Source organism: Mercenaria mercenaria, chromosome 13, assembly GCF_021730395.1.
Source record: "Mercenaria mercenaria strain notata chromosome 13, MADL_Memer_1, whole genome shotgun sequence".
Classification (NCBI taxonomy): Eukaryota; Metazoa; Mollusca; class Bivalvia; order Venerida; family Veneridae; genus Mercenaria; species Mercenaria mercenaria.
Genome location: NC_069373.1, coordinates 6,606,612 through 6,723,814, shown reverse-complemented (window position 1 = coordinate 6,723,814; position 117,203 = coordinate 6,606,612). Strand labels below are relative to the sequence as shown.

At 34.7% G+C, this 117,203-nt stretch overlaps 2 protein-coding genes and 1 non-coding gene across 4 annotated transcripts; 2 read left to right on the top strand and 1 right to left on the bottom strand.

Annotated features, from left to right (window-relative positions):
- Window positions 1-16,811: 16,811 nt before the first annotated feature.
- On the bottom strand, window positions 16,812-41,913 carry LOC123530007 (B-cell receptor-associated protein 31-like). 2 transcript variants are annotated; one of them, XM_045310689.2, is made up of 8 exons: window positions 41,781-41,913; window positions 27,948-28,051; window positions 27,504-27,604; window positions 26,725-26,872; window positions 25,593-25,731; window positions 24,920-25,019; window positions 20,188-20,276; window positions 16,812-19,515 (listed from the first exon to the last, which is right to left on the bottom strand). In XM_045310689.2, exons 2-8 carry the CDS (start codon window positions 28,037-28,039, stop codon window positions 19,453-19,455), a joined length of 732 nt encoding a protein of 243 aa, XP_045166624.2. In that variant the 5' UTR covers window positions 28,040-28,051; window positions 41,781-41,913; the 3' UTR covers window positions 16,812-19,452. The 2 variants fall into 2 exon arrangements, with proteins under 2 accessions (XP_045166624.2, XP_053377027.1); XM_053521052.1 differs by lacking the exon at window positions 41,781-41,913 and adding an exon at window positions 40,630-40,659.
- A 27-nt stretch (window positions 41,914-41,940) lies between these two features.
- Window positions 41,941-71,305, top strand: LOC123530006 (dynein regulatory complex protein 11-like). The gene is made up of 18 exons (XM_045310688.2): window positions 41,941-42,085; window positions 47,037-47,127; window positions 47,495-47,731; window positions 48,107-48,226; window positions 49,154-49,342; window positions 49,902-49,973; window positions 50,493-50,701; window positions 51,012-51,120; window positions 55,835-55,954; window positions 57,245-57,320; window positions 58,973-59,121; window positions 60,791-60,912; window positions 61,522-61,712; window positions 62,451-62,650; window positions 63,804-63,887; window positions 64,650-64,827; window positions 66,453-66,691; window positions 70,746-71,305. Exons 1-18 carry the CDS (start codon window positions 42,075-42,077, stop codon window positions 70,890-70,892), a joined length of 2,544 nt encoding a protein of 847 aa, XP_045166623.2. The 5' UTR covers window positions 41,941-42,074; the 3' UTR covers window positions 70,893-71,305.
- Trnaa-ugc (transfer RNA alanine (anticodon UGC)) lies at window positions 45,566-45,638 on the top strand. The gene has a single exon. It is a non-coding gene; the product is annotated as a tRNA-Ala (tRNA).
- Window positions 71,306-117,203: the final 45,898 nt, after the last annotated feature.

Sequence of the window (117,203 nt, the reverse complement as noted above, 5' to 3'; positions counted from 1 at the left end):
CAACACAATTGTGTAGCAAGTAACAGTTGTCACAGAAGTCACACAGAAATGTTGAACAAGTAACTAAATTGTGCAGCAAGTAGACAAAAAAACTGTCTCAGCTTGAACAAAGATAGGAAATAAATGTCCATCAAACATCAAGGTCAAATCACCTCTGAGATTGGATGGGATTGAAAGTTTAAAATCCAGATTTTAAGTTATTCAGACTGCCTCTCAATGGTTGTATTTTAAATTTCAAAAAAAGTTGTATTTAAAACTTTTCAGCTAGTATTTCAGTTACATCCATATATCAGAGGAGATATGATTATGTGTGGTTCTTATTTCAATAGTCATTTTTCCCCTGCCTTTGTTTTAAGTGGGAAAACTTTCAACCACCTTGTAAGAAACTTAGGAACATAGATAGGTAACCACAATGGGAGTAGTCAGGAATCAGTGTTTGGCCTTCACCTCTGTAGGAAAGCATCTTGGCTCTCTGGGTCAGTGAATTTCCTTTTGTCTTGCATATTGGGAGGTTTTTGTGATTGTAATAGAATGTGAAAATATCAGATAATCTTGGATATATTCCTCTGAATGCAAACAATGACTTGGTCTCTTAGTTTAGTTTTTTTGCAGCTGTTTTTAAATTCTGACACAGATAGCTAATAGACATGTTACAACGCCATGAAATGTACTTTTATTTCGTCTGTATTTCTGCAGAATTTTGAACAGTATCCCAGATACGTAACCACAATGGGAGTAGTCAGGAATCAGTGTTTGGCCTTCACCTCTGTAGGAAAGCATCTTGGCTCTCTGGGTCGGTGAATTTCCTTTTGTATTGCATATTGGGAGGTTTTTGTGATTGTAACAGAATGTAAAAATATCAGATAATTACTGTTGGATATATTCGTCCTGGAGATTTGATTATAAGTGTGTTTCTTATTTCAATGGTCATTTTTCTCCTACCTCTGTTTTAAGTGGGAAAACTTTCTACCACCTGGTAAGAAACTTAGGAACATAGATAGGTAACCGTCTTAAAAATTGTTGAACATGCATATTTTTAAGTATTGTTTAAAGGTATAGATAAAGGTAAATTTCATTCAGCTATTAGACATGTTACAACTGCATGGAATATACTTTATTTTGTCAGTATTTCTGCAGAATTTTGAACAGTATCCCAGTATATTGAACTGGTATCAGTAATAGAAGAATGGCATAGGTCAACTGCTTGTCTATATATTTGATGGTTAGGTTAGCTTAGATAGATTTAAATTCACTTGGTTTTAGTGGCAGATAGTTGCCTGTTTATGCTCCTGGGTTTCTTACTTGTACAAAGTGCTGTATGAAATTAACATACAATTGTGTAGCAAGTAACACAATTAGCATAGAAGTCACAGATGTCGTCTCACAACCAACACAATTGTGTAGCAAGTAACACAGTTGTCACCGAAGTCACACAGAAATGTTGAACAAGTAACTAAATTGTGCAGCAAGTAGCACAAAAAACTATCTCAACTTGAACAAAGATAGGAAATAAATGTCCATCAGACATCAAGGTCAAATCACCTCTGAGACTGGATGGGATTGAAAGTTTAAAAGTCAGATTTTAAGTTATTCAGACTGCCTCTCAATGGTTGTATTTTAAATTTCAAGAAAGTTGTATTTAAAACTTTTCAGCTAGTATTTCAGTTACATCCATATATCAGAGGAGATATGATTATGTGTGGTTCTTATTTCAATGGTCATCTTTCTCCTGCATTTGTTTTAAGTGGGAAAACTTTGTACCACCGGGTAAGAAACTTAGGAACATAGATAGGTAACCACAATGGGAGTAGCCAGGAATCAACGCTTGGCCTTCACCTCTGTAGGAAAGCGTCTTGGCTCTCTGGGTCGGTGAATTTCCTTTTGTCTTGCATATTGGGAGGTTTTTGTGATTGTAATAGAATGTGAAAATATCAGATAATCTTGGATATATTCCTCTGAAGGCAAACAATGACTTGGTCTCTTAGTTTAGTTTTTTTGCAGCTGTGTTTAAATTCTGACACAGATAGCTAATAGACATGTTACAACGCCATGAAATGTACTTTTATTTTGTCTGTATTTCTGCAGAATTTTGAACAGTATCCCAGTATATTGAACTGGTATCAGTAATAGAAGAATGGCATAGGTCAACTGCTTGTCTATATATTTGATGGTTAGGTTAGCTTAGATAGATTTAAATTCACTGGGTTTTAGTGGCAGATAGTTGCCTGTTTATGCTCCTGGGTTTCTTACTTGTACAAAGTGCTGTATGAAATTAACATGCAATTGTGTAGCAAGTAACACAATTAGCATAGAAGTCACAGATGTCGTCTCACAACCAAAACAATTGTGTAGCAAGTAACACAGTTGTCACCGAAGTCACACAGAAATGTTGAACAAGTAACTAAATTGTGCAGCAAGTAGCACAAAAAACTGTCTCAACTTGAACAAAGATAGGAAATAAATGTCCATCAGACATCAAGGTCAAATCACCTCTGAGACTGGATGGGACTGAAAGTTTAAAAGTCAGATTTTAAGTTCACACTGGCCATAGCTTTATCAGATCAAGTGGTTCCAACGTTGTTTGAGCGGTGAATTTTACGCCGATCAGATGGAGAAATATGGTTGATACTATAAATTTCCGGTATTGTAAGTATGATTTAAAGGAATTTCTACCCGTTAAATAACGAATCAAATGAAAACGATGGGTGCACCTGGAGCGCAAATGTGTCTATGTTTTAGCACATGTGTCCATTTAGCTGAGATTTGTGCAGTTTATTCAAACACTTCTGTACAGTCCGGCGGGGGAAGGAGATTTTTGACAGTTTTTGACAATATCGCTTCAAATATAGTGTTAATCGGGAATAAGTAACTGTTAAAACACTTTTTGTGTAAAGGACTATCTCTTTAAACAAAGCATGTGTATTTTCATAGAATTATTCAGGGTTATTTCTGAAAAATCGGCCGAAAACCTAATGCAACGCCGTTTCGAGTGGGTCGCTATGCAACACAATCAAGTGGATACCGTTCTGTGTCTTACTTGCGAAGTCTTATCCGTCTTAAAAACAGTCATTAAAGCCTAACAATGATAAATTTAGAGAGTTTTATAGCATTATAATGATCCCGCCATTTCTAGTATACTGTACTTATACATTTCATGTTAGCTTAACATTTAACATATTTTTGTGGACATTGTCAAAAACATCAACACAAAATATAAAGCAATGATGAACATCGAACAATATCATTAAGTAAATAATAGTAATAGTTCGTAAAAACAAGAACCATTTCACAGATATTTTTCTCCTCCACGAATGGTACTGAACTGCATACCAAAGCGGGTTGACTCTTTAAATCAGTATAGTTACAGTTGGTTACTTTTTAGTCCCTTAAAACCAGTACATTGCGATTTCATTACTGATTTGTTGTGCATTTAAGCTGTTCATACAAAATAAATAAAATTTGGTCCATGATAAAAGTATTGATCAGTTGTTTGTATATATTTTCATTCATATTGTCGGTGTAGCGATAATTTATTTTCAGAGAGATAAATCACAGAGAATGTTAAAATTGGCCAGGGAAAAGACAAGATTTTATTTGTCCTCCATAAAACAGAAACGACGTGATGAACCTCTATGGTCCCGTTCAAAAATGAAAATACAAATAAAAATACAGACACCAATGAAAGAAAATAAACGGACCAGCAATACTAATAGAGACGTGTCATCAAGCAAACGATTAAGAGCGTTTTCTGCATGTCCTTAAAGTGAATAAAAAAAAAAAAACCCGAAAAGACTGCTAACTCCAACTTCAAGCACCAAAATATCAAGAAAAAAAGCTGTTCACAATAAGGTATTAAAAGAAAGAGTTTTATGTGATGAAATGTTTGAAGAATTAACAGAGGAAGAAACAGATTTTTTAGACATTGCAAGCGACAAGGTTGTCCTGAGACAACTTTCTGAAGCAAAAGATACATTATTTTACAATATTTCTAACTCTTATCAAATCGAATAAGTACGCGTTGGCAAAAGCTGTGGCACATCTCTATTAGTATTGCTGGTCCGTTTATTTTCTTTCATTGGTGTCTGTATTTCATTTGTATTTTCATTTTTGAACGGGACCATAGAGGTTTATTACGTTGTTTCTGTTTTATGGAGGATAATAAAATCTTGTCTTTTCCTGGCCAATTTTAACGTTCTTTGTGATTTATTTCTCTGAAAATAAATGAACGCTACCACAGGAATGTGAATGAAATATGTACAAACAACTGATCAATACTTTTATCATGGACCAAATTTTATTTATTTTGTATGAACAGCTTAATTGCACAACAAATTAGTAATGAAATCGCAATGTATTGGTTTTAAGGGACTAAAAAGTAACCAACTGTAACTGTACTGATTTAAAGAGTCAACCCGATTTTGGTATGCTGTTCAGTACCATTCGTGGAGGAGGTAGATATCCGTGAACTGGTTCTTGTTTTTACCAACTATTACTATTATTTACTTAATGATATTGTTCGATGTACAATATATTAGAAATGGCGAGATCATTATAATGCTATAAAGCTCACTAAATTTATTCATTGTTAGGCTTTAATGACTGTTTTTAAAACGGATAAGACTTCGCAAGTAAGACACAGAACGGTATCCACTTGATTGCGTTGCATAGCGACCCACTCGAAACGGCGTTGCATTAGGTTTTCGGCCGATTTTTCAGAAATAACCCTGAATAATTCTATGAAAATACATATGCTTTGTTTAAAGAGGTAGTCCGTTACATAAAAAGTGTTTTAACAGTTACTTATTCCCGATTAACACTATATTTTATGCGATATTGTCAAAAACTATCAAAATCTCCTTCCCCCGCCGGACTGTACAGAAGTGTTTGAATAAACGGCACAAATCTCAGTTAAATGGACACATGTGCTAAAACATAGACACATTTGCGCTCCAGGTGCACCCATCGTTTTCATTTGATTCGTTATTTAACGGGTAGAAATTCCTTTAAATCATACTTACAATACCGGAAATTTGTAGTATCGGCCATAATTCTCCATCTGATCGGCGTAAAATTCACCGCTCAAACAACGTTGGAACCACTTGATCTGATAAAGCTATGGCCAGTGTGAAGTTATCCAGACTGCCTCTCAATGGTTGTATTTTAAATTTCAAGAAAATTGTATTTAAAACTTTTCAGCTAGTATTTCAGTTACATCCATATATCAGAGGAGATTTGATTATAAGTGTGTTTCTTACTTCAATGGTCATTGTTCTCCTACCTCTGTTTTAAGTGGGAAAACTTTCTACCACCTGGTAAGAAACTTAGGAACATAGATAGGTAACCACAATGGGAGTAGCCAGGAATCAACGCTTGGCCTTCACCTCTGTAGGAAAGCGTCTTGGCTCTCTGGGTCGGTGAATTTCCTTTTGTAGTTCATATTGGGAGGTATTTGTGATTGTAACAGAATGTGAAAATATCAGATAATCTTGGATATATTCCTCTGAGGGCAAACAATGACTCAGTTTCTTAGCTTAGTGTTTTAGCAGTCGTGTTTAACTTCTGACACAGATAGCTTATAGTCATGTTACAACTGCATGGAATGTACTTTTATTTTGTCAGTATTTCTGCAGAATTTTGAACAGTATCCCAGTATATTGAACTGGTTATCAGTAATAGAAGAATGGCATAGGTCAACTGCTTGTCTATATATTTGATGATTAGGTTATCTTAGACAGATTTAAATTCACTGGGTTTTAGTGGCAGATAGTTGCCTGTTTATGCTCCTGGGTTTCTTACTTGTACAAAGTGCTGTATGAAATTAACATACAATTGTGTAGCAAGTAACACAATTAGCATAGAAGTCACAGATGTCGTCTCACAACCAACACAATTGTGTAGCAAGTAACACAGTTGTCACCGAAGTCACACAGAAATGTTGAACAAGTGACTAAATTGTGCAGCAAGTAGCACAAAAAACTGTCTCAACTTGAACAAAGATAGGAATTAAATGTCCATCAGACATCAAGGTCAAATCACCTCTTAAACTGGATGAGATTGAAAGTTTAAAAGTCAGATTTTAAGTTATTCAGACTGCCTCTCAATGGTTGTTATTTGAATTTCAAGAAAGTTGTATTTAAAACTTTTCAGCTAGTATTTCATTTACATCCTTATATCAGAGGAGATTTGATTATAAGTGCATTTCTTACTTCAATGGTCATTTTTCTCCTACCTTTGTTTTAAGTGGGAAAACTTTCTACCACCTGGTAAGAAACTTAGGAACATAGATAGGTAACCACAATGGGAGTAGCCAGGAATCAGTGCTTGGCCTTCACCTCTGTAGGAAAGCGTCTTGGCTCTCTGGGTCAGTGAATTTCCTTTTGTCTTGCATATTGGGAGGTTTTTGTGATTGTAACAGAATGTGAAAATATCAGATAATCTTGAATATATTCCTCTGAAGGCAAACAATGACTTGGTCTCTTAGCTTAGTGTTTTAGCAGCCGTGTTTAATTCTGACACAGATAGCTATTAGACATGTTACAACTGCATGGAATATACTTTTATTTTGTCAGTATTTCTGCAGAATTTTAAACAGTGTCACAGTATATTGAACTGGTATCAGTAATAGAAGAATGGCATAGGTCAACTGCTTGTCTATATATTTGACGGTTAGGTTAGCTTAGATAGATTTAAATTCACTGGATTAGTGGCAGATAGTTGCCTGTTTGTGCTCCTGGGTTTCTTACTTGTACAAACTGCTGTATGCAAGTAACACACAATTGTGTAGCAAGTAACACAATTAGCACAGAAGTCACAGATATCGTCTCACAACCAACACAATTGTGTAGCAAGTAACACAATCGTCACAGAAGTCACGCATAAATGTCGAACAAGTAACTAAATTGTGCAGCAAGTAACACAGTTGTCACCGATGTCACACAGAAATGTTGAACAAGTAACTAAACTGTGCAGCACTAAATACTGTCTCAACTTAAACAAAGATAGGAAGTAAATGTCCATCAAACATCAAGGTCAAATCACCTCTGAGACTGGATGGGATTGAAAGTTTAAAGTCATATTTTAAGCACTTTTCATTCAGACTGCCTCTCAATGGTTTATTTTAAATTTCAAGAAAGTTGTATTTAAAACTATTCAGATAGAATTTCAGTTACATCCATATATCAGAGGAGATTTGATTATAAGTGTGTTTCTTACTTCAATGGTCATTTTTCTCCTACCTCTGTTTTAAGTGGGAAAACTTTCTACCACCGGGTAAGAAACTTAGGAACATAGATAGGTAACCGTCTTAAAAATTGTTGAACATGCATATTTTTAAGTATTGTTTAAAGGTATGGATAAAGGTAAATTTTACTTACTGTTACTTGGTGAAACAACATAAGCTCTAAAGAGCATGTGAGCAACCCTATTGTATGAACCATTTGAACCAATCCCATATACCTTATCTCCAGCAAGTTGCTAGTACCAATTAACAGCTGGGTTGACTGAGGCAATCATGATAAAGTGGCTTGCCCAAGGACTCACCACAATGGGAGTAGCCAGGAATCAGTGCTTGGCCTTCACCTCTGTAGGAAAGCGTCTTGGCCCTCTGGGTCGGTGAATTTCCTTTTGTCTTGCATATTGGGAGGTTTTTGTGATTGTAACAGAATGTGAAAATATCAGATAATCTTGGATATATTCCTCTGAAGGCAAACAACGACTTGGTCTCTTAGCTTAGTGTTTTAGCAGCCTTGTTTAACTTCTGACACAGATAGCTAATAGTCATGTTACAACTGCATGGAATGTACTTTTATTTTGTCTGTATTTCTGTAGAATTTTAAAAAAATATCCCAGTATATGGAACTGGTATCCGTAATAGAAGAATGGCATAGGTCAACTGCTTGTCTATATATTTGATGGTTAGGTTAGCTTAGATAGATTTAAATTCACTGGGTTTTAGTGGCAGATAGTTGCCTGTTTATGCTTCTGGGTTTCTTACTTGTACAAACTGCTGCTGTATGCAGGTAACACACAATTGTGTAGCAAGTAACACAATTAGCACAGAAGTCACAGATGTCGTCTCACTATCCACACAATTGTGTAGCAAGTAACAGTTGTCACAGAAATCACACAGAAATGTTGAACAAGTATCTAAATTGTGCAGCAAGTAGCACAAAAGACTGTCTCAACTTGAACAAAGATAGGAAGTAAATGTCCATCAGACATCAAGGTCAAATCACCTCTGAGACTGGATGGGACTGAAAGTTTAAAAGTCATATTTCAAGTTATTCAAACTGCCTCTCAATGGTTGTATTTTAGATTTCAAGAAAGTTGTATTTAAAACTCTTCAGATAGAATTTCAGTTACATCCATATATCAGTGGAGATTTGATTTTAAGTATGTTTGTTATTGCAATGGTTGTATGTCTCCTACCTCTGTTTGAAGTGGGAAAACTTTCTACCACCTGGTAAGAAATTTAGGAACATGGATAGGTAACTTTCTGAAAATTTGTTGAGCGGTATTTTAAGTGTTGTTTGAATTTACTTTTGACTGGTTTAATGGGAGCTTGTTGTGATTGTAACAGACTGTTGAAATATCAGATGATTAATCTTGGATATATCCCTCCGAAATTGAACATTGAAAATTGACTGAATTGTCTCAGTGTTTTATCTTAGTGTTTTAGCAGCAATGTTAAATATTGATAGAGACAGCTAATTGACAACATCTTACAACTCTATGAAATATGCTTTCATTTTGTCTGTATTTCTGTAGAGTTTTAGGGAAGGGAAAGATGGATTTTGTCATTTGCATAGGTCAGCTGTTTATGAGTAGATGAATAGTGAGGTTAGCTCAGTTAAACGTATGGTTAATTGCAAGACAGCTGTCTGTTTATGTTCCTTAGTTTCTTACTTGTACAATTGGCTTTTAGCAGGTAACACACAATGGAGGAGCATGCAACACAATCCACTATGAAGTAACACAGGATTGTCTCACAGTCAACATAATTATGTAGCAAATAACATAGTAACTTGTCACAGAAATAACACAGAGTTGTACAAAAAGTAACAAAACTGTGCAGCAAGTAGCACAAAAGCCTGTTAGTTTGACAAAATACTGTCTCAACTTGAACAAAGATAGGAATCAAATGGCCTTCAGACATACAAGGTCAAATCACCACTAAAGCTTAAAGTCAGCTTCATCCAGCTGGCTTACGGAAGGTCGGTGGTTCTACCCAGGTGCCCGCTCGTGATGAAATAGTGCACGGAGGGGCACCTGGGGTCTTCCTCCACCATTAAAGCTGGAAAGTCGCCATATGACCTAAAATTGTGTCGGTGCGACGTTAAACCCAACAAAATAAATAAATAAATAAAGTCAGCTTCAAGCACTTATGTATACTATCTTTATCTTTTAAGAAAATTGTATTTAAAACTCTTCCAGATATTATTCCAACTGCAGCACAATCTAGATGGAGATTTGACTTTAAGTATGTTTCTTACTTCATTGGTTAGTTGTGTCCTACCTCTGTTTTAAGTTGGAAAACTTTCTACCACCTGGTAAGAAATGTATGAACATAGATACGTAACTGTCTAAAAGGTCTTTCTTTAACTTGTTTGAGTTTACTTTTGTCTGGTTTAATTGGAGTTTGTTGTGTAATAGAATATGGAAATATGAGTAAACTTGGATGTATTTTGTCTGTATTTCTGCAGAGTTTTCAGTAATCTTCCAGTCTTTATAATATTAAACTAGTACCAGTAATAAAAATATTGATTGAGGCTAAGGCTATTAGTCATTAGGTTTGTTGGTGAGGTTTGCTTAGATAGTTTTAACTTTACTGGGCATTTGTGCAAGACAGTTTCCTGTTTGTCACTGAAGTATCACAATTATCCTATAAACTGTGCAGAAAAAGCACAAAAGCCTAAAAGTATGACAAAAGACTGTCTCAACTTGAACAAAGATAGGAATCAAATGGCTTTCAGACATAAAGTTGTATATAAAACTCTTCCAGGTATTATTCCAACCACATCCCAAACAGTAGAGATTCGACTTAAAGTATATTTCTAATTGCAATGGACATTATTATTTTGTCTCCTACGTCTGTTTTAAGTGGGAAAACTTTCTACCACCTTGTAAGAAATTCAGGAACATAGATAAGTAACTGTCTAATCAGTTGTTGAACAGACAGCTTTTGCTAAGTATTGTTTGAACTTACTTTTGTCTGGTCAAACAGAAGGTTCTTAATTGTGCAGCATTATAGGGAATATCTAATGACCAACAAACTTAGTACAAATCGCCATGGAGGCGGGAAGCAAGATTAAAGTAAAACTCTCAATGCTCAATTTTGTTTAAATGACAAAATGGCGTTTATGTAACATTTTCCATCCAGATTATTTGAAATATGTTTATTGTATATTATAATATAACATGTTGTGGCTGGTTAAGAAATCGATTGAGACAAACATTTCATGTATTTATAGATAGGAATACAGGTTGTACAGTGTAAATAGAAATATTATTTATTTCATGTTATTATCTGTTGACATATTAAATATGTGATATATCAGCATTTAATATTACTACAATGTCAAATGATGGATTATTTTGTGTTACAAGATTTTTCATGATTTCACTTAAAATTTTAGCCTAGGTTCGATTATACTAAAACGTTCAGACTTGATTTGTAATTACTAAAATACAGACACTTCTCAAATTACATTTTGCTTCAGTGATTATGGCTTTATGCCTCGGAAAGTTTGTACCTTCTCGGGTTTAGCAGGTGCTGTAGAAACAATATGTTAACAATTTGGGTAGACTAAAATGATTAACATTGGTATGTTTAATTGATATTTGATTGAAGTCAAATTAATTCTAGATTCAGTGTGAATAAAGCAGATATCATTCTGACACAAAACTTGAATGAGGAAAAACTTTGTACTGTCACCTTTGTGTATTTGACTTTTATGCACTATATCTATTTATTTGTTGGGTTTAACATCACTCTGACACAATTATAGGTCATATGGCAACTTTTTGTACTTTATTTCATTACGGGCAGGCACCTGGGTAGAACCACTGACCTTCCGTAAGCCAGCTGGATGGCGTCTTCATGAAGAATTCAATGCCCTGAGTGAGGCTTGGACCCACATCGATGAGGGGCAAATGATTTGAAGTCAGCGACCGTATTCACTCGGCCACGGAGGCCCCTGTATGCACTATAAAAAGTCAGGATAGTATCTTTATAAATTGTAACATTTCATGCTTATATTTACAGACAGCCCTTGAAAGAAATAATTTTGTTAGGTGTATCAAGTCTGCAAGAAAATTTCACCATTTTTGTTTGTTGCAAACCATGTCATATGAGGAGTTTTTTAAGTTGTGTAAAAGTTTATGTAATTGAGCTGGTATGGAAAAATGTAATGTGTCGTTTACAGACTACTGTTCATTTAAATGTGATATATTAGTTTCTGTGTATAGCTGTTTGAAAGTTTTGCTAGCTTATAAGTTAGAATATACAGCAACGATTGTTATATCAAAGTGACTTATATTATTAAAGATACTTTGAATTGTTGATTGTTGCTTTTTTGAACATTTCTCCTTTCCATGAACTTACTGTGCTGCCATGTTTTGGTGAATCCCGAAATAGAGTCACTGCTAACTCCATAGCATGCTGAACAAATTCAACATTATCACCTTAATGGATTCAAGTTTAACAATAACAAGCCTGGATGTTCAGTTTATGCTTACAACTCAAATGTAACCAGTGCAGTAGTGCAGTTTATGCTTATAACTAGTTGTGTGACACCGTCATCTCGGTGCAAAAAGTGGTTAACTGCAATGGCACAAAGAACCGAGGCAAAGGCTTGCTTACAGCTGACATCTGGCTCTAAATACATCATTATGTCTCATTTATAATAACCTGTATAACCTCATTTTGTTCTTTTTATTTGCACCAGTCTTATAACGCCAGCATCTGATTCTTTGATTCTGATCCCAAACTTAAAACTGACAAAAATCCTGATTTTTAGCTTGACTATTCACAGAATAGTCGAAGCTGTTTTACTTATCCTGGCGTCAGCATCACACCTTGGTTAAAGTTTTGCATGCAAGTACATATAGCTATTATGTAAAAACCTGTATAACTTTTAAACTTAATTTTTTCGTTTTCTAGGTCAATAACCAACCTCACAGGATCAAGTCCCATAACTCATAACATGTATTTTTGCCAAATTATGCCCCCTTTTGGACCTCGGAAATCCTGGTTAAAGTTTTGCATGCAAGTACATATAGTATTATTTCAAGGCATTTAGCTTTTGAATTTATTCTTTCTTTTTCTAGGTCAATAATCAACCTAACAGGAAGTATTTTGGGTAAATTATGTCCCTTTTGGACTTAGAAAATCCTGGTTAAATTACTATCTCTAAAGCTAATGCAGGTACTGATTTGAAACCTTAGGTGATAGCATCCAGGCAAATAACTCTTGACATTTATTTTGGCCAAATGCCCCCTTTTGGACTTTGAAAATTCTGGTTAAAGTTTTGCATGCAATTTACTATCTCAAAAGCTAATGCAAATAATGGATTGAAACATCACGTTTCTTCGGGTTTATAAAACTAGGTAATTTAGCATTAAGGTGATGTCACGTTTTGACTTTCCGGTAAATAACAAAAAACCAAAGAATATTCAGTTCTTTCCAAAAACTGTTATGATTCAACCAAATAGTTTCCTTTGTCTACCAGAAAGGAACAATGCTTATACCTTAATACTGAGATTTGGTACCTTTATAACTGACAATGAACTAAAACAATAGAAATTCATATGTGACTTTGGTGAGCTCAGCAAAGCAACTTCAAGCACAAATATTAATGTGGAATGTAAAGTAAGTTACACACTACAATATCCGACCAAGATACTTAGAGAACAATGCATTTGCAGAATAGAGAGATAAAAATAATTTTGACAGCTCGTGAAAACTAATGACAAATTTTGACAGGTATATGATGACTCATGACCTAATTAAATTTTGTCTGTTTTTGTCCAGTTTGATTTTCATAAAAATGGGTATTCTATATTGTAGCTTCCAACTCATAAATTAAAACAATAAAAGAATATATTGTTACCTCACTGTCGTTTTATCTATCCAAGTCACGTACAAATTCCTATTGTTTAAGTCATATGTCACTAATTAGAGCAACCCACAGTGTTGCAGTCATACAAAACACGTCCCTTATTTTCACATAGATATTGAGGATTTATCTAATGAGCACATGTATTGGAAACACAATTTTATACCGATTGTGTATTGCAATAATGCTAAACTATCTCGGCCGTGTCCTTAAGTCCTATAACTTTGACTTAGTATTTTGCAAAATATTGTCACCTTTAAAAAGTCTTTTGAACTTAAAAAAGTTCTGGTTTAAGTTTTGAATGCAAGTTACTATATCAAAAACTAATGCAAATACTGGATTAAAACTTTTTAGATATTTTAACATTTATGGTAATATTCCTGCTTCTGGGACAATTTGAATACTCGAGCATTGGCTGTCTTATAAATCAAGGGGAAAACCTTTGCCTTTACTGAGTCAAGGGGGATAATACTACATGGTGACAACCTGTGTAAGTATTCACATTACATATGCATTTTTAGCTCGACTACTTCCAACTCTACTCACCCTGGCATTGGCATCACACCTTGGTTCAAGTTTTGCAAGCCCTACATATGGCTATCATTTGAAGGCATATAGCTTTGAAACTTTTTTCTTTTTCTTGGTCAATTACCAACCTCATTAGGTCAGGCCCCATAACTGACATGTATTCTGGCCAAATTGTGCCCCCTTTTGGAATTAGAAAATCCTGGTTAAAAGTTTTACATGCAAGTTACTATCTCCAAAACTAATGCAGATATTGAATTGAAACTTTGTTGTGTCTTCGGGGTTATAAACTAGCTGATACAAATGTACATCAAGTCCCATAACTCTGACATGTATTTTCTCCAAATTATGCCCCCTTTTGAACTTAGAAAATCTTGGTTGAAGTTTTGCATGCAAGTACATAATATAGCTTTTACTTTAAGGCATATAGCTTTCAAACTTATTATACCCCCATAAAATGAAGTTTGTGGGGGTATATAGGAGTGAGCTTGGCGGTTGGTTGGTCGGTCCGTTGGTTTTGCATGGTTTCCGGATGATAACTCAAGAAAGGCTTGACGAATTTAAATAATTTTTGTTAAACAGGTGTAACATCAGAAAATGCAGGTCAAGTTCAAATTTGGGGTCAGTAGGTCAAAGGTCAAGGTCACAGGGACCCTGAACAGTTAAACGGTTTCCGGATGATAACTTGAGAACGCTTGGGCCTAGGATCATAAATTTTGGTACACAGATGTAATGTCTTGAAATGCAGGTCAAGTTCGACTTTGAGGTCTGTAGGTCAAAGGTCAAGGTCACAGGGACTCGGAACAGTTAAATGGTTTCCGAATGATAACTTGAGAACGCTTGGGCCTAGGATCATAAATTTTGGTACACAGGTGTAACATCATGAACTGCAGGTCAAGTTCGACTTTGAGGTCTGTAGGTCAAAGGTCAAGGTCACAGTGACTCGGAACAATTAAATGGTTTCCGGATGGTAACTTGAGAACGCTTGGATCTAGGATCATAAATTTTGGTACACAGGTGTAACATCATGAAATACAGGTCAAGTTCTACTTTGAGGTCAGTAGATCAAGGTCACAGTAACTTGGAACAGTTAAATGGTTTCAGGATGGTAGCTTGAGAATGCTTGGGCCTAGGATCATGAAAATTGATAGGGAGGTTGGTTATGACTAGCAGATGACCCCTAATGATTTTGAGGTCAGTAGGTCACAGCTCAAGGTCACAGTGACCCGGAACATTTAAACAGTTTTCGGACAATAACTTGAGAATGCTTGGGACTAGGATCAGGAAACTTAATCTAGAGGCTGGTCATGTCAAGCAGATGACCCATATTGATTTTGAGTTCCAAAAGTCAAAGGTCATTTAAAGCTTTTACGGACAATAACTTGAGAACGTTTTGGCGGAGGATCATGAAACTTCATAGGGTGGTTGATCATGACTAGCATATGACCTCTATTGATTTTGTGGTCAGTAAGTCAAAGGTCAAGCAAGTTCGGCTTTGACATTGGCTTAGTTCTGTGACAAGGTCAAAGGTCAAGTCACAGTGACTTGGAACAGTTAAATGGTTTCCGGATGGTAACTTGAGAATGCTTGGGCCTAGGATCATGAAAATTGATTGGTTGGTTATGACTAGCAGATGACCCCTAATGATTTTGAGGTCAAGCAAGTTCGTCTTTGACATTGGCTTAGTTCTGTGTCAAGGCCATATTGTGCGGGTATAATTCGTCACTCCTGTGACAATTCTAGTTGTATCTTTTTCTAGGTTATGCCCACTTCTGGACTTAGAAAATCCTGGTTAAAGTTTTACATGCAAGTAGGCCTACATATAGCTATTACTTGAAGGCATATAGCTTTAAAACATATTCTATCTTTTTCTAGGTCAATTACCAACCTCACTAGGTCAGGTCCCACAACTCTTGACATGTATTTTGGGCAAATTATGCTTCGTTTTGGACAGAAAATCCTGGTTAAAGTTTTTCATTCAAGTTACTATCTCTAAAACTAATGCAGTTGGGGTTATAAAACTAGGTGATAGCATGAAGTCCCATAACTCTGACATGCATTTTTGCCAAGTTATGCCCCCTTTTGGACTTAGAACAAAGTTTTACATGCAAAATGCAGATACTGGAATGAAACTCTTTAGATATTTTAACATTTAGTGTAATATTCCTGCTTCTTGGACAACAATTTGAATAGTCAAGCATCGGCTGTCTTATGGACAGCTCTTGTTAAAATAAAGGTCACAGTGACCTTATTTTTACCTAATGACCTCCAAATGGGTGTCGTTGGTGACCTAAAACTGAACTAAGGTTGAATCATTCACCTTTAATATGCATTTTGATAAAAGAAATCACAGTAACCTTAACTACCTTGACCTAAAATGAGTGTAAAGGCCTCATAGGTGACCTGCATATAAAATTTGGTAACAAGAAGTAAAAGCATTCATTAACCCACTAATAGGCCATACAAGAAAATTTCTTTCTTTTATTTGGTCTTTGACCTCTAAGTGTGATCTTGACCTTAGACATGGGGACCTGGTTCTTGCACAGGACACTGTCTCATGGTGGTGAACATTTGTGCCAAGTTACATCAAAATCCCTCCATGCATGAAGAAGAAATGCTCTGGACAAAGTTGTCATTCTTGTATCTGACCTTTGGCCTTCAAGTGTGACCTTGACCTTAGACCTAGGGACACTCTGTCTCATGATGGTGAACAATTGTGCCAAAATACATCAAAATCCCTCCATGCATGAGGAAATGCTCCCTACAGTCATTCTTGAATTTGACCTTTGACATCTAAATTTGACCTTGACCTTAAACCTAGGGACCTGGTTCTTGCGCATGACACTTCATCTCATGATGGTAAACATTTGTGCAAATTTACATAAAAATCCCTCCATTCATGAAAAAGAAATGCTCCGAACAAAGTTTGTAGACGCCACCCAGGGTGTTCCCATAATACGTCATGTCTCATATGGGCGTATAAAACCACTGTATTTGATCAACTTAGATAACTGAATAACAATAAACTAGTTTCCAGTTTCTGCATGAACACACGAAAAACAACGATTTTCCAGAATTTTAAACTATTTATTTGTAATAACTATTATCATGTCAGGTCTTCTCATGGCCATTACACGGGTTATGGACAGGAAATACACTCACAACTGATAGTGAATTAAATATATTTATTATAAATACTCTTCAGGAACGAAGACCCAATGCTTCTAAAAGGTGCACCTAAATCAAGAAACTTTATTACATATCCATCATCCACTTTCAAGTATAATCTATTTTTCATTTCTTCCAACTTCCACATATGTCATTTTTTGTTCGTTTTAGGATAGGTGAATAAAAAGTCAATATCTGCAAATGATTTCCATGCAAAAGTAAAAACGTGAACTAAAAATTACTTTTTCTGTATGTTTCCTCGTTGAAGCAAAAGTTTTTTTTTTCAAGTATTTTCCTTGAATATGTAGAAAGTGTGAACCAAAACTTATCTGTGATCCAAATGTTTCCTCAGTTATGTTCCAAGTTTGTGACTAATGGATGAGGCACCCATCATTTTTACTGGAAATATGTCTTAATGGGATATCTTTAAATGGGAATAATTAGTCTGAAACATCATTCTTTTTTTTTCCCCAAAGTTTGAGCAAGAGGATTTCAATCCTAAATATACCAAACTACCCTTTACAATGACTGGGTCTTTCATTTGTTTTGTATGAAATAAAAACCATAATGCACAAAGAGCAACACATAAGCAACAAATTAAAATCATCAATGATTAACTCCCATTAATAGTTTTTTTTTTGTTTTTTTTTTTAAATGGTTGACAACGTATTTAAAATGAAGCTTAAATATATATAAATACTCAACAGTTCAGAATTTTTTACAGTTACCTAAAATGAAAGACAGAAACAAAGATAAAAAACAAAAAACTGACAGGAAGGCAGCATTAACATCACAAATCTACAATAGTCAGCAGGACATTCAAGACCCTATGTTTTCAAAGAATTCTTTGAAAAGTTAAGAGTCTTGTTTTTGTAATATAAAAATAGTGCATTATTTATGACAAACTCTTTTTCAAACAGTTTTGCTTCAAACATACACCATTCTACAATCTGTAATCAAACATGCAGCAAGGGTTGTGGATTGTTACAGGTAAAATACTTGAACAACAAAGATGACAGCATTTTTACATCTTATAACATTTCAGACACTTCTTTACTTTCAGCTCTTCTAACAAGCCAGTGAAAAAACTACCTTCCTCACCACTGCTCGACCACCTGATTGGTATAAAGAATTTTTCCATGGCTAGTGTGAAATAAGATTTTTTGCATACAGTTCAGCATCAAAATATACAAAAAACTTCTGTATTATCTTTCTCGTAATTCAATTCTGACATCTAAATTTATCAAGATATTGTTCTTAAAATCATGAAATCTTCATTACTGTACATCCAAATTTACATGAGAATATTTTTATCGGGTTTACATTATAACACTGGGTCAGTCAGATATTTATAACATCTGATTGGTTGACCAATCCCTCACTGATCTTCAAAAGCACTGTAGCTTGATGCGTACCTTTCCAATAAGAAAAAATGTATACAATATGAAACGCTATTTAATTAGAATATATGGACATACATCTTTCAAACTAAAACATAATTCAATTTAAAATGCAGAGATACAAAAAGCCATTTGTCACAGAAAATTGAAGGCTGAAAATATGGATTTCAATGATTATTTTGTCTTGCAATTTAGTTAACCAATCACATTTCATACCAGACATGAACAAAATGACAACCCAATTTTTGTTCTATATATTTATGTGTATTCTTTAGAAAAAGATACCATTATGGTTTTAATGCATGAAAAAAAATATCAGCTACACAACAGAAAGATACATACATATTGCAAGGCAAGTCTAAAAGTAATCTACTACATTCTCACAATATTTACAACAGGAAATAAGCTGGAATTGATTTTAAGTTCTCCCACAACTAAAATATCAGAAAAAAAACTTTTACTTATGAGCAGGATTTTATCAAGATAACTTGGCAAACATTTACCCTCCAGACATGTGACTGTGACCTTTATACTGGGCAGAAATATAAAGTATGAGGTCAAGACAATTCTACATGCACTATATAAATTTGTAATACATCTACAAGCCTAAACCAGACAAATCACTTCTACAAAAATATCTTCTAAAGGACTATGGAATATATACTGGTAACCTATAATTATACTGTCTACCCATTATACATCATTAACATAATTATATTCTTATAAGCATTCCATAAAAATATGAATTTTACTCTTGTTACTGTATATTTTCCCTCAATATATCTTGCACCCTCTGGAAATTCTACATTCCAAGTTCCACCTTCCAGTTTTTAATCAGTCACAAAATCATTGTAAGTTTGAATTAACCAGACACTTACAGAACCAGTTACAGCAAACATATAAATCTCAAAACATTTAAAATACAGTTGATTAAAACACTGAGTTCTTCTACAGAACTTTTTATTTTTGCTTAAGCTACAGCAATTATAAATCTTGGCACTTTCTTTATTCAATGATAGCCAACACTTATTCTTGACCTCTCATCAAATACAAATAGTTGTATCACATCCTTACTGATCCTGTGCACCACACATATTGCATCCAACAAATACAACACTTTGCAAATAATGCTTGAAATAATGGTAAAATTAATTTAAATGTCAAACGATGGATTGCTAATGCACTCAAATTACAATAATACAGTAACATCATATTATTGAATCAGATTTTTTAAAAGACATTTTCTAGTTTGATTTCTTGCTTTCGGTATCAACTGAGCCTCCGTCAACTGCCATCTGTAACTTCTCCTGTAAACAGTGACAATACCATGAAACTGCATGAAAAAGATATCTTGAGGAAACAAAACAAAAAAAAATATATGGGGATATCTGGCTTTGTCATCCTTACTGCATACATAATGGCGATGATGCCTTACAGACTGGTTAAGTTTTTAAGACCATTAAAAAAGTTTAGGTCATGAGTGAACCTTCTACATTAATGCACAAATGCTGATATCAGCATTGTTTCAGGCTTGAGCAGGCATCCAAGTACTAGAACAATTGACCTTCATTAAGTCAGCTGTTTAGCTTTCTCATTATGATAGAATTCTACACCCCAAAGCAGGCTCAAACCGACAGAGGTGAGGGCTAGTGATATGGTGTCGACAGCCGAGAGGTCTGTTAATCATACATAATGATTCATATTACCTATCTGTACATAACAGCATATTCTCACACAAAGAAACATTAGCAAAACAACAAATGTCTTTAGCAAGGATATTATTGCTAGGGTTGGTAAAACTTCTGTCTTACCCATTAGAAATATAAGTCCCAACTCTTTACCTACCAAGGAAACAGTATTTCAAATGTACTTTTAAAGTTATTAGGAATTGAAAAACTTTACGATTTGCCTGAAAAAATCAAAATAAAAAATTCCATTTTCAAATGTGAAGAACATACATTTTGTATAAGGATACATACCATTTCTTTCATAAGTCTGTCATACTCTTTATTGGTTCCCTCAGACTGCTTTTTTAAAGTGTCAAAGTCTACCTGCTTTTTCTCCAGCTCTGAAATATAATTGACAGGCAAAAATAGACAAATTCCAGTCCTTATCAGTAAAAAAAATAACAAATTACAATCACGTGAAAAAGACCTAACTATTAATGACTTGTTCTCATTGATGATGAAACTTGACACCAATTATGACAATCAGCATTACAGGAGACTGAATAGTTAGCTTTTTTGCTGTAGTTTTACTTGTTCTTCATTAAAAAGGATGGCCATGATGGCCCTAGTTTCAGTTTTCGTAAGAGGGTCATATAAAAAAAATGTCTCTGAAATTATTTTGAAACAGGGCAAGTGTTTTCTGACTAGAAGATTTTCAAGGCTGTGGCAGGGAGGGTAGAGGGTTGGGTGGAGGTGGGGGTGGATATTCATGATACAGGATACTAAGGGACAATCGTAAGAAAACATTGTTTTAGGAGGGGTGGAGGCAACATAATACATGTATCAAGAAACAAAACAAAAACTGTAAGTGAATGTTTTTTTGATTGTTTTGTTATGAGGGGTCGGGGAGAATAATGAAAGACAAAAAAACTAATATCTAAAAAACACTGTGGGGGTAAGGCGGTCGGGTAATCATTGGTGGCAGGCAGCTTGAAGGAATTATGTAGATGGTTACCCAAGGAACATGACTGTGTAAAATTACATGCATTTTCAATTTGGCTAGCAGTTTCACCCTGAAATTTATTTCAGTTTTCCATAAAGACATTTTGAGAAATCTAGCCCCATCCCATTGCTGTCATCTTTAACACAGATCAATACAGCTTGAAAAATTGGTTAAGGGTCGCCCAAGGAACAATGCTATCAAATTATTTTTAAATCGTGGATATTCACTGGTTTCGTTTAAATAGGAAAAGATTGTCAACCTTTTCCACAAAGAAGTATGAGGTAAAATAACCGCCTCCCCACCTCCAACCTCTTGTGGAGTCATTGCTATTGAATGAAAAAATTATTTGAAACAATTTTATCTGAATCAATTTTGAAGACAAACATCCAAGGAATATTGCTATGAAATTACTTTTAAATCAAGCTAGAGGTTTCATAGGAAAAGATTTCTGTAATAGGGCCATAGAATGAAAACTAGTGCTGCCTCCTGGCAGCCACGTTTTTAACAAAACAGAATGATCTTACTGAATTTGGTAGACGGTCACTGAAAGTAGCATTGTCGTGAAAGTATTTTTAAATCAGTGATTTCAATGAAAAAGATTTTCAAAGCTTTCCATCATTATAGCAAAAATATGTAAGGAAACTAGGAATTTATCTTGGCACCATGTTTTTCACTGAAACAGTATGATTTGAAGGAGTTTCACAGTGGGTCACCAAAGGAACATTTCTGTGAAATTATTTCAAATATTAGCCAATGGTTTCTGAAGAGATTTTTTTAAGTTTTTCATTCTGGTTGCCATTTCAACCTGGAATTCGGAATGGATAACCTGTATCTGAAAGAATCTGAATGGAGACCACCCAAGAAACATTCCTGTGAAGTTTGGATAAAACTGACTTGACAGTTTATGAGTAGTTCTTTAAAGAAATTGTGGATGACAGATGGATAGACATCAGACATCCAACTATCCTATAAGAGCATTAAGTACACAATGAGCTGGGAAAAAATGATTTGTGTATTACATGGTCTATCCACTGTGCCCTGCACTATGTAGCTTCAATACTTCCTTTCACATACATGGAAGAAACAGACAAGAGGGCCATGATGGCCCTATATCGCTCACCTGTTATCATTGCACTTGAGGAGAAGAAGGTCCTCAGAAAAAATATCTAAGTCCAAAGGACAGGAACAACAAAGGGAAGAAATTTAACCAAAAAGAAAAAAAAATCTTACAAGGTATAGATATGTCAAAATACACCTAAAATTGGGAGGTACCATCTATGTTGTACCACAGAAAAGTGGTCTCGGTTTTTCCGTACGGCCAATAATAAAAAAGTTACTAAGAATAAGCTATTTATAGTAATGTAAAAGGGAAGTAATTAAAAAAAAATACATATTGTAAGTGAACAAAAGAAGGATCTGCCAAATAAATCTGTTGACATAAATGAAATTTCAGATCAGTATCTTCATTAGTTACGGAGATATAGCAATTTTAAATTGAAATAAAGGGAGATAATTTGACATAAAATCAGTCCATAGTTATCTAACCTGATTGTCTCAGTCCAACTAATAACAAAAATGAAATTTCAAGTAAGGCCTATAAGTACTTACTGATATAAATCCATTTTGATTACAATCAGGGGAGGTAATCAGATATAAAATAACTCTGGAACCTATGATAGGATCTGATTTGTCATGGAATCCAAGATTGATTGTTGTTGAAGATATTTTGGAAGTTTGAAAAAAACAAGAGCTGTCCGTAAGACAGCCAAGCTCGACTATTCGAAATTTTGTCCCAGAAGCAGGAAAATATTACCCAAAAAGGTTAAATATCAAAAGAGTTTTAAGTTCAAATGGGGGAATAATTTGACCAAAATGCATATCAATTATGGGACTTGCTGCTATCAACTAGTTTTATAACCCCGAAGGCACATGTGAAGTTTCAATTCAATATCTGCATTAGTTTTGGAGATAGAAACTTGCATGTAAAACTTTAACCAGAATTTTCAAAGTCCAAAAGGGGGCATAATTTGCCCAAAATACATGCCAGAGTTATGGGACTTGATCCAGTGAGGTTAGTAATTGATCTAGAAAAAGAAAAAATAAGTTTCAAATCTATATGCCTTTTAGTAATAGCTGTATGTACTTGCACGCAAAACTTTAACCAGAATTTGCCAAGTCCAAAAGGGGACATAATTTGGCCAAAATGAAGGTCAGAGTTATGGGACTTGCTGCTATCAACTAGTTTTATAACCCCGAAGACACATGTGAAGTTTCAAATCAATATCTGCATTAGTTTTGGAGATAGTAACTTGCATGTAAAACTTTAACGAAAATTTTCTAAGTCCAAAAGGGGGCATAATTTGCTCAAAAAACATGTCAGAGTTATGGGGCTTGACCCAGTGAGGTTGGTAATTGATCTAGAAAAAGAAAAAATATGTTTCAAATCTATATGCTCTTTAGAAATAGCTGTATGTACTTGCACGCAAAACTTTAACCAGAATTTTCTAAGTCCAAAAGGGGACATAATTTGGCCAAAATGAAAGTCAGAGTTATGGGACTTGCTGCTATCAACTAGTTTTATAACCCCGAAGACACATGTGAAGTTTCAAATCAATATCTGCATTAGTTTTGGAGATAGTAACTTGCATGTAAAACTTTAACCAAAATTTTCTAAGTCCAAAAGGGGGCATAATTTGCTCAAAATACATGTCAGAGTTATGGGACTTGACCCAGAGAGGTTGGTTATTGACCTAGAAAAAGAAAAAATAAGTTTCAAAGCTATATGCCTTTTATTGATGGCTGTATGTACTTGCATGCAAAAACTTAACCAAGGTGTGACGCCGATGCCGACCCCGACGCTGACGCCAGGGTGAGTAGAATAGCTAGACTATTCTTCGAATAGTCGAGCTAAAAATGTATAAATGAAGTCTCTATATGGCTGCAAAAGCCAAAATAGCAAATTTTGGACATTTAAGGGGCCATAACTCTGGAACCCATGATGGAATCTGGCCGGTTGAAGAAAGGAAGCAAGATCTTGTGGTGATACAAATTGTGTGCAAGTTTAGTTAAAATCAAATCATAAATGAAGCTGCTATTGTGCAGACAAGGTCAAAATAGCTAATTCTGGCCCTTTCAGGGACCATAACTCTGGAACCCATTATGGGATCTGGCCGGTTCAAGAAAGGAACCAAGATCTTATTATGACACAAGTATTGTGCAAGTTTGATTGAATTCAATTCATAAATGAAGCTGCTATTGTGCAGACAAGGTCAAAATAGCTAATTCCGGCCCTTTCAGGGGCCATTACTCTGGGACCCATAACGGAATCTTGCCAGTTCAAGAAAGGAACTGAGATCTTATGGTGATACAAGTTGTGTGCCAGTTTGATTAAAATAAAATCATAAATGAAGCCGCTATTGTGCAGACAAGGTCAAAATAGCTAATTTTGGCCCTTTCAGGGGCCGTAACTCTGGAACCCATAATGGGATCTGGCCAGTTCAAGAAAGGAACCGTGATCTTATGGTGATACAAGTTGTGTGCAAGTTTGGTTAAAATAAAATCATAAATGAAACCTCTATCGTGCAGATAAGAAATTGTTGACGCACAAAAATAGCAAATTCTGGCCCTTTAAGGGGCAATAACTCTAGAACCCATGATGGGATCTGGCCAGTTTTTGAAAGGAACTGAGATATCATGCCAATTCATGTTCTGTACAAGTTTGATCAAAATTGCTTACAAAATGTGGTCTCTATCTTGTTCACAAGAAATTATGGACGGACGACGGACGGACGAAGGGTGATCACAAAAGCTCACCCTGTCACTATGTGACAGATGAGCTAATAAAACATTTGCAGTAAGAGTAATAATGGGCATAAACATGAGCACAATAAACTTTGACTTTTCCACTAGGAAAAGAAAATCATATGATACATTTACAAATTTCACTATGCACTTATATACAAAGACAACTGTTATATCTTAACTCAGGTCCAGTGCTTATATAACCCCTTTTAGAGAAACGACAGAGAGATGTAGAACTACCTTTCTTAGTTTTCGCCAGTTCTTGTCTGGCTTCATCTAGTTCCTGTGCAAGATCTTTTTCTCTCTTTACAGCATCAACATCAGTGTCATCAGCTCTAGCCTAAAGATTAAGTAAATCTGTCTTTATAGTGTTACACAATACAGTCAGCACTGTGTAAAGCAAACTCCTTCCATCTAGCAAAATCTTTTTGTAATATTCAGTTTTTTTGAAACATATAGAAACAAATGCCTTATTATGCACAGCATTTGTATACAGTACAGATTTACGTAATAGATAAACTTATTGAACTTGCTCGAATTTCGTCTAGTTATTAAATGTGTACTAACTGAATGTAATTTATATGACTTACTGAATTCTGTCAATCTCTTAATAATGAAAAGCTGATTATAGTTAAATGTAACTCACTTTAATTTGCAATTGATTAAGACATTTTTTCTTTCCTTCAAAACATACCGGTATAGATAATTTACATTACTTACCAGTATAATGAAAAGGCATAAAATGCATATTGTAAAGCAAAGCATATATTATTAGCAATTATTTTACAATGACACCGAACTTTCAATGATATGCTATTTAAGCTGATGAATTTTAGTATAAGACTAAGCTTCTGAAATGTCGTCCTTCAACAGGTTACATAAGTTTTAGCACATAAGAAGAGAACTTCTTTACCATATTTGAGAGATTTTCTTTCTCTTCCATTAACTTTTTCGCAGCATCTGTAGCAGACTGTGCCTGTTTTTGACTTGCATCAGACTGGGCCTGTAACTGTGCTTGCTGGGAAATCAGGGTACACAGTCTACGGATTATGCTGGAAAAAATGATAGATATGTATCTCTCAGCATCAATAAAACACTTCTTTCATACCATACTACCAAAATATTACTGTCACTTACGGATTCCAATATGTGGGATTTTTACTAATGAATATATGATCAATCAGCAAAAGTTGTAAAGAAACAATTTAACAAATTTTGATTGAAGAATTGTTCTGTGTATTAATATTAAAATATCTTTTGCAACTCTAGAACCACTCCATTAATCATTACTTACCTAACACAAGGTAATTTTAATTCTAATGCACTCTATAGATACAATTACATTTAATTTGTAACAGCATATTTTTGATACAATGTTTAATTAAAATTCCTGTCTGAATAGTATAACCCATAGTCTTGTTTCCACTACAGTTAGATGTGAATCATGTTTCTACAATTATCAAAATACTTCATAATGGTTATCTTTTTTACTTATTGGATGAATTATCATTTTCACCAGTCTCATGATACTCCCTTCACTTTCAGGAAATAGGGCCAATATTTACAAGGAAAAGGGAAACTATATAACAGTTTTGTAAACATGGTAATATTTTAGTTGAAATACAGACCAAAACTTCATCTTTGCAGACAACCCTGAGTTAGGTTTCCATAAACCTTACACAATATTGAAAATGAAACCCACCTCCCCCTCAAAACAAGAAACGGACAAATAACTTCCCATACCATATTCAACTCCCTTAACCTAGACAAAAGTTCATTAGTTCAAGCGTACAATTTGTTTTGAAAAAGTAAGAGTAGAGCAAATTTGTATACCATGTATACAAAATAAAGCTTGTGGGATTACAAACAGTAGTAAAAACTTTTCTTTTGCCGCTGTTTTACAAGGGAACAATCTGTGTAACCTGCTTAAAATAATAAGCTGAAAAGTGCAAGGACAAGGAATGCCCCAGCATTTCCCTAGTCCTAAGTTAAATGACAACTAGCTATTGTCCGTCATATCCTGTAGAGAATATTACTATACTTACAACCATAAGAAGAGAGCAAATCCAGCTATATATAGATTTCTCTGTGCACGGAACAATTTCATGTGGGCAAGGTTCTGTTGTTCTGGATTATGCTTCATGTCAACCTCAGATGTAGGACCCGCATATTTACTTACTTCACGATAAGCATCTGTTACAGAAAAAAAAAAACATATTTGAAATTCAATAAAATATCTTGAAAATATACCAAATATATATAAATTGCAACAAAACATTAAAATATTTTATGCAAAAGTAAATATAAAATGCCAAATTTAACAAAACAAATCTTTGCAATGTGACAACTTAACTTTCTAAAGAAAATATGAGACTGATCTTAACAGCTGGATCTAAATGCTGTAAATCTATCATGTCAATAATTCAAAGGCTGTATCTCCAGACACAGGAAAAATCTAAGACTGTAAATATATTAAGTGGATAAGTTTCTATTACTTACCAAACAAAGTATTTTAAGGTTAAAATAGAGATTCTCTTTATTACATATTTATTTGTAATTTCACTTCCAACACAAAATAAATGTTTGCAAACTATTTGTAATAAAATAGACACACTGCTTTTAAACAAATACTTAAATATTATGTCCCTATATCAAGGCAAAAATGCTTCGCGCAGGTATCTGCCAAGCTGAGAACTCCAAAGAACATAAGAGTTATCATTATCAGATAACAACAACCTTAGATTGGCAGACCCAGTCCGGCTCAGAGAATATTTACTTGAATGCAGGAAATTGGCAATGAATGCCAGGGCAACAAAACACTTACCAAAGAAGAGCAGCAACAGAATGGCAATGAAAACATTGAAGTAGATATGTGAATAAGCTGCCACCTTGTTTATGAGCCCAGAACGAAAGATTTTCTGCCATCTAAAACAGTAAGTTACAAATAAATATAAAAAGTTCATAAGTTGTAATATCAATCAATATTCAGGTTTTACTTTCATTAATAATAGCAAGCAGTTTCAATAGAATTGGTAATATTCACTTTAATTTCTAAGAATATTTTATTAAGGTAGTGTTTTGAATCAGTCAAAATTTTCACATCAATCAATCGTCATTAAAATTGCCTGATCACCAATTAAATCATGATAAAAATCCTTTCTTAAACAATGGTACTGGTACTTCTTACTGAAGAAAATTATTAATCTTAATTGGCCTTAACCTTAAATATTAAATACCAAAGAAATGTATTTGAGAAAAAGTTTCATACCTTGATGGAGAAATGAAAGGTAAGAGAAGCAGAGACACCAGACCAATCTCTCCATACAAAAACACAGCTATAAATGTCCACTGTAATGTCATACTGTAATTATCCTGCAAATACAAACATGTTTAACCTTTAGCATGCTAGATAAATTGTCGTCTGCTGGAAATGTCGTCTGCTAAAATTGTAAAGTTCATTCAATTTGCTCCAAAATTGGAAGAAATATTGTTAGAGTAGCAAACAGCTTGGAACCTGATCAGACGCCGATCGGCGTCTGATCTGGTTCCAAGCTGTTTGCAAAGGCTGTTAAATTCGCCTGCAGCAGGCTAAGGGTTAATTCACTGATTACATACTTCAAATACATTTTCATTCAAATTAAGGTATTTGTCTTTTAGATGTGTTAAATAGTTATGGCTGTTTCCAACCATTGCTTATCAACAGTACACCTACCAAAGACAAGTATACAAATTCATGACAGGCCAGTGCTTGGATATCAAATGTTTAGAAAGCTAAAACGTCACGCCTATTTTAAACTTTCCAGAGTTTGCATCTATGGAAATTCATAACTTGTGTCTAAAGTACAAAACGTATGATACTGGGGGTTTTACAAGGGATTCAATACAAAATCCTCTTTGTTTAGCAGCTATCACCTTATCTACTTCATCCATTCAGTTTGGTTAAACATACTACTGATTGTACACAGCAAACCAATTTTTTTTTTAATTGCATAAAACTGATTTTTGAGTCGGCTAAAGGCTGAAAGCCTTTTGACGAGTCCTTGCTGTTCAGCGATTCTCTAAATGGACCGAATAACACGTGAAGGGATGTAGTTCCATTATATTTCTCAAATTTCAAACAGTTCACTGCATGAATGGAGTTAAGTTGTGTCAATTCCCTTTGCTATGACCAATATACGATGTAATCTGTCATATTTATGACTTGTAATTTTGCAATACTCGAATGTAACTCATTAAGCATAAATGTGCATTTTAAGAATTGCGCAGGCTTACAAAGCTTGAGTAACATCCAGCGAAAGACAAAAAATAGTTCCACAGGGCTCCAGATAAGATGCGTATTAGCGTAAATTACGTATAGAAATAATGCAAATACGCATGTCTAATAATTTCTAAGCGTATAAAAACGTATATAAAACTACAGAAACGCACACAATGCTTTTTTAAAAACAAAATCTGAATCGTCTGGATGCGTTAGGTAACATAGCCGATCAGCCTTAATTCTCCCACATTGAACGTATACACGCATCCTATGATTTCTATAAACTTTGCGTGGTTTGAATTTTGCAGTCAGTAAACGGATAAATTATCGGAAGAAGAAGCTCTTACTGGTTTGTTTAGTTACTACTGATATTAACGAGAGCACCGCCTTGCGGGTGCTGACGCTCATCTGATTTTTTTTTTGTATAATAGAAATATTGTCCTACCCATGATTTTCTAAGTCTAAAAAGGGCCATCATTCTTGCAAAAAGCAGGATAGAGTTATGTTTCTTGATGTACAGTGTCCACTTATGATTGTGAAAAACTGCTGCAAGTTTTAAAGCAATAGCTTTGATAGTTTATGAGAAATTTGCCTTAAACATAATACTCAACCAAGAAAATGATTTTCTAAGTCCAAAAGGGGCAATAATTATTGCAAAAAGCAGGATGGAGTTATGTTGCTTGCTGTACAGGGTCAGCTTATGATGGTGAACAAGTGTTGCAAGTTTCAAAGCAATAGCTTTGATAGTTTAAGAGAAAAAGTTGACCTAAACATAAAACTTAACCAAGAAATCTGATATTTTCTAAGTCCAAAAGGGGCCATAAATCTTGCAAAAAGCAGGATGGAGTTATGTTTCTTGCTGTACAGGGTCAGCTTATGATGGTGAACAAGTGTTGCAAGTTTCAAAGCAATAGCTTTGATAGTTTAGGATAAAAGCTGACCTAAACACAAAACTTAACCAAGAAAACTGATTTTCTAAGTCCAAAAGGGGCAATAATTCTTGCAAAAAGCAAGATGGAGTTATGTTTCTTGATGTACAGGGTCTGCTTATGATGGTGAACAAGTATTCCAAGTTTCAAAGCAATAGCTTTGATAGTTTAGGAGAAAAGTTGACCTAAACATAAAACTTAACCAAGAAATCTGATATTTTCTAAGTACAAAAGGGGCCATAAATCTTGCAAAAAGCAAGATGGAGTTATGTTTCTTGCTATACAGGGTCAGCTTATGATGGTGAATAAGTCTTCCAAGTTTCAAAGCAATAGCTTTGATAGTTTAGGAGAAAAGCTGACCTAAACATAAAACTTAACCAGGCAACGCCGACGCAGACGCAGACGCCGACGCCGACAACCGCTCAAGTGATGACAATAACTCATCATTTTTTTTCAAAAAATCAGATGAGCTAAAAATGATTTTAATTCTTATTTTTCGAGAAATAAACAAATCAGCGAAACATTAATTTGTATTTTCTTGTAGTTTTTGAAATCAGAAGTAGATCGTCTATGCTTGGCTGCTTTCACGAAACGAAACGACTTTTTTATGAAAAGATTTAAATAAGAGGTAATTTAACCGTGAACTTCAATGTCAGATACTGCCAATTGCTGCTAAATGTCTCCGTATCATCACAATTTGTAAAATATATTGTTGAAACTGGAGAAAAGTGTAATCGTATCCGGATATAATATTTTGGGTAAATATCAAGCTGTGTTATGAAATTTTAAGAAAAAAAACAACTAAAAACAAACTGAAACTGGTAGACTATATTGTCAGTACATCAATCATTAGCCGACTCAGGCCCTTCAGGCCTTCGATTTTTATTGCAATCTTAGAGATGTTCATTTTCTATCGATAAGGAAACATCTGCACAAATTTTGGAGAACAATCTCTATATTGGTAAGACCAACCTTAACATAACAAAATATTCTTAACTAAATCAAAACCTGAAATGTTTGTCATTCCTTACTGTAATAAGTAAATACTCCATCATACTAGAGTAAAATTAATTTCCTAAAACACAAGTATCAGCCATTCATATATCTTCAATCATTTTTCTAAATGAGGAAATGGGAAAGTTTTATATCAATATTATATAGCATTACCGGCATTTAAGTGGACAATGTAAATACACAAGTGTTAGCCATATTTGCTATCATAATAAATTGGCTCAAGTTTTAGCTTTAGATCCATTTGTGATTGTGATTGTTTTTCGCCCTCCCACAAAAATGGTTTAAACAAACCGACAATGCAAGATTTTGCACAAACAACATTGGACACATGCACATTCACAAAGATAATGGTAACACTATGGTGGGGGGAATAACAAAAGCTGTCACAGGAGACAGCGCGCTAAACTATTTCAATGCTGGCTGGTGAAACTAGGCATATTTGATGAAGCTGGAGGTGTCACTGGAGTGTTTAATTACTCCAATGTGGATGAAGATATTGGACAACAGCTTAAGTCTGTGTCAAAAGTATTTACACATGTAGCAACAACAGAGGTAGAGAAGTGTATCAAAACATTAAGTACCGGTAAGTATAAAAGGGGCATAGAGTATTCATGGAAATTTCTGCAAAAGTAATGCACAATGACACTGCGACACATCATGTGACTAATAATGTGGAGCAACTATTTGAAGTTTGAATAAAATTAGTAAGATAGAACAGAAGTGCATCACTACTTGAACCTGAAATTCTAGCAAAAAGGGGACATAACTCATAGCATTTTGGTGCTACCATCATGAACATTGTGTCATATGATGTGGGTGACCATGTGGAACAACCTTTTTAATTTTGAATAAAATCCATTTAGTTATGACAACACAGATATAGTGCAAAAGCAGGGCTTACATTTTAGGGAGAAGTCACTTCTCCCTCAGCTAAGATTAGGGAGAAGTGGGGAGATTTTAGGGAGAAGTGGAGAGATTTTGGTACAACGACATGCCAGACAAAAAAAGGAACTAAATAGACTGTAACTGTTTTTAGCTCACCTGTCACATAGTGACAAGGTGAGCTTTTGTGATCAACCTTCATCCGTCGCCAGTCCGTCTGTGCGTCCGTCCCGTGCGTCAACAATTTCTTGTCTGCATGATAGTGGTTTCATTTATGATTTTATTTTAACCAAACTAGCACACAGCTTGTATCACCATAAGATCTCGGTTCCTTTCTTGAACAGGCCAGATCCCATTTAGGGTTCCAGAGTTATGGCCCCTGAAAGGGCCAAAATTAGCTATTTTGACCTTGTCTGCACAATAGCAGCTTTATTTATGATTTGATTTTTACCAAACTAGCACACAACTTGTATCACCATAAGATCTCGGTTCCTTTCTTGAACTGGTCAGATTTCATCATGGGTTCCAGAGTTAGGGCCCCTGAAAGGGCCAGAATTAGCTATTTTGACCTTGTCTACACAACAGCAGCTTCATTTATGATTTTATTTTAACCAAACTTGCACACAACTTGTATCACCATACATCTAGGTTCCTTTCTTGAGACCTGGCCAGATTGCATCATGGGTTCCAGAGTTATGGCCCCTGAAAGTGCCAGAATTAGCTATTTTGACCTTGTCTGCACAATAGCAGCTTCATTTATGATTTGAATTTAATCAAACTTGCACAAAACTTATGTCACCATAAGATCTGAGTTCCTTTCTTGAACTGGCCAGATCCCATAATGGATTCCAGAGTTATAGCCCCTGAAAGGGCCAAAATTAGCTATTTTGACCTTGTCTGCACAATAGCAGCTTCATTTATGATTTGATTTTAACCAAACTTGCACAAAACTTGTATCACCACAAGATCTTGGTTCCTTTCTTGAACTGGCCAGATTCCGTCATGGGTTCCAGAGTTATGGCTCCTTAAAGGTCCAGAATTTGCTATTTTGGCTTTTGCAGCCATATAGAGACTTCATTTATGGTTTTATTTGACACAAACTTCCAAAATATCTTCAACAACAATAAATCTTGGATTCCATGACAAATCAGATCCATTCGTAGGTTCCAGAGTTATTTTATATCTGATTACCTCCCCTGATTGTAATACAAGAGGGCCAAGATGGCCCTAGGTCGCTCACCTAAGAAACACTCCATAACAGTGTAAAACATGTTTGACCTAGTGATTTCATGGAAACAAATATTCTGACCAATTTTCATTAAGATTGGACCAAAAAATTGGTCTCTTGCGATAAAACAAGCATTTTCTTAGATATGACCTAGTTTTTGACCCTAGATGACCCATGTTCAAACTCGACCTAGATTTTATCAAGGCAATCATTCTGACCAAAATTCATGAAGATCAACTGAAAAATACAGCCTCTATCACATACAGAAGTTTTTTCTTTGATTTGACCAAGTGACCTAGTTTTTGACCTCAGATGATCCATATTCAAATTCGACCTAGATTTCATTAAGGCAATCAACCTGACCAAATTTCATAAATATCAACTGAAAAAAAACAGTCTCTATCGTATACACAAGATTTTTCTTTAATTTGACCTAGTGACCTAGTTTTTGACCTCAGATAACCCATATTCAAAACTGACCTAGTTTTCATCAAGGCAATCACTCTGACCAAATTTCATGAAGATCAATTGAAAAATACATCCTCTATTGCATACACAATGTTTTTCTTCGATTTGACCTAGTGACCTAGTTTTTGAGCCCAGATGACCCATTTTCGAAATCAGCCTAGATTTTATCAAGGTAATCATTCTGGCTAAATTTCATGAAGATCAGTTGAAAAATACAGCCTCTATTGCATACACAAGGTTTTTCTTTGATTTGACCTAGTGACCTAGTTTTTGACCCCAGATGACCCATTTTCGAACTTGGTCTAAATTTCATCAAGGCAATCATTCTGACCAAAATTCATGAAGATCAATTGAAAAATACAGCCTCTATCGCATACACAAGGTTTTTACGTGATATGACCTAGTGACCTAGTTTTTGACCCCAGATGACCCATTTTCGAACTCGGCCTAGATTTCATCAAGGTTATCATTCTGACCAAAATTCATGAAGATCAATTGAAAAATACTGCCTCTATCGCATACACAAGGTTTTTCTTTGATTTGACCTAGTGACCTAGTTTTTGACCCGAGATGACCCATTTTCAAACTCGGCCTAGATTTCATCAAGGCAATCATTCTGACCAAAATTCATGAAGATCAATTGAAAAATACAGCCTCTATCGCATACACAAGGTTTTTCTTTGATTTGACCTAGTGACCTAGTTTTTGACCCGAGATGACCCATTTTCGAACTCGGCTTAGATTTTATCAAGGTTATCATTCTGACCAATATTCATGAAGATTAATTGAAAAATACCACCTCTATCGCATACACAAGGTTTTTCTTTGATTTGACCTAGTGACCTAGTTTTTGACCCGAGATGACCCATTTTCGAACTCGGCCTAGATTTCATCAAAGTTATCATTCTGACCAATATTCATGAAGAAGAAATGAAAAATACAGTCTCTATCGCATTCACAAGGTTTTTCTTTGATTTGACCTAGTGACCTAGTTTTTGACCCGAGATGACCCATTTTCAAACTCGGCCTAGATTTCATCAAGGTTATCATTCTGACCAATATTCATGAAGATTAATTGAAAAATACAGCCTCTATCGCATACACAAGCTAAATGTTGACAGACGACGGACGACAGACGCCAGACGACGGACGACGGACATCGAGCGATCAGAAAAACTCACCTGAGCATTGCTCAGGTGAGCTAAAAAATGGATTTATATCAGTAAGTCCTATAGGACTTATTTGAAATTTTATTATTGTCATTACTTGGACTGAGCCAATGAGGGTAGATAACTATGGACTGATTTTATGTCAAATTACCTCCCTTTATTTCAAATTAAAATGGGTAATGAAGATACTGATCTGAAATTTCATTTATGTCAACAGATTTATTTGGCAGATCCTTCTTTTGTTCACTTACAATCATTTTTTTTTTTTAATTACTTCCCTTTTACATTACCATAAATAGCTTATTTTTCGTAACTTTTTTATAATTGGCCGTAGGGAAAAACTGAGACCACTTTTCTGTGGTACAACATGGATGGTACCTCCAATTTTTAGGTGTATTTTGACATATCTGTACCTTGTAAGAATTTTTTTTTTCTTTTTGGTTAAATTTATTCCCTTTGTTGTTCCTGTCCTTTGGACTTAGATATTTTTTCTGAGGACCTTCTTGTCCTCAAGTGCAATGATAACAGGTGAGCGATATAGGGCCATCATGGCCCTCTTGTTATATATGCCATCTGAAAGGCGGGCGGGCTGCATCCACAAACTTTGTCCAGAGCATTTCTTCTTCATGTTTTGAGGGATTTTGATGTAACTTGGCACAAATGTTCACCACCATGAGGCAGAGTGCCGTGCACAAGAACCAGATCCCTAAGTCTAAGGTCAAGGTCACACTTAGAGGCCAAAGGTCGAACGCACGGACTGATGACGGACGAAGGGTGATCACAAAAGCTCACCTTGTCACTATGTGACAGGTGAGCTAAAAAGAAATAAAGCTTCCAGTCGGTACAAGGTATAACAAGAGCTGTCCGTAAGACAGCTCGCTCACTTTTCTCAGTGCTTGACTCTGAATCAGAGCTTTACCAGTAAAAACAAGAAGCTGCGTTCAATAAACGCTTGATGCCCCTGTTGGCATCCTTGTCGATACAAAGCCAAAATGAGGTCAAGGTGAAGGTCAAACTGAGGTCAGGTGATGTCTGAAGATGAGGATTGGTCACAGGTTACATCTACATAAGTATCAAGTCATTCTAGTAAGGGGTATTGATGCTAGACAAAACGGTCCCATTTGGTTAACCAAGAGATGGCCCATATAAAGCAACCTAAGTCCAAAATGAGGTCAAGGTCAAACTGAGGTCAGGTGATGTCTGAAGATGATGGATTGTCACAGGTTACATCTGCATTAGTATCAAGTCATTCTAGTAAGGGGTATTGATGCTAGACGAAACGGTCCCATTTGGTTAACCATGAGATGACCCATAAAAAGCAATTTTAGTCCAAAATGAGGTCATGGTCAAACTGAGGTCAGGTGATGTCTGAAGATGAGGAATGGTCACAGGTTACATCTGCATTAGTATCAAGTCATTCTAGTAAGGGGTATTGATGCTAGACGAAACGGTCCCATTTGGTTAACCAAGAGATGGCCCATATAAAGCAACCTAAGTCCAAGATGAGGTCAAGGTCAAACAGAGGTCAGGTGATTTCTGAAGATAAGGAATGGTCACAGAATACATCTGCATTAGTATCAAGTCATTCTAGTAAAGGATATTGATGCTAGACGAAACGGTCCCATTTGGTTAACCTCGTACGAACGGACGGACAGGACAATCACTATATGCCTTCCGCATCAGTAGATGCCGGGGGCATAAAAATTCCAAGTTAAAAAGGGACATAACTCTGTCAAAATTAAAATCAGAGTTATGGGAATTGTGTCTCCTGGTGTAGACTTTGATACAATGTAGTTGATAACTATTTTGAGTTTCAAGTCAAAAGCTTTAATTGTAACAGAGATATTTGACAAAACAAGCAAGAGCTGTCAGTGGACAGGGTGCTCGACTATTCTCAGTACTTGATAGTATATTATAAGCTATGAGTAAAACTTTAACATTACAATAAGCATATTCCAAGTCGAAAAGGGGCCATAATTCAGTCAAAATGCTTGATAGAGTTGCCTCCTCCTTTTTACAGACTGGGGTCATGATGGTAAACAAGTATGCAAAATATGAAAGCAATATCCCAATGGACTTTGAAAATATTTGGGATGGTACGCAAACTTTAACATTTGTGTGACGCTAACGCTCACGCCGGGGAGAGTAGGATAGCTCCCCTATTCTTCGAATAGTCGAGCTTAAAATATAGATCAACTGGAACAGTCCTTTAACAGCAAAAAGATGCTGTAGCAAAGGGGTGGGTGGGGGAGGGGTGCCCCCTCCTGCATGGGGGGTATGGGGGGTCACCCCAGAAAATTTTGTGTTACTACAACTCATTTTGGTGCATTCTGGTGCATTTCAGAGTGAAAAACATAGTCGTATTTTCAGTGATTAATAAGCATCATTTACATGTACAACAAGAAAAGATATTAGGTCATAAAAATCCTATGGAGTTGTTTGCTGAATGACAATTAAAAGTTCATCAATTTTAAGTTGCTAAAAATGTTCATTTACTATTTATTGTACATAAAACAACACAATTTTAGCACTGCACACAGATCTATTTGTATTTTAAAGTTTATGTCTTCTATTTCTGCGGAGTTTATTTGCTGAAAACTTATCCATTTTAAGTTCTTGAAAATGTCAACTGTTTGTTGTACATACATGTAAAACAACACAATCTGAGACTGTCATCCAGGGAAACGCTGGTTTCCATTTTGGATCAATGGCCATTTGGCATGGCTGGGAGGGATTCTGAAATTGTGACCGGGGCCTCCATGGCCGAGTGGTTAAGGTCGCTGGCTTCAAATCACTTGCCCCTCATCGATGTGGGTTCGAGCCTCACTCGGGGCGTTGAATTCTTCATGTGAGGTTCTTCATGTGAGGAAGCCATCCAGCTGGCTTACAGAAGGTCGATGGTTCTACCAAAGTGTCCGTTCGTGTTGAAATAATGCATGGAGGGTATTTCAAACTTTTCTCTACAAGTTCTATTTTGAATGTGACGACAGAAAACATTAATTCTTGCATTGTCTTTTCGATATTCCGCCCGAGAAAACACATTTCATACATGTGAAAAACATTAATATTACGGCGATAATTGTTCAAAAGCATTTTACCGTGTTGCACAAGGACTTCGGACACTTTCTATATGAATTTGCCTACTCCAAGAGTGAAAAAATAAACCACTAAGAAGTAAGTATTTAACTATATATGCCATCAAAATACATATTTCAGATTATTTCTTTAAGTCAAATTTTCAATATTTGTTTCATAAAACGGTGATTTTTGTTCTAAATAGAATTACGTACCCTGTTATATAGATATAAAGAGTGCTTTGCTTTATACAGCATTGTTCCCACCCGTGCATCAAAACCATATCTGGCCAGCATATGTAGCTATTAATTACACACATTTTCTGTGACTATTGTGTTGATGCAAGGGGTGGAACAGTACTTTTAAACAAAAAATATAACTACAGGGTATTCCCAAATGTAAAGTAACCAATACTCTTTATATTCATTTCTAATAAATTGATAGTCACATATTTTTACATCTGTTTGTAACTCAAATACTATACAAATGTTTGAAAGGGTACACATAGGCATGTTATACATGTATAGTAGTGAGAGAAGCAAATACTGTGAATTCATAATTATTCGTTGGGTTCAATTTTCATTGGCTTATCCTGGTTGTTTGTTGCAGTAGATTGGCAAATATGTGCTTTAACATACTTGCAACACACCAGTTAATCTTCTGCACGCCCCCATCGCGACCTGCACACCACTAGCGACGAGGATGTAATTTATTTTCCGTTTTGTTTTTATTATTTTTTGTATTTCTTACATATTTTTCATTTCTTTATTTTTTCATCTTCTTCTGTGCGTTTATATTTATTTTTTTAGACACATACTAAATGTCACACGCATTCATCACTTCTTGTTCTTCCTTCTGTGAAAACTGAATTAACTAGGCCTAAACACCAAAAAAAGAGGCAATATGTGCACAGCAGTTAATCAGATCCTGACTATAGCCTATCCAACAGAAATAACGCTTAGCATTGATATGCCTGTGATGCATAGGTCAAGAACAGTTGCTTCATGGCAGGCCATATCATTGACGGATTCACATTCATTGTGATGTCACGGAAGTGATGTGTCAAGTCGCTTTCCATGCAGATGGCATATATAAATACGGCTAGACTCGAAAACGAACTAAAAGGTCCAGCCGAGTTTCAGGTGGATTTTTTATGCAGCGACCTGCTTCTACTTTAGCCCTACAAATGCCAACAACTTCAGCCCTGATTAGACAACATTAGATTGCTTGTTGTCAGACTTATCCCGATTTAACTTTTTCTGATACAGCTTCCTTAGGCAAGCCCACAAAGACCTGTCATTTCGGATATATTTTTATTACATGTTTAAGCCAAATGAGCCGTGCCATGAGAAAACCAACATAGTGGCTTTGCGACCAGCATGGATCCAGACCAGCCTGGGCATCTGCGCACTCTGGTCAGGATCTATGCTGTTCATTTTCAAAGCCTATTGGAATTAGATCAACTGTTTGCGAACAGCATAGATCCTGACTAGTCTGCATAGATGCACAGGCTGGTCTGGATCCATGCTGGTCGCAATTGCACTATGTTGGTTTTCTCATGGTGCGGCTCAAATGTTATCTGTGCCACTGGTACTTATCCCAAGCAAGAACCAACCCTACAGTCTTGATAAGATGACTGCCTTTTCTTAGTATTAATGTTATACAGCACACAAATATCTGCCATCATTTACAACAGAACTACACAGACATGTACAAGTACTTAAATAACTACCTGAACCTGTAATAAAACTGACCGGTCACTTATACATGTATACCTATTCACATATGTAATGCATCAATATCTTTACATTACGAACAGTGTATAGATAAATCATGTACAGGCTGTTTGCAAAAATATTGTTCTATTTTTTATTTATTTATATGATTTTAATCTTAAAATGTTATTTTTTCCTTAAATAAACAGACTTTGTCGCTTTATTCAACTGGAATTCATATATATATACCCTGGCCTAGATAAAATAAGAAAAACATCTTGATAGGAACAGATACAAACCAGTTTCTGCTGTAATAAGTTAACTTACACATTGGTTTATCATTGACTCGAAACGATTTGGGTATTGTTTAAATACTTAATGAGAATTTTGCCTTCAAAATGTAGGCTAGAAGCATATGATAGTGTCCGAAGTCCTTTTTGACTTAATTCCTTACATTGTCTTTCCTTGATTGCGAAAAACATTTGTACGATAATTGTTGAATCATCTGTCATTATATCTAATGACATGTATAATGTTAAAACTTGCGAAAACAGTCACTTTCATGTACACATCACAAGATGCCGCCTGTCAAAGGATTTAAAGGTGGAGCTGCGATAAAATTTACGTCACACGTTCCACATATAGGAAGCTGCCATTGGTTTATCGGTTATCTTAACTGGCATCGCTTTACCTAAACTATCAGGTAGCACGTGGAAGCTTCTCGAATACACTATCGAATTAATCGGGGTGTTTATTGGGATGATTTTATGACATGTCGCTTCGGCAATTAAGGGATGACGGGGGAAATAAGGGATGTTGAATATACAACTCAAAGTCCGAAGGCATGTCGCATGCGACAAGCGATAATAGCCTGGCGAGAACCCTGACACATAATCGGCCTACTCCGGATTATCGGCGTATTCGCTTTGTTACCAAATGTCAATTTTCGTGTCAAGAAAAAATATAATCTAATGCTGCAAACCTTTTAATTGGTCAAAACTTCCCAAATTTCTCTGACGTGTTTCTTTAGATTATGAACTTACCAACTGGTAGTACCAGTGAAATATAACTTACACTGAATCTTATATATTTGCCTTTTTAGCAGCTGGCGACTGGCAAAGACAGTTGGCTTTGTCCAAATATAAGCAAAATTACTTTAACAGTTTCGAGAGGATATCAGTTGATAGGAAATTACAGTTACAAACAAAATACCTTTCTGCAACACATGGAGTCATCAGCATTCACTGTCAATCAGTATTACGACTAAGATCGCCTATCATTCATTCATTCAAATAATTTATAGACAGAGTCCGTTGTTTACATTTTTAATCGTAACTGGTACTCTTGTAAAAAAACTTTTTTTTAAAAATCTAAGAATGCGAAGAGCTATGGTCTACAGTCTCTAAGTCTGGGCCCCTAAATTAAAATAGCTAGATTTATCTACGGCACGTATATAGTTATTCATCTGTGTTCTCTGCATATACTGAGGCAATTTTTTCGATGTTTTCCGGTTCCGGTTTATGTACACACCGCAGACTGGTTGTCTCCATGAACATCCGTGCACCCCGAATCAGTCACAGAAATTCGTAAACCAGGCCAACATCGATTCTTTTACTTCTTTTTCGTAATGAAAACTGTACATGCAAATGAAAAACACTTTTAAAACAGTAAGGAAGTGTAAAGGCCATCAAGTTCCTGCGTGGAGTGCAAACAAATAAAAAAAATTCCTAAAGCCAGTGCGAGAACGCTGAATGACGTCACCGTCACAGCTTCCCATAAATTTTGCAAAGTATGATATTAGCTATAAGAGGTATGATGACACTAAATGTAAACTTCACTGTTAGAGCGAAGTTTCACTTTCTTTTGAGTGCTGAATATTTCTTTGTAAGTAGTTATATAAAAGATAAATCCCCATACTAGGCGGTGCCTTAATTCATATTATCCCTGATTACAGCAAACTATATCACTTTGAGCTAAGAAACGGCATGCACTCTGCAATTTACATTAACAAAAAAAGTTAATTCCAATATTAAAAAGTGTTTAAGGTAATGATTTATCATTAGCTGTTTATGCAGAAAACTATTTTACCAAAGAAAACATTTTTTAACTGTTTATTATGTTATATTAATTTTTTTTCTAGCAAAGTTTGGCAAAAATAAGTACAAAAAAGATGGACCGAAAAATGGGGGTTTGGAATCATCAAGGGGAAAAATGACCAAAATAGGGACGAGTTGACTGGGGGACGAGTTGACTGTAAATCGTGCCAATGTCTATATACACATAGATATTTCACTTTAACATAATTTTTTGTCATTGCATCAGTTTGTAAACATGTATAATTTAAACCTGAAAAGCTGACATACCGAAAAAAACAACAAAAATTCTCTTTTCCTGTGTCTGGCGTGATTATGACCGATTCTGACAGGTAACTTACTTCCGCTAGACTGGGGACCAAATTATTTTCAAAAAACAATATTTTGTACGAATACCTTCGATACAGTCAAATTATCTAGTTCCGCTGAATCGACTTCGCGTGCATTCTCGCGGGAAATAAGTATCCCCATGACAACATAGATTGATTACAATATGGCGTCCGTCTAGGGACAGCCAGACATTTCTCCGACACAAATTTTATTTTCATTTCAATAAAGATAACAATGTCGCACAGGTGAGAATTTTTGTTTTATTGTAATGTAATGCCACAAACAATTGTCAATTCATTAAAATATTTATCAAAATATTCCAGTATGTTTTGTCCAGCGTTTCAGACTTCAGTATCCTCGCGTGTTGTTGATCAATTATCATGATTAAAGATATGTAGCATGTGTATAAATTAGCCTATGATGGAGGTCATTGCTCAGTTGGTAGAGCAAAACTAAGTCGCAGGTTCAAGTCCTGTATTGGCTGCACATTTTTCCACTCCTATTACATTGGTGCCGTGAGTGTGGTGACTAGCCTTGGAATCCTAGAACTAGGGTGAAGCAATGGCTGGGTTAGTCAAAAGAATCTGAGTTTGTCTTTGAAAAAAGGAGGGAGGAATGTAGCAGTGCCCTTACAGAAGCAAGCCTCTGTGGCGTACATGCTGCGTATTTGCTGTGTATATGCCGCGAACTCAGTAGTACGCCAGAGAAGTACATTTTACATACACCGCATGCCGCGTACATGCCGCGTACTATTTCGACGAGTACACAGCATGTACGCAGGAGGTCACTAGTACACTTCAATTACGCAGCACAGACTCTGAAAATTTAAGGAGTACACTGCATGTATGCAGGAGGGACTTGTACAAGAAAATAGTACACTGCATGTACACCGCAGATACTTTGAAATTTGTGCAGTACACTTCATATACGCGGGAAAGACTTGTACAATTTCTTTTGGCATTTATACTTAGTTTTTTTTTATAAGTTAAAGTCTGAAGTAAACTTCATATACACGGGAGGGACTTGTTCATTTTCTTTTGGTGTTTATACTTTGAATTTTTTTAGGTAAAAGTCTGAAGCACACTTCATGCAGGAAGGATTTGTACATTTTTTTTTTTTTGGAAGCAAGAACTTGATTTCCGAGTAACTTTTATCTTAATAGCATAGAACAGTTCAGATTACCGGTATTCTGAACAATGAAAATTTGCCAAACTATTTGCAATGTTCATTTGTGAAGCTTACATCTTAGTGATTTCTGAGCTGCACCTTGCATGCAGTGTAAAAATGTATTCTTTTTCATTTTGAATTAATCCTGGAGCTTTCTAACTTGGATAATTGAAAAGCCTTATTTGAACTTCGTTGCATTACATTTTGTTATACATGAAATAATTACCAATATAATGCCTCAACAGCGCCCGAATGAGAAGAATTAATAGCTCTCACTGTTATTTGAATACTCTTAAGCAAAACACCATTCTATCATGTTTTATAAAGGCTTTAATGCTCATTATGTTAACTCATTAAGGCCTCACCAAATTAAAAAGTTGTTCATCGGATTTGCCGCTCGTATATTTTCAGAACGTTTTTGGCTAATTGAGCTCGCCCCATTGGAAAAAATCAATCCAAAATTTTTTGGTGCGCTACTTTTTATTGTAAAAGTGTATAAATGCTTATATAATTCCAGTCCTAGATTGTTCTCAGATGGATTTTAATCAAAATACATGTAAATACATACTACGCACACGTCCTCTATAATAAATCATAACACTTTATTTAGTTGCATTAAAGTTGTTTCCCCTTGATGCAGTTACGCCATTTTCTTCAAATGTTTACCAAATTACATGCTACAAAAATTGATTTATTTCATTGAAAAGTGGATGAAGAAAAGCATACTAATTTATTTGATAACATCAATCTACATTTTTTTGGTAAGGGTAAATACTTATTGATGCATGTCACTTATCTTTTTCATGTTTTTTTCTGTCCAAATGATCAGCATTTGCAATGAAAGTTGGTGGGGTAAGGAATTTACATTATAAGTGTTATTCTGAGCAAAAAGGCAGGTGCTGTCAAATGAGGGCAGGGCTGCCAAAAAGGCATGTGCTGTTATAAAAACGGAAAGTTACCGCAGCAGTAGTACATTCTAGATGTTATATAAAGTTATTAGTAATTTATTTACACCACTAATGATTTTTGTCCACAATACTGTTAATCACCCTTGAATAAAAGTGTAAAAAGATATGTTCCCAAACCTGTAACAGATTTACAAAGTGTTGAACATACTTATCATTTTTTGTCAACATTCATTGAAGCTTTTTTTTCTCAAAAAATATTACCAGGATGTCCTTATCATATGGTATACATTGAATATAAGGAGGGTTTTTAGATTATCTGTATTCTAATACGCATTGAAGCCAGATATGTATACAACAAATAAAAGACTTTCAGTCACATTGTAAACTAATTACAAATTATGTCAAATTTTTAGGTTTTCATCAATATTTCATACCAGAAAGGATTGCTCTACAAGATTTATAAAAATTATACCAAAATGTACTTCACGATACTGGACACTTCGGATTGACATGTGAAGAGTGTTTTGTCAGTTTTACATTGACTCACTAAGGTAAACCAGAGATAATTCCTCAATTATATGATCTATACCTAAATATAACAGTGATATTCAGCTTTTTTGAAGGAATAATTGAAAAAATCATGTTTTAGATTGTTTGTTGCATACGACAATACGGGTTGTAAATAAACGTGAACGATATCTTTAACTTATTTTTGCTTTCGAAATTCATTAAAATTTGTGGATTTTCTAGTAAAAATGAAGGTAGGATTAGACTGCAAAGATATATTCTTATTATACTAAACAATGGTTTAATTTAAAGCTTGCATGAAGAAATTTTACAGGGCGGTTTTCACGTGCTCGGTAATCAGCTGGCCGCTTACGGATAATTTATTAATTGGCGCTTTTTTGACAGTACACATAATCAATACTTTATCAATTAATCATAACACCTCATTGATTCTCGTTACCTGTGTGCACTCGCCGTGACGTAATTTGCTGATCAAAAAATCAGCGAGGCATGTCTACAGGATAAAGGGCGGGATTTAGCAGAAGATCAAAGGCAGGAGGGCACATTATAAGGGCAGCGTGGCGGCAATTAAAAAGGGCAGGGCGGGGCGCCCCGCTGCGTCGCTCTTGAAATAACACTACATTATCACAGCAGTTTCGCCACAAGAGTACACAGCATGTATGCAGCAGGAGTACACAGCATGTACGCCGCAGGACTCGAGCCAGGAGTACACAGCATGTACGCCACAGGAGTACACAGCATGTACGCCGCAGGAGTACACAGCATGTATGCCGCAGGGGTAGTACACTGCAGGCTCATTTGCATGTGAAAAGTGTATGTTCCGCGTACATGCTGCGTACTATTTCCCGCATACTAAATTCCTCCAGCGTACTTCCTGTGTACTATGTAGTCCACAGCATGTACGCAGCAAGTAGTACGCGGCAGAGCTCATTTGCATGTCAAAAGTGTACTACAAACGTACTATCGGTGTATGTGCGGTGTATATCCAGCGTACTATTTAAAGCCCCTGATTTCAGTACAGATCATGTATGCATCATACACGCTGTATGTACACAGCAAGAGTACGCAGCAGGCCTTTTTCTTCTATAAGGGTGTGTATATTATTAGCCTATGATATTGATTGTCCGATTAGCTCAGTTGGTAGAGCATCTGACTTGCAAGCAGAAGGTCGCAGGTTCGAGTCCTGTATCGGGCTGCACATTTTTCCGCTCCTATTACAGATAGATAAACCATTAGAGACTTTACATTGTACAATAAAGATGATTCAGTTGCTAAATTTGTTTTGATTTTTCTTAAATTTCACCTGGAGCAATGGTATTCTCTTTCTTCTTCTTCCCAGATTTCACTAAAAATTCATGACTTAAAATCACTTGCCCCTCACTGATGTAGGTTCGAGCCTCACTCAGGCATTGAATTCTTCATGTGGGGAAGCCATCAGGCTAGCTTGTGGAAGGTCGGTGGTTCTACCAATGTGCCTGCCTTTGGTGAAATAATGCACGGATTGGCACCAGGAGTCTTCCTCCCTCATCATATGTCGCCATATGACCTGAATTGTTTGGTACAGTATTTGCTTATTAAAACCTCTGGACTAGTACATTACCTTGTTATATAGAAAACAGTAACCATACATTTTCTAGAACTTGTTTGTGCATCAGCACAATTTTATACCTGACCTGAGTTTTAAAAAACAACATTTTCAGAAAAAGTTCTAGTTTTTGCTTACTGGTACAAATGATCGCTAGTCTCGTTCAATGAGAAAAGCTGGCTGATTCAGAGGGTGAGGGTCGTCATTTAAATGCTTGGATTGACAACAGTTCTAAAAAAAATTCCCTTCTTGGATTTTTTAAGTTTAATTGATTTGGTGTTATGATGTAGCAAACAATCCTTTGCAACATACATCTGTTCTTGGCAAGAGCTCAAATATTGCTTGGAGCATTGCACAGCCTGTCGAATTGCCATGCCATTTGACCATCCTAAAATACATTACAGTATAGGCTCTGATGGTGACCTATGATTTATTGGGCACAAACAGGTAAAATAGCCCAAAAGAGTTAGCAGTTGAAACATGATATTTAGTGTCAAGTTATGATGAAAACCCTTTATGGTAACTTATTTTTAATGGGGGTTGCTGCCTCCACACCCCAAAATAAGAACCTAATAATTATGCACAGTACGCAACAGCAATTGTGCCAAGTATACCAGCATTTAAAAGTAAAGTGTTTCCAGTGCTTTGGTAATTTTAATAATTAGAATAATATATTTCGTTGATTCTAATTAAAAACATCTTATTCTGAAATAGAGAAAGTATTTTAGGGTGAAATGGTTAAAGGAAATTCAGTACAATACTATATAAGGAACTAAAGTAAGGCATTTTTTTAAGTATATCATTAATTTTGTTTTTGTTGGCTAGGTTGATTTTGGATATAGGTTGATAAATGCTTATTTTCACTATCCAACACTTCTTGAAACTGATTATGAATATCACCAGGCTCTTCAAAAATGTCTCAGGTTGCTTGAAGTGTGTAAATGTCTCTTCAACAGGGCAGTAAACAATGAGCAATTTATCAATATAAATTCTGCATTTTGATTTCAGTACATACAACAAGCAATGGTCCGAGGCACAGTCTGCGCTCATGGATCTCCTGGTACAGGAGATGCCAGCAGAACCACCCAAGCCGGAAAGGGTAAGTCAAATGATCATTTTTTCTCTTAAGTATTTGTATATATTTATTCATGTTCTACGCTAAAACTATTAACCATATTGATATACATAAAAAATTGTTTAGACAGAAAATTACTAGTACTTGACAACACTTACTGGTGCTAAAAAACTTTCTTGAAATTGTATGTTGCAAATTTTTACCAGCTAGTTCTTTTTAAAGGTTTTCCAAAAAACTGGGAAGTTACATTATAAACATTTCGGATATTCGAGAACATTTCTTGTTGATTTAAAAGTTTTTCTTATAAAAAAATATATGAGATTCACCTTCCGAAAATTTGATTGTTAAATGGTGTTGTGTGTTATATAGATTTATATTCTATCTATTCCAGGATCGTCTCGCGGCCTTCCAGCTTCTAGCCACAATGTACATCAAGTACATCCAGATTTTTCGCCGACTTGAGATGTGCTATGACCAAATTGTTCACCCTCAGAAAAGGCGTGTGTTGAGACATGTGCTTGATGGGACAATGGGTAGAATTCTCGAGTTGAAGCATGAGATGGTCAATCTTGAGTTCTCAGAGTACCATTACTTTGATGATGTGCTCTCAGATTTGAAACTTACTCCAGTAAGAAACGCTTTAGTATGAAGAATAAATAATGACAGATAAGAATACATAGCAATATTAATTTTGTTTGCTTCATTGTAAGGTCTTAATATCTTTCAGCAAGTGGACAACATGTAGTTGCAGTATTTTCACAAGTGGTATAGCCATAAGTGCAAAAGTGAAAGATATTTTCAAATTTTACATTGAAAACTACTACCAAATTTTTATATAAAATTTAAGTTCTAATAAAGTTTACCCTTTTTTTTGAAAACATACTGGCAGATTACTAGTATTCCCTAGAAATTGAAAGTATTAAGAAAGACTAGATTATCGTTATTATTCATCAAGATTTTTAATTTTTATTACAGAGGTTGTAGTGTTCATTCTTTTTTTCAGAATGATGTTGAAATTCCAATTCCAAAATACTTCATCAATGAGCGACTAGAAGCTCTGAAGGAAAGGGAGAAGTTGCTGGGACAGATTCTCACCAAAGTTGGACCTCAGGATAAGGATATGGTACGTCAGTTCAGTGATGGGAAGTAAACTGCATTCATGCATCTATAAAAAGGACACTTCATATTACATCACTGTGTGTTACATGTAAAATATCATAACATTTTTAACCATGATTTTTATATAAACCTTAAAATTTACCTTTGAACACAAAAGTATATCCATATAAACAAGTTTTCTTTGAAAAAAAGGGTTCTTGTGTTTACATATGAGATAATTCCATGTAGAACCTAACAGCATTCAACCTATCACATTACCAAGGAGTTGCTTGTTTTTCCTCTGCAGATAGATTTTTTTAATCCATGCCACGAGTGGTGGGGGGTGGGTATAGGAATGGTCTTCGTCCATCCGTCCTTCCATCCATAACATTTCGTGTCTGCTGTTTATCTCCTAGACCCCTTGCAGGATTTTCATGAAACTTGGGTCAAATGATCACCTCATCAAGACGATGTGCAGAACCCATGAGTCAGCCATGTCGGCTCAAGGTCAAAGGTTTGGTCCTTCCATTTTGTGTCCACCCGGTATCTCCTAAACCCCTAGAAGGATTTTCATGAAACTTGGGTCAATTGATCACCTCATCAAGACGATGCGCAGAACTCATGAGTCAGCCATGTTGGCTCAAGGTCAAACTCAAGGTCACAACTCAGTGTCAAAGGTTTAAGCCTTCCATTTTATGTCTGCTCTGTATCTCCTCAAAACCTTGAATGATTTTAATATGACTTAGCTGTAATATTCCCCTTATCAAGACAATGTACAGGATTCAAAATTCACCCCTGCCAGCTTAAGGTCAAGGTCACAACTCGAATGTTTAATGATTCCACTCAATACCATCAACCTTTTCACTATCTATAACAGTGGCAGGGGATATAGCTGTCTTTCAGACTGCCTTGTTCACTGTGTGATATTGTTCCATTGTTTTATATATTTTAGAAAGAAGAGGTGAAAATGTCATTTGAGGAGGCTATCCGCTTGGTACAGATTCATGAGAGAGCTCGTCAAGGTCGCCTCAGAGCTAAGTTTATGAGGGAAATCCGCAGACAGGAGGAAATCGAAAGACAGGCTCAAACCCGCGGAGCTCCAACACTAGACCCTGATGTAGCTGCTACAAGAATTCAGAAGGTACAGTATTAGTTTAAAGATAATCACTTATTCTAGATGAACTCTATACTCAACGCATTTAACTAAAATAAGTGAAAAAAAATTAGTTTTTCTCAATTTAAAATGTAGAGTGGTAAGATTATTGAAACTGTATTTATAGAAACCAGTCTATGTTTGATACTCTTTAGTATTCAAGTGTAGTTTCATACTATTGAAATTTTAATCTTAGCAGGGGAAACACACATGCGTAAATGAAAATAACATCAGACCTATTTTCACATTACAAAGATGTACACAACATAAAATTCCATTCCGTTTTATTTTTTGCAGCATAACATCATGAAATTCTTATTAAGTTATATTACAAGGTGTATTCTAAACAAGAAATATACCAAAGCTTTGTCGGTTATAGTATGACTGTTCTGGATTATATCCCACTGATAATTTCCAGTAATATTTGTTCCAGTCACATCTCAATAAGCCATTGAAAAATACAATAATGTGACAGTATTTTTGAGTTAAGGAGTATTATTGATGGTGTAAAGTGTCCTTTAAACTGTACTGAGTATTTGTTTTTCAGGTTTGGAAAGGATTTTTCCAGAGAAGAAAAACGAGAAAAGAGAGAGAAGAAGAGATGATCTTTATTGGAATGGTAAGATTCTGTGCAATGTATTTTTTACTGAAAACTTTTTATACAGATCATATTGAAAAGGTGAATCAAGGAATAGAACATTTACTCTAAGCAAATGTGCTGGAAACCATTTTGTCTGAATTAGACAGTATACTTATAAAGATGACATTTTAGCAAAGTCTGAGGCAAAAGTAACAACTTTGCAGTGTCTATCAGTTTTTCAAATAATTTTATCAGAATGTTGGCCTGTTGTAATCTTATGGACTCTAGTAACATATATTTTCAACTTAAAGATACTAGTATCCTATGACAGGAAAATTGTTTGCCATTTCTATTTGTGTGTAAATGGTGTTACATTTGTAACTTCAAATGTCTAGCTCATCAATTTAAAGAAGTCAGAAATATTTTACTTGCATGTCTTGTATTTTTGTAACATCATGAATTGTTTTTGATAAGAATCACAGCACAACTCCATTTATTTTCTGAAGGATGTTTTTCACAATGCACATACTAAAAAATGTATTTTGTACTTCCAAACAGGCTCCGCCACCTCAGCCACCAAGTATGAAGAACACACCTCAAGCTCTGTCGTTGAAAACAGAGCAACAGCGCCGCCTCACACAGAAGATGCATGAGAATGAATACCAGCAGGCTCTTGTGACAATCAAGGACAAGATCAGAGAGACTGAGGGACCAGACATGAAAGAAACAATGATGGACCAGATCAGACAGTGGTTCATTGAGTGCAGGTATTATCTCTTGTCTTAATTTGATAAAAAAAATTAAAGCTAATAAAAAAAAAAGTACTTGCCAAGTTTACTTTCTAGTAATTTAAATGTCTGATTTTTCTGGTCCATGTATTATGTTAATATTTGATGAGATTTTTAAATTGAACTACAAAGAAAGAAGCACATGTACAAATGAAAATGAAAATGAAAAAAAAAAGGTAAGTTCAATTTCTGAGTTTCAAGTTTTTATAAAAGTTGAGACTAATTGACATATGCGTATGTCTGTCTTAAGAATTTCAATTAATCAAACTTAATTTTATTACGACAATAGGGACGCAACGGGGAAATTTCCGGAGTACCCAGATGAGGATGATGGTGGATCAGCTGCTATATTTAAACAGAAAGATCCTGCTGAGGTTGAAGCTGAACTGGCCGGAAAGGTAACATGCTTTAAATATTTTAAACAAACTAAAGATAAAATCTGTGTCAGATAATAGAGTGGAAGGATTTATTATTTTAATTGAGAGTTTGAAGATTTGGGATCTAATCAATATTATCTATCTGTGAAATCAGATAAGTTTGCATAAGATTTGGTAGTTTTGATCAAAACAGCTGTTCCTCACTGACATGAATTTTTTTTTTTTCAAAACTTAAAAGATGAAATAAAAGTAAGTTTAACATATCATTGCCTTATTTCCACAATGCCGTAACTAGCTTTTTGCTAGTGTTTGGGAAATGACGTTGAAAGATTTGAGTGTAAATGACTTTATACTACCCTTACAGAAGAAAAAGGCCTGCTGCGTACTCTTGCTGTGTACATACAGCGTATATGATGCGTACATGATGTGTACTGAAATCAATAGTACGCAGGATATACACCGCACATACACCGATAGTACGTTTGTAGTACACTTTTGACATGCAAATGAGCTCTGCCGCGTACTACTTGCTGCGTACATGCTGTGGACTACATAGTACACAGGATGTACGCCGGAGGAATTTAGTATGCGAGAAATAGTACGCAGCATGTACGCGGCACATACACTTTTCACATGCAAATGAGCCTGCGGTGTACTACCCCTGCGGTGTACATGCTGTGTACACCTGCGGTGTACATGCTGTGTACTCCTGCGGCGTACATGCTGTGTACTCCTGCGGCGTACATGCTGTGTACTCCTGGCCCGAGTCCTGCGGCGTACATGCTGTGTACTCCTGCTGCATACATGCTGTGTACTCTTGTGGCGAAACTGCTGTGATAATGTAAATTCCTTACCCCACCAACTTTCATATGCAAATGCTGATCATTTGGACAGAAAAAAACAGAAAAAAGATAAGTGACATGCATCAATAAGTATTTACCCTTACCAAAATAATGTAGATTGATGTTATCAAATAAATTAGTATGCTTTTCTCCATCCACTTTTCAATGAAATAAATCCATTTTTGTAGCATGTAATTTGGTAAACATTTGAAGAAAATGGCGTAACTGCATCAAGGGGAAACAACTTTAATGCAACTAAATATAAGTGTTATGATTTATTATAGACGATGTGTGCGTAGTATGTATTTATTTTGATTAAAATCCATCTGAGAACAATCTAGGACTGGAATTATATAAACATTTATACACTTTTACGTCCGTAAAAAGTAGCGCACCAAAAAATTTTGGATTGATTTTTTCCAATGGGGCAAGCGCAATTAGCCAAAAACGTTCTGAAAATATACGAGCGGCAAATCCGATGAACAACTTTTTAATTTGGTGAGGCCTTAATGAGTTAACATAATGAGCATTAAAGTCTTTATAAAACATGATAGAGTGGTGTTTTGCTTAAGAGTACTCAAATAACAGTGAGAGCTATTAATTCTTCTCATTCGGGCGCTGTTGAGGCATTATCTTGGTAATTATTTCATGTATTACAAAATGTAATGCAACGAAGTTCAAATAAGGCTTTTCAATTATCCAAGTTAGAAAGCTCCAGGATTAATTCAAAATGAAAAAGAATATATTTTTACACTGCATGCAAGGTGCAGCTCAGAAATCACTAAGATGTAAGCTTCACAAATGAACATTGCAAATAGTTTGGCAAATTTTTATTGTTCAGAATACCGGTAATCTGAACTATTCTATGCTATTAAGATAAAAGTTACTCGGAAATCAAGTTCTTGCTTCCAAAAAAAAAAAAAATGTACAAATCCTTCCTGCATGAAGTCCCTCCCACGTATATGAAGTTTACTTCAGACTTTAACTTATAAAAAAAAAACTAAGTATAAATGCCAAAAGAAATTGTACAAGTCTTTCCCGCGTATATGAAGTGTACTGCACAAATTTCAAAGTATCTGCGGTGTACATGCAGTGTACTATTTTCTTGTACAAGTCCCTCCTGCGTACATGCAGTGTACTCCTTAAATTTTCAGAGTCTGTGCTGCGTACTTGAAGTGTACTAGTGACCTCCTGCGTACATGCTGTGTACTCGTCGAAATAGTACACGGCATGTACGCGGCATGCGGTGTATGTAAAATGTACTCCTCTAGCGTACTACTGTGTTCGCGGCATATACACAGCAAATACGCAGCATGTACGCCACAGAGGCTTGCTTCTGTAAGGGTAGTTACAACCTTGTTGAACCAAAATTTAGCCTGTTTATGTTAGTTCTGCAAGGACAGAAATTCACCATCATACAGAGATCATACAGGTCTACCTGATGATACTAAAATCTCAGTTTTGTCAAAAATGGACACGTCACTGGAATTAAGGCGACACTATAGGTACATGTATAAAAAATTATTATTCTGTTGCAGTATTTAAGGTTATTGTTATCAATGCTTATCACATTTTCTCAATTTCTGTGCAAGCAGCAATATTTCAATAGGCAACGGTCTGCTGTGTCCTCCTCGTACACGGACACTACTGCCAGTACATGGTCAGACTGGGATGATAGTGAGGTAGTATTGTGATCATGTGACAGGTCATGTGACTTATCATGTGACTTGGATATTTCTGCACAATATGCACTGTTGATCAGACTTCTGAAAAATATTTGATTCACTTTTCATAAATAAGAGTAATGTGCTCACCTCTTTTCTGTCAATGAATGTACTGGTAGATGTTGTATTTTCACCTGGGCCATTCATTATGTGGCATTTTGTTATACAGATGGAACACTGCATAAAGATATTTATGTTTATTAAACTTAATTTGTTCAAAATTTTTAAACATTTGAGTTGTAAGTGATGTATCCTTCTGGAAGTTGGTACAAAATTGTAGATCAGTTTCCACAAAATCTTAGCAATACCTTTATCAAATGAAAACTTTAAGAGAGTAAAATTTATGTAAAAGTCTAATTTATGTTAAGATTAAACAAGATTTCAGTGATATTTAAAATGAAAGTTTTTTTGTTTGTTTTATTATAAGAAAATCAAACTAAGGAAACATATTTGTTGTAACTTGTGATCACTGTTGTTGACATTGTAAGAGCTTGTTAACACATTATGGAGTTTTATATAAATTCAATGATGATAATGAATCAGTATTACATACATATAGCGTACTACAATTTTTTCGGGCGTTTGTGACCAAGTGTTAAGGTTGCTGCATGACTTAGAATCTTTAAACCTAAACATGTGGGTTCAAGCCATGCTCAGGTCATGCTCAGGTCATCATGTGAAGAATCCATTCAGCTGTATTGACTTATTATTCGAAGGGGTGTTTAGGCCTAAAAAAAAATTCTTTGTTTCTGATAACTTGCTAAAAAAAATTAGGGTAGCTGGTAGGTCAGAAATTTTTTTTCTTTTTTGGATTTTTTTTTTATTAAGAGACTTTTCGGAAATTATTTTTTGTGTCAAAAAATGAATACAAATAAGTGGGTTATGCCTTTAAAGCATCAGTAAGTTGATTTCTAACATCACTGACCATGTTTAAAGCATAAAAAGTGCAGTTTAGCAACTTTTTGTTAAAAAGTTGAAAAAAATATTCTCCAAGGCACATTTAGGGTCGGGCCAAAAATTCAGGTCGGGAAACCGGAAACAAACAATTCTTTTTACGCCTTAGAGAAAATTTACTGACTGAATAGCACTGTTCAGACTGATCTTGGTCTGCTCTGGTCACAATGGCAGAATCACTTGCCGCCAGCAGGCTAAAGATAAAAACACACACAAACAACTTCTTTAGTATTTAAGTAACAGTATAAAGTTTATGATCAGTACCAAAGGTAGAAAAATGGAGGTTAATGCTTGAAAAAAAAAGATTTTATGAATTAATGTGTAGTCTAAACCTATATCCTATTGAAAGTTTAAGTGAAATCACATTTACTTGTATGATTTATAAAATTTTGTATTATATTAGAATTAATAAAGACATAAATTCATCAGACAAGGGTCCGTATTCATAAAGCTCCTAAGGAGAAAACTTAGGAAAATCCTTAACTTTGTAAAATTTCCTAAACAACATAGCACAAAAGAAGAGTGTAAACTTTATAAGATTTATTAATAATCTTCATTACTATGCCAGACTCTATGAGACATTCTAATATGCTAGTCTCTGTTAAAACACTCTTACACTAGAATGACGTCACGTTAACGTGCGGTGACGTCAGTGTTTTTGTTGCGACCAAGAAAGAGCGCTACTGTATTTTGTCTACTGTTGTAGATTAAGGGCATATTAGAATCGAAATAATTCATAGCAAATCGTGTTTTAACACTATTTATACACTCGGGCGGTAAAACGTCATACAAATAATTTCATTTGGCTGTGCCCTCGTGAAATTATTGAGCCCGACGTATAACTGCCCATCATGCATAAATAGTGTTAAAACACTCTTTTGCTATAAATTATTTCTTAAATATTGTTAGACATTCCAACTATCTTGACAATTGTCCACAAAATGCTTTGGAACTTTTCCCTTAGTTAGTCCCTTAGGGAAAATTTTCCCTTAGGAGCTTCATGAATATTGGCCAAGGTGAACTTTTAATATTAGGATTAAATGCTGTTGATTATATATACTGAAAGAGTGACTGATATTTTAAAATGACATATTGTAGGTTGAAAGAGGTAACAAATGGCAGAGTTATGTCTTGCATGTTTCTCTTATCTTTTTGTAATGTTCTCATATAAACTTTGATGTCTAAATGTACACATATTGATTTCGCTGTTTTCAGGAGGATGGAAAGAAAGGGAAAAAGGATAAGAAAGGAAAGAAGAAGAAGGATAAAAAAGACAAAAAGGATAAAAAAGGGAAGAAGGGAAAGAAAGGCAAGGGCAAGGGTGGAGATGATGAGGTAAGAATAAAATCTTCTGTTATCAGTTTTTAAGAGACTAAATGACACTAGCAGTCTGTATTTCAATTTCATACAAAACTTAGCAGGGTTTCATTTCTGCATACATTTCTATACAGACAAGTGAAACTGTCTTGAACGTTTCTGAATAATAATGAATATTAGGTCTTTAATTACAGCAAAATGGAGAACAAATTAAAACACACAGAAAAAAATAGAAGTGTTAGGAGCAGGACTTTTTATAAAGGATAATAAAACATCTTGTTTTCTCTTTGCTTCTTCAATCAATATTTAAAGGACTCTTCGGTGAGACAGTAAAAATGTTGTATTCTTTGTTTTGATACCAAATTTGTGGTGAGTGAAAATATTGTTACAGTGTAAACAGATTGTCAACCCTTAAACTTTTATTGCAAAATGAAACTGAATGAGCCGCCACAAGAGATAACCAACAACTTGGCCTTTGTGACCACCATAGATCCGGGTCAGTCTACCATTACCGGTATATTGTTCATCATTCACATTATGTACCATTCATCCAGACTTAATTGGACAGTGTAAACAGCTGTGGATCTAGGCAGCCGGAAGAAGCCAAGTTGTTGATATTTATGAGGTGGCTTAGATATAATCATTATTCCGAAAATGTTTCACATAAATATAATTGTATAGTACTGTTCAAAGTTTTCATTGTGCTGAAAGTTTAATGGTAGAAAAACAGTCAGAAAAAAGGGCTTGAAATGTAAAGCAAAATTAGCGTACATCATTTAAGCTGTCATTTATCATCACTACCATTTTCTTGACATTGGATTAAAATATGAAACAAGTAAATTCAAAGAAGATGAATTGCTTTGCATTTCTTTTACTTTTAAGATGATAAATATTCATCAATTTTGCCCACTGTGTATAAATACATGAAGTTATGTCCTGCAATATTCAAAATAGTGATTGAAAGTTGATTTAAATGATGACATAGCAATCTTCTAACATTTTTCTGTGAATTCACCTCTAAAATGGATATACGGTATCTTTTCTATGTAAAAATGTCATGACATCTGCTGACACACAATGGGAATGAAGGCTTACAAAGCTGAAAGCTATAAAATTTTATTGCACGGCAAAATATTGACAAACAGACTTGACCGCTAAGTCCTGCACAGAATGGGTAAACAGCAGTGTTTACTTGTAGCTGTCTTTCATAGCCTGTGCTGTATGAGTCATTTAAACAAACTGAAACTCTGAGGATTTTCAGTATTGACTCATTTTAAGTCAGAAATAATACTTTACTGCTGTTTGTAGGAGGAAGAAGAGGGCTGGAAGATGGCACCATCATCTTTTGTACCCGCAGTTAATGATGGTACTGGAACATACAAAGGTATTTACCATACTGATATTTACACTATATATTCATGATACTCTTTGTCTATTTTAACCATACGCTTTCCTTAGGAGGAGGAAGAAGGATGGAGAATGGGACATTCGAAGTTTGTATCGTCTATAAATGACGCTACTGAGACATATAAAGGTATAGAATGAACTGGTATGACATGTACCTGTTGTGGAGTATATGTTGTAAACAAAAAACAAAGCTGTTTGCTTGACATATACTAAATCTATGTAATACATAAACTATGTGATTTACAAGCAAGGTTTGAATTTCTTCAAAAGGCAAGTTGGAATATCACCTGATGTTATAGTTGAAAGATTTTCAATGGTTAAAATTTTATTACAGTTAGGGTCTAATATCATTGTTTGTTGTACTGCTATATCATCTGAGTTTGCTAGCCTGAAATTTTTGCGCAAACAGTGAAAAGGACAGTTTTGCATGGACTTAAATTCGGACATTTTAAATTTCAGAAAGGAAAAAATCTTTTTAGAAGTCCCCGGCACCGCACACGTAATTTTCAGATACCGTTACATTGGTTACCTCTCAGAGTGGTCCTTTTTTTTAACCTGTTGAATAAACAATATGGCAGTCCAACTGAAAATTGATGTTATATAACTTTAGTTATACAAACTATGATAAAATAAAGTAGGATCAATTAATTCGAAACAGATGGTTGAAGTGTCTTTTTATGAATGACATTTATCCAATTACTCTTAAACAACAATAGAATGTCCGAGTAATCTCTTATTGTATAAAATTCTTCGTAACACTTGTTGATGACAGCGACATTGTATACACTAACATAAGTATCTGAAGCTTTGTAAATAAAAAATCGTAAGCAAATATAGCAAATTAATGTAAGTAATTAATCAAATTTACGTATTGAATTTTTGTAAAAAAAAACAACACTGTTGTATCATAACAACCTTTAATTAACTGTGAATAAACTGTGATGTTTTTACAAAAATTGAAACACACAAGCATAAAACACATATATTTCGGACAGGAAACTATTTATGTACTTAAAGGATAAATGGTAGCGCATGTTAAATTCGCGCTGTATTCCTAGCACAAAATATGCAAACATTTGTTGTACATGAACAAAAATGATTTCACAGTATTCAATATTCTGTTGTGACATCACTGTTTTGCTTTTTTACTTCACTGTAACATGTATACAGTTTCTTAAAAGAACAGCTATTTTGCTTTAATTAGTTTACCTAAAAATGATCCCAAAACATTTTGATGTGTTTTGTAAGGTTGCAAACATTCTGGTAACATACTCTTTCATGGGGTAGTCTACAACTGTTAACTTACATGCAGTTCTTTATAGAATGTAACGTAGTTCCTGAGCACATTGTGCCAAGGCTGAGTTGTTTTGACCACTTGTGATTACCATCAGTCGTCCATCCCCTCAAATTCTAAAGACATCTCTGAGAACAAGAAATTTTCATATCTTGTAACATTGACGTAAAAATAAAAACTTGAAATTTAGTAAATATGTTACGAAATTAATCAAAAGAGACAAGTTTATAGTGAAATTGTTTTAGATAATACCATCCTCACAAACTGATGTCATTATTTTATATATTAATTTCTTGAAAATCATATTTCTGCATAGCATTGGCATTCTAATTCAGGTGTTTGGCAGACCCGTAATGAATCTGAGAACTTTCCTCAGAAGCACGATGCGGAGTTGATCAAGGAAGAGAAACGTAAGGAGGTGGATGCTGAGGTCCGTGTCCAGGTCGACGAACTGATGAGAGCTGAACTGAAGAATCTAAAAGCTGTAGGTTCTGTCGTAAAACTAAATTTCAATATGAATCTTTTATGTTAACCTACCCACTGTTGTTAAAATTCTGTGACAAAAAAAAAAAAAAGAAATAAAAAAAAAAAAAATAAAAAATAAAAAAAAAGTGGAAAAAAAATAAGTCCATTTTTTTATCATTACACAGTTGAAAGCAATCTGGGGTAATATTTTCATCTAATGACTGATAAAAAGTTTCAATGGTTTGACTTTGCAGTTATAAGCACCTTCTGTATTTATAGTAATTCCTTACATCCATATGTAAAGTATATGATGCTTATTGTAAATGAAGTAAAACTGAAAAAAAATTAGTAGTTTGTATGTTTCTTCAGATTAACTAAACTTTCTGAGGGAAAGATTTATAAAACTAAATAGCTGAAAAATAGATTTTGCTTTTCCTTCTGTTTTCACAGGAGGTAAGTTTAACTTTTATAATATTTTGTGTAGTTCACATACATGTTATCTACATGTAGTTATTGTAATTGCGACACTGGTAGCTAAATATTTGTATCACTTTTGAAGCCCCCATCAAAGAAAAATAGGTATATTGTTCTGCTTATTGCTTGTCTCTCTGTCTGAAGGGTGAATATTTGGTTTCCAGTCAATAAGCAGAGAATGCTTGGTCTCAAAGAAGTCAAATCAAATGGTTGTCCCCATTTCCTATGGTCAGTAGATGGCCTCTATTGTTTTGGGGTCATTATATGTTGAAGGTCAAGGACACATTGAGCATGAGACTGAAAACTATTTCCATTCAGTAAGTATAGACCAGTTTGGACTACAACTGTCACACTTCATAGGATGATTTTTGCCTGTGGTTAGTAGTTAACCCCTGTTGTTTTTGGGGTCAGTAGGTCAAGGTCACTTTGGTCAAAGTTACAGTGACCTTGAGAATGAAAACTGTTTCCGCACATTAAGTTAAGAAAGTTTCAACCTACAGTTGTCAAATTTCATAGAGTGATTGGGGGTGGTCAGTAGATAACGCCTATTGTTTTGGGGGTCAGTAGGTTAATGGTCAAGGCCACAGTGACCTCTAGACTGAAATCCTTTGGCATACTGCCTTCATACTTTATAGGATGACTGCCTCTCTCAATTAATTTGGGGCACAGTAGGTCAAAGATGAAGGAATAGTGGCCATTGGACTAGTCTCCACCTACTTTATATAATGATTGCCTACGGTCAGTAGAGAAACCCTCTTATTTTGATATAAGTAGGTCAAACATCAAGACCATTGTGATTTTCGGACAACCATGGGACAGTTCGTCATTGGGGTGCATATACCTGTTACAAACAGGTCATTTTACTTTGAATATGGGTGAAAATATATTGTGAAAAAAGTCAAAGATGAAGAACAGGTCACATACACGGGATAAATGAATAAACAATGTATACTTAACAGTACTTAAAAAAATCATGATGTTATATATGCTTGAAAAAGATCTTTGAAGACATAATGACACAAAGTTCCCTGTTGTCTTTTAAAACGAAACAACAAAGCGTTCTTCTGTATAAAGTAGTTGGACAGGCTAATTCAAAATGATTTATATTTAATAGTATAATGTTCATGCAAGAATGTATGCATACTGTTAATACTGTGAAGTTTAAGAACTCATTTATTCAAAAGTAAGTGATGGTATTCTCGCTACTGTTTTAGGCTGTAGATAGAGAGAAGGGTGGTAAGAAAAAGAAGAAGTCAGGAAAAAAGAAGAAGAAAAAGAAGAAGAGTGGAAAGAAAGGAAAGAAAAAGAAGAAGGAAAAGGATTTGACACCAGATAGGTAAACTGTTTGTAATTGTATTCTAGGTAACAACCTAATTGCAAGGTATAGATAAATTTTCCAAGGGTTAAAGCTTCAGTTTTAAACCATACATCACATTTCCAAATAAGATTTAAACTGATTAAAATTTTAGAAAAATTATATGCAGTATTGTAGCTTTACATAGTAGATACCATACAGATATTGTATACGGTATCAATGCAGTCACAACTACTGTAAAATCGTTTTATTTATATGGGCCTGAAATTTCATGGTTTTGGTCAAAATGGCAATTTCATGGGGATGTGAATTCATGGATTTCAAATTTTGAACATAAAATGAATAGGAATTTAAATTGTTCATTGGGATTAAATTTCATGGATTGGCTCAACCACAAAATCCACGAAAATAAGTCCCCCATGAATATCAATGAATTCACAGTATATAGATATGTTACCGTATACTAACCAGTAGTAGGTATTAATTTTTCAGTTTTAGTTTGAAACTTTATATACATGTACTTTGTAAATGTACATTTGTAGAGGGTAGGTTTCTTTTACAATGCTTGATAAAATCTTGCCACTTTTTCTGACCAGCTTTTAAATTGTTTTTACTGTCTTATCATTTCAGAACTATAGAGTCATTGTACGAGGAGCTGGTTATGCAGGGAATTATTGTACGTAGTCCACAGATCAGACTGGCGGACTTTGAGGGAGAGTACAGCTATCTCGGTACAACCTTGAGACAGGCCAATATTGAACCTATGCCATCGCTAAGTGATGTACGAAGACTTGTCACAGAATTTGGTATATTGCCTCTAGGTAAGGGTTTGTTTGTAAGAATTGATATTAATCATTTTGGCTTTGGTTTATATACTAGTAATTGTTGTTAGCATCAAAGAAGGTACAGAGTATAGGTTCCTGATAAGTGATTGCTAATTTGAGATGATTAATTTACGAAATACCTGTCTACCAAACTGATATTGTCATTGGCCTAATTTGGATAAGGTTTTGTTTTGTCACAGTGACATTATTAATAAGTTAGCTAGATATATTTATAAAGCATTTGCTTTCAGAAGTTGATTTGCAATTGTGTTCTTGTATGGTTATACCTACCTGTTACCTGTATGTCATATTCTTTATAGTTGTTAAGTACCACCATACAGGTTTCGTATTGGGGATAAACATTGTATATTTTGTCAAATAAACTATTGAGTTGAATTTATTTAATACCATGTATGCTTATACAATCTCAAGCTGTAACATGTAAAAATTATGTATTTGTAACTTATACATGAGTGTTAAATACTTAGATGTTGAAGATATTTAGAAGGAATATGTAAAATAATGTTAGTTAGTCTATCAAAATTTACTTTGTAGCAATTTTTTATCAGCTAGGCATTTGTGAGTTTAGTGGTAATTACAGTGAAAAATCAGTCAGATTAATAGATAGTTTGCCACAAATACAAAACCTATAAGCTTAGTAAGTTGTAGAGCATGAAACATGTAAACATTTAGTCACTTTACATATTAAAAAAATGTACTGCCCATTATTTATAGGTTCACCTGCAGTACACGAGCAAGCTCCACTCACCAAGTCTATTTTGCTGTGTGGACCTCGTGGTACAGGCAAAAAGATGCTTGTACATGCTATATGTAATGAGACAGGAGCCAACCTCTTTGACCTCTCACCAGCAAACTTAGCGGGAAAATACCCTGGCAAGGATGGTCTGAAAATGTTGATGCATCTAATTTTCAAGGTATGGTATGAAAGTCAGAGCTGCTTATATTTCCAGTTACATGTCTTACCTACGTTAGAGAGTCTGGTCAAATGGCTGGTTATTAGAGACATAGACTTTGCTAGCCAGGGTGGATTCTGCAAATCAGGGGACTTGTGTTTTAATTCATTCCATGTTTCAGGCAGATAAGATGATATTTTCTTTTTAAAAAACATGTATGGATGATAATTGAAACATTTCCGATATGCCTGAGATCTGTTTGTTTTTCACATGTTAACATGTTCCAAGTTTATGGTATGAAGAGATTTAATATGAGCCATGCCACAAGAAAACCAACATAGTGGGTTTGCGACCAGCATGGATCCAGACCAGCCTGCGCATCTGCATCAGGATCCAATCTGTTCGCTAACAGTTTCTCTAATTCCAATAGGCTTTGAAAGCGACAGCCAGGATCTGCAACAGACTGCGAGATGCATCATGTCTGGTCTGGATCCATGTGGTCGCAAACCCACTATGTTTGTTTTTCCAGGCATGCCATCAATATTAAATTAATATCTTCACTCATTTAACAGAAATCAGAATTCAAATTTTCTACTTTCTCTACTTCTCTACCTATTTGTTTATCATAGTCTCATTCATATACACTCTGCAGTAAATATATATACATGTATATAAAAGTAGCAACACAAGCACATTCATGACCATTTTCTATAAGAATTATAAGAGACTTAACCCTTACCATGCTGGACACAACTGATTCTGCCTCTGCGACTAGTGTAGACCAAGATCAGCCTGCACATTTGTGCAGTCTGATCATGGTCTGCACTGTTCGCTATTCAGTCAGTAAATTTTCAGTAAACAGCGCTTCAGATGATAAATGGTACAGCCCAAAATGGAAGATGGACCAGTCCATTATTGAAATTTAGCATGGTAAGGGTTAATGAAGAAACAGAATATTTGTGAGAATATGTCTCTTATATCTACAGCTATAGGAAATTTTTTATGTAATGGCAGACAAAAATTCTAATAGAATATGCTGCTATGTTGAGATGGAAAGACTTAAGAGTAACATTATTTCCTTATATTTTTTAAACCAGCATTTTTATTTGTTTTTATAGATTTATATCAATTCAAAGGCTTACTTTGTAGAAAAAAAAACACATTTAAATTACAGGTTGGCCGAGCACTTCAGCCGTCTGTGTTTTACATTGGTGACTGTGAGAAGATGTTTAAGAAAAAAATCCCAAAAACGGATCCTGTAAGTTAGTCTTATCAAAAATGAATTTATTTTGGCAGCATTTATTTCATTATTACTAGAATTTTCAGTATTGAAAAGAAAAGAATCTTTCCATGCAGTGTTGCCATGTGTATAGATGTAATTTGAGCCGTGCCATGAGAAAACCAACATAGTGGGTGTGCGACCAGCATGGATCCAGACCAGCCTGCGCATCCGCGCAGTCTGGTCAGGCTCCATGCTGTTCGCTTTTAAAGCCTATTGGAAATGGAGAAACTGTTAGCGAACAGCATGGATCCTGACCAGACTGCGCGGATGCGCAGGCTGGTCTGGATCCATGCTGGTCGCAAACCCACTATGTTGGTTTTCCCATGGCACGGCTCATTTATTGATCATTTTCAAGTAGCATTTTATAGCCAAGACATTTAGCATATTTCATACTTTAAATACAATGTCTTCATTTGTTACGGAGTTATCAAATTATTTTGTTTTTATTTTTGTTAGTTAAAAAACATTTAAAACCGGAATATTATAAGAATTTTATACATGTATTTTTTCTTTTCTTACCATTTTTCAAACTATAGGAGGTAGGGACAGCTGTAGTTTTGTATTGTAAATGATCTGTTGTGTTTTATGTCACTTTTGACTGTACTTTACAAGTTTGGATATTGTAATTAATGTTATATTGTGAAATTAATTAAGTTGACCTTGATGGAAATACTGCTTAAAAAATACAGATATTCAGATAAGAAGCATTTGAACAATTATCATTTTGATTTTATACAGACTGATCCAAAACGACTGAAAAAGGAGTTGCCAAAATCTTTGAAAACAATAAAATCAGACGACAGACTGTTACTAGTTGGAACCTCACGATGTCCGTTTGATGCAGAGATGAAGCCGCTGACAGGGTGCTACCAAAGATTGATCCTCATTCCCAGACCAGACTATGCTTCAAGACATTGTATGTAAAAATGTGCATTGTATTAGTGTATATTTAATTGTGAGTTGTTGAATTATATAATTGGACCTTCAAGCTAAATTGTCAAAGAAAACAAATATCTTTATCAGTCCCCTAGCAGTATTTTACAAGAGAGGAATTAAAGTTAGCCCCCACCTGTCTGTCTGTCAGTTCACAAGTCACACAAAATGGGAAAAAAAATGGGATCCTGCTATGACTTTTAAAGCACAAGATACTTTTTCCTCAATAGATGGCTGTATGGAGAATATGTGTCTATGTTTTTTTTTGTTTTGTGTCAAAGTGAGATTCTGCAGTACCAAATAACTTTTTGTTAAATTTGACATATGTAGATGGCCATCTGCAGAATATACACACCCTGCTATTTAGCTGCAATGGTAAAAATAGTCCCAAATTAAAAAGTAAGAGATTATTTCATGGAACTTCGTCCATAGATTAAAGACAATATGGAGAACATGTACATTATTATTTTATTTTTCTCTCTTTGCCAGTCAGTCATAAATGGTAGATTCTGCCATAAGTTTTAAAGTAAAGATATTTTTTGCATGAAGCCTTGGAAATAGATAGAAGGCAAGATTTAGAATATGCACTTGGTTGCATATAGGGGCTGCCAGAGCTAAAAATAGAAAAAAAAATCAAATGAAATCTTCCTCACCACTGACCTGATTTTGAAATAATTTCACACAAATGCTCTTTATGTAACCTTCTGCCAAGATTGTTCAAATTATTTCATTCATCAAAACATGGTGCTAGGGGGCATGGTCACTTTTCCCTATTTGTATATTAAGTGGAAACATTAAGAATCTTCTTGTGTGAAACTACTGGCCCAATTTTTAATGATTTTACACAAATGGTCCTTGCGTGACCCTCTACTTGGGTATTTGGCATGTGATATCAGGGTTTGACTGTCTAATACCATCATTGTTCAAATTATTGCCCTAGGTTTAAAAAAATTTATGCCCATGTGTGTGACATGTATATAATATAGGCTAATATGAAAAATAGCTTCTACTCTGAATCCGTAATAGCTAGAGCCTTTATATTTACATAAATATACTATTACATTATTATACAAATACACTTGAAGCTTTTTACACAGGTGAGCGCTTTAGAGTCAATGAACCCCTTGTTAATTGTTTAAGTTTCTGTAGCATCATATTCCAAGATGTCTTGTACATTTGGTAGAATTGTTAAGAACCTTGAAAATGCTTGGCTATTAATGCAAGCAGAAAATATTATGTTCAAGGACAACACACACGTACTGTTGGCATTAAATTTAATGATTTTAATTGTAAAAAAGTTCATAATATCATTTGAAATTTGTTCACTTTGAATTATATCCAAGAAAAATAACATATGAGCCGTGCCATGGGAAAACCAACATAGTGGGTTTGCGACCAGCATGGATCCAGACCAGCCTGCGCATCCGCGCAGTCTGGTCAGGCACCATGCTGTTCGCTTTTAAAGCCTATTGGAATTGGGAAACTGTTAGCGAACAGCATGGATCCTGACCAGACTGCGCGGATGCGCAGGCTGGTCTGGATCCATGCTGGTCGCAAAGCCACTATGTTGGTTTTCCCATGGCACGGCTCATATATTTTGGATTACAGTGTTATGGAGAAGACTTGTATTAAAGAATGGTGGAGCTATAACCAATTCTCTGGATGTAAGTTCCCTGGCTAAGGTGACAGACGGTTACACTCCAGGACACATGCACACAGCAATAACACAGGTGCTTACAGATAGACGTATACAGCAACTGTCAAAGCGTGCTCTCACTGCTGTAGAGTTTATAGCACCGCTAGCACGTATAGATCCAATATACAAAGAGGAGGAAGAGTCATTTAAGGTAAATCAGTTGTTCATTTTTAGCTCGACAATTCAAAGAATAGGGGAGCTATCCTAATCGCCTCAGCGTCGGCGTTAGCGTGAGCGTCACACAAATGTTAAAGTTTGCGTATCACCCCAAATATTTTCAAAGTCCATTAAGATATTGCTTTCATATTTTGCACACTTGTTAACCATCATGACCCCAGTCTGTAAAAAGTAGAAGGCAACTCTATCTACTGCTGTTATAGGAAAAGTGGTAGAGTGTCTGCCTTAGGTGTGAGAGGTCCTGGGTTCGAGTCCCAGTTAGAGCTTAACAATTTTTATTCTGCTACAGCATCTTTTTGCTGTTAAAGGACTGTTCCAGTTGTTCTATATTTTAAGCTCGACTATTCGAAGAATAGGGGAGCTATCCTACTCGCCCGGGCGTGAGCGTTAGCGTCACACAAATGTTAAAGTTTGCGTACCACCCCAAATATTTTCAAGGTCCATTGAGATATTGCTTTCATATTTTGCATACTTGTTTACCATCTTGACCCCAGTCTGTAAAAAGGAGGAGGCAACTCTATCAAGCATTTTGACTGAATTATGGCCCCTTTTCGACTTAGAATAAATGTTAAAGTTTGCATACCACCCCAAATATTTTCAAAGTCCATTGAGATATTGCTTTCATATTTTGCATACTTGTTTACCATCATGACCCCAGTCTGTATAAAGGAGGAGGCAACTCTATCAAGCATTTTGACTGAATTATGGCCCCTTTTCGACTTAGAATAAATGTTAAAGTTTGCATACCACCCCAAATATTTGCAAAGTCCATTGAGATATTGCTTTCATATTTTGCATACTTGTTTACCATCATGACCCCAGTCTGTAAAAAGGAGGAGGCAACTCTATCAAGCATTTTGACTGAATTATGGCCCCTTTTCGACTTAGAATATGCTTATTGTAATGTTATTGTTTTACTCATTGCTTATTAGCTCACCTGTCACAAAGTGACAAGGTGAGCTTTTGTGATCGCGCGGTGTCCGTCGTCCTTGGGTCCGTAAACTTTTCCTTGTGACATCTCTAGAGGTCACATTTTTCATGGGATCTTTATGAAAATGGGTCAGAATGTTCATCTTGGTAAATTCTAGGTCAAGTTCGAAACTGGGTCACGTGCCTTCAAAAACTAGGTCAGTAGGTCTAAAAATAGAAAAACCTTGTGACCTCTCTAGAGGCCATAATTTTTAATGAATCTTCATGAAAATTGGTCAGAGTGTTTACCTTGATGATATCTAGGTCAAGTTCGAAACTGGGTCACGTGCGGTCAAAAACTAGGTCAGTAGGTCTAAAATAGAAAAACCTTGTGACCTCTCTAGAGGCCATATATTTCACAAAATCTTCATGAAAATTGGTCAGAATGTTCACCTTGATGATATCTAGGTCAAGTTCAAAACTGGGTCATGTGCAAAACTAGGTCAGGAGGTCTAAAAATAGAAAAACCTTGTGACCTCTCTAGAGGCCATATATTTCACAAGATCTTCATGAAAATTGGTCAGAATGTTCACCTTGATGATATCTAGGTCAAGTTCGAAACTGGGTCATGTGCGGTCAAAAACTAGGTCAGTAGGTCTAAAAATAGAAAAACCTTGTGACCTTTCTAGAGGCCATATATTTCATGAAACCTTCACCGTCATGTGTGGTGAAAAACTAGGTCAGTAGGTCTAAAAATAGAAAAACCTTGTGACCTCTCTAGAGGCCATACTTGTGAATGGATCTCCATAAAAATTGGTCAGAATGTTTATCTTGATGATATCTAGATTAAATTAGAAAGTGGGTCACGTGCCATCAAAAAGTAGGTCAGTAGGTCAAATAATGAAAAAACGTTGTGACCTCTCTAGAGGCCATATTTTTCATGGGATCTGTATGAAAGTTGGTCTGAATGTTTATCTTGATGATATCTAGGTCAAGTTTGAAACTGGGTCAACTGCGATCAAAAACTAGGTCGGTAGGTCTTGAAATAGAAAAACCTTGTGACCTCTCTAGAGGCCATACCCTTGAATGGATCTTCATGAAAATTGGTCAGAATGTTCACCTTGATGATATCTAGGTCAAGTTTGAAACTGGGTCACGTGCCTTAAAAAACTAGGTCAATAGGTCAAATAATAGAAAAACCTTGTGACCTCTCTAGAGACCATATTTTTCAATGGATCTTCATGAAAATTGGTCAGAAATTTTATCTTGATAATATCTAGGTCAAGTTCAAAACTGGGTCACATGAGCTCAGACACTAGGTCACTATGTCAAATAATAGAAAAAACGACGTCATACTCAAAACTGGATCATGTGGAAAGAGGTGAGCGATTCAGGACCATCATGGTCCTCTTGTATTATACTATCAAGCACTGAGAATAGTCGAGAGTGCTGTCCACTGACAGCTCTTGTATAGAATGTTATTACTGTAGGCTTACATTTATTAGCGTGGCAAAAATTTAGCACAAACGCAATTTTTGGTGAAATATCTAATAATTGCATGGATGTGAATTAGCGCTCTTGCGAGACCGCTAATTTCTAATTTTATCGCTGTCCGAGATGAGGCTCTTGTAGATTTACGGAGATTCATGAGGATGTTCGGAAATAAACTTAACCATCGGCAATTTTTATGTAATGTGTTCCTGCTGTAATTATACATCATACTGATTATGAAATCAAATTTTTTCACTGTTAGCAGGCTAAAGAAAGTATGATTTATTTGAAATTATTTACTTTAGTGTTATACTTTTGTGAATACTAGTTACTACTAGTAAATGTGATGCAGCTTTATGTTTACGTACAGTATATATAAAGTATAATATTGCCTACGTAACTGTATTGTCTTCTTGTATTTAATTATAATAATCTGCATGTTTTATATTCTCTATACTAGTTATAACTGCTGAAATAAAACGAGATTGTCACACATTTTAATCATTGAATCCCCTTTGTCCTACATGCATTATGTCTTAATACAAACGTTCACACCTTTCCGTAAACGAGCAACTGCAACAACGGACATGCCCAAAGGTGATACGGAAATCGATAACAGCTTGATCAAATGAGAAAAAACACAAACTACAAGCTTAAATATTTTATTTTGCATGATCATATATTTATAATAATAATATGAACAATAAACAGGAATATCAAACAAACCTTAAAATATTAGCAAGCAGTGTAACTAGTGCAAACTCTCAAGTGTATTTATTTACAAAAGTTCAAAGAAAACATCATCAAATGAAAATGTACATGAAAATGTTTGGACAAATTAATGCGCAGACATGAATTAGCGCACGTGCGATAGCGCTAAAAGCGCTGTTATTAGTACACCGCTAAAATAAGTAAGCCTACAGTAGTTGAAGAGGTACATTTTACAGTAAGTTGCAATAGGTCATGAAAGGTGATGGTAGACTTGATAAAATCTGCCTTTATACGCTAATCATGCTGGACATGATAGTTTCTGTCTTTACAACCAGTATAGATCATAATCAGCCTGCACATTTGTGCAGTCTGATCAAGATCTGCACTGTTTGCTATTTAGTCAGTATCTTTTTGGTCAGCACCCCTTTGAACAGGTAATGGCATTGTCCATACTGAAAGATGGACAAGTTCATTATAGAAATTTAGCAGGGTAAAGGTTAAGGTGATTGATCTTTAGCAAGACCCAGCAAAGCTGGTGTGATTATGTATTGTCGTATATTTGATATACTTTGGATATGATGTAGCACAATCTGTAAAAAACTGCCAAAATTGCACTCCTATATTTTGGATAGTTTTATGCAATATGATTGATCAAATTCTAATATTCCTGTCTTTCTGAAGAAACATGGTTGCCTGCATTCAATAAATGTCATTGCAGATGGGGCCATAATATATCAAGCGTTTGTTTTGTCATAAAACATTTATTACATTAATATTTTGGTAGATGTACCAGTATGAAGAACACACACTTATTATTTCATAGATAAAAAGTAAAAGTCAAAATGATTTTGATTTTTTTTCAGCAGTACACTTTTGTGTTTAATGTGTTAATGGTGACCGTATTTATGTTATTTCAGGCATGGTATGCTAAAACACCACTTGGTAAGAAGCGTGCGAAAGCAGCCCAGGGTGACGACGAGGATGGGGGAGGAGGTAAAGGTGGAAAAGGAAAGAAAGGCAAGAAAGGGAAAAAGGGAAAGAAAGGAAAAAAGAAAAAGAAATAAACTTTATCGCATTTTTCTTTGTATTTCTTTCATGTTACATGGACTTTGTATTCAAAAGAATATGTTTGAAATAGTTATAATGGTAATTTTACTTTTGTTGTTCTGTAAGAAATGATTATATAGGTCAGTTTCCTTCTTGAGAAGTTAATTACACTGAATTGTTCAACTGCTGATAAAAACAAGAGATATGCATGAAATTTTAAACTGCTGATTATGATATATAGATCAAGTATTCTTTTATAAAAATCTTGTAAGTATGCATTCCATGAGAACTGTTATTTTTGAAATTGTGATATTCCATTCTTTTGTGATATCCAGTCCACGTTTTATGATATTCCGTCCATTTAGTTGTGATAACTATGTACAATTATGTTTAAAAGCTTTGTCAATAAAATGTCATTTTTAAAATTTAATTTTTTATGTCTTGCTTTAAAGTATCATCTGGTAACCTTTTTCTAGATGTATGCAAGTTTTATCCAATTCCTTTGTTCTTGTAAGCTTCTTGTAACAACCTTCATGTTAGAAAAAAAATAGTCCAGTCAATGATTCTAATTAGCAAACAGAACGTCCAGTTAGCGTCAGTATTTTGTTTGCAGAAACATAAATTCCTAGGCAACACGTCCTTACAAAAAAATTTATATTTTAACTGGAAACTGCACTTTCAAGTCAGAAACATAAGCCTTCACTAATGGTGACAAATGCCCCCGAAGCATGTCCAAGAATGCTACAGTTGTCTGCACAAAATGTGCTAGAATATTTTGGTATGAATCATTTTGAGTTCTCTAAAGGTTACCATGACCTTGGAGCTAAGGGTCTGGGTCTTGCGCACACATCAACTCATTATATGGAACATTAGTGCCAAGTAATCATAAAATCCCTTGAAGAAAGGCCGAGTAATTGACTGCACAAGAAACAGACCCTGTTTACCTTTAACTTCTATGTGTGACCTTGACCTTGGAGGTAAGGGTTGGGTCTTGCACATGACACGTCATTTCAAAATAAAGGGAACATTTATGCCAAGTAATTCTAAAATCCCTTCATCGAGCAGTTATGGACCAGACAAGAAACCATGTAACCTTTAACCTCTAAGTGTGACCTTGACCTTAGAGCTAGTGGTCTGGATCTTGTGCCTGACACACTGTTTCATTATGGGGAACATTTTTGTCAAGTAATTACGAAATCCCTTCATGAATGGAATAGTTATGAACTGGACAAAAATTTACATGGACGCACACACGCAAGCACAGACGGGCAGTGTGATTTTATTATGCCCACCTTCGGGGCATAAAAATAAGCTAGGTGTATTTTACTAATAAATGGTGTATAGACAAAAGGCCAATGAAGAAACAAAAAATACACACGGTTAAGCTGTTTTTCAGTGGAATCATTTAATAATGTTTCTGAATATTCAAATGTATAGACTCAGTCACTCTACACCGTATAGCGTTAACAGACGTCCAATATTAAACAAAATTTTCAATCCGTTAAGTTGAGTGCTTGGAGCTCAAAATTGGCCGAATCGTTCAGATAAGTCTACAAGCAAATCGCTTTGCATGATTATAGTTTGACACATTGCCTTTAATATTTGATGGAGACCCCAACCTCAAAATTAATATGGTGGCCAAAATTCAAGATGGCTGACGCATGGCTAACAAGCTTTATGACAATTGCACAAATTTTATAAAAAGTGTGTTAGAATATGGAAAGTAAGTTTATTTCTTGTTTTTGTATTGACTGATCTTGCAAACATGTTTGGCTACATACCCAAATAAGGTTTTTCCGGAAATGTCAATTTTTATATAAAATATGCACATTTATAATGTTAAAATGGGTGGAAAATTGTCATTGTTTTTTATCAACACATTGGACTTTTTCCAGACGATTTAGAAACCAAGTATTACTAAAAATGTTTTATAGTCTTATTTGATTTGTGTTTTTTTTTTATTGTTTTAGCTGCAATACAGATAAAATTTTGGCATTATTATGAAATAAATTCAAGGCTAGGTGGGTGGGGTAAATTGACAATCTGCAAATTCACTCAACATGTACATTACTTCTACATCATTTTTAACATAATTTGAATGAATCTGTGAGTAAATGAACTGCATACGACAGTATTTTGTAAAACACATCATTGAAGAAAAAATCAGAATGTAGCATACTTGACTCAAGTTGCGTTACCTTTTCATTAAATGTTATTATTATTTCAAATTACTTAGAAGGATTTTAAATTTAGGCAGATTAAAAAAAAAAAAAATCATTATGTATTTTGCTGCAAAACATGAACAAAACTTTTTAATAGTATAATTATTGTTTGTTATTGGTTTCGTTCCTGTATTTTTCAATTGATCTTCATGAATTTTTGCCAGAATGATTACCTTGATGAAATCTAGGCAAAGTTTAAAAAATAGGTCATCTGGGGTCAAAAACAAGGTCAAATCAATGAAAAACCTTGTGTATGCAATAGAGGCTGTATTTTTCAACTGATCTTCATGAATTTTGGTAAAAATGATTACCTTCATGAAATTTAGGCCGACTTTGAAAATGGTTTATCTGGGGTCAAAAACTAGGTCACTAGGTCAAATCAAAGAAAAACCTTGTGTATGTGATAGAGGCTGTATTTTTCAATTGATCTTCATGAAATTTGGTCAGAATTATTACCTTGATAAAATCTAGGACAAGTTCGAAAATGGGTCATCTGGGATAAAAAAACTAGGTCAGTAGGACAAATCAAAGAAAAACCGTGTGTATGCAATAGAGGCTGTATTTTTTCAATTGATCTTCCTGAATTTTTGTCAGAATTATAACCTTGATGAAATGTAGTCCAAGTTTGAGAATGGTTCATCTGGGATCAAAAACTAGGTCAGTAGGTCAAATGAAAAAAAAAACTTGTGTGTGCGATAGAGGCTGTATTTTTCAACTGATCTTCATGAAATTTTGTCAGAATGATAATCTTGATGAAATCTAGGCAGAGTTCGAAAATGGTTCATCTTGGGTAAAAAACTAGGTCACTATGTCAAATCAAAGAAAAACCTTGTGTATGTGATAGAGGCTGTATTTTTCAACTGATCTTTATGAAATTTGGCCAGAATTATTGTCTCGATGAAATCTAGGTCAGGTTTGAATATGGGTCGTCTGGGTTCAAAAACTAGGTCACTAGGTCAAATCAAATAAAAACCATGTGTATGCTATAGAAGCTGTATTTTTCAATTGATCTTCATGAAATTTAGTCAGAATGATTGCCTTGATGAAATTTAGTTTCAACTGAGGTTCATAAAATTTAGTCAAGAATGATTACTTGTATGAAATCTGGGTCACTTTCGAATAAACGTCATCTGGGGTCAAAAACTAGGTCACTAGGTTAAATCAAAGAAAAGCATTGTGTATGCAATAGCGACTGCATTTTGCACCAGATCTTCATGAAATTAAGTCAGAATGGTTGCCTTGATGACATCGAGGTCATGTTTGAATATGGGTAATCTTGGGTCAAAAACTAGGTTACTAGGTCAGATCAAAGAAAAACATTGTGTATGCAATAGCGACTGCATTTAGCACCAGATCTTCATGAAATTAAGTCAGAATGGTTGCCTTGATGACACCGAGGTCATGTTTGAATATGGGTAATCTTGGGTCAAAAACTAGGTTACTACATCAGATCAATTAAAAACTTTATGTATGCAACAGGGACTACATTTTACACCTGATCTTCATTAAATTTGATCAGAATGTTTGTCCAGATTAAATCTAGGTCAGGTACGAATATGGGTCGTCTGGGGTCAAAAACTAGGTCGCCTGGTCAAATCAAAGAAAAACATTTTGCATGCAATAGGGGCTGCATTTTACACTTCAAAAAATTTAGTCAGAATGGCTGCCTTGATGAAATCTATGTCACATGTTGCCAAAAAAACTAGGTCATTATGTCAAATCAAAGAAAATTCTTGTTTGAGACCACATTTTTTGGTCCAATTTTAATGAAAATTGGTCAGAATATTTGTTTTCATGAAGTCACTAGGTCAAACATGTTTACACTGTTATGGTGTGTTTCTCAGGTGAGCGACCTAGGACCATCTTGGCCCTCTTGATATTATTTTAGTATCTTTTTTCGTTTTGGAGTTATGATGTGAGTCTACGTAATTCTGGATCAACCCTCAGTGTCTCAAAATATCAAACACCCACTACTATCATTGGTCAAGTCATATATCGGAAGTGTATGTAATCATTCATGCAGTTAATAAAACGTATTATGTAAAGAATCATGTATGTCATGATCCGAATTGGAGCAACAGAGAAATAGCAAAGCCCGATTGTATGCTAGCTATTTATTCTATTCGTTCAGAACACACGGTTATAACTGGGATTCCAAGAAATCTTACAAAATGCTTTATCATAATGATATAATGCTGTGCTTCAAGGTTAATGTCATAGATGAGGACACTAACCCTAATACATTGGCAATAGCACTCTTGGAAGCTTACTACTGAGTATCTTGTTAGATTAAAATGTCATCAAATTCCATCAAGCTTTTAGAAGTAACAGAAAACATGATGTCAGAAATATATATTTGCCTGATAAAATATAATACAGAAGATATATAAATTATTTTGAAACGTCTAATAAAGTCTATAAGAGTAACCCAGGCCCCACTCCATCCCAGTTCCTGACAAATTTAGACCCCCCTCCCCCCTCTAAAAAAAGGCTCCAGAGACCACCATTTCATATCAATATTTCAAATTTTTCCAGGAGGAGAGCCCCCTTACCCTTTAAAGTGATTGGAACACACCTACAGTACGTCACATTCTAGACCGAACAGTGCATCAGAGACCACCATTTCATACCTGTATTTCAAAAATTACCGAGAGGAGGGGGCCCTGACCCCGCTTAAATGAGGTTACTCTCCCCAGTGCCTCAAAATTTACACCAGAAAATGCAGAAGAGGCCACCATTTCATACCTGTATATCAAAATATTCCTTGGGGAGAAACATCTGTGTCCCCCAACAGGGGATGAGTATCCCAGTTTCGTACCTCCCCCATCTTGGCGCTATGCACCTTGCCGGTGATGACTTCGCACTAAACTGGTGCCTCCCAATCAAATATTTCTGGACCCGGGCCTGTAACCTATGCAAGTATAGACCGCAACCAAGCAAATAAAGTCAGACTTTTGTGAATCCAGTCTGTTCACATGAGAGGTAATGAAATGCGCAGGACTCTTACGACCCTAGCAATGGCTTAAGCGGAAAACTATTATAATATAACTTTAAGAGACGTCTTGATCCAGAAGGACAAGAAGGTATAACAACACCGATTGCATATGTTTTCTTGTTTGTTGTAAGCGTTTTCCCTCCTCACTCCCCCTATTGCCACATCCTTTCCCTTACATTTACGCTACTTTTTGCATCCCCTCCCCCTTTACTTTAAGTAAGTTTTCGTGGCTCCCCTTTGTTTTGGCAGCCGGAACCCTAAGACGGTACACGATTGTTTTTTCCTACTTGTGTGGGTGCGTTTGTATGCTTGTGAGTCTATAACGGTTCCCTACTGTTTTCTTATGTGTTGCTTGTTCGTTTTTCTATGTTATATCGTGGTTGTGTGTTTATCTTTAGTACATGAGTGTGACTGCTATTAAAGAACATGGTATTCCCTTGTATATTCGTTCTTGTTCAACTTTCCCTTTCGGGTTCCTTCTTTTTCTTTCTGTCTCCTTTTCTTTACCATTTTCTTATTGAGCCAATTGCTTCGCTGTGTTTCGTCGCCATCTTTAAATTTGATAGTGAAAGGAGAAGCTGGATGCCAAGCATTTCTTATATCGGAATTGTTCAGAGTTTGAGATAGTTTTCAAAGTAAAATGTAATCATTTTACCGTCTCGTCAAGGCATGCTGGCATAATATATCAACGAAACAAATGGATGTTCAGTGAGTATAAAATCTGACGGGGAATCTTGGCAGCCATTTTGAATTTTGAAAACTGTCAGTCGAGCTACATCTAGTGTTAAAATGATATCAGGGCACTATATTTCACGTCTATGAACTTTATTCAATAAGATTTTCAACAAAAGATGAAACATGGGCAAAATATCTTACATATTTTAAAAATCTCGATTTTTGGCCAAATTATGTCGGCCATCTTGAATTGTGTTGGCCATTTTGAATATAGGCTTTCAATATCTTAATTTTTCGAAAAGTAGATATAAATATTTCATTATCAAAACCCATTTTGCCTACTTCCAACATAAAATATTACTTAAATAATCATTGTAATGAAGTCTTTGAAAATTGGCGGCCATATTGAATTTCAGACGCCTTGTTGATTTTGACGCTTGGGTCTCGATCAAAAATTTAGCGTATGGTTACATTCAATAAACATGCACAGTGATTTGCTTGTAGAATTATCTGAACGATTTTCTCTATTATCACTCTCACTAGTTCGTGTCCGTTCGCATGCGTTTCTTTTCCGGTTCTCACTCATGCGGTACCTATGCTTTTTGTCCGGCGATGTTCATTCCATTGAGCATGTTCAAAATTTAGAGCGTAGGACATCGGACAAATTTGTCCGTTAGATGTAAGGTAGCAATCCGTTAATATGTGTTTTGGTCGTTACTGGTGCGTTCTTTGCTGTACTTTTCCGACTCGCATCCGTTCTTGTCCGTTGGTCCTGATTCACGGCCGGACATGCAACGGATTACTTGAAATTAACTTATTGTCAGGCTTTCTTTGTCCTTTAAGCTCCGGCGGACGTTTTAACTAGAAGTATTGCAAAAACATTTATTGTTGAAACATACGGCCATTATTACAACTTTTTATGCAAATTGGAACTCTACCAGTGGATAAGATAAGCTGAATAATTCGTTTTTCCACTAAAGGCCATGGGTAGATTTTAATCTGAAGTTGGTTATACACACTGCAAATTGACTCCATAGGCTACCTATATACCAGATTTGACTATTGCGTGTAAAAGCGTTTGACAATGTGCATCACGTTACCCATTTTAGGACGACGAGAGACCCCGTTTGAGATGTCATTCATACCAATCTATAAACATTTCTGACCGTTAAGATATAGTTTTATGCAAGGACAATCCTAGCAGCTGTTGCACTAGGATCTTACTTGTAGCAAAATACATGACCGTAGCTATACAACTGAAAGATTCTGACCACATTGCGTGATAAGGGGTGAACAAATTAGCAATATATCTTTTCGTGATAAAAGTCGCATCGATTAAGATATGGGAACCAAGATCAAGGTTTTTTCCTTCTGACCATGGATGCATAAAAAAATCGGAACACTTCTGGTCTAATTGCAACTGAAACTGTCGTGATTAAAATAATAATTAAATCATCTGACGAAATGAAACAGGTAAAATGTGGACAGGATTTGACCTGTAGAATAAGTGTACTAAACTTACGGACTTAAAAAATATCTTAAATATTTATTTCATGTTCTAATTATGAAATGTTGCGTTCCATTTCTACAGTGAAAAATTGAACCAAGATATTTCAATAACCTTCTATGCATATAAAAGGTATAAACAAGACAAGAAAAATGAGATAACATCTTTTATCTGTAGGTGGCCCGGTGGTCTAGTGGTGACGCACTTGACTGTCAAACCAGAGGTCCGGGGTCCGAATCCCGGTCCAGGCACTGGAAATCTCTGAAATGTTCTTGAGTGTCTCCTACCTAACTAAGAGGCCAGGACTAGTTCTTCCCAGGAAAGACGAGGCATCGGGTACGTTAAAGAACCATACTGTCTACTAGTATTCGCAAAGAGCTAGGTTAAGTTAGCCGGACAGACCTCTGTCAGATCGCTCTGTGTCTCTACTATATCCAATTTTCAGCACAATCTCAACACAGATAACAAAGTTATTATGAACAGAACAGAACAGAACATCACTTTATTAACTCTAGTTACATATTACAGTAACAAGAGGGTAAGATTCAAGAGCAAAGAAAACACGTCTGCCTCATACGACGACAGTGTAAATGTTAATGAATCTTACTACTATAGTAGAGGATGATTTTGGCGCCCTAGGCGGCTGTCTTTGTGCTATGTAAAGCTCCATTGAACGTGTTTATCATGAAAAGGGCGCTATATAAATCTTGTGTAATATAACAATAAATAATCGTTGGTGTAATGTTGACCTTTGAATTAGGGATCTGCATTTGACAAAATATCTTATTATAGTACAACAGGGTATATTATACATAAAATGACAGACATCATTTAAGGTTATGTAACGTATCATAAAGACATTTATGTCATTATGTTATTACATCACTGTTGTATGATAACTGAGTTTTTTTCTGTCAAAACTACATGTACTAATATTTTACGAAAAACAGTTTTTATGAACAAAACATGTATCCTGGAAGTTTGTTGTTTCATGTGAATATTAAAAACGGCAAGAAACGACGCAATTCAAATATCAAAACATAGACATGACCATTTTATAACTTCAATAACTTCGAGAATTCGAAATCTACAATGCTGAAACGCAAAACCGAGTGTGAGGTAGACCAAAGAAGTATAAAATACACAGAATGGCAACTGGCTGTAATCTCGCGTGAGCTCGTGTCAGAGCGTGATTCGGCGTTATCTTACTAAAAACAAACATCGGCGAGCATGCAGTTACAATTTGTACCTTTAAAACTACATTTAAAATACATGTTAGCTTCTAAAACAAAATTAGTTTAATGAGAAATGGTCTTAAGACACGAAGTACAGGGGTTTTTTGCCATCGAAAGAAGCGTGGTCATACGGTGATAATTATTTTACCGATGAATAATTGCTTTCGCATACAAATGGCGCGTGGAGAAAGCGCCACTTCCGTAACGAGATCTCGTTTTTTTGCAGGAGGTGGCGAGATTGCTCTATACATGCCATTTCAACGTTACCAATCTAAATTACATTGAAAGCATCTTTGGGTAGACATAGAACTGATGCATGCACATATCTATAGAGTTCAAAATACCATGGAAACCCACTTACCTGATAAAAAAAACAAAACAAAAACAAGCGAACACGCGATGATTTCAGAAAATATCCGCCATTTTGTAAGTTTGCAACCATTTCGCTCGCTTGAACCAAGTGTGCAACCACTTTACGTCCTGACCCTGTAAGATTATTTCAGTTTCAGAGGATTCTCACACACCAGAGGTACCTTTGATTGATAAGAATGTTTCAGAGGAGCAAAAAAGTCTCGTGTGGGGTCTCGAACATACAATGGTACGAGCAGATACAAACTACAGACCATATCTTAAATTATAGAAATTAAAGCTCAAAGCTAACAATCGAGCTATAATAAAATCACTATACTTTTAAAATTACAATTAACAAAAGGTGCAGAAGTTTGAAAAATATGAGAAAAACAGTAAGGCAAATTCTTAAAAAGTCATTGAAACGTCCCAGAAAAGGACTTGAATTTTGCTTTTGGATGTTATATATGAACCATGTTATTTACAGTTATATCATTTTTAATGCATACGTTGCCAAAGTTTGCCACAAACTACACTCTACGTTTGTTTTAGATGTACTGTGCTTTTTATTTTAGCTTACATCTGTACAGAGCAAAATATATAGTCTAAACTTCATTTGAAGATAATTTGATTGGTCTGCCTTTATTTTGACGATGTTTCTAATCGTATTGTTTTTGAGGTATTACTTACAACTTTCAAAATTTAACAAATTCAATATATATAGTAGTTGTCAATTTTAAGATACATTAGCCAGGTTAATCGCTTTTTAGATCGTCTAGTCATCTTTATTACTTTCTGATTTGATATTTTGTAAACATTCCACAAACAATGTATTGAGCAAACAAAACAACACTTTTTAGACAAATGAATAGTTATAGTTATGATATTTTTTTATATTATATTTGTTTATTATTGTCTCATCCATTTACATACATAACATAAAACAATACATAAAACATTACATAAAATTGACTAACAAGACATGTAAATATGCCAGATTTGACTATTGCGTGTAAAAGCGTTTGACAATGTGCATCACGTTACCCATTTTAAGACTTTGGGATGTCATTCATACCAATCTATAAACATTTCTAACCGTTAAGATATAGTTTTATGCATGGACAATCCTAGCAGCTGTTGCACTAGGTTCTTACTTGTTGAAAAATACTTGACCGTAGCTATACAACTGAAAGATTCTGACCACATTGCGTCATAAGGGATGAACAAATTAGCAATATCTTTTCGGGATAAAAGTCGCATCGATTAAGAAGTGGGAACCAGGGTCAATTTTTTTCCTTCTGACCATGGATGCATTGGAAAAATAGAACTCTTCTGGTCTTAGAAATGGTTAATAATTGCACCTGAAACTGTCGTGATTAAAATAATAATTAAGTCATCTGACGAAATGGAACAGGTCAAATGCGGACAGGGTTTATTTATTTAGCAAATAACCTTTTAAATAGATTAATATTATATGTTTCTTGAGTGTAAGATGTAAAACATGGTAGTTTCTTTCATTATAGCTGGAAAAACTAGAGAAATTATTTTATGTAAATAAGTAAATACAGTTCAAATATGCGTCTAGAAATTTAATAAATCCGCCATTTTGTTTGTTTTTGTTGCCATGGAAACAAAATGGCTGCTATTTTTATCAAATATTTAAATGCTCATAACTTTCTCATTTATAAGTCGATTTTTGAAAATTCTTTCACTTTTTTAAATGATTAAAGAAATCCCATCAAAGCAACATTGCCTTTCCCTTTAAATCTAGCTGTCAGTCTGCAACGGCATATTAACATCCACGGATAAGCTTATCGCAAATATTTTCATTACCCTACTGACTACATCTACTTTCAATAGTAATCACTGTTGATTTTATGGGATTTATTCTTTAGAAGGATCCCCACGCAACTACAAATATTAAAATATGAATCAACAGGTTTGTTCTTCCAAAATATCCATGCAGTGCTTGTGCTTATAAATAAAGCCGCTCACAAACACGTCGTCCAGTGACAAAGCTTTTTTTATTTCTGTAAGATTTCTTACTAACTTCAATGCATCCGAAGTTTTGAAATATGTCGAAACTTCCGTTTCAAGTAGCAGATGTATATCTGCATTTTTTACAATGTTTCCATTGTAATATAATCCAGTGGTAATGCCAGTACCAAACACTAAAATAGGTATATTCTTTTGCGGTATATTGTTCTTGCGAATCAATACCATGACAGCACAATCACCTCCGTTTGCATTTTGATGTATTTTCCATTGACGAATTTTGGAAAGATGGTTCCTTTTAAGAAAGTAACTTTATCTGACTTTATCTGATGCTTCCAAAACGAGATAATTTCCTTCTTCCTCGGTGATATTTTGATATTTCTATTATTTTCTATTTATATAAATCTCACTTTCATATATTTGTTTTATCTGGTCCAAAATGAATGATTTTAAGGTATTAGATCACTAATAGAGAACCTCCTTCTTGAAGAGTATTCAATTCCTACTATAAACCTACTTTTATCGCAATTCTTAGGGGGGCGTAGGTTCAAGCCCTACTGGGACCAAATTTTTTTTCTCCTTATTTTCCTTTTTTTCTCGTAAGTTTTTACTTCTTTCAAGACTTATTACTGATTTCTTGTACAAAAATGGAAAAAGATCAATTTTATAAGCGATTTCTTGGTGTTCAAAGTGAATTTATTACTTACACAGAAGGGGTAAAGTTACACATCTTTAAAAATATTGAGTTACATGCGGTGAAAGTTCTCTATTTTGCTTTCACTCTTAGATTATATATTGTGGAAGAAAATTAGGTAGGTTTTACGTCTGCCCTAAGGTCATTTTTAAATGAAGTAAGCAAAATTCAAAACAGAAACACAGCATTCGACCTTATTTTTTCAATGTTGAGGTATGAATTCTGTCTCATTAGTAGTATATAACGAGGCGTTTCGGAGAGTTGGGGCATTGGGGCAATGGTGCAATGGGGCAGCGGGACATTTTAATCCGACTTAATTCCTAAACCGACATAATCCCTAATCCGGCTTAATCCCCTTCAATGCGTAATCGTTGTGGAGTGTGGTCCGAATTCAAGATCTATATAGCAATAATATAGAATATGTTTAATTCTGGCAAAATTGTCTAAACTACAACCTAAGGTGCTGCGACCCTTTGTTCCATTATAATAAAGTTATACGTCACCTTATACAATGCTAACAAAGTAATGTTATCCACTATGATTCATTTTAGGGATATTAAAATTATCTACGACCGTTCTTAATTTCATTTTCAGTTCTGATTTGTGTGAAGACAGCGCGGTCTTAAAAATTATTTAAAAATTAGAAAAAAAAATACAAAACGGAATATTCTGTATAATATAAACGAAAGCGATAAGCGCATTTTACTTTATTATTATTTGCACGTTTATCATTATCTTATTTATTTCCCATTATTTTAAGTGACTGAAAATAACACCCGCAGCCGGTTTTACAAATGCAATGATTATATCTTTTTCTTTTCATTTTATGACTATGATACAGAGCACAAACATATGCGCTTAGTCTTCAACAATATCCAGTCAACCGGAGCATTTAAAAAATTAATTTGAAAGTTAAATGTTTAAAAATCAGATAAAGCAAATGTCTGTTTAGATGTTATACATAATTACACGAACAGAAAATCTCTACCTTCAATATCACACATGAACTTTTTAGTTATAGCGATAAAGGGCGGTAATCACAAACAATAAATTCACTAATATTTTCCACTTTGTAAATAACATTCAAGTCTTTGGCTGCTTCATCAGAAAAGTAAACATTTGACTTTCCATGTACATATTTTTCATTATTTTCAACCGACACTTTATTGATCTTTCTATGGCTATAGTAGACAACGGAAATCTTCCTAATTCACCATAAACTGCACAAGTCGGCGTTTGTTTCCGGTCCCCTCATGCATATTTGCAAAATCTTAGATGTAGTTTAACAAAAACTTTATGACTATAGATACCCAATATTTCAGATCCGTACAATAATAAGGAAACATCCAGATAGACAAACAGTAAAAGTTTTGTTTTCATATTCAGTTTTATAAATACAAGGGGTTTTGTTTTATTTGCTTTTATTCTATGATACTTAATCCCCTTCAATGCGCAATCGTCGACAATCGGGATTAAAGTAAAAAACGCCACCGAAGTACCGAAAACTAATCTCTATTGTAGAAAAAATAAAACAATAAGTAACATTCTATTGTAGGATGATACACTACCTCTATTGTAACGTTAATCGTAAGGAATAACACCGGCATTTATGGGCAAATAAGTGCAATATAAGCAAAAGATTTACAGGATTATAATGATAGAACGAATATTGTTGGAATCCTTGTTGTTTTTTTTTTTCATCCCACACTGTCCGTCGGATAGGAAAAAAAAGCCCAATCAACTTGTGTTACACAGGCGGGTATTTAAGATCCTCAATAGTCACTATCTTCTCAATATTCTCTGTCTATATACAACAAAAATATTTTTAAAATCATCGCATGATCCTTTATCAAAATTGTATAATTTTCCCACAGGAATGGTCAAATGTCTTAAGTGTGTACCCATCTGTAAGCAAAGGTTCCTAACTGATCTGCCTCTATTGCTTTTCAATTAATTGCAGGAGCTGTTTTATTAAAGTTTTCTCATGACAAGGCACAAAAAATTCACAAATTAAATGACGTACCGCTTATCAGAATAGCAAGTTACAATGACCTGCCATTGTGCTGTTTAAGTCATTTCAGGATATAGTTTCTTACATTCGCATTACTAGGCAGAAACAAAATGGCGTGTATAATCACTTGATGTTTTTATATTTAATAAAGTAATGATAGTTAAACAAATTGAAGGTATTGCATTATCCACTTTTTGTACACTTATTGAAACAATTAGACGGACGTTCTGGAGGACGGACATTAAGCCACCTAACAGAAGTTTTAGTCACAGACTAATAATTAACTACTTATGTACCGATTCATATTAAAACATGGGCTATAAAACCCTCTGGTACAACGTTTAACCTTATCAAATAAGCATTTATGAACAGAACATTAAATTGAACACTTTTGCATATATATTAAGAAAATTATACTCATGAGTAACAGCATTCAAACGCGGTTAATCTGCTCCATTTCAGTCTGGGGATTACAGTGAAATGACTGCGGGGCCCCCTTGAAACCCGATTCTGGATGAGTGTAATCAAAGACCTATAATATACAAAGAAATGCAGCTTTTCTAAATCTTACCAACTCACGCGGCAGATGGGTCAAATCTCACAAAGTCACGTTTGCAAATATCTCGTGTTTTATTAAAGATAGAAAAAATGAAAAATATCATGCAATAGATCAGGAATTTATCTACAAAATGATACCTTACTTTTCAAAATCCGACAACAAACAAAAAAAAAGTTTTTATGCAAAATACAAAAGCCCTTACATTAACAGCAGTATATATAATTTGCCATTAAATCGCTATACTGGCAAAGTTTAAGTGCACATTTCTTAATCACTTTTGCATATATCAAGAAAATTATACTCATGAATAACAACATTCAAACGCAGTTAATCTGTTCCATTCCAGTCTGGGGATTACAGTGAAATGACTGTGGGGTCCCTTGAAACCCGATTCCGGATGAGTGCAATCAAAGACCTATAATATACAAAGATTTATGATTATAGATACCCAATATCTCAGATTCGTACAATAATACGGAAACATCCAGAGGGTCAAACAATTAATGTTTTGTTTTTATATTCAATTTTACTTATACACGGATTTTTGTTTTATTTGCTTTTATTCTAAGATACTTAATCCACTTTAATGCGCAGTCGTTGACAATCGGGTTTAAAGTAAAACCTGCCACCGGAGTAACGTAAAACTAATCTCTATTGTAAAAAACAGTAAGTGGCATTCTATATATATAGGATAATACACTACCTCTATTGTAACGTTAACCCGATATATATGGGAGAAAAGTGTAAACATAAGTAAAAAACATTATAAAGTTGTTTCTGTAGAACGAAATTATGTATTAGTATTATAAAAACAAAACGAAAAGTTAAATAATAAAAGCGTTGAAGGGTACTAAATTAACTGAAAATGTTATACGTTAAAAATCAAAGCGCTAAACGTACTGAAGTAATTTAAAGGTACGTTAAAATTAATGTTCTTAAAATTGTAAAACTAAAACGGTGGCTGGTTGTAATCAAAGCGTTGAAAGTACTTTTATTATTTCAGACGGAGAAGACCTTCCTCGTTATTCAGGGGAAGATCATTATAACCAGATACCAAAGGTTTTAACGCGTTATACTAGACAATTTTATAACAAGTTAATTCAATGTCTCAATGATTGTATCATAAAGAAGGAAAGTCTTCTATCAAACTTACTTTAATTTCTGTCATTTCTGCCAAAGAGATTATGTATAAAGAAGAAGAAATTATCATAAAAGTCACATTAAACATCTCCTCCTTTATAAATTAGCATAAATTACTAAAACTGAAGAAAACTATTAGCCCGTCTTAATATTTAATCTGACAATCGGAATTAAGTTAAAAAGAGTCAGCGGAGTAACAAAGACTTATCTCTATTGTAGAAAGACAACACGTGGCATTCCATTATAGGATGATACATACCTCTATTGTTGTTACTTTAATTGTGAAGAATAACACCGACGTTTGTAAACTAAAACTTTGAGTGGTTTTAATCAAAGCGTTGAAAGTACTTTATTATTTCAGTCGGAGAACACAAAAACTTCCTGAGAGTTTACAAAAACTGACTCGATTAATACGAAAAATCGATCGACATTGACAAAAACTTACCAGAATGCAACAAAAACTCGATTTTTTACACTATATAATTTAACGGGATTTAACATTTTTTGAGGCTGTGTAGTATATAAATAACTATTTATCTCTTAATTTAAAATACGAACGTATATTATAATGGACGAAGCAAATGTTTTGTCTCGACAACACCAAAGTGTGTGTATACTCGAGTTCTCTTTACAATTAAAGTATGCTAGGTACGTCGTAGATACGCTAGAATCTGTCGCATTTCATCACACTTGTCTCGGGTGTAGCAAAGGTTGGCTGTCACAAAGGGATCATACTTGTTTGAATAATAAACCGAGCGTGCAAGCCAAAGACGCTTATATCGATAACAAAATTTGTACTCAGAAGAGAGTAAGTAAGCTGTTTACTTATTATGGCGATATCATAGACGGTATTGACGACGAAAAGCTGTTGTTTGACTGGGGGACGGAAATGAAAGGTTTTGGACATGTATGCACGAGCATTATAGACATGTTCATGTTACAAGTGAAATGTAAAGACTATCGAGAATCTCGCATGAAAAACAATCCCGCCTGGAGGAGAAACGTTTTGAGGGCAGCCAGAAGCATTCTAACGCAGCACGCATGCTAAAAATAAACGAACACGTAAATTAACTAACATGTTGACAATTTTCTTTCCTCACTGGCGAAAATGACGGAGGAACTTCAGTTTAAAAGTAGAAAAATTGATCAACCCATCTACGAAGTTTAAAAACGAAGATTGTCATTTATAGAACCATGTAATTGTACTTGGAAACTGAAAAGCTGTTGTTTGCCTGGGAGACGGAAATGAAAGGTTTTGGACATGTATGCACGAGCATTATAGACATGTTCATGTTACAAGTGAAATGTAAAGACTATCGAGAATCTCGCATGAAAAACAATCAATCCCGCCTGGAGGAGAAGCGTTTTGAGGGTAGCCAGAAGCGTTCTAACGCAGCACGCATGCTTAAAATAGACGAATACGTAAATAAACTAACACGTAGACATTTTTTTTTCTCACTGGCAAAAATGACGGAGAAACTTCAGTTTAAAAGTAGAAAGAGTGATCACCACACGGAGGAAGAAGAGATCTATCAAGTAGAACCTTTTACCTAACAATTCAGGGCAGACTCCTCCAACAAGGAACTTTTTATCCAATATGGTCTTTTACCTTCGTTCATATACATCATTTACAGTTTCCATATAAACGCATTTACTTGAACATGAAGATACAACTGTGTCGTTCTATCAATATATCTGTAACGAAATTTGAATTATAGCCCAGATTTTTATAGAGTTACATATGCATGTGTAGTTAAATGATACTAAAAAAAAATAATATAAAAAATAGTGTCGGTCTAAATATCAGATAGATCTATATAGAACCTGTTCGTTCTAATGTAGCGATATATTTTGGGTCGTTAATGTTAAAAGTATTTTCAACTTATTTTCTTTTCATGCAAAATTTATATAAGAAACAAGTAAATAGTTTGAATTTAGGATCGCTAAACAGCTTTCTGTAATATTTTAATGAACCGTATTTCTGTAACTGGACATTCATGGTTGACAAAATGCGCAAGCTAATTCTATATTGATACATATCTGTAAAAGTTTGAATGGTTTTAATCAAAAGCGTTGAAATTACTTCTTTTTTATTTATTTCAGTCGGAGAAGATCTTTCTTGTTATTTGAAGAACATTAATATACCTTTGTGTTATAAAACCCATAAATTTGAATTTGTTTTGACAGAAACGATGAATCTTTGGTTGACGTATTGGTGTACACAAATAAAAAAAATCGTATTCCTTTATCGTATTTTATTTTTCAACATCGTTTTACAAATTGATATCATGCTTTTCAATAAGCGTCTCTAACAGTTCTAAATGAAGAATTGCATCAACGTAAGCAGAATAAGATTTTGTTTATTATCCTTCTCTAAGACTGGAAACCAATTATATTGAAGTTCTTGGCCACCACCTCGTATCACATCTTTGACATAAAGCGCTATTTCCACATTCTCAGGAATATAAGTCATCCAGTCACTTTCACTGATTGCCTCAATATTCAAATTCATCTTATGAAAACGAATCATATCGATCAAAGTGTCTTTAAAAGATATAAAAGTGCTCTTTTTCTTAAGCCACTGTTTTATGCTTCCGTGGGAAAATGTTTGTGGCGTTATTTTGCCAAGAGCCAGTTTATACGGCTCATAGTCCAACACGTAATATAACGGTATGTTTGGTCTTTCAACACAGTCAGAAAATATTTTTCCACATAGATCCAATGCTAACACATCCATTATTTATATTATTTAAAACTGCTTCTTCGGCCTGTTTTCATACAAATTGCGTGTATTTGATGAACACAAATCAGCAAAAAGCTATTTCTGTTTAAATGAAATTAAGATACTTCCTTTAAACGAAACCTAGAATAACACGATAGTAGGTAGTGAATGGCTCAATGCATTTACATTACACAGTGCGCTTCAAATAATCAGTTAATAAATACATTAATAAAATCGTACATAGCATCGGAAGGACTGTATTGTTAGCTTAACGGGCAACGTGGACATGTTTTCCAATATTTCTAAGAAGTAAGTTAAGTACAAAATTCAAATTTATAACTTTAATAATGTTAGATATCATATTGTTAGCTTATTTCTATTATCAAAACGCGGTTAATCTGGTCCTTTCCAGTCTGAGGATTGCTGTGCAATGACTGTGTGGTCACTTGAAACACGAATCCAGATGAGCGTAATCATCTTTAAAAAATACATGAATATTTGAATATATCAGTGTTTTTCATAGTTACATTTAACATGTCAGAGATAAATAGTTCTTTACAATTTCCGATTTCCGCGAATTAAAACAAACGGGTGATCACGTATGGCATAGCATTACCGCATCCATGAATGTTCAGTTACAGAAATACGGTTCATTAAAATATTACAGAAAGCTGTTTAGCGATCCTAAATTCAAACTATTTACTTGTTTCTTATATAAATTTTGCATGAAAAGAAAATAAGTTGAAAATACTTTTAACATTGACGACCCAAAATATATCGCTACATTAGAACGAACAGGTTCTATATAGATCTATCTGATATTTAGACCGACACTATTTTTTATATTATTTTTTTTAGTATCATTTAACTACACATGCATATGTAACTCTATAAAAATCTGGGCTATAATTCAAATTTCGTTACAGATATATTGATAGAACGACACAGTTGTATCTTCATGTTCAAGTAAATGCGTTTATATGGAAACTGTAAATGATGTATATGAACGAAGGTAAAAGACCATATTGGATAAAAAGTTCCTTGTTGGAGGAGTCTGCCCTGAATTGTTATGTAAAAGGTTCTACTTGATAGATCTCTTCTTCCTCCGTGTGGTGATCACTCTTTCTACTTTTAAACTGAAGTTTCTCCGTCATTTTTGCCAGTGAGAAAAAAAAATGTCTACGTGTTAGTTTATTTACGTATTCGTCTATTTTAAGCATGTGTGCTGCGTTAGAACACTTCTGGCTACCCTCAAAACGCTTCCCCTCCAGGCGGGATTGATTGTTTTCATGCGAGATTCTCGATAGTCTTTACATTTCACTTGTAACTGAACATGTCTATAATGCTCGTGCATACATGTCCAAACCTTTCTTTTCCCGTCTCCCAGGCAAACAACAGCTTTTCAGTTTCCAAGTACAATTACATGGTCTAAAAATGACAATCTTCTTTTTTAAACTTCGTAGGGGGTTTGACAATTTTTCTACTTTTAAACTGAAGTTCCTCCGTCATTTTCGCAGTGAGGGAAAGAAAATTGTCTACATGTTAGTTTATTTTAGTGTTCGTTTATTTTTAGCATGCGTGTGCGTTAGAATGCTTCTGGCTGCCCTCAAAACGTTTCTCCTCCAGGCGGATTGTTTTTCATGCGAGATTCTCGATAGTCTTTACATTTCACTTGTAACTTGAACATGTCTAATGCTCGTGGCATACATGTCCAAAAACCTTTCATTTCCTTTCCCCAGTCAAACAACAGCTTTTCGTCGTCATACGTCTATGATGTCGCCAAAATAAGTAAACAGCCTTACTTACTCTCTTCTGAGTACAAATTTTGTTATCGATAAAAGCGTCTTTGGCTTGCACGCTCGGTTTATTATTCAAACAAGTTGATCCCTTTGGAAAGCCAACTTTGCTACACCGAGACAAGTGTGATGAATGCGACAGATTCTAGCGTTTTCTACGACGTCCCTTTAGCATACTTTAATTGTAAAGAGAACTCGATTTATACACACACTTTGGTGTTGTCGAGACAAAACATTTGCTTCGTCCATTATAATATACGTTCGTTTTTTAAATTAAGAGATAAATAGTTATTTATATACTACACAGCCTCAAACAATTTTAAATCCCGTTAAATTATATAGTGTCAAAAATCGAGTTTTTTTGCATTTGGTAAGTTTTTGTCAATGTCGATCGATTTTTCGTATTAATCGAGTCAGTTTTTGTAAACTCTCATGAAGTTTTTGTGTTCTCCGACTGAAATAATAAAGTACTTTCAACACTTTGATTAAAACCACTCAAAGTTTTAGTTTACAAACGTCGGTGTTATTTTTCACAATTTAAAAGTAACAACAATAGAGTATGTATCATCCTATAATGGAATGCCACGTGTTGTCTTTCTACAATAGAGATAAGTCTTTGTTACTCCGCTGACTCTTTTAACTTAATTCCGATTGTCCAGATTAAATATTAAGAGGGCTAATAGTTTTCTTTCAGTTTTAGTAATTTATGCTAATTTATAAAGGAGGAGAGTTTAATGTGACTTTTATGATAATTTCTTCTTCTTTATACATATCTCTTTGGCAGAAATGACAGAATTAAAGTAAGTTTGATAGAAGACTTTCCTTCTTTATGATAAAATTTCATTGAGACATTAAATTTAAAACTTGTTATAAAATTGTCTAGTAAAAACGCATTAAAACCTTTTGGTATTGGTTATAATGATCTTCCCCTGATAAACGAGGAAGGTCTTCTCCGTCTGAAATATAAAAGTACTTTCAACGCTTTGATTACAACCAGCCACCGTTTTAGTTTACAATTTTAAAAACTTAATTTTAACGTACCTTTAAATCACTTCAGTACGTTTAGTGCCTTTGATTTTTAAACGTATAACATTTTCGTTAATTTAGTACCCTTCACGCTTTTATTATTTAACTTTTCGTTTTGTTTTTATAATCTAATACAAAATTTTTCGTTCTACAGAAACAACTTTATAATGTTTTTTACTTAGGGTTTAAAACTTTTCCCCCCATATATATCGGGTTAACGTTAAAATTTAGAGGGTAGTGTATTTATCCTTATATATAGAATGCCACTTATGTTTTTTACAATAGAGATTAGTTTTTACGTTACTCCCGGTGGCAGGTTTTATTTTAAAACCCGGATGTAAACGACTGCGCATTAAAAGTGGATTATGTATCTTAGAATAAAAAGCAAATAAAACAAAAATCCGTGTATAAGTAAAATTGATAAAAAAAAACATTAATTGTTTGCCCTCTTGATGTTTCCGTTTTTATTGTACGAATCTGAGATATTGGGTATCTAATAATCATAAATCTTTGTATATTATGGGTTTCTTTGATGCACTCATCCGGAATCGGGTTTTCAAGGGACCCCACAGTCTTTTTACGTAACCCCCCAGACTGGAATGGAACAGATTAATTTGCGTTTGAATGTTGTTATTCATGAGTATAATTTTCTTGATATTATGCAAAAGTGATTAAGAAATGTGCACTTAAACTTTGGCCAGTATAGCGATTCAATGGCAAATTATTATACTGCTGTTAATGGAAGGGGTTTTGTATTTTGCATAAAACTTTTTTTGTTTGTTTGTCGGATTTTGAAAAGTAAGGTTATCATTTTGTAGATAAAAACTCCTATTTGCATGATATTTTTCATTTTTTCTATCTTAATAATAACACCCAAAATATTTGCAAACGTGACTTTGTGAGATTTGACCCATCTGCCCGCGTGAGTTGGTAAGATTTAGAAAAGCTGCACTTCTTTGTATATTATAGGTCTTTTATTACACTCATCCAGAATCGGGTTTCAAGGGGCCCCGCAGTCATTTCACTGTAATCCCCCGACTGAAATGGAGCAGATTAACCGCGTTTGAATGCGGTTACTCATGAGTATAATTTTTCTTAAATTATGCAAAAGTGTTCAATTTATTTTTCTGTTCATAAATGCTTATTTGATAAGATTAAACGTTGTACCAGAGGGTTTTATAGCCCATGTTTTAATATGAATCGGTACATAAGTGTTTAATTATTAGTCTGTGACTAAAACTTCTGTTGGTGGCTTAATGTCCGTCCCCCAAACGTCCGTCTATTGTTTCAATAAGTGTCAAAAAGTGATAATGCAATACCTTCAATTTGTTTAACTATCATTACTTTATTTAAAAATAAAAACATCAAGTGGTTATACACGCCATTTTGTTTCTGCCTAGTAATGCGAATGTAAGAAACTATATCCTGAAAAGACTTAAACAGCACAATGGCGGTCATTGTAACTTGCTATTTGATAAGCGGGTACGTCATTTAATTTGTGAATTTTTTTGTGCCTTGTCAGAGAAAACTTTAATAAAACAGCTCCTGCATTAATTGAAAAGCAATAGAGGCAGATCAGTTAGGAACCTTTGCTTACAGATGGTACACACTTAAGACATTGACCATTCCTGTGGGAAAATTATACATTTTGATAAAGGATCATGCGATGATTTTAAAAAAATTTTTTTGTTGTATATAGACAGAGAATATTGAGAAGATAGTGACTATGAGGATCTTAAATACCCGCCTGTGTAACACAAGTTGTTTGGGCTTTTTTTTCCTATCCGACGGACAGTGGGGGGAAGAAAGAAAAACAACAAGGATTCCAACAATATCGTTCTATCATTATAATCCTGTAAATCTTTTGCTTATATTGCACTTATTTGCCCATAAAGCCGGTGTTATTCCTTACGATTAACGTTACAATAGAGGTAGTGTACATCCTACAATAGAATGTTACTTATTGTTTTATTTTTTCTCTAGAGATTTTGTTTTCCGGTATTTTGGTGGCGTTTTTTACTTTTTAATCCCGTTGTCGACGATGCCTTGAAGGGATTAAGTATCATAGAATAAAAGCAAATAAAACAAAACCCCTTGTATTTATAAAATGAATATGAAAAAAAAAACTTTTACTGGTTGTTATCTGGATTTTTTCCTTATTATTGTACGGATCTGAAATTGGGTATCTATAGTCATAAAGTTTTTGTTAAACTACATCTAAGATTTGCAAATATGCATGAGGGGACCGGGAAACAAACGCCGACTTGTGCAGTTTATGGTGAATTAGGAAGACTTCCGTTGTCTACTATAGCCATAGAAAGATCAATAAAGTGTCGGTTGAAAATAATGAAAAATATGTACATGGAAAGTCAAATGTTTACTTTTTGATGAAGCAGCAAAGACTTGATGTTATTTTTCAAAGTGGAAATTTTTAGTGGAATTTATTTTTGGGGATTACCGCCCTTTATCGCTATAACTAAAAAGTTCATGTGTGATATTTAAGTAGAGATTTTCTGTTCGTGTAATTATGTATAACATCTAAACAGACATTTGCTTTATCAATTTTAACATTTACCTTTCAAATTAATTTTTCAAATGCTCCGGTTGACTGGATATTGTTTAAGACTAGGCGCATAGTTTGGGCTCTCTATCATAGTCATAAAATGAAAAGAAAAAGATAAATCATTTGCATTTGTAAAACCGGGTGCGGTGTTATTTTCAGTCACTTAAAAATAAAGGGAAATAAATAAGATAATGATAAACGTGCAAATAATAATAAAGTAAAAATGCGCTTATCGCTTTCGTTTATATTATACAGAATATTCCGTTTTGTATTTTTTTTTCTAATTTTTAAATAATTGTTAAGACCGCGCTGTCTTCACACAAATCAGAACTGAAAATGAAATTAAGAACGGTCGTAGATAATTTTAATATCCCTAAAATGAATCATAGTGGATAACATTACTTTGTTAGCATTGTATAAGGTGACGTATAACTTTATTATAATGGAACAAAGGGTCGCAGCACCTTAGGTTGTAGTTTAGACAATTTTGCCAGAATTAAACATATTCTATATTATTGCTATATAGATCTTGAATTCGGACCACACTCCACAACGATTACGCATTGAAGGGGATTAAGCCGGATTAGGGATTATGTCGGTTTAGGGATTAAGTCGGATTAAAATGTCCCGCTGCCCCATTGCACCATTGCACCATTGCCCCAATGCCCCAACTCTCCGAAACGCCTCGTTATATACTACTCTCATTAAATCCGTTTACTTGAGGCACCATAGAAAAAAATGATATTGACATTTTTATTTTGTGTTTTATAATTATTTACCAATAGTTTCATGTTTCTTTTATTAAAATTAATGGTAAAATGAGTTCTCTGCAAACGTTTTGGATAGTGGCCATCACTTTGAAATTTGTCTCTACTTGAGCTTGAGGAGATACCATAAGTTATACAAAATTTATAAAAAACGACACGGTAGAAGCTGTTTAAAAATTGCAAAATAGTGCAAAACACGGTTACCTTTCAGAATATACCAAGCAAAAGCCATTTTGTAAACATTACTATTAGGGATCTAGTACCTTAATTGGTTTTTGGACCCACATAACATTATTTGTTCTTTTATTAAAGAAGTTGACAAATGAAGCGAAGTTATTTCTGCATTTTATTTGTCGACAATTTGTCGTTTTTCAAAGGTGATATTTCTGGTATCTTTTGAAACGGAAGGCTAAACTGGTAAGCATATTTACGCATAAAATGTTAATACCATCTGAACGTTTACTAACGAAATGTGTATACATCGTTTCAACTAAAGTTTAGGCAGGCGTTATGTACTTAACTGTAAATGAAACAATAGTTGTTTGAAAATTATCGACATTCCTATTTTCAGTCCCATGATCTCTTTGACTTTGACCTTTGACTTACTACCTAAAACTACAGGGTCACCATCTTTACAAGTCCAGTCATGCTATCAAGTTTGAAGATACTGGTCAGGTCGTTCTCAAGTTATTGATCCGAAACTTTATTAAGGCTCATATCTCTAAGACCTTGACTTTAGACTTACTAACACCAAAAACAACTGCGATCATCTTCTTCATAAAGTCTAACAATGCTATCAAGTTTGAAGGTTCTTGCTCAAGTGATTCTCATGTTACCTTGCAGAAATAGTTTTCAGTATTCAAGTCCCTGTGACACTGACCTTTTATCCCGAAGTATGTGTTGATGTACGGATAATAGATCAAGGGATTTAACAATACTTTCAGGAAAACCGACTTTTTGTTTGATGGTCTTGGATCAAGTGGGTCTCAAGTATTTGGTGAAAACCGTTTTCAATGGTCAGGCGCTTGTGATCTTGACCTTTGACCTATTGAATCCATAAAGGACAGGGATCATTTAACTCATGCAGCCAATGTATTCAAGGTATTAAGAGGAAATCGTTTTCAAGCTTCATGCCTCTGTGACCTTGAACTTTGATTTTTGTTTCTTTTTGTTCTGCGCCTACTTTGCGATGTATGACCCTATGGCTGAGTTTGGGGTGCTCTCTGCTCCAGGGAAGTCTATCCTTACCTTTTTTTCACGCTACCAAAGTTGAAGCTTCTGGATCATGCGGTTCTTAGCGCCAGAATTTGATTAGTAAATTATCGGCCGGCAGGCAATTAAGCAAATCAGGTATCAGGGGAGGAGCTTTATTGCCTATGAGAGAGTAAGCAGACAGCTGTAAGCTGATCGTGTAAACACAGAACTTGTCTTCTTGATATCTATTAATTTAATCATTTACTCCATGTTTTCACGGGGGGGGGGGGGGGGGGGGGGGGGGGTTCTTGTACCAAAATGAAACACTGGATTTATGTGATAAATGTCTTTTCTCCAAACAATGTTTTATACATGTATAATGTATTATTGCCTTGTATTCTTTTCTTTCCTTGCTGTCACAGGTCCCATCGGTGCAAGTGATGGTTGAATAGGCTAAATCTATTAATTGGTTTCATAATATATTATATATTATTATTGATATAGTAGGTTGTAGTAGCATGGAGCGTGGTTCGTATCTTATTCTGGTAATCAATCAATAAACAACATTTTTAAACTCCAGTTTATTTTCAGTTAAATAACAGACAATATATATTTTAATGATGTTTCTTGCTCAGAGCTTAAGATCTAACTGCTTGTGAAAATATGTTTGGGTGTAACTATATGTGTAGAAATACAATGGTCTCAGCGATAGCAAAACAGATAATGTCCAGCCTAAATTAATTACTTTTGTTATTCTTGTAATTTGTAACAACTGTGTTTAAATGTTTGCTGTGTATTGTTACCAATTAATTAGAAGATAGCTGTTCAATTTCCATTCCTGAAAGTCATAATTTTGGGACATAAACATGTGAAAACTTCCAGCCTTATTCAAATGATAGTAGAGAGTGTGACTCATACAGATTAACCATATTATTGGAAATATTAGAAATTCAGCTTGTCGTAAGCTGTTTGAACAACCACTTGCAGAGGTACTTGAACCAATTTTTGATTTAACTATATTTTATTGCTTTTATATACATGCAAGTTAATACATAAAAATACAACAATACAAAAGCAAATTGGTTGGGCAACAAGTTTTATCAACATTACATTAAGCCCTTCCCAGATATATTTCCAATTAACAATGTCTGATTAATTAATTAAGGTTTCGATGGAGGCCTTGAGAAACAAAAATCAAACAACACCAAATCATAGAAAGAAAGAGTTGTTTGACATGAAAATTGAACAGCATGTAAAACATGTATATTACTTTAGGAAACAAGTGTCAGTATACTGATATAAACATTGAATTCCTGAAAAGGGCTGCCTAAAGGGGCTCCACTTCCGGGCAGTTAAACGCCTTTAAAAACTCACCATTTTCAAAAAACAGTTACACATGTTCGTTTTGATGCATTTGCAATAGCGTGCGAGTGGTGAAATTTCGCATAACAAGGTGGAACACAGTTTTCAGCAATTGTTTATCTTTATTTCTTTACAAATGGCATTCATTTTCAAAGGGAGATCACTGTTCCCGATTATTTTAACATAAATGTCATTCATTTTTAAAGGGAAACAACTTTTTCCGATTATTTTAAGTAATCTTTGAGAAAAAGTTGTCTCCCTTTGAAAATGAATGCCATTTGTAAAGAAATAAAGATAAACAATTGCTGAAAACTATGTTCCACCTTGTTACGTGAAATTTCACCACTCGCACGCTATTGCAAATGCATCAAAACAAACATGTGTAACAGTTCTTTGAAAATGGTGAGTTTTTAAAGGCGTTTAACTGTCCGGAAGTGGAGCCCCTTTAGGCAGCCCTTTTCCGGAATTCAGTGTTTATATCAGTATACTGACACTTGTTTCGTAAAGTAATATACACATGTTTACATGCTGTTCAGTCTTCATGTCAGACAACTCTTTCTTTCTATGATTTGGTGTTGTCTGATTTTTGTTTCTCAAGGCCTCCATCGAAACCTTAACGAATACTAGTTTTGTGAAAACAGAGCCCGATTAGGAACTTGGTTTCAGCTTTTCCCTTTTCGTTACAAATCCAATCACAGCATATTAAGTATGAAGATGCATTTCGTAGACATGTAATCAAACAAAACATAAAACTCCGCTAGCGTAAATGCTTAAACTGTTTTAACTATTCGTTCGTATTATGTTACAATACCATGAATTTGCTATTCAACGTGACAGAAACTATATCAAAAATGATTTTGTGTAAGTAGAAAACAATATATCAGCAATAAAAATATTTGATTATACCTGTGTCAATTGCATACATTCGTCAGCTGTTTTAAAATTCACTTTTACCACATGTTCAGGTGTAATGATGAACCAATTTTATGACCAGAGGTGTTCCAGATTTTGCCATTTATCCATGGTCAAAATGAAAACTTGATTATTGTTCCCATACTGAATCGATGCGACGATTACTAGTATCTGGAAAAAGTAATGCTAATTTCTTCATCCCTCAAAATGCAATGTAGTAAGAATCTTTCAGTTGTATATTTAAAGTCACGTATTTTTCAACAATTAAGCATCCCAGGGCTACATCTGCAAGGGTTGAAAGCATTCCCTTATTCTGACAAAACTATCTAAAGTGTTGGTAATGTTTGTAGATTGGTACGAATGACATCAAACTGGCAACATGATGTGCATTGTAATAATGTCAGCTCTTGTATGTGAATTATCTCTCTTAACAAAACCACTTTAACCTACTTTAGTCAAATCCCACATACAGACATAATATAAAATCACTTGATTACGTTTTTGCAGCATGTATAACCAGTTTCAGATAACAAATTAAGCCATAGTCTTTTATAAAATACGTTAGTTTTTGATATATTACATCTGGTTAAAATGTCCGCCTTCATCAGGAACTTAAGTCTAGATTTTAGGTTCACTACTTTAAATCATATCTTCATCGACTGATATGCTTACCGCAAATGTTTTCATCACCTTACTGACTACATCTTATTTCAGCAATAATCACTGTTCATATTATGATAGTTTGTCTTTGGAAGGAATAGGCACGGCACCACAAATATTAAAGTATGAATCAACAGGTTTGATACCATGTTCTTCGAAGATTTCGATGCATTGCTTGTGCTTATGAATAATGCCGCTCACAAACACGTCGTCTAGTGACAAACCTTTCTTTATTTTTGTAAGATTTCTTGCTAACTTGGAGACATCCGAAGTTTTGAAATTTGTAGTAACTTCAGGTTCAAGTAGCAGACGTATATCTGCATTTTGTACAATGTTTCCATTCATATATAATCCGGTGACAATGCAACTACCAAAAACTATGATTAGTACATTCTTTTGTTGTATATTATTTTTGCGAACCAATTCCAAGACCGCACAATCGCCATCGACTTGCATTTTGATACATTTACCATTTACGAATTTCGGAAAGATGGTGCCTTTCAAGAAAGGAATTTTTTCTGACGCTTCCAAAACAAGATAATTTCCTTCTTCCTCGGTGATATCTCCAGCGATGTTTATAAAAATCTCACTTTCATATATTTGTTTTATCTGGTCCAAAATAAATGATCTTAATTGGCTTTTGGACCCACATAAAGTTTGAATATTCCATTGTTCGGTGCGTTTATTGGATTTTAGTCGAACATAAGTTTCATCAATATCTATAAATGCTGTATTCGTCAGAGAAACCATTGCTGATGCGCGTTGAAAATCTTCTTCTGTGTCAATATCACACACCGGGTGCTGTATCACCATAGTATGGCACGGCACTGTTGGTATTGATTTTGTTTCGAGAAAATCGGCTACCTGAATGACATAAATACTGCCATCTTCAGCAAATGTCTTGGTGTCTTGTCTGGGCGTTCTCTTTGTCCATAGTGGCTTATTGTCTTCATATAAATAAACATGCGCTGGTTGCACACTGACGCAACCTTTACCAGACGCGCTGAGTCGCAGCGCTTCCTCTATATCTTGCGACGTAGTTGTCGGTGAGGTCGCTTGTAGAATAACGACTGCAGCAATGTCTGGACGAGTTTTAACAAACTCCATAACCACGTCTGCCGTCAGTGATTTGTCCGTAGCCGTTTCTGTTGAACGTCTGTGCACTTTAACACCTGGCGGGGCCAACTCTGCATAATGATCGCTGTCTGTTGAAATCCATACTTCATTCAAAGAAGATACTTTAAGTGCTTGTAAAACGACATGATGAAAAAGTGGTATACCGTTGAGCGTTCGGATATTTTTATTTGGGACACTTCTCGATCCCGAACGAATAGGCGTGAATGATACTATCATTTTATTGTTACAATGGCATATATTATCTTAGGTCAATCCATTGTTATCCGTTTTATACACTGAATATTGTCTTCTACTTTCGCTACGAGCATTTAAATTCACCAAGTACTCCTATTCACATTTTCCGTTGATATCTGTTATACAATAGTTATAAAACAATTTTGTATTATATGAAATACATTACGTAACACGTTCAATTTTTGCTTAAGGTAGTTCTGCATGTTTGGATCAAAATTTGTTCTACAATGTAGAATTTGATTAAACCCTGATTTTTCAAAACTTCCGAATATTCTTAGAAAATTCAGCAAATAAAAAAGATATGATCGTGTGCTTGATTTTTTGCTAGACTGATTTAAAAAATTAGGACATCACGCCAGATTTCATACTGGGAGTCTGTGGGAAAATCACAATTTTCATAACATTTTCGCGAATAGAATTTTTTCTACAAAGTAGATTTTAATGAAACTTTTCACAGTCGTAAATAAACATATGGCCTATAATATGGTAAAATAATTTGTATAGGTCCGTGTGCTTGCTTTTGAGATATTTGCCAATAACTAAAGTGACCCGCACATTTCAAGCTGGTTTTAAGTCATTATTTTGAATTATTTAACGTGTCAGATGTTTAAATATCATATTTTAACTTCAGAAAGATAGTTACGCTGCCATTGTAATAAATGTTCTCACGAGTAGCCATTAATTCATAAAATGATTTTCATTACCGTACGCCGAATGCAGGCTTTATTCTACGATTTCCGGATAAATGACGTTACGCTATCACTTCCGGTTTATCAAACGTGCAGAACTACCTTAAGCTCGCTCGGATAGAACGAACAGTGTCTTTACGATAATATGTTTGTAAAGGAAATATGATAAAATACATTTGAAGGGTGATATTTGATATACTTTTTGTGAAATTTAATGCGGTTAAAGCCTAGTGAATGGGAAACGACATAATTTGCATTTAATTTAAATCAAGCTCCATTTCTTCATATAAATCACTGATTAAAATCATTTCTTATTAACGCTACACATGCATTTAGGAAAATCGGGTACTTTTGTGAGATTGTCAGATAAATGTACAGCCAAACCACTATGATGATTGCTAAAATGTTTGTTTTAATAAGGACCTAAAACTTGAAATAAACACTATGGCTAAAGAATTTATAAGACTCGTTGTATTCCAGGCTGTTCTGAACAGATTTCGTTTCTATAGAAGCTTCAGTACGTACTGATACTACACTTAAGGTTGTACGAGCGTTTTTTCAGGATATCCGTCATTTTGAAAAATGTTTCTTCAAATATTGCTTTCTAACAAAGTCTTGCCAAAAGTTAATGCTTTAATAATTAAAATACGGCTAATAATGTACCATTTAACCAAATAGATTCTACTTTTTGCGAACTTTTTTTTTCACCCTTATTTTTGGCTGGCATTTGCGTAAAATTGACATAAGATTTACAATGGGGTAGGGGTGGGTAATTTCAAATATATATTAAAGTAGATCATGTTTGGTTTTGATATTTTCCTGACTAATACGTATAATACATGATAAGCTATAACTGAAGTAATCCGTTGCATGTCCGGCCGTGAATCAGGTCCAACGGACAAGAACGGATGCGAGTCGGAAAAGTACAGCAAAGAACGCACGAGTAACGAACAAAACACATATTAACGGATTGCTACCTTACATCTAACGGACAACTTTGTCCGATGGCGTACGCTCTAAATTTTGAACATGCTCAATGGAATGAACATCGCCGGACAAAAAGCATAGGTACCGCATGAGTGAGAATCAGAAAAGAAACGCATGCGAACGGACACGAACTAGTGAGAGTGATAATAGACAAAATCGTTCAGATAATTCTACAAGCAAATCACTTTGCATGTTTATTGTTTGTAACCATACGCTAAATTTTTTATAGAGACCCAAGCGTCAAAATCAACAAGGCGTCTGAAATTCAATATGGCCGCCAAGATGGCCGCCAATTTTCAAAGACTTCATTACAATGATTATTTAAGTAATATTTTATGTTGGAAGTAGGCAAAATGGGTTTTGATAATGAAATATTTATATCTACTTTTCGAAAAACTAAGATATTGAAAACCTATATTCGAAATGGCCGACACAATTCAAGATGGCCGACATAATTTGGCCAAATATCGAGATTTTTAAAATATGTAAGATATTTTGCCCATGTTTCATCTTTTGTTGAAAATCTTATTGAATAAAGTTCATAAACGTGAAATATAGTGCCCTGATATCATTTTAACACTAGATGTAGCTCGACTGACAGTTTTCAAAATTCAAAATGGGTGCCAAGATTCCCCGTCAGATTTTATACTCACTGAACATCCATTTGTTTCGTTGATATATTATGCCAGCATGCCTTGACGAGACGGTAAAATGATTACATTTTACTTTGAAAACTATCTCAAACTCTGAACAATTCCGAAACAAGAAGTGCTTGGCATCCAGCTTCTCCTTTCACTATCAAATTTAAAGATGGCGACGAAACACAGCGAAGCATAATAGGCAATTAGCTCAATAAGAAAATGGTAAAGAAAAGGAGACAGAAAGAAAAAGAAGGAACCCGATGGGAAAGTTGAACAAGAATGAATATACAAGGGAATGCCATGTTCTTTAATAGCAGTTACACTCATGTACCAAAGATAAACACACAACCACGCTATAACATAGAAAAACGAACAGGCAGCACATAAGAAAACAGTAGGGAACCGTTATAGATTCACAAGCATACAAACGCACCCACACAAGTAGGAAAAAACAATCGTGTACATTTGAATTCCAGTGGAACTGCGCCTGTATTTGTTAACCCTACCTCAACTTTTACTTGTTACCATTACAAGAAAATGTAATTTGATGGAACTGTTAAATTATATTCTCAAGCAGACAATAGATATTGTGTGAAAGTATAATTTATTTATAGTTTACAATTTTGACCAAAATTAAGGAAGATCAATTAAAAAATACAGCCTCTATCGCATACACAAGGTTTTTCTTTGATTTGACCTATTGACCTAGTTTTTTTATCCCAGATCAGACCTGGGTTCAATTATTTTCAAAAGTAATTAATTAATTGCAATTAAAATAGAAATGCTTCAATTAAATTACAATTATAATTACTTGCTTTTTACAGAAATAATTAATTAATTACAATTATTTTAAGGAAATTAATTAATTATTCTTTAATTATTTGGCAATATATTCACAAATAGAATCATGATGTTACTTAATCTCATTTCTGAACATTTTCATGTATAAGTTTAATTGTTAATGTTTTACTGCTTTTGGGATCTGGTACTTTGGGTTTAGTTTTTCAAGTAAATTTTTGAAATTCTGACTTTCAACGACAGAAAGTGATATTAAATCCACTGCTATGAACACTGTAAGTGCTTCGGTCATCTGATTCTGCCGTGGATCATTCATGGAGTACTTGCTACATGTACTTCCAGTCAAATTTTCTGAAACTAATGGGTGAAATTTATACCTCCAGGTGATAACAGCTACTGCACAATAATAACCTGTATTTTTGCCAATATTTAATTCCCATATGTTTGTTACAGTTTGCTACAAGTAATTGAAGAGTAACTGAATTTAATTGACAATTATTTTGCATTTTTTGGATTTTAATTAATTAATTACAATTAAAATAATTGATTTTTGTCTCAATTATTAATTATTTTCAATTAAATGAAAAACTGTAATTAATTATTAATTAAATTATAATTGTAATTGGACCCAGGTCTGTCCCAGATGACCCATTTTCGAACTTGGCCTAGATTTTATCAAGGTAATAATTCTGACCAAATTTCATGAAGATCAGTTGAAAAATACAGCCTCTATCGCATACACGTTTTTCTTTGATTTGACCTAGTGACCTAGTTTTTGACCCCAGCTAAACCATTTTCAAACTCGACCTAAATTTTATGAAGGTACTCATTCTGACCAAAATTCATGAAGATCAGTTGAAAAATACAGCCTCTATTGCTTACACAAGGTTTTTCCTTGATTTGACCTAGTTTTTGACCCCAGGTGACCCATTTTCGAACTCTACCTAGATTTCATCAAGGTTATCATTCTGACCAAATTTCATGAAGATCGATTGAAAAATACAGCCTCTATCACATACACAAGCTAAATGTTGACGGACGACATACAGACGACAGACGATGGACGCCGGACATCGAGCGATCAGGTGAGCTAAAAAGCTGTCTTCTAAAATATGCAACACATTTATTTTCAAAATTTAAAACTTGTGCACCTAATATTGACAGCGCTATTAAAATTAGAAAAAAGGTGAGGTTTGGTAACACAGGAAAGTGTTGTAGTGTCTTTGCAATTTCTGTTTTTAGTTTTGATAAGCTTTTGTATAAAATTAAGTATTGTTTTATAATTTCTATGAAGACAAGCCTATAATGTGGAAATTCTGTATGTGTGTATTACATATTGATATAACCCGTCAGTGAACAAACGTGCCCTAGCAGATACTTGATATATATATGCACATTTGAATTCCAGTGGAACTGCGCCTATATTTGTTAACCCCACCTCAGCTTTTACTTGTTACCATTACAAGAAAATGTAATTTGATGGAACTGTTAAATTACATTCTCATGCAGACAATAGATATTGTGTGAAAGTATAATTTATTTATAGTTTACAATTTTCAGTGTGGTGTATCTCTAAATAAATATATGAAAAAAGGCCATGAAATTTTGGATCACCCCTTGTACATAATTACATGACAATTATAAACATTTGCATCAGCTGGCAGCTTATAAATTTCTTCTTACTATTTAGTCATTCTCAATATATTGATATCGGTAATTCAGTATTTGTTTCATATATTTTCAAATAAAACCAGATATACTTGTAACGTTTTTGAAAGTGTTGTTAGATAAAACAAACAGCAATACGAGACAAGTTTGTTTGTATATTTCAGACCTATGGTATTAACTAAATGCACAGTAACTTATTTTTGAAATATCTTATTAGTATAGTAAGTGTAGTGAAATGTTAATGTAAAATATGTAAAATAGTTGCGTATAGAGTCTATCCTGGAACGAAACCAATAACAAACAATAATTATGCTATTAAAAAGTTTTGTTCATGTTTTGCAGCAAAATACATAATGATTTTCATTTAAAATTTGCCTAAATCTAAAATGCTTCTAAGTAATTTGAAATAATAATAACGTTTAATGAAAAGGTAACGCAACTTGAGTAAAGTATGTTACATATTGATTTTTTCTTCAATGATGTGTTTTACAAAATACTGTCGTATGCAGTTCATTTTACTCACAGATTCATTCGAATTATGTTAAAAATGATATAGAAGTAATGTACATGTTGAGTGAATTTGCAGATGGTCAATTTACCCCACCCACCTAGCCTTGCATTTATTTCATAATAATGCCAAAATATTATCTGTATTGCAGGTAAAACCAATAAAACACAAATCAAATAAGACTATAAAACAATTTTAGTAATACTTGGTTGCTAAATCGTCTGGAAAAAGTAAATTCCAATATGTTGATAAAAAACAATGACAATTTTCCGCCCATTTCAACATTATAAATGTGCATATTTTATATATAAATTGACATTTCCGGAAAAACCTTATTTGAGTATGTAGCCCAACATGTTTGCAATATCAGGCAATACAAAAACAAGAAATAACCTTACTTTCCATATTCAAACACACTTTTTTTTAAAATTTGTGCAATTGTCATAAAGCTTGTTAGCCATGCGGCAGCCATCTTGAATTTTGGCCACCATATTATTTGAGGTTGGGGTCTCCATCAAATATTAAAGGCAATGTGTCAAACTATAATCATGCAAAGCGATTTGCTTGTAGAATTATCTGAACGATTCGGCCAATTTTGAGCTCCAAGCACTCTAACTTAACGGATTGAAAATTTCGTTAAACATTGGACGTCTGTTAACGCTATACGGTGTAGAGTGACTGAGTCTATACATTTGAATATTCAGAAACATTATAAAATGATTCCACTGAAAAACAGCTTAACCGTGTGTATTTTTTGTTTCTTCATCGGCCTTTTGTCTATACACCATTTATTAGTAAAATACACCTAAACTTATTTTTATGCCCCGAAGGTGGGCATAATAAAATCGCACTGCCCGTCCGTGCTTGCGTGTGTGCGTCCGTGTAAATTTTTGTCCAGTTCATAACTATTCCATTCATGAAGGGATTTCGTAATTACTTGTCATAAATATTCCCCATAATGAGACAGTGTGTCATGCGCAAGATCCAGACCACTAGCTCTAAGGTCAAGGTCACACTTAGAGGTTAAAGGTTTCATGGTTTCTTGTCTGGTCCATAACTGCCATCGATAAAGGGATTTTAAAATTACTTGGCATAAATGTTCCCTTTATTTTGAAATGACGTGTCATGTGCAAGACCCAACCCTTACCTCCAAGGTCAAGGTCACACATAGAAGTTAAAGGTAAACAGGGTCTGTTTCTTGTGCAGTCAATTACTCGGCCTTTCTTCAAGGGATTTTATGATTACTTGGCACTAATGTTCCATATAATGAGTTGATGTGAATGCGCAAGACCCAGACCCTTAGCTCCAAGGTCAAGGTAACCTTTAGAGAACTCAAAATGATTCATACCAAAATATTCTTGCACATTTTGTGCAGACAACTGTAGCATTCTTGGGCATGCTTCGGGGGCATTTGTCATCAATAGTGAAGGCTTATGTTTCTGACTTGAAAGTGCAGTTTCCAGTTAAAACATACATTTTTTTTTGTAAGGACGAGTTGCCTAGGAATTTATGTTTCGACATCACAAATTTAAATGCCAATTCTACTGTTTTCAATTTTGCCTTAATAATGTTGCTTGTGTCCAAGATAACATCTTTTTGAATACCGTGCAACTTGGGTTTTGCCTTTTACGAAGTTGTTTGTGGTACTTCTTATTTCTGTTTAAAACCATTCAATTTTCCAATCAGAAATTTTAAACGACAAAATTAAGCACGTGATAAAATGATGGGAACTACATTCATGTTTCAGCAGATGTTACACCGTAACATAGATGAGTTAAACATTTTATTTCAGTTTTACTCTCATTGTACAGCGTCCATGTGTTTTAGTGTTAGTATCGAATTACTTATTGTTTTGATACACAATAGTATGACTTATAAGATATTCAAAGACGACGATTTATGTTTCAGAAACAAAATATGAACTATGCCGCATGTCCGTAAAAGGATAGTTTACATGTACCTTATCACCAACGCTCAATAGCCTTGTTTTGTATTATGATCATGTTATATCGACACAAGATTGCGCATGTGGATAAACAACTACTGTAACTTGTAACGGGTTCAAAACATTTTAAATCATAATCATATCTTCGGACTGGGATATATTTGTGTACACTCAATCTAGAAATGAAACATAACGTATGCATTTATGTCATTATGTTATTACATCACTGTTGTATATAACTGTGGGTTTTTTTTCTGTCAAAACTACATGTACTAATATTTTACGAAAAACAGTTTTTATGAACAATTCATGTATCCTGGAAGTTTATTGTTTCATGTGAATGTTAAAAACGACAAGAAACGACGCAATTCAAATATGAAAACATAGACATGACCATTTTATAACTTCAATAACTTCGAGAATTTGAAATCTATCGTTGCTGAAACGCAAAACCGAGTGTGACGTAGACATAGAACTGATGCATGCACATATCCATAGAGTTCAAAATACCATAGAAAACCACTTACCTGATAAAAAAAAAACAAGCGAACACGCGATGATTTCAGAAAATATCCGCAATTTTGTAAGTTTGCCACCAATTCGCTCGCTTGAACCAAGTGTGCAACCACTTCACGTCCTGCCCCTTGACAAATGTTCATCACCATTAGACGAATTATCATGCGCAAGAACCAGGTCCCTAGGTCTAAGGTCAAGGTCATACTTGGAGGTCAAAGGTTAAATTTATCCGGAACATTTCTTCTTCATACATGGAGGGATTTTGATGTAGCTTGGCACAGATGTTCACCACCGTGAGGCACTCTTGTTTTTAGAATTACGTCCCTGTGTTTTTACTATGAATAGATTATATTGTTACCCTTTTCGGCGTTAGCTGAATAACATGGATTTTGACCTAGATTCTGTAGTAATCGGGACACGTAACAGGTGCACGCTGAGAAGACGTTCGAACCATTTACACAGTCTTAAATGACATAAATTATTAGAAGACACATATTAAATGGAACATATTAAGTAGTTTTGTTACCCTAAACTAAAATGATCTATTCTAATTTAAAGTTTTTAGTAATTTATCACTGTTAGAGAAATCGAAAGTAAACTTCTTCTCCCGTTGCGTACCTCGCTTATGGAATAATGAGTGGTGGCTACTTGTAACTGTAGGCAGTGTACCCGGAGTCGGACTATACGCGGTTTCGCACATACGGCAGATTCATGCTCTTCGTGAAAATAAAGCAGAAAATTGAACAATTCTTTGTTATTATCTCACGAAACTGACTTATTCCCTACATAATTTGACAACAGGGGTCTTTCCCCACTTGAGCCTCGCTCTGGCAACAATAACAACACCAATGGAGGCCAGTAGGTCAGCTGATTTTCTTTTAATTTCATGAAAATAATGACTTTGCAACAATAACCATGTGCAAATTAAATTTAAAAATCACTAATCCATCATATATTATGTAACAATGTGCAAATTAAATTTAAAAATCACTATTCCATCATATATTATGTATTAAAGTATTTATTACTTTACCCAAATAAAAAAGATTTTGAAGGTATCCCAATCTGCAAATGTTTGATTTTTAGCTTTAAGTTTTTTTCTAAACTGGGAACTTAATCAAGTAATTAGAGTTATGAGGGTCAGTAATAATTTAAAAGCTAGGGTTTTGTCTTCATGTCTGCTTTAGCCTTTTCCAGTCCAACTAATTGTACGCTGGGCGACATATTGTGCTAGTGGGTTACTTATGGGTGATTTGACCCAACACGAAATTATTTAAGAATCAGCCCAGGACGTCAAATCATTTTGACCTTCTATTACTGAAAGGATACCTCTTGATCATTTAAATTTGCTGCTTTAATAGTTGGAATATTTGCAAATGAATAATGTGTTCGTACATGCATATCCAAATATTTTCTGTTTGTACATTCTGTTCAATTCTGAATTTTTCATGCGCCAAACATTATTACCTCTACGTCGTTTGTCTTTTTAAAGACATTTCTTGTTATTACTGGTCGTAGGGAAAAATCGAGAACACTTTTGTGTGGTACAACATGCATGTTACATCGAATTTTTCGGCGACGCCGTCTAAATTCGTTTTCGTTACCTATGCCACGTAACTTCAGTTTGCAAATCAAACTACTTGATAACGCATTATAGATAATTTATCAAAATGGAAGATTTATGCAACACTCTGCCTGACTGGACGAGAGTGTCAATTTCTTTCACTCTGTTGATTGTGCTACGCTGAGTGAAATGTAGACAAAGCGTTTATCCTAAACGACGCTGTTCACAGTTTTAAAACTAACTTTGGCTCAGTATATTTAGCAAGAATATTGATATATCTCAAAATGATAAGTAAGTTTAATAAATATGATAAAAACCTGTTCAAATACCAACATATATCAAATTAAAAAAAGAGCTGAATACGGTCTGCGTATCACATGAATAAGGGGCTATGAAAGACCCGTGGTGACATTTCAACTTCGTTATTTCACGATTTCTGCTTCATGATTTCACGATTTCCACTTCATGAATTCACGATTTCACGATTTCCACTTCACGAATTCTCGATTTCCACTTCACGAATTCACGATTTCACGATGGTGAAATCGTGAATTCATGAAGTTGAAATCGAGAAATCGTGAATTCGTGAAGTGGGAATCGAGAATTCGTGAAGTGGAAATCGTGAAATCGTGAATTCATGAAGTTGAAATCGTGAATTCGTGAAGTGGAAATCGTGAATTCATGAAGTTGAAATCGTGAAATCGTGAATTCGTGAAGTGGAAATCGTGAACTCATGAAGTTGAAATCGTGAATTCATGCAGTGGAAATCGTGAATTCGTGAAGTGGAAATCGTGAATTCATGAAGTGGAAATCGTGAAATCGTGAATTCATGAAGTGGAAATCGTGAATTCGTGAAGTTGAAATCGTGAAATCGTGAATTAGTGAAGTGGAAATCGTGAATTCGTGAAGTGGAAATCGTGAATTCGTGAAGTGGAAATCGTGAAATCGTGAATTGATGAAGTGGAAATCGTGAATTCATGAAGTGGAAATCATGAAATCGTGAATTCGTGAAGTGGCAATCGTGAATTCATGAAGTGGAAATCATGAAATCGTGAAGTGGAAATCGTGATTTCGTGAAGTGGAAATCGTGAATTCGTGAAGTGGAAATCGTGAAGTTGAAATCGTGAAATCGTGAATTCGTGAAGTGGAAATCGTGAATTCGTGAAGTGGAAATCGTGAATTCGTGAAGTGGAAATCGTGAATTCATGAAGTTGAAATCGTGAAATCGTGAATTCGTGAAGTGGAAATCGTGAAATCGTGAAGTTGAAATCGTGAAGTGGAAATCGTGAATTCAAGGAGTGGAAATCGGGAATTCAGGAAGCAGAAATCGTGAAACCGTGAATTCATGAAGTGGAAATCGTGAAATCAAGAAATCGTGAAATCATGAAATCGTGAAATCAAGAAATCGTGAAGTTTTTTCGTGAAATCGTGAATTCGTGAAATCGTGAATTCATGAAGTGGAAATCGTGAAATCGTGAATTCATGAAGTGGAAATCGTGAAATCAGGAAGCAGAAATCGTGAAATAATGAAGTTGAAATGTCACCACGGGTCTTTCGTAAGGGTGTGATAAGAGTCTTTTATATAGAGAAGTGCTTTTTAAAAGATTTTCCTTGTTACAATTGTCGTCTGTATATGAAAAGGTTTCTTGCTTTTGTGACTTATTCAGATTGCATATTAAAATGAGTACTTGTTTGCTTTGATATATTTGTTATAAATTATTTAACTGATTTATTATATATGAATATTTTTCTTTAGTATGGTATGCAAATATTGAACTCAGTTGAAATCTGTTTCATTATATGTATGCTATATAATGACTGAATCTCATTACGCTGAAATGAAGGTACGCTGCATACAGTTTCTCTATGTGATATGACTACGGTCAAACTTTGCTTATGAAACAGAAATATTGAAATAATTACAATTGTATGTTTTGCTTGACCTTCACTTTTTTATAGGTGTGAAGTCATTGTCCAAAGATTCATGAATAGCGAATATGCAGGGATCAGTTGGCCTATTTTAGAAATAAATAAAAATTATAAATAAAAAATCCTTTAATCGATGTGTAACAATATCGTAAGGTCTCTTGCTATTTTGTTACAAATGGGGATAGGGACCAATTTAGCTAAAAATATAAACACGTTTAATGACCTCTTCTCATGAACCGCTTCATGAATCTTAATCAAACTACTGCTGAAATTATTCGTCCTACGAAACCTTTGCGAAAAATTAAGAGAGAGCCATTTAAATTGTTAAAGTGCGGTGTTTAGTTTTGCAATTTGAAAAATGTTAGATGAAAGATGAATGTTAGATGAAAAATTCATAAAGTACTTTCCTTATTACAATTCGCCGACTATCATTTTTAAAGATATTTCTTGTTGATGACAATGAGGTTTTTGCCTGTCTAAAACGCATAAATGTTAAATGACATATTAAAATCTATCGCTGTCTATACTGACGGTTATAATTTCAACTTTGAACGAGATGGTTGAGATCGTATCTTGTCTCGCATCATAATGTTTATTTTAGATTTTACTACTGGTATGTTTTTGCATCAGTGATTTCCTCCACCAAACGCTGTAAATATTCAAGATCTTAAATAATTTATTCCACCCGATACACGTAAATATGACAAAAATTCAGTTATCTTATTGTGTTGGTTTTATCACTTACGCAATTTAATATAGGACATATGGCGTCTTTCCAGGTTTTGATAATGATGGTATGGATGTATTCAGAATATGTATTGCTGTTCGTAAAATGAGCTTCGTAATGTATTTTTTTTAACTTACCATGATTATGCAAATCATACAAAATAAATTGTATAAACAAAAATATCAAATCATGTTTTAATTTCAGCATTGATACAAACAGTATTCTCTGTAAAGCATTGTGTCATGTAAAATGATCCAGACTTACTCCTGACATGAGTTAAAGACATTTTCAAATAAATGGGACAAAAGAGGTTATTATTTGATTGCGTTTAATCATATTTTATTGCTTATTATTCACATTCATGATATATGGTGGCTGATATGTGCCATTTCGTTATTTCATTCTGTCGCAGCGATACAACGACAAACGTCGTTATGGCACCCCGCCGAGCGTCATTATGGCGCCCTGACAAACGTCGCCCCGTCGAATATCGCCCCGCCAAACGTAACCCCGACAAAGGTCACCCGCCGAACGTCGCCCCACCGAATGTCGTCTTTTCGCCTTCAGAAATGACATGTTGGTATTTATCAAAAATGTGCCGTATCATCCGTACCCCCCAATCTTTCTCAATCCTTCAGTGAGTCCATCAGTAACACGATGCGTAACTTTTAAATAACGAGAATTTTTCTTCATGACATATTGAGGGCAATGGCACAAATCAGCCAAAATATGAAATATAAAAAAAGATTTCTCTACAAGTGTTAAAGTAACTGCTCAGTAAGATTTGACATGAGCCTCGCCCTACCCCCTCAGCAAAGTGTGACATTGAGCGATCTGATGTTTGCTCGGGACCGGAACATGAAGAAAATATGCGCATGTCTTCTACTTTTGATTATTGCTGATTCCGGAGTGTTTGCTGAGAAATACCCATGACACGTATTGCACTGTTGAAATCATCTCGTCAGAACATGACGATAATATGTGCATCTCCTCAAGCGAGTGAAGCTTTCTATGAAGTTTCGCTGAATATCAGCGAGTGGTTACTGAGAAATACTCCAGACAAGAAGGCGATATAGTTTACTTATAATGAATAATTTAAGGGCAATAACTCTGTTAGTCATCATCTGGTCAGAATGTAAAGATAATATTTGCGTCTCCTTTTGAGAGTAAAGCTTCTTGGGAATTGTCGCCTAATTCCAGCTAATGGCTGTTGCACATCCGACCAGAAGAAAAAGAAAAAAATTGATTTTCCTCTGCTATGAAGTTTCGCTCAATTTGAGCCAGTGGTTGCTGAGAAATGTTGCGGACAAGAACTGCAGGACAGACGGACGGACGAACGTACGAAACGTCCACTATATGTCTCTCCTTCGGGAAGCATAATAAAAGCGCTCAAAGCACTGATGGTGGCTAATCAATTTGTGAAACACTGGAAAGGAATTCAATTCTGAGGAATTTTTAATATAAATCAGATTTTTTATTTGTAAAACATTCAGCTTTCCTTTAAAATTAATGCTTCTTCACTGCATGTCATAGTTTACACACACAGATTTAGTCTTTAATGGATAGTTTTGATTTTGAATTGATTACTGGTGATGAAATCTACAACAAAACTTACACCATAGGGTGTTTTTTTACTACAAAGAAGATTTTTTTCCAAATCACTAAGCTTTTAAGATTTCTTTCAGAAGCTTTCGCCGGGATACTGCCTGCCGTTGATTATATACACACTGATTTAGTTCTTACCGGAAAGCTTTTGCTTTCATGAGATTATTGTGAAAGAAAACACCACATACATGCACTACAAAGAAACCTGCATTCAGTATATGTTAATTAGTAAGTATATACAGTAAAACTTGTGGAGATGCAAAAAAAGTCCGCTATATGCAACAACAAGCTTCGCGAAAGTGCTGGATACTTAAAACTTCTGTTAGACCAAGAAAAAAAATGGAAAAATGGGTCTAACTAACGAAATAAAACCGTTTTAATTTTATACATATAATGCATCAATCTTGACATATTTTTCTTACAAGTGGAAGAGAAGAAAACAGTGTGTGAGATCAAGGGAAAATTCTTGGAATTTATTGGAAAAATATCATCCGCAGTTATCATTACTTTTTATTCCGCTCTTTTAGGAAAATAGTCTAGCGGTAACAATTGTATGATGAGAGAATAAGGCAAGAGAATAAATACTAAACCAAATAAAAATAATCAAAGTTGAGAAAATTATCAAATTTGTTTTAACAAATGCTGCTGTTTTTTGAAGAAATGGTTTTTGTGAAATTCAAATGACAGTCTTGCTAGTCTAGTATATTTTGCATGTATAAGTATAAACAAAGTGCCCGCCCATTCTTGAGATACTGGGCCAATTCGTTTCACTTTTGCGGCGTACGCCGTTTCGCCGCGTGCATCCGGCTATGCGTTCGTTTGGCTTGCAGGCACTGCCCGGGTCTATCCGGCGTACGCCGATGTGCACCGGTCTTGCGAGATAGGCAAAGCGGCAAATCATATATTTTCGCGATATAAAATCGGGTAAACATTTGGAAATTTGGGTTAGTCCCAGTAAATGTAGAAACATACTGCAAAAACTGTTTGCTAACTTATTTGGAAGAGGCCACAAGAGAAAATCATAATAAATTGGAAATTTATTTTTTTTGTATTTGCAACTCACGTGGCCGGCGTACGCCGAAACGTTCGTTTATTAATAAACCGGCGAGATTTTTTTTCTAGCCGCCCACGTGACCGGTGTGCCCCGGGTTGAGTGAAACGAATTGCCTAATGCCTGTAGTCTCAATTGGAGCCTTCGTTACTAAAACAAAACAAAAATAAACAAAAAAAAAAAAAAAAAAAAAAAAAAAAAAGAAAATATTGTCTAAGCCTTGAATTACTAAAGAAGATTTTAGAAGTCTTAACATCCGTTCTGAACAAACCTTATAAGGGACGAAAGGCTTGTTCTTGATAAAGAATTCTTCTTCTTTATGATATTTTTTCAAAGTTTTTTTTGCACGAACCTTAAACTTTGAGATAGGGTACGTAGTCTTGTAATGTCCAATATTATAGTAGTTTATTTAAATACAAGTCCATGCAACAAGATATACAAAACATCAACTATAATGTTTGACTTCTAAGTATGACCTTGAATTTGAGCTAGGGGTCAAAGTTATGCACGCAGCATGTCTTCGTTTTGCCAAGTCTTATTAATATACATTCATGCATGACCCCAATTATTTTACCTCTGAATGTGACCTTGACCTTTCAGCTACGGGTTCTGGGTACTGTACGCGGCACTTCGTCTTTTTACAATGTATGTGTATACCAACTTCCTCCATGTATTGCAAAGTTATTGGCCAGTCACAATTGTGACAGACTGACCGACACAGCTCGAACCTAACAGTCCCAAAACTACTGTATAGTCACGAGGTCTGTCATAACCTGCACTGTCTCCTCAATTCAAAGATATTGAATTAAGCGCATGTTTGTTTTACTGTAGATATAGTACCTCAAGCTAATAAACTGTATTAAGACTGTTTATCCATTCTTCCTTAAGTAGCATGCCGACTTTGATGTTTAACTGTTTAAATGGGAAATATACCGTTTTTTTTCTATTTGAAACAACTGTGAGTATTTTTAAAAATAATAGTCAAGAACACCTAAAATTCGGATTTTTTTTGCAGCTTCCAAAACAGTTGGTGCAAAAAAAAATGCTGAAATCTTTTGGAAGATGTAACTGTTACTGTTGTGCAAGCTTATATATTTTACTTGATTTCATTTATACTTACCAAACTTTGTTTCATGCAAAAACGTTGTAATATTGAAATTGTGGTTTTGTTAATTATGGTATAGTTGAGGAGGCTTTTTCACCAAATAAATCAAATCAAGTGAATATTAGGATAAAATCATTCAAGATTCATTGTATGATTTCGGACAGCTTGGTTGAATAATTGTTGCCATTCATTAATGGTTTGGTATTGCCAGTAGTTTGTTCACAAATAAATAAGTACATCAGGTACTATTTTCCAGTGTTGTAATCTCAATTTAACTACTATGGTGCGAATTTGCAACACAATATAAAAAGGGATACCAAAAGTGGAAATTGTTTATTAATGTAAAGAAAACGAAAAAAAAAAGTGTTACGAATATATTTCTTATACCATTTTTACTGTTTAGTCAAACAGACCATCCAAAACCAAAGTAGATCTATTTGCAAGTAAAGATTATTATAAAATTTCCGTGTACCTTTTTAACAGTTACGCACTATGAAAATAACGAAATGTTTAAACATTATCATCAAACTGTGTGTTTAAAATGAATACTTGTCAGATTATGCGATACAACACAAATGTCTTTCACCGAAATAATTATTTACTTCAAATATGTCTTGAAGGATATGGAATTCTGCCTTTGAACTAAAAAAGGCAATACACCTTCAACAATATATGGCACAGGTTACAGAAAAGTGCCCTTTTACTTTAAACTTGTGCGGCCTAATAAAAAAACATATCCGCAGCCTGGGTAGAGTAATTGGGGAATAACACAAGAACAGTTTCAACAGACATTTATTTTCATTACAACAGTTCATTCAACAATTTTTAAGCGAATTTTTAC

Coding starts and splice junctions, on each gene's coding strand:
- LOC123530007 (XM_053521052.1), bottom strand. Junction 27,605..27,947: donor CCTTTCATTTCTCCATCAAG/GTATGAAACTTT, acceptor TTACTGTTTTAG/ATGGCAGAAAATCTTTCGTT. Junction 20,277..24,919: donor ACTGGCGAAAACTAAGAAAG/GTAGTTCTACAT, acceptor ATTATATTTCAG/AGCTGGAGAAAAAGCAGGTA.
- LOC123530006 (XM_045310688.2), top strand. Junction 51,121..55,834: donor AAGCTGAACTGGCCGGAAAG/GTAACATGCTTT, acceptor CGCTGTTTTCAG/GAGGATGGAAAGAAAGGGAA. Junction 66,692..70,745: donor AGGAGGAAGAGTCATTTAAG/GTAAATCAGTTG, acceptor ATGTTATTTCAG/GCATGGTATGCTAAAACACC.